Here is a 144,179-nt window from a genome sequence, read left to right as displayed (position 1 = left end):
TTCTGCCCTGCTCAGCTATACACAGTATTTATGTGGCTGGAGCAGTTGAGTTACCGCTTAGTGGTGACATCCAGAATGTGGTTATGTCAAGTCTAGTTGGTTTGGAGAGCAGTTGAAGAAGCTTCATGTTCTGATTAAAGAGGCCCGTGTAATGTAAGTGCATATTTTTCACTTCACTGGAACCATGAATTATCTTGTCACACACAAAGACCATGCCAATTTGATCCCATCCTTACTCCCAACAGGTTAATAAAAAATTAGTGTCAGAGATATCTGTGCACTGTATTCCTTCACTGATAGTCTGTGGTTCATGCAGAAACTTGTCCAACTCTCAGTTGAGTGATTTGGCATCTGCTGCACAGGACCGCTCATCGGTCATGAGGAGAACTTCCTCCTGGGATGTGCCCTAGATCTGGGCTTATGTCGCATGAAAAGGGATAGGTGCGAGTTGCAGGGAAATCAAGAGGGTAAGGAAGGGAGGAAAGGGTCAAGAGAGAAGTGGGTGTGAAGGGAGAGGAAGATGAGAGAGAGGGATCCAAAGAACGGATGAAAAAAAAGAGACATCTTGGGGGAGAGGAATAAGAGGTGGGAAATGAAACAATGAGCATACCGAGGAAGGAGGAGTTGGGCAGTCAAGGAAGAGGATGTGTGTGTAGCATGCAGCAGATTTTGGTTTCCAATTTCCATGGCGCTCCTTGCCTTTGGACCAAGAGTTTGTGCTGTCAAATCCATGTGCTTCCATCCATGTTAAAATAAGTCATCCTCAATCCCAATCCCAATCCCGAGGGACTACCTAAAGAAGAAGATGGAAGACAGTCATCAATGCACAACAAGATTCAAAAGGTGTATAAATAATCTGGTAACTTGATTTTATTTGGGGTATTCAGAAATGAATGTTGTGTGGCAGATCAGAACTTACTGCTCATTTTTGAAGTGTGATTGGGATATCAGATATTCTGTGACAAAGTAAAATCAGGACTTAGTTCATCTGAAAAACAAATCTGACAATGTACAAGTGCCTCAGAATTGAGTTTTGATTTAATTTCAAAAGTCCACATTGGATTGAGTTCCCACATCCTTTTGAATCAGAGAATAATCGAACTGAACCGAATGGCAATTTGGTTTATAAAATTTTGCACTTATCCATCTAGTTGACTGAGCCAGTCAGTATTAATGTCAAGAATTAAACATTAAGATCGATGATCAAAAATCTCAGTCAAGGAAGTTGATTTTAGAAAGGTATATTTAAGGTGACAGAGGCAAAGCGATAGAAAGATAACTTAAACAAACAAAGCTCAAGATTACAGCTGTCAAGTAGTTAAGTGCCAAAGTGGTGATAGGATGTGCACAGAACTCAAATGGCGGGAGGAAGCCACAGAATAGGGGGGGTTATGCACGAGGATAATAAATTTAACACCAAGATGTTGGTGGACTGGGAGCTCTGTAGGTAAGTGAGCAAAGTGATGATGGCCAAATTGGAATTCACATGAGCCTGTGGATTATTTTGATGAGTTTAAATTTATGAAAATAGATTTGGAAATTAGAATAAGGATGGAAAGATTATAGAAATTGAAAAGGTGAAAAATCTGATGTAAAACAAAATGCAGGTCGGGCAAAATCTGAGAGAGAAGAGAAGGAGTTAGCATTTAGGGTCTCCTGGGTTATCTATGATTGGTGGTTTCCCCCAACCCATCAGACAGCCCATGCCTCTCTCCTTAGGCATGCTTGTTCTCACATTTTCCCAGTTCTTGTAAAAGGCCATCAGCCTGAAATATTAACTGCACCTTTCTCCACTTGCTGAGTGTCCCCACGTTGTTTTTATTTTAGAAAGATTTACATTTGTTTTTTCTTCCAAGAATTTCTGAGAATGTGTGTGAAATTTATCATGCTGTCTTGAGTTGATTGTTGTGTCACTGTGATGAGAGCTTTAAAGCTGTTAGTGTTTTTCAAGATGGTAATATCCCTTTAAGACCTAATTGTGTTTACCTTTCTGTCATTTAAACCAACAAGCCATGAGACCATTGACGCTACTGTTTACAAATGAGTTCAGATGGAGAGGAAGCTGACTGAAAAACAACTAACCGGAGGAAACAGTGGAGGTTATGATTGCGACTCTGGGACCTTGAAGTCAAATTGGCTAAGTGTTAATGCACAAAATCATAAAACACACTCCTATTCAATTGTCCATCCACTTTATATCAACATAAACAGACCCAGATTTCACTGCCAAATTGGAGTGAACACAATGACGTTAATGTTTAGTGCACACATAATGGAACACCACAGGAGTTCCATCTTCCCTGTGGCTATCTAACTGTACAACTCCTCCCCCTTCTGTCATAGGGTATACTGAGACTGACTCCCCCCCACCCCCCCCCCACCCCCCAATCTTTGCACATCCCCAATCCTTTCCATTCGTCACTTTAATTTCATGTTTCATGTATCTTGTGTTTTTATGACCATTGGCAGATCAATTTCCCTCCTGGGATAAATAAAGTTATATCGTATCATCTCGTATGTGGTGGGGAAGGGATACTGTAAGCCTCTGGATATATTTTGTGAAGTTGTTGAATTGAATTTACTGCAGAAAATCCAACTTGGATCATAACTACTTGAGTTTCACTGTTAGTTCTGTCTATTGTCTAAAAGTTACCGGCATCTCCAATTCTGACTGGCTGTTGTCATAATGCTTTGCGATTCTTGGTGCCTGCAAATTGGCTGCTGTGTTTCTTACATAACTAGCTTCACTTCAAAAGTAAGTCAATGGCCGAGGTAGTTTAAGGTGCTTTGGGGAAACTAAAACTTGCACAAGGGAGAATGAAGTTTCTGTGTTGGAGAAAATTATATTTGGAGTAGGAAACAAAACAATAAGTTGGTGTGCTATTCGTTTTTGGGTTCCAGGCAAGACCAGCATTTAAAACACATCCCTATTTACCCCTGCTTATTGAGTTAAAACCACTGGAGGCTGTGTAACAAGTCAAGGATCAACACTTTTTGTTAATTCTGCACTTTGGAGGGGGACTCCAAGGCCAGCGATGGAGAACAGGCCAAACTCTCTTCAATATCCTTCCTTTGTTTACTTTCCAGATGGTCTGACAAATGAACTACATCTGTGCTACTTCAGTCTCAGAGGAAATGTTTAAAACCAAACAGCCAAGCAGGTTTTTCTTTTTTTAAATTGTTTCTCCTTAATTTGACTGGGATTCTGCCTGTGCTGTTTAACTTTAGATAGTTCCTCTGTCCCTCCCGTCCCCTCCTCCTTCCCAGATCTCCCTCTATCTTCCTGTCTCCACCTATCTCCTTCCTTTGTCCCGCCCCCCTGACATCAGTCTGAAGAAGGGTCTCGACGCGAAACGTCACCCATTCCTTCTCTCCCGAGATGCTGCCTGACCTGCTGAGTTACTCCAGCATTTTGTGAATAAATACCTTTGATTTGTACCAGCATCTGCAGTTATCTTCTTATACTGTTTAATGCTAAATTCCACAAGTCACAGTAGCAGAAAAACCTGACCCATTTCATACCCATTTCAAACCCATTCTGCCCACAGCATTCAGACCAAAGATACTAGAGGAACAAGATAGACCACTCGACCCTAAAAACCGTAGTATGTCATGACACCATTTTAGTAGGCAGAAACTTGCAGAAACATTTTAAAAGAAAAATAACAAAAATCTGTGAATTGATAGATGAGATATATTCTGCATTTTAATGGTATCATCACCCATACTGTTCCCCCAAAACACTGATTACACTGCGAGAGGCATAGCAAACGGTGGATTTTGCTTACTAAAATGGCTCCTTTGCGTCCTACACTTCATTATAGGCGATTTCAACGGAGTGGTCCATCTTGTTCCTCTAGTATCTTTGATTCAGACCCACTTACATCTGGGACACCTCCCATATCTTCCACCATTCTGATAACGTCCGATTCCCTAGTCCCAACCGGGGACTTTTTTTACTGTGAATGTCTCTATACATCTCCATTTCTCCATCGGGAAGGTCATAGAACTGTTCATTCTTTCTTGAACAAAGGCCCAGAAACTATCCTTTCTCATTATTTTTCTGTTTGCATCTGTTGCTCACAATGCCACCATACCTCCTTTTCTGTTTGTCTCTCCTTCAAAATATTGAATTGCGTTGAATATTCAACCTCTGTCCTCACTCACTCTCCAGTTATGACTCCTTGGTATTAAATACATCTTGCACAAATGGATCAAATTGTTTTAAAATTCATCTGCCTTTTACAAATGCTTTACAATAGACAATAGGTGCAGGAGTAGGCCATTCAGCCCTTCGAGCCAGCACCGCCATTCAATGCGATCATGGCTGATCACTCTCAATCAGTACCCCGTTCCTGCCTTCTCCCCATACCCCCTCACTCCGCTATCCTTAAGAGCTCTATCCAGCTCTCTCTTGAAAGCATCCAACGAACTGGCCTCCACTGCCTTCTGAGGCAGAGAATTCCACACCTTCACCACTCTCTGACTGAAAAAGTTCTTCCTCATCTCCGTTCTAAATGGCCTACCCCTTATTCTTAAACTGTGGCCCCTTGTTCTGGACTCCCCCAACATTGGGAACATGTTTCCTGCCTCTAATGTGTCCAATCCCCTAATTATCTTATATGTTTCAATAAGATCCCCCCTCATCCTTCTAAATTCCAGTGTATACAAGCCCAATCGCTCCAGCCTTTCAACATACGACAGAAGGCAGTTGTATATTTATATGGTGGCGTAGTGATTAACTGGACCAACAGCCAAAGCTCTAAACCATTCTGTACAGGAAAGAGAGTTCAAATCTCATCAGGTAGCTGGGAAATACAAGTTAAATAATTCTTCGTAATTATTATAAACTAGCGAGGTGTGGGGGTGTGGGCCCATTCCCACACCCCCCATTCTCTCCTCCCCCAACCCCAATCTTACTCTCGCCACACCCCCTCTTTCCCCACGACCTCCCCTTTTCCCAGTACCCCTATTTCCCCCACCACCAAGCCCCCTCCGGACGACCCCTGTTGTCCCCCTCCCCAGTCCCCATTCTCAGACCCCGCCACCATTCTCTCTCCCCCAGACACACTTACTCTCCCCCACCCGGGTCCGGGGGGGGGGGGAGCGCATCAGTGAAAGGTCCGGGGGGGGGGGGGGGGGGATAGCGGGGAGATGGTCCCCCGGGTGTGGGAGACAGGAGAGAAGCAAGGGGAGAGATGAGAGGGGAGGCCATATGCACAGACGCACCACGCTGAAAGCCTTCAATAAATCAGTAGGAGGGGGGTTGCGCGAGCTCTTGTCACATGGGCATTTTGACGTCACACGCTGAAGGCCATTGAAAAAACGGCTGAATTTTTTTTTTTTAAACTAAAACCTCTGTAACTTAAAAAACACACGATCGAATCAAATAACAAAAATCATTTTCCAGCAGCGTTCAGCGTGGTGATTAAGGCGGTGCAAAAATCGTGGCGCTACGGTTCACCGTTTTTGCCGAAATCAGCCGAAATAACAGAGAAAAAAAGTCTTGACTTTTAAACCTCTGTAACTTAAAAAGCACACGACCGATTTAAATAAAAATATCATTTTCGGCAAGCGTCCAGCGTTGTGATTAGGCGGTGCAAAAATTGTGGCGCTACGGTTTACCGTTTTGCCGTAATCAGCCGAATCAGTGAAATATATATACAAGTGAGGAGATGCCGCGCATGCGTACTGAGCACAGCCGCACCACAGCGCCCCCCTGAAAGCCTTCAATAAATCAGAGGGGGCAGCGCTTTAAAACCACTGTAACTTAAAAAATATGCGACCGAATTAAATAAAAATATCATTTTCAAGCAGCGAACCGCGTGGTGATTAAGGCGGTGCAAAAATCTTTTCGCTGCGGTTCACCGTTTTACCAAAATCAGCGAAATCACAGATATATATAAATCACAGCGAGCTGTAAGTGCTTTTTGCAACAATGTAGCACCCATCTCACAGGGGCATTGTGACGTCACACGCTGAAGACCTTTAAAAAAACGGTTAGAAATAAAATGTTTTAACTTTAAAACCTCTGTAACTTAAAAAATATACGACCGAATTAAATAAAAATATTATTTTCCAGTAGCGTTCAGCGCGGTGATTGCGCTATGGTTCACCGTTTTGCCGAAATCAGCCGAAATCAGTGATAGGTAGGTAGGTAGATATATACAAGATCTGAGTTTTAGGTAGATACTAGGTTGGGCCCATTCCCACATCCCCCATTCTCCTCCCCCAACCCCAATCTTACTCTCCCCACACCCCCCCTTTCCCCACGACCTCCCCTTTTCCCAGTACCCCTATTTCCCCCACCACCAAGCCCCCTCCGGACGACCCCTGTTGTCCCCCTCCCCAGTCCCCATTCTCAGACCCCGCCACCATTCTCTCTCCCCCAGACACACTCTTACTATCCCCCCTTTCCCCAGCACACCCCTTTCCCCTACTCTCTCTTGCCCCCAGCACCAACAGGTCCCGGGGGGGGGGGGGGGGGGGGAGCGCATCAGTGAAAGTTCCGGGGGGGGGGGGGGGATAGCGGGGAGATTGTCTCCCGGGTGTGGGAGAGAGGAGAGAAGGGGAGAGAGGGGATGTGAGCCCATACGCACAGACGCACAGCAGCGCCACGCTGAAAGCCTTCAATAAATCAGTAGGAGGGGGGTTGCGCAAGCTTTTTGACATCACACGCTGAAGGCAATTGAAAAAACGGCCGTTTTTTTTTTTTTTTACTAAAACCTCTGTAACTTAAAAAATACGCGACCGAATCAAATAAAACAATCATTTTCCTGCAGCGTTCAGCGCGGTGATGAAGGCGGTGCAAAAATCGTGGCGCTACGGTTTACCGTTTTCCCGAAATCAGCCGAAATCGCAGACATACACACGCTGAAAACTAAATCCGCACCACAGCGCCCCCCTGAAAACCTTCAATAAATCAAGGGGGGGGCAGCGATTTAAAACCTCTGTAACTTAAAAAACATGCGACCGAATTAAATAAAAAAATCATTTTCCAGCAGCTGTCCGCGTGGTGCAGAACCTGGCGGACTGGTGCTCGGATAACAACCTGTCCCTAAATACCACCAAGACCAAGGAGCTGATCATCAACTTCCGTAGGTCACATAACGGGGAATATGCCCCGATCTCTATCAATGGGGTCAGTGTGGAGAGAGTGTCCAGCTTCAAGTTTCTGGGCACTCACATTTCGGAGGACCTAACATGGTCCAATAACACTGCTGCGCTGGTCAAGAAGGCACAACAAAGACTGTTCTACTTAAGAACACTGTAAAAGTCTGGTCTACCCCAACAGCTGCTGAAGACCTTCTACCGCTGCACCATAGAGAGCATCCTAACGCATGGAATCCCTGTGTGGTACCTCAGCTGCACGGAGGCAGAAAGGAAAGCTCTACAGCGGGTAGTCCATAGAGCTCAGAGGGCCATCGGAACACAGCTACCAGACTTGGAGGGCATCTACAACACACGATGCCTCAGAAAAGCCACCAGCATCCACAAAGACTCTTCACACCCCTGCAACAGTCTGTTCGAACTCCTTCCATCGGGCAGACGATACAAGGCCTTCTATGCCCGCACCTCCAGACTCAGGAACAGCTTCATCCCCAGGGCCATAGCTGCTATGAACCGGTCCTGCTGAGCCGGATGGCCACAACGCATAGATCAACTTGCACTTTACCCTGTCCAAAACTGTTACAACTGTTCGTTTCGTTGGGTTGCTGCTGTCTAAATTACCTAAATTAGTGCATCGTATGGGAGGCGCATTCCCAATCTCGTTGTACCCCTGGGTACAATGACAATAAAGATATATTGTATTGTATTGTATTGTATTGTATTGTATTAAGGCGGTGCAAAAATCGTGGCGCTACGGTTCACCGTTTTGCCGAAATCAGCGAAATCACAGATATATACATATATATATATTCACAAGATCTGACTTTTAATAAGATAGATAGATAGATAGATAGATAGATAGATAGATAGATAGATAGATAGATAGATAGATAGATAGATAGATAGATAACAATTAAATTTAAATAAATAAATAAATTTAAATATATTTAAAATAAATCGTCTCAGGAAAGGTAACCATGCAACTACCAGACCGCTGTATAAACCACACCTGGTTCCTTTCAACAGGAAATCTAATCTCATTATCCTGAAGATAGACACAAAATGCTGGAGCAACTCTGGGACAGGCAGCAGCTCTGGAGAGAAGGAATGGGTGACGTTTCGGGTCGAAACCCTCTTCAGAATGGGAGTCATGGGAGGGGGAAATACAGAGATAAGGAAGTGTAAGGTGTGCAAACAAGACATCATTATCCTGTCTGGTCTGTTTGTGACTCCAGTCCCACCTATGTTGTTGGCTCTTAATGGCCTCTTCAGTTCGGGGGCGGCTTGGGATGGACAATAAATGGTGGCAATGTCGATAACGTCTACTCCCTTTGGCCACAGAGTTTTGGAGGAGCCCAAGTTTAAGGAAGCAACCAAATAAACCAGAGTGCCCTCACAGGTGAAAGGAAATACTGAACGATACACTTCACTAGAACCGGGAGTATCTGGACAGCTTTTCTCATTCCCATTGACGTGCCAACAGTTGGTAAATGTGTTCATGATTTTCATTCAACCATTCTGCTCTGGCTGGCATCGATAACCAAGAGTCTCTTCACTTTATCGCAAAAAGCTTGGAACCAAAATAGGTTTTATGAGGTGCAAACTCCATGAACCATACCAAAGTAGATTGTTAAAAAGCAAAATTGTTCTGTCATTCCTTGGTGCTAAATTCCATGGTGGGACCACTTAGAAACTGGCACGCCCATTAAGATACTGTTTGGTAGTTGGTTTGATGTACATCCCGCAAAATAGGGCAGATTCAGATTGTTATGAAGTGATGTTTGGTTTGGAATTTCACAGCTGTTTCTTATTGGTGTGTAACATCTGTGAATTTTCTGACCCCAGAGTAAAGTTTGATAAGGTATATATTTTACTATATCACAGAAACACCTGCGACGGGAGAATGAGCAGATACAGGAAGAATGGCCGCCAGCCGGCCGGCCTCACTAGCTCGGAGAATGAGTGAGTGAGTCTGCTCAGTGCTCCCAGCTCTGCTAGTCTCCACCCAGCCTGGGTGTTGCAGCTTATTCGTATGTCCGGTTCAGCAATAGTCGGGCATTCGTAACCCAGGCCCATCTCATCCATGCCAACAGTGGCCCCTATTTATACAAAGCCCATTTGCCTGCTTTAGGCCCATGTTCCTCCACTCTTTTCTTATCCAAATATCAGTACAAATGCCTCTTAAATATTGCAATTGTATCTCCCTCCCACCACCTTCTCCAGTTATCTATTCCAGGTAACCACCACCTCTCTGTGAAAAACATATCACAGCTCTCTTTTAAATTTCTCCTCTCTCACCTTAAAAATGTACCCTCTAATTCTAGACTCTGCTGCCCTGCAAAAAGAATCCTGACTATCTAGTCCATCTTTGCCCCTATTTTGTTCACCTCTATAAGATCACCCCTCAGCCTCCTACATTCTACTGAGAATAAAAACAGCCTATTTAAGCACTCCTTTTAACATTCCAGCAACATCCTTGTAAATCACTCTTGCACTCCTGTATTGCTACCACAGACTTACTGTAGTGTGTTGACCAAAACTCTGCACAATACTCCAAGTGTGGTTTAACCAATGTTCTATACAGCTGCAACCTGCCCTACCAACTATTATGCTCAATGTCTCAACCTATGAAGGCAAGCAATCTAAATGCCTTCTCCTTCACCTGTTTTTGCCACTATGATGGAGGGACTGTCATATGAGGAAAGATTGGAAAGACTGGACTTGTATTCACTGGAATTTAGAAGGTTGAGAGGGGATCTTATAGAAACATATAAAGGACTGGACAAGCTAAATGCAGGAAATATGTTCCCAATTTTGGGGGAGTCCAGAACCAGGGGGCACAGTCTAAGAATAAAGGGGAGGCCATTTAAAACTGAGATGAGAAAAGACTTTTTCACCCAGGGAGTTGTGAATTTGTGGAATTCTCTGCCATAGAAGGCAGAGGAGGTCAATTCACTGGATGAATTTAAAAGTGTATGAGCCATTTACACTTAAATTAGTTACTGTTATTATATTTTGGCCATGTTTAACATTTCTAGTTTCTATCTGTCTGTACTTTGTCAGGTGGGATCTGATCCGTAGAGGGGCATGTCTACATGAAGAGGATATCTGTCAATAATCACTATTTTGAGCAGCGGGTCCATTCTCCCAACCTAGGAAGAAATACTTCCAGCAAACGAAACAGTTATATTTTTAAATTAGGCATATTTAATTATGAGGAATAATTTCCACCAAGGTTATAATTTAGAATTTACAGAACACAATTCTTACAATATTAGAAAAACATACCAGTGAGTTACAGACAAAGTTGTCCATTCGACAGAGGCTGCAGAGTGGACTCTCTGTAACTTCTTTTCCCATGCCTAAAGCACCCTCATCTAATTTTTACACTACTTTTCCATTACTTACATTGACCAGATCAAGTGGGTGACATGACTTAATTAAATCGATGAGGGCCTTACCTTTTCTTTTGTTAACTTAGCGCAGCGGTAGAGTTGCTGCTTTACAGCGAATGCAGCGCCGGAGGCACAGGTTCGATCCTGACTACGGGTGCTGCACTGTAAGGAGTTTGTACGTTCTCCCCGTGACCTGCGTGGGTTTTCTCCGAGATCTTCGGTTTCCTCCCACACTCCAAAGACGTACAGGTATGTAGGTTAATTGGCTGGGTAAATGTAAAAAAAAATTGTCCCTAGTGGGTGTAGGATAGTGTTAATGTACGGGGATCACTGGGCGGCACGGACTTGGAGGGCCGAAAAGGCCTGTTTCCGGCTGTAGATATATGATATGATATGATATTCCTTGTAAGGTTACTGAGACCCTTAAAGATCTTTTTTTCTCTTCTTCCGTCAGTCCTTGGCACAGGATGGTTCTGTTCTTAATGACATAATGGATCAGTATTCTTGTTCTTGATAGTGCGGTAAAAGAATAGCACTTATATTAAACCGCAATAAGCCTTTTGAACCTAGGGTCAGCTTCAGCTGATATGATAAAAGTTTTTGTGAACCAAGGTCAGGTTCTGTGCCAATATGTTAAAAGCTTTTTCATTACAAAACTGAGATGAACAAAACGTTTTTTAAAAACGTTGGTGTTGGAAAGTGAGATTAGCAAAAGCCTTTTCAGCCTGGATAGTGTTGGGGAAAAATTTGAAAAGGGAGCCGAGCAGAGATTTTGCACACAGCATGGTGCACAAATGGAACGAGCTGCCAGAGGAAGTGCTGGAGGTGGGTGCAACTATGACACTTAAAAGAAACATGTACCTACGTGGTACATGGATTGGAAAGTTTAGAGGGATATGGGCACGCTTAGGCAAGTGGGGCTAGCTGGGTTAGGCAACTTGGTCGGCATGGGCGAGTTGGGCCAAAAGGCCCATTTCTGTGTTGTATAGATCTTTGAGTTTCTGACACTTAGCTCCATCTGCCTATTTTTTCTTCTTGCGTCTCCACCTATCACTTAGCAGTGTTTGTCTCAGTTCTCCCTGCTCCCCCCTTCACCGCTCGTCTCCATCTGCCCATCATCTCTCCACCTCATTTATACAGTTGCACCTATCACGTGGCTATCTTCTCCCTACACTCCTGATGCAGGGCCTCGACAAGAGACGCTTACCATTCTTTTGGCTCCAAGATACTGCTTGACCTGATGCGTTATTCCAGCAGTTCATTTTTTTCTGTGTGGCTTTGTTTAAGAGCCATTTCTTGCCCAATGTGTAGATGATGCCATGCTGCAATAACACCATATTTTATGAGCAGAGGATGACCTCATTCTCTGTCCCCAAGTCCTAGTGAGACTTATAAATTCTGTTTCTTAACCGATGGTATAATTTCCTGCATTCAATGTTAAGCACTTGGATTTCACCCACTGAAAATTGGCACTGTGCTGAAAGTAACTTTAACTATTTTGCAGATGACACTTCTAAAGGCCGTTATTTGCCCTGTAACAATAACTTCATTTAATTTCTATACAGGTTTTCTTTCATGAGCTGTGCGTGTATTTTGGACCAACTTCCTAATTTCATGTTAGCTGCAGTTTTTTAACAGCTCATAAAATACTTCTGGTGCAGCTTTTATTTCTCATCTCACCTGATGTTTCATTGGAACACTAACCACACTATTCTTCATATGTCTTCAAACACAAGCAACCTTGCTTTGATCCCAAGCTCCAGTGTTGTCTCTGTGGTGTTTGCCAATTCTCCCTGTGATTGCGTGAGGTTTCTCCCCGAATGCTCTGTTTTCCCACATCCCAACTATGTACCTGTTCAACCCTGCGGTATGAATATTGATTTCCCTTCCATATCTCGTTTCCCTCTCCCCTGACTCTCAGACTGAAGAAGGGTCTCAACCCAAAACGTCATCCATTCCTTCTCTCCAGAGATGCTGCCTGTCCTACTGAGTTACTCCAGCATTTTGTGTCTATCTCCAATAGTGTACTAGTTGGTATGTTAATTTACTACTGTAAATTACCTTAGAGTAGACAGGTGTTAGGAAAATCAGAGTGAAATTAATGAAGATAAGAGAAAAAGTTGCAGAGAAATAATTTGGGAAATAGGATCGATAGATATCTAGTGCCAGCTAGGACTTGATGCCAAGTGGCCTCCTCCAACATTGTAAGATAAATATGAATAGCCAACGTTAATCCCAGCTATAAAGTGGGAAATTATAACTCCCTTTCTCCTCAGTGATGGTGCCCATGCCCCATAAACAAGACCCCACCTCTATCACACCAGTCTCAGAAGCATACATTCATTTCTCAAATCTTAACTTATCTTTACTCACCAAAGTAGGCACTCTGATGAATATTGTATATTAGTGTAGGCCTGAAGCTTTACTGTGTACCAGAGGACTTCTGGATTGTTTCTTACTTTCAAAGTACCAACTAGATAAGCCACCAAACCTCACCTAATAGCTTGCACTAGTCACCAACTCACGTAGTTTTAGTGGCATCAGCATATTACTCTTACTATCTTCTTAAAGCATGAAAAGCATAGACCTTGCAGTGCACCTATGGGTATTCATAATTTCTACCACTCATTACCCAGAGTATGGGAATCTGAACCAGAGGACATATGTTTAAGGTGAGAAGGGAAGGATTTAATAGGAACCCGAGGGGCAAGTTCTTTACTCAGAGGGTGGTGTATTTGAAATGAACAGCCAGAGGAGGTAGTTGGGCAGGTACATGGAGAGGAAAGGTTTAGAGGGATATGGGTCAAATGCGGGCAGATGGGATTACTGTAGATGGGACAGACCCAAAATGCTGGAGCAACTCATCGGGACAGGCAGCATCTCTGGAGAGAAGGACTGGGTGACGTTTCGAGTCGAGAGCCTTCTTCAGACTGAATCTTATAGAAACATATAAAATTCTTAAGGGATTGGACAGGCTAGATGCAGGAAAAATGTTCCTGATGTTGGGGGAGTCCAGACCCAGGGGTCACAGTTTAAGAAAAAGGGGTAGGCCATTTGGGACTGAGATGAGGAAACACTTTTTTTTACCCAGAGTTGTGAATCTGTGGAATTCTCTGCCACAGAAGGCAGTGGAGGCCAATTCACTGAATGTTTTCAAGAGTGAGTTAGTTCTTAGGGCTGATGGAATTAAGGCATATGAGAAGAAAGCAGGAACGGGGTACTGATTTTGGATGGTCAGTCATGATCATATTGAATGGCGGTGCTGGCTCGAAGGGCAAAATGGCCTACTCCTGCACCTATTTTCTGTTTCTTTTTCCCGAAACATGACCCATTCCTTCTCTCCATTGTAGATGGGGCTTCTTGGTTGGCATGGACAAGTTGGGCTGAAGGATCTGTTTCCGTGCTTCATTACTCTATGACTCTATTCAACACAGATGGAAATTCAATCTATTGATATCATGGATTTTTAAGAGGACCTAACAATTCTAATTAAGATTTTTCAATAATCATAGTTTGTGCTTGTGAAGTCTTGGGTAACTTAAGAATGTTGAGGTAAAGTCATTGTTTGTTTTACATGAATAATGTGCCACTGTGAGTGAACAGTCACTGAGGATCAGATCACACAACAATTCGGGTCGATATAGAGACCATCACTTAGAAACAGAAAACCAACAGAAAAGTAATCCCAGACCAAGCACAACACAGCATCATTGTTGTATTCTGTTTACAGAAGCTTTCGAACAATGGTGGTGACACAGTAAACGATCGATCGCATTTGCTGGTCCTGGTGAGTCATTAAAACTCAAGATACATACATACCTTCCAGATAGATATATTTGTAAATAACATATTTCAATTGCTAACATGTATGGATGTGTTTCATTGCAGGAAATAAAACTAAATTGAAAATTAAACCCTTGCAAAAATATTTTGAAAATATATCAATTATTACCAGGTTAAAAACGTTAACAGATGAGCGAAAAATTATTAAAGGAACTAACTTTAGCACATTTTTAGCGTCTATACTATCTGACCTGAATGGGGATTGTGTCTGGAACCCTGGGAGAAACGCTCCTTTGTTTTTTTTTAGCCATTTCCTCCTCCTGTGCCTGCAGATAACAAACAGGTCATACATACTTTAACTGACTGTAAGGACTATATAATTTCCCCCAAGGGAATAGTTCTGGGGAAATTCAAAAGGAAAGTTGGAGGGGGAGGGGGACGGAAGAAATGTTGTCGTACACAAATAGCTGCTCCTAAAATCATTTAATCCCTTGTACATTTCAACCATCCGAACCAGCTGAAATTACACAAATCCTTTGCTCTTGGTGCAGGTGCAGCACATGAAGGAAACATTAACACAATTCAGAAAGTCTTGCATATACGTTTCATCAGTGAAAGGAAAAATTAACATCTTTGACTGTAGACAGTTCAGCAGAACAGGAAGAGATATGACAGTGTCTTGGGTCAGTGGTAGGAAGGTTAAAAAGGAACAAACAACACCCAGTTATCAGAAACATTAATATCTGACTCAGAAATTAGTCAACATTCAGAGAAGAAGTCGTTCCTATTTCTGTAATCCAATGGCCCTACAACTCTTGTGTCGCAACTTGTAATTTTCCTGGAGTCACTTTTGGCACAGTTGGTAGCATCACTCCTTTGACATTTAAGGTTATAGTTTTAGATATATATTTTTTTAAAGAAAACATTGGGAAAAACATCAGCAGGTCAGGCAGTGCTGTTAGTAAATCTTTTAAACTGTTGCTTGCAAACACTAAATTTTAAATCTGCAACTGCATGCATGAGGGACTCTGCACGTTTATAGCCCAACATCGGCGGTTGGTGCAGTATCAACAAGACAAGTATTTGTGGAGAAAGAAACAGAATTGAGTGGATGACCTACTAATTATTTGAATAATGTCCTCATTGTTTTAGATTTCCAGCATTTCAAGTATTTGTTTTTGGATTATACATTCAGAACCCACTTCAGAACCTTGAGTGCTAAGTTCTGAGGTGGTTATTCCAATGCACAGTTTGTTTTGGGGTGGAATCAATGGCACTTACAGCAAAGGTCAGAGAAATGTTTCAGGGGTTCTTCAAAGTTCTGTTTCCAGTAGGCAGTGACGACCTCAATCCATTCTTGACTCTTAGTACGTGAGCACTAATGCATTTGGTCCATAAGTTACCTTAAGAACCTACAAAATTAAACCACGTTGTGGTTACCAATGAGCTAATAGATCTCCTTTAGTCGAGGCACATCCATCTACCCTATTGGTCAACTCTGTCTTCGGTTGCCTTTATCACTCTTTCTTTTCCCTGCAGTCCTGGTGTAGTTTCCAATCCAAGAACATCTTTCATTTGCATTGATTAGCTCCTGAGTCATTACTATCACACCATTCCTTGTGTTTTCTGGTGGAGAAGTCATCTCTTCACAAATTGAATTATGGTGAACTTCAGTGCAATTCAGGTAGGTAGACACTCTGGAGCTCCTGTTGCTGGTTAACGTGCAGGTTGTCCCTCCCCCAACCCTGCTCCCCAACTTTCTCGAAGCTGGACACTCAACCTGCAGCCTAGCTCGGATCCCGAACTGCTCCCAGTAAACATTGGGGGAAAGCAGCTTATCTACACCTGCCTTGGATCGGTGACTCGTGCAAGGGCTAATAGTTCGCATGTTGTGAATTCAGTTATCACGACGGCTGTGTTAACCAAACATGGCCTTGGTCTCCATGTTGGGAACTAGAGATCAATGTGGTTAGGAATTGGAGAGTAGATAAACTCGGAGAGATGTTAGTATAGAACACCATTGGAAACCAAACCTCTGTGCACAGCAGCATTACATGGGCTTGACCACTGAAGGCTTCACATGGCGGCAAAATTAGTGCAGACACTATTACATTGAACTATACACTACAGGAATACGTCCTTCGGCCCACAATGGCCATGCCAAACATGATGCCAAGTTTTTCTAAACTCGGCTGCTGCCTGCACATAATCCATATCCCTCCGTTCCTTGCATTCCCATATGCTTATTCAAAAGCCTCTTAAATGCCATTATTGTATCTGCATCCACCTCCAAGCAACTACCACTCCTTGTGTGAAAAAAAAACTTGCCCTGCACCTCTCCTTTGACTTTGCCCCTCTGACCTTAAAGCTCTGCCCTCTAGTCTTTAATATTTCAACTCTGGGGGAAAAAGGCTCCGACTGAACACTATTGCTTATACATCAGCACATGGAAATGGATATGCGCAGACATTTTGTCATATGTAAGGATGGGCTCAGCTACGGGGGCTTCTGTTTCCCGAGCTTCCCTTAAATCCACGGGCCTCTGTCTCTCAGACCACCTGGAATAACAAACAAGGTAGATATCCTGAAGACATTGGGGCTATGGTTTTGCTTTTGGTAATTGCAGATAAAATCAAAAAAGTGAAACTTTCAAATAATCATCCAGTTACAGATGGAACAAATTACAATGTTCACAATTTCCTGCTTCACATCTATTTCAGAAAGTAATGCTTATTCAAATTATACCCAAGAAATATTCAACCTTTGGCTTTGCTGTGGATGCAATTAATCTAAAGAATCATTTATATAGATGAGGAGTTACAGTGAAAAAGTTACTTATCCTCATGTACATATACATGTTATTGTTGTCAAGGATCAAGGTACAAAAGAAGATTTTAAAATTCGTCTGCAAGACAGGCAGCATCTGTGGGGAGACCGAGTTAATGTTTCAGAGTGACCTTATATCAGAACTAGAAACAGACAGAAATCAAGCATGTTTCAAGTTGGGGGAGGGGATGTTGAATGAGCGAAAATAATTTCTGTGACAGGATGAAGTCGAGGAGGGAGATTCATTCAAAAAGTGCTGGTGTTGGCTGAGGGAATGTGCTGAAGGATTGTTAACTTGCTTATGAAGGGTCTCGACCCGAAACGTCACCTCTTCCTTTTCACCAGAGATGCTGTGTTACTCCAGCATTTTGTGTCTATCTTTGGTTGTCAACCATAACTCATCTGCCTGGAGCAGATGTAAACGAGGGATGAATGATGACAGAGGAGAGAGAGATAAAAGCAAAGAAAAGCTGCTGCCACCCCAGTTGCAAGAAATCTGAAATGAAAGTGAGTTCTGGAAAAAAAGCAGCGGTCAGGCCACATCAGTGGAGAGAGAGAAAAAAAAAGAATTAATGTTGCAGATTGATGGGGTTTAATCAAAACTGTCTGGTTCTGACACAAACTGGAAGGGCTGGCAACCTGAAACAGTTGAATTCTTTGTTGAGTCCCGAGTTCTGCATGTGCCCAATTGAAAGATGGGATGCTGTTCCTCAAGCTTACGAGGAGTTTTATTGGAACAGAGACGGAAGACAGCGAGGTCAGGTGGGGAAATGGAATGGAGAGTTCAAATATCAGCGAGTGGAACACCATTGTGGGTGGAATGAATGAGTTCTCCAAAGCAGTTATCCAATCTGCACATAGTTTCTCCATCTTTAAATCCAATGAAAGGTCATTGACCTCAAACATTAACCCGGTTTCTTTCTCTTCACAGGTGCTGCCTGAGCTACCAAATACTTGAGGCATTTTCGATTTTCAATTCAGATTTTCAGCAGCTCCACCTTTTTGTTCTTCAAGTTACGGAAACTAAGATGTGGTAGAAATTGGATATCTTTAATTCACTGTATTACACTGTATTACACCATGATGGATTCCACAGCTTGCAAATAAGCTGTAAAAACAGCCTCCTTTTACAGACGTTTCATTAAATATCACAGAAATTTGTTACTTCAGGAAAGTGAAATTTCCAGAGGCAACTTCTTCCACTTCTAGACAGAAAGCAGTTGTTGCTCCCAGTTTCCTTGTGACGCATTTGATTCCCAGCCATACTTACAGATACAGGAAGTCTGAAATGAATAGGCTATTAAATCACCAGTTAGGGTCAGTAAATGGAGCCAAAAAGTGGGAGTTACCCAGTGGCTTGGAAAAAAAAGGAATATTAAAGGGACTAGAAAATGAGCAAGAGAGGGGGGCCAGATTTGGATAATTACAGTGTATGCAAAAATTCACCAGAACAAAGCTGTGCGGAAAAAAGCCTCCCCTTCACCTCTCTCCACCAGCTATCTCCACTCTACCCTGAAGATGAGTCCTGTCCTGAAACATTATCTGTCCATTACCCTCCACAGATGCTGCCTACCCCAGCTGAGTTCCTCCAGCAGTTTGTTTTGTTGCAGCCTCTGACGTCTCTTGCATCTCTGGGGAAAAAAGCTTTGTTTCTGCAATGTAATGTCCTGGTTTGGCTGGGTGCCTATATCAACGTGTTCCGATTGGCTGCCCATTATATTTCTCAGCCAATTTTTTTTTAATTGCCATCGCATGAAAATTGGAAATGATGGAATCCAACACTGGTTCTAACAACACTGAACGAAAAAGGCCTGGACACCAGAGGCAGTTCTCCTGCTCTTTTTCAAAGTAGCCTCGTGGCCGATGGTGCTTCGCAGCGGCGGTGAAGCCTCATGGGTCAACCCGCGATCAGCTCTGCGGCGGTCGATAAGGGCGTTGGGGAACCACTGTGAGGAAAGGGAGGGGGAAGAACAATGGAGGACCCGGCGTGGGGTGGCATGCCGTGACGGGAAGGGGGAAGAACAATGAAGGACTCGGCGTGTGAGGACCGCCGTGAGGGGGAGGGGGAGAACAAATGAGCCGGCGGGGTACTTTGTAACTGTCAGCGCCGTATGTGGTGACTATTTGCATACCTTGGGTATGCAAGGAAAGAATTTCACTGTGCCTTGTCACATGTGACAAAGTATTCCATTCCAAATAGTGATGTGGGATCTGGGTAACGCTACTTCTGACAGTGCAACACAACCTTGAGACAGCACTCAAATGCCAACCTAGAATTTTGTGCCCCAGTCTGTGGAGTGGGAACTTGAAACTGAAACCATTGGATTCAAAGACAAAAGTAATTGCAGTTAAAATCACAGAAAACGGAGAGTGGTACAATGCTGGCTGATATTAAATTGGCAAGCTCATTTCTATAAAGAATTTTATTTTGGAAAAGAGAGGAAGCAAAAAAAGGGGGATAAAATCAAAACAATGACTGCATGATATTCTTCTCGGATGTCAAGGCTCACGGCCCTTGTGCAGATTATTTTTGTTTGCACAATTGGGTTATGTACGAGCCTTTGCATGTACGAGGAGATTATTTTGCTTGCAATTTGTTCATTCAGTTCTCTGGTGTATCTTCAGTTACACAAAGAAATCGGGCAGTTCCTTTATTGTGACAGCTAATAGCTGATAGGTGAAGTAGATAGTTAGTAACTTCTAGTTCTCGTGCGACATTGATATGGTATCTAGTCAACCAAATTGAACTGTACCCATCCAGCTAATGCACTTTGTCAACCTTTGTATGATAGGCAAAAACCCCACCTCAGGTCCTCAATAACGTGCTTCAGAAAATTTGATTGTAACTGATTGCAGGTTAACTAACTCGTGTTTAGTAAAAAAGAACCATCTCTGTCCAAGAATTTGAGGACTTTGCTATTGAGGGCGTGCAGCGTAGGTTTACTAGGTTAATTCCCGGAATGGCGGGACTGTCGTATGTTGAAAGACTGGAGCGACTAGGCTTGTATACACTGGAATTTAGAAGGATGAGAGGAGATTTATCGAAACGTATAAGATTATTAAGGGGTTGGACATGTTAGAGGCAGGAAACATGTTCCCAATGTTGGGGGAGTTCAGAACAAGGGGCCACAGTTTAAGAATAAGGGGTAGGCCATTTAGAACTGAGATGAGGAAAAACTTTTTCAGTCAGAGAGTTGTGAATCTGTGGAATTCTCTGCCTCAGAAGGCAGTGGAGGCCAATTCTCCGAATGCATTCAAGAGAGAGCTGGATAGAGCTCTTAAGGATAGCGGAGTCAGGGGGTATGGGGAGAAGGCAGGAACGGGGTACTGATTGAGAATGATCAGCCATGATCACATTGAATGGCGGTGCTGGCTCGAAGGGCCAAATGGCCTCCTCCTGCACCTATTGTCTATTGTCTAAGAGAAAGAAAGGACACAAATCTATGATCAAATCGACTGAAGGAGATGGGAGGAATGAGGTGTTCTCATCTGATGGGGACTTTCTATTGGAACTTCAGGGAGTACAATTACTGAGAAGCAATATGTCCGCGGCACAAGTTTCTCAGAGTTGGCCACTGAACTCTTCCATCTTTTTCAGGCATTCTCCAGCAATAGAGCTATGACTAGAAGATTCATGTTGATGTGAAAGCCCTTGACTCTCTCACCTCTGGATCATCTAAGAGAACTTTAGTAGAGAGGTACAGTGGTGCAGCGGTAGAGCTGCTGCTTTATCGCCTCAGAAACCCGGGTTCAATCCTGATAATGGATGCTGTTTGTGCAGAGCTCGTACAATCTCCTTGTGACTGCGTGGATTTGTTCCAGGTGCTCTGGTTTTCTCTCCCATTCCAAAGACGTGCAGGTTTGTAGGTTATTCGGCCTCTGTAAATTGTCCCTAGTGCGTAAAATGAAACTAGTGTACGTTGGTGGATGCAGACTCGGTGGTCTGAAGAGCCTGTTTCCATGCTATATCTCTAAAAACTAAAAAAAAATCCAATCCGCTTTCAAGAGAGAAATAGGCATTGTTCTCCAATGGCGACTCTAGCCATCTCTTGTCTGTGACTCCTTGAATATTGGCAATTCGTCCCACCTTCGGTGCGGTCCGTGGACTGGACTTGGTGATAGTTGTTGAGGATTTGTACCATTCTGTACGTTGGTACCAATGCTGTTAAGGCTTCGAGAACATCCTTGAACTGTTTGCCTGGTAATCTCTTTCCTGGGCAGAAATCAGTGTCCATTTTAGGAGTCCAGTGCAATTGGCATGGTCTAGCCAATGGAGTTGACTAAGTGTAATTTGGGATACTACGCTGTGATTGATGAACTGGGAGAGCAACACCTAATCTCAGAATACAGAAGAGCAGGGATCACAGCTGTCTAGTTACCCATTAGTTTTGTGTCAGGATTGAAGTCATGTTCTTCAAACAATTTCCCTCAGTGAAACAAAGACTATGCAGGTACAGTGAATGTAATGAAGAATTTCGTCATTGACATCTGCCTTTACTGAAAGGCTACCTCAGAAATTATAGAAAGCATTCCCCAATTCTTGCCATGATCCTTTGTTATTGAAGAGTGTTGTTGGTAAAGTATCTTTTTTTTCTTGTGGATGTTGAATGCAATGCCCAACCTCTCGAATGCTTAAACAATTGAATTGACAATGCCGTGGAGTTCGACTCTGAGTGCGCGCATATTCAAGCACCATCTGCACATTGCAGGTCCACCGCTTAGATTGGGTGACCTTGGTTCTGGATTAGATTCTGTGGACATGTTCCACTCTGGTGGGAAGCTTGCTGGGGATTATGCGCTGCATTGTGGCGAATAAGCCTGAACAAAGTGATGGGGGGATTGATCTGCACTGAGATTGGATCTGCTGTTGAGCCATTAGTTTGGATCATGACTTGTATGAAGTAAATGTAAGGTGGAGACAAATTACTTCAGGTAGGAAGTGTGCTCCACTGCCCTTCCTAGTTGACAGACTAAAAGAGTTTAGTGAGGTCAAAAAAGGTCACATATCGTGTTCACTGTTGCTTCTTGCTTTTCTCTTGGAGTTGGCGTGCAGTGAAGATCAATTTGTTTTGCCACTTGATGGATGGAAGTCACATTGCAATTGGGCGTAGTTTTTCCGCCACAACAAGGAGGTGTTTGAGGAGGACCCTGGCAATGACTTTCCATGTGGAAGGTGGCAGGATGATTCCTTTGTCATTACTGCTGTTGGGTCTGTCCACATTTTTGAGGTAGGTCATGGTTGTTGTATCTCTGAGGTCCCCTTGTATATCTTTCTCTTCCCATTTTGTGGACCCGTAACTCTAAGCTTATCCAGGTGTGATGTACTGATGAAGAGGAGTTTGCCATGAAGTGCCATTTAGTGGTTTGGTTATGGCGGGCTTGAAGTGACAACGGTCCAGATGGAGATGAATATAGGGAAATGAATCCGGCTGCTCTGGATACAGGACATGCAATTTCTTTAAAACAATAAGCAGCAAGTACCAGGTGTAGTGGGGAATGGGACCAAGTGTGCGGTCAGTGTTCAGTTGAAAGGTGTGTGGTAAGAGCACAATGGAGAAATGAGGCCTGAGGTCAGATTGTGGTTGAGAGCTTTCACTTTCATCTTTACATCAAGAATTCACAACATCCCACAGCCTGAGAAAAGGGCAAGGTTTCTCAGCACCCAATCTTGGACCAAAACGAGGAAAGTGGCATTGCTCACAAACAGTCCAATTAATCCAGCCACACAACCTCTCATTGTTCTCTTACACACCAAGGTAATTAGTGTCATGACGTTGGGTTTTCCAAAAGAATGTTACCTCAGTGTCTCATTTAAGCCTGGACTTATTCCGGCATACCGGAAATATTCCGGAATATCGGAACATAGCCACAGACCAGTGGGGCCAGTACTTGACAGTTGCAGGACCAGTTTCTGCATCCAAACACTTCTACAAGTAATGATGGCAGGGAAACCAATTCACAAATTTCTCATCCAGGACTGAGACCTCCATGTGTAGGAAGGAACTGCAGATGCTGGTTAACACCAAAGATAGACACAAAATGCTGGAGTAACTCAGCGGGACAGGCAGCATCTCTGGAGAGAAGGAATGGGTGACGCTTCGGGTACGAAGAAGGGTCTCGACATGAAACGTCACCCATTCCTTCTCTCCAGAGATGCTGCCTGTCCTGCTGAGTTACTGAGACCTCCATCATGGATGAGAATGGACTGAGTCCTGCATCTCTACTTGAGGACAAGAACAAGAACATAAGATCAAAGGAGGTAGGAATAGGTCACCTTGTCCAACTCCCACCCATAGCAATGATACTAGTTGGAGGTTGGATTTTTGGATCGCAATACTCTCAACAGTATGTAAATGCCAGTATCTGAGCTGATGGCTGTGAATGTAAGATTGAGTAATGGGGTGTTTTCATCTTGACTTTTTTCTGACTCAGCCGGCATGCCAAATGGGAGATAGCTACAAAATTAATGTTTATTATAAGTTCACACGTATAGTTCATGTTTCATGATCTAATATGTATTACATTGATTGGTCCAGATTGCCTTATAAGCAACTCAAATGATACTGTCTTTGTCATTTTTCTAAGCACGATTATGTTTATCTTATGTTGGTCTGTATGTGCTGGCAATGTTTTGCTGCTCCAGGAGGAGCCTACGTCTTGCACAGCACTTTCATGCAAAATATCAGTTCTGCTCAAGGATCATTATGAATGTGTCAATGGGAATTATTCACTCTTTCTCATGACTGCCAAACGGGCCCAAACCCACACTGGAGGAATTATCCCGACCGGATTTCCTTCCTTGGTCTAAGAAATCTAACGTGGCAGACAAGAAATATCACATCCATAAACATGCCAGCTGAAGAAAAGTAGTCTGACGCAACGAGTAGCAAAATATAATTGAACAGTCTCCATTGGGGATTAAGTTACTGTATAATGTAACCACATAACGTAATTGCAATCCTCCTGCTGGTGCTGAAACTTGCTCCCAAAAGAGATGAGTTCAGACGTCCTAGTCAACGAGAACTTTTCCATGATTCACCGGAGTTTGGCAACCACCCTGCCAGCATTGACGAACAACTGTGCCCACAGATGTTTTGTTGGGGATGGATTTAATACACACGTTGGAGGACAAAATAGAGGAGGATTTTGCTGTAAGTATGACTAATTATGACATAAGCGAAACATGTTTGCTGCCAGTGCCAATAAAATGCTTGTTTTATGATTTACTTTAAATAATCACAACAGAAATTATCACGACCACCCACTTCTTCATGCTTAGCTGCGTAGAAACAGGTTGTACACCTAACGTTCCGTAACAAAACAATTGTTCGTGTATTTAACATTCCAGATTGAGGCAGATACAGTTTCTACAATTTTATTTGTACATTAAATTTTATTGACTAATTCCCAAGTTTCAATAAAATCCCTTTTTCGGAATATAAGTTTTAAATGTGATTTTCTGGGTGAATGATTTAACACAGCTAAAGTTGTTGTGAATGTAATTTTATTTTAAGAACAAGTTTACAGATGCGATCTCACAGCATTCTTTACACTCAACACTTATTTTGGTTGAAGGTATTTATTCACAAAATGCTGGAGTAACTCAGCAGGTCAGGCAGCATCTCGGGAGAGAAGGAATGGGTGACGTTTCGGGTCGAGACCTTATTTTGGTTGATTAGGAATGGCCACAAAAGAACATTCCCCAATAATGCATTTTATATTTTATCCTGTGTGAGAGTTCCACATTTCAGTTCATTTCTAAATGTCGTAGTTCCACATAGAAAGATCACTACTGCCTACCTGAACCTGTTGGAAGGCCAGCTCAATAGTTAAAGGCCAGAAGCATCTTTCTAGACTTCCCACAGGACTACAAATGGCTTGCGGTGATGTGGGAACACAGTGCAAGATGACAAACATTGTAAACTGCAGAAAACTAAACAATGAGAAGCAGTAAAAGTTAGGCAACTTATCTTCTGATCTAAATTGGAACTCTCAGTGTGCATTTTGGATATGTTAGTTTTGAGCACCTATCCTGTTCATTTGGGAGATATGATTTGTCTCATTATTCCAAATTAGGGAAGGGAAACTAAACGAACCTTAATTGATCGTGTAGGAAGGAACCGCAGATGCCAGTTTACACCAAAGATTGACACGAAAATCAGAAGTAACTCAGCGGGTCAGGCAGATTCTCTGGAGAAAAGGAATAGGTGACATTTCAGTTCGAGACCCTTCTCCAGACTGAGAGTCAGGGGAGAGGGAACGAGAGATATCAAAAGGCACATAGAAAAAATGAATGAAAGGTATGCAAAAGGAGAAATCAAAGTCAACAACGATGATCTTGGAAAGATGGAGCCCACAATGGTCCATTGTTAGCTGTGGAGGTGATAACATGTGATACAATGAAATTCAGCAGGACGACAGTGAAACTAGTACGATGACTAGGGTGGGGGAGGGACGGAGAGAGAGGGGATACAAGGGTTACTTGAAGTTAAAGAAATCATTATTCATGCCACTGGGTTGTAAGCTGCCCAAGCAAAATATGATGTGCTGTTCCTCCAATGTGTTTGGCTTCACTCTGACAGTTGAGGAGGCCCAGGACAGAAAGATCAGTATGGGAATGGGGTGGGAACTGCTTTACGTTCTCGTTGTCCACCCTGGGCAGTTCTATGGAACTGGCAAAATTTGCAGCAAAGCGTCAACTACGGTACTCTGAAGCACCAATTGCCACTTTTGATTGTTGTGGTTGACATACGAAAGAAGAATTATGGGAATGGGAAACTCATTATTGCTTTGCTTGCTGACCTTCTGTTTGACCCGTTTTTAATGCACATCAATCATAAAATTATTTCTTGCTTCTAACTTTCTCGATGGCCTTGCCCTTCCCCGTAATTTCCTCTGACCGTTCAACCAACCAAAGTTATCCTTCAACAGGGAGGGGGAGGGAGGCTGGTTTGTTTGATGGACTGAGCTACATCCAGAAATCTCCGCAATTTTCCATGGTCTTGGGCATGGCAGTTGCATCCCGATAGAATGCTTTCCATGGTGCATCTTTCATTTGAGTCATTTGAGATGTGCAAAATTTCCTTAGTCTTACTGAGAAAGTATAGACATTATGTGCTTTCTTGGCCATTACATTGCTTACATTTACAATACTCAAACCTGAAGCGATAGCCTCAGAATAAAAGGACATACATTTAGGAAGGAGATGAGGAGGAATTTCTTTAGTTAGAGGGTGGTGAATCTGTGGAATGCATTCGCACAGAAGGCTGCTGAGGCCAAATCAATGGATATTTCTTAAGGCAGAGATTGATAGATTCTTGGTTAGTATGGGTGAAAGAGGTTATGGGGAGAAGGCAGGAGAATGGGAGTGAGAGGGAAAGATCGATCAATCATGATTGAATGGCGGAGTAGACTAGATGCGCCAAATGATCTAATTCTGCTCCTAGAACATAAACATTCTGAAATGTGCAAAATTTCCTTAGTCCTCATGAGAAAGTATAGGCACTATGTGCTTTCTTAGCTATTACATTATTTACAATTACAATAATCAAACCTGCATGCACCATTCCATAATGTATAGAGAATTTTGGGAATTAAAACCAATTCATCCATAGCAATACGAGCGTAACTTGGGCCAAATTGCACCTACTTCTCGCTGTAACTGGCTCGATTGTAATCATGTATTGTCTTTCTGCTGACTGGATAGCATGCGACAAAAGCTTTTCACTATACCTCGGTCCACGTGACAATAAACTAAACGGAACTGATGGTTCCACAGGAAACATCTTACTTGCATGTAAGGGCACCTCTAATTTCCAGGACTTGTGCATTGAGATGCCACAGTTCAGTGAACCAGAGATTGGTTACCTTCTGTCTGACTTCTTGCTCCACTGTTGCATTCTCCACTGATTTAAGATATGTAACACAGAGGACTGAGGTAAGGGACTAGTTGTGCTTCACATTGCTCCTCACCTTTATGCTATTCAAGGCTCCTGAAAGTAGCACAGCTGATTCTTTTGAATGGAATCAACAACATTCAATAGAAAGATGTCTTTCTTTATTTTACCTTTCATGCATATAATTTCCAGTCATTTATATATTTTTTAGTTTAGCTTATTATCACGTGTACTGAGGTACAATGAAAAGCTTTTTTGTTGCATGCTATCCAGTCAGTGGAAGGATTATACATGATTACAATCAATCCGTCCACAGTGTATAGATACAGGATAAAAGTTTAGTACAAGATAAAGTTTGGTAAGGTCCAATTAAAAATAGTCTCAAATGAGGTAGATGGTAGGTCAGGACCACTCTCTAGTTGGTGATAGGATGATTTAGTTGCCTGATAACAGCTGGGAAGAAACTGCCCCTGAATCTGGAGGTATGCATTTTGCACACTTTTGGGAGAGGAGAGAGGAGGGAGTGTTCGGGGTAAGTCTCGTCCTTGATTATGCTGGTGGCCTTGCCAAGACAATGTGAAGCGTATACCTGAACTGTTTCTAAATGTTTAAATACCAAATATGGAAACCATTAAAAAGTTTTACGTCAGAGGTGAACTGTCAACATGTAGTTGGCCATTCTGTGGGGCATCCAGATCTACTGGCTGAGGTCTAGGCACCAGTTATGATCAACTCCAACCATTCCAGGCTGGTTATCACCTGCCACATAACACTCATATGGTGTAGGGTGAATGCAATTGTGTTTGAAATAACCTAATTAATTTCAGTTATATTGGTAGACACAAAATGCTGGAGTAACTCAGCGGGACTGGCGACATCTCTGGAGAGAAGGAATGGGTGACGTTTCAGAATCCTTCTTCAGACATCACCTGAAACGTCACCCATTACTTCTCTCCAGTGATGCTGCCTCTCACGCTGAGTTACTCCGGCATTTTGTGTCTATCTTTGGTGTAAACCAGCATCTGCAGCTCCTTCCTACACACTTAATTATATTGGTATTGGAATAAATATTGGTGAAGAAACTGGGACAATTTTATTGCTTTTCTCAAAATTTTATCTGAATGAGCCCAGATTTTGGGTTCAAAACCACAATCTGACTCAAAACAGGAAACCTTTCAACATTCAAAAGTCATCAAATATTATCCTCAATTCCCTGAGTGGTTTGATGAAGATCCATGCCTCTCTGCTCTTCAAGATTTCCCTGAACTGTGTTACAATGGTTATCAAATTAGGTATGATTTATAGAGGCATTGACATTTTCTAACTTTTCAATACATTGGGGTGGCGCGGTGGCACAGCTGGTCGAGTTGCTGCCTCACAGAGACTCGGGTTGGATCCTTACTCCGGGGACTGTGTGGAATTAGCATGTTCTACCTGTGGCCGTGTGGGATTTCTCCATGTACTCCAGTTTCCTCCCACATCTCAAAGGTGTATGGGTTTGTATTGGCTGTTGTAAATTCTGCCGAGTGTGTATAGTTTAGCTTGGTTTGGAGATACAGCGTGGAAACAGGCCTTTCGGCCCACTGAGTCCACGCCAGCCACTATCATCTGTTCTATCCTATGCACCAGAGACAAGTTATGGAAAAACTTACAAACCTGTATGTCTTTGGAATGTGGGAGGAAATGGAGCACCTGGAGAAAGCCTACAGTCATAGAGAAAATGTACAAACTACGTACAGACAGCACCCGTAGTCAGGATTGAATCTGCGGCTCTGGTACTGTAAGGCAGCAGCTCTACCCGCTGTGCCCTGTAGTGAGTGGTAGAAAAAATGAGATAACATGGAACTGGTGCATATGGACGATCGATTGTCAGCGTGTACATGGTGGATTGAAGGGCCTGTTTCAATGCTGTATCTCATAGTAAATCAGTCATAATATGTACATTTGCAAAAAAAAGTGTATTTTATGTTTTGATTTGCTAAACAGGAAAATAACCTGAAATACTGCATTATTTCCACACTGCATTTATCATATATCATATCATATCATATATATACAGCCGGAAACAGGCCTTTTCGGCCCTCCAAGTCCGTGCCGCCCAGCGATCCCCGTACATTAACACTATCCTACACCCACTAGGGACAATTTTTACATTTACCCAGCCAATTAACCTACATACCTGTACGTCTTTGGAGTGTGGGAGGAAACCGAAGATCTCGGAGAAAACCCACGCAGGTCACGGGGAGAACGTATAAACTCCTTACAGTGCAGCACCCGTAGTCAGGATCGAACCTGAGTCTCCGGCGCTGCATTCGCTGTAAAGCAGCAACTCTACCGCTGCGCTACCGTGCCGCCCTTTTTCATGAATTCCTGCTGATCAAGTCCCATGTGATAAAGCATTGGGCTTGCCTTATGGTTTGCCCATTTAATGCATGTAATTATCTTTTTACCATTAAAAAAAAAAGGTTTTGGGATTGGCCCAAACTGCATGAATAAGCCTCTTTCTACCTACTGAGCCCAGCAATTATCCCAAAGGATGTGGATGTGTGTGTGTGTAGAGAGAGAGAGACCTGTGTGGAAGCTTGTAAGAGCTGTTTCTTAAGAAACTTTCACCTGGGAAGGAGGTTTTCTAGAGCATGTGAGTGAACAGAACACCAACAACTGTTAGTGAGGATTTTGTAAATCTAATTAGCATTATAACTTATGGCATTTTACTTTTCATTGGATATTTCAAAATCAGTCAGACCAAAAAAAAGGGTGGCACAGTGACGCAGTGGTAGAGTTGCTGCCTGACAGTGCCAGAGACACGGTTCGATCCTGATTACGGGTGCTGACTGTACAGAGTTTGGACGTTCTCCCTGTGACTGCGTGGGTTTTCTCGGGGTCCTCCGGTTTCCTCCCACACCCCAAATATGTACAGGTTTGTCGGTTAATTGGCTTTAGTAATATTGTAAATTGTCCTTAGTGTGTAGGATAGCGTTAGTGTATGGGGTGATCGCTGGTCAGCACAGACTCAGCGAGCCAAAGGGACTGTTTCCGCACTATCTCTAAAGTAAAGTCTAATTTGGTCATCAATCCTTTACATTTCCTGACAGATTATGAACTGCAAAATGTACTTCCTTTAGCATCAGTCATTAGAAATTGAAGTGTGCAATCCTGTGGAGAATGGAATCAATTTATACAATTTTGTTTGTAATTGATGAAAAGTTTATTTTTCCTCAATTGCAGTAGTAAGATAATATCTTGTCTTCATTGAACATAGAACATACAATAATACAGCACAAGAACGGGCCCTTTGGCCCACAACGTGCAGTTCTGGTCACTGAGATATAGGATGTCATTCAGTGGGAAAGGGTGCAGAAGAAATACACAAAGATGTTATTGGGACTGTAGGCCTTGAATTATAGGGAGAGGCTGGAATAGACTGGAACTTTCCAGCCTTCTCTAGAGCATAGGAGGCTGAGGGATGAACGTGTAAAATTATGAGCGGCTCATATATGGTGAATGCTCCCAGGGTAGGCGAGTTTAAAATTAGAGGGCATCGGTTTAAGGTGAGAAGGGAACAATTTAAAAAGGAACTTGAGTAGTCGACGTGGGTACAAGTTAAAAGACATTTGGATAAGTGTACGGTTGGGAACGGTTTTGGAGAAAGTGGGTCATATGCAGGCACATGGGACTAACTCAAATAGACAACTTCATTGGACTGGGCGAGTTGGGTCATCAGCCCTGTTTCCATGCTATATAACTCTGGCTCCGATATCATGTGTGATAGGTTTTTATTCACAAAATGCTGGAGTAACTCAGCAGGTCAGGCAGCATCTCGGGAGAGAAGGAATGGGTGACGTTTCGGGTCGAGACCCTTCTTCAGACTGATGTCAGGGGGGCGGGACAAAGGAAGGATATAGGTGGAGACAGGAAGATAGAGGGAGATCTGGGAAGGAGGAGGGGACGGGAGGGACAGAGGAACTATCTAAAGTTGGAGAAGTCAATGTTCATACCACTGGGCTGCAAACTGCCCAGGCGAAATATGAGGTGCTGTTCCTCCAATTTCCGGTGGGCCTCACTATGGTTAAGACACTGGTGGAACTTGGTCAGTAATAATTACTAAGTATAGAGTGCTTCCCAGCATCGGAGACCCATGTTTAATCCAGACCTTGGATGCTGTCTTGAGGAGTTTGCATGTTCTTCCTGTAACTGTGTGGGTTTCCATCCCTATTCTAAATATATGCAGGTTAGTGGATTGATTGGCTACTATAAATTGTCTCTAGTGTTTCGCTGCGGGTTTGATGAAAAAGTGGGGATAATAAGAGGAGGGATTGTTGTAGGATTAGTGCAAATGAGCCATTTTTGATTGTCATGAGTTGATGGGGCAAGGGCCTTATTTCCATGCTGCATGCCCCTGAGGGTTTGTGACTTTGTCGTTGTGCCCTAATTATAATGGTAGCTTTGCCAATTGAATTATTAAAACTTACTGGATCAACATATTAAGGCTATGATAAATATTTGAAATTGATATAGATGATAGAGTTTATTATTTTAAAAACTCAGCCTGTTGCAAAGAAGATTAATGTGAATGAACAAAATGACAGACTGCACCTTGTGCCAAAAAGTTCAAGGTTATGCAGCTTCTAAATATTTATAAAAAGTGCACCAGCAATTTTATTCTAAAGATATATCCAGTACTATGGAAAATTAGAAAGAATTAAGAGTTGTATATGACATTAAATCTACCACATTGAGTTAATAAATTTAAGCAGATAAAATCTTTGCTTATGTGATGATACAAAATAAAAATGTTGTGTGCCGAGAGCAGTCATTGGTTTAACTACACAGGGAAGTTTTGTAGAGTACACAATTCAAAGTCAAAAGGTTAAAGTATAAGGAAATATACTTTTACTTATAAGGAAATAAGAAGTTCAAGATTTTGAAAATTGGGCCTTTATTCACTAAAATGATTCAAAGTTTGCGGCAATGCAAAAAGTTCTTAACATAGAAAATAGATGCAGGAGTAGGCCATTCAGCCCCTAGAGCCAGCACCGCCATTCAATATGATCATGGCGGATCATCCAAAATCAGTACCCCATTCCGGCTTTTTCTCCCATTTCCCTTGATTCCGTTAGCCCCAAGAGCTATAATCTAACTCTCTCTTGAAAACATTCAGTGAATTGGCCTCCACTGCCTTCTGGGGCTGAGAATTCCACAGATTCACAACTCTCTGGGTGAAAAAGATTTTCCTCATCTCAGTCCTAAATGGCCTACCCCTTATTCTTAAACTGTGACCCCTGGTTCTGGGCTCCCCCAACATCGGAACATTTTTCCTGCATCAAATCCCTTAAGAATTTGACATGTTTCTATAAGATCTCCTCTCATCCTTCTAAATTCCAGTGAATATAAGCCCAGTCAATCCATTTGTTAAATAATGGAATTCACCCAATAGAAGCAGATTTTCAGCAACTGGAAGAGGATTAAATGAGATTTACAACAGAAAGCGGGAGAAAGGTATATTCACTTTTCAGTTCTCATTTGAGATCAAGATTATGCCAATATCGACCTTCTCTGTTGTGCTGTGGTAATTACTGCTCACTCACTAAAGTCATAGGCGTCACCGCAGGGAGGATAAACACTAACACATTCATTTTGGCAGCTGGTCATATTTCTAGAACATTTTTCACCAATTTATATTTCCAAAAAAATTTAAGGAGGTCCTGTTTTGCTGGGTCTCATGTAGTTAGAACGGAAAGTACTGCTGTTACTCAGCAGATAGTTACTCCTGCCATCCGTAAGAAGGTATAGGAGCCTGAAAACTGTCTCCAGATTTAGGAGCAGCTTCTTCCATACTATTATCAGACTATTATAATGGGGGGTAGTGTGAATTGTGAGGAAGATGCAATAAGGCTGCAGGGTGACTTGGACAGGTTGTGTGAGTGGGCGGATACATGGCAGATGCAGTTTAATGTAGATAAGTGTGAGGTTATTCACTTTGGAAGTAAGAATAGAAAGGCAGATTATTATCTGAATGGTGTCAAGTTAGGAGGAGGGGGAGTTCAACGAGATCTTGGTGTCCTAGTGCATCAGTCAATGAAAGGAAGCATGCAGGTACCGCAGGCAGTGAAGAAAGCCAATGGAATGTTGGCCTTCATAACAAGAGGAGTTGAGTATAGGAGCAAAGAGGTCCTTCTACAGTTGTACCGGGCCCTGGTGAGACCGCACCTGAAGTACTGTGTGCAGTTTTGGTCTCCAAATTTGAGGAACGATATTCTTGCTATGGAGGGCGTGCAGCGTAGGTTCACTAGGTTAATTCCCGGAATGGCGGGACTGTCGTATGTTGAAAGGCTGGAGAGATTGGGCTTGTATACACTGGAATTTAGAAGGATGAGAGGGGATCTTATTGAAACATATAAGATAATTAGGGGATTGGACACATTAGAGGGAGGATACATGTTCCCAATGTTGGGGGAGTCCAGAACAAGGGGCCACAGTTTAAGAATAAGGGGTAGGCCATTTAGAACGGAGATGAGGAAGAACTTTTTCAGTCAGAGAGTGGTGAAGGTGTGGAATTCTCTGCCTCAGAAGGCAGTGGAGGCCAGTTCGTTGGATGCTTTCAAGAGAGAGCAAGAGAGAGCTCTTAAGGATAGCGGAGTGAGGGGGTATGGGGAGAAGGCAGGAACGGGGTACTGATTGAGAGTGATCAGCCATGATCGCATTGAATGGCGGTGCTGGCTCGAAGGGCTGAATGGCCTACTCCTGCACCTTTGTCTATTGTCTATTACACCCTCCAAATAAACTCCAACTGCATAGACAGGGACATTGTTTTTATCTTTGCACTATTATTGTTTGATTTTTAAAATATATAACCGACCTTTGTTTTGTTTATTATGGTGTTTACAGAGTACAGTAAACAATCATTATAATGGACCATACAGGAGAATAATAGTCATTGTTGACAATTGTCCGTTATAACCAAGTAAGGTATTATATTTGTATGCAGTTGAAGCAAAGGATTTGTCTGTAGTTGAAACAAAGGATAGAAAATTGATTTCATGGAAGAAAGCAGAGGGTGATGGTGGAAGGTTGCTTCTCAGACTGTAGGCCTGTGACTAGTGGTATGCCTCAGGACACACCACTATCTATAATCAATGATTTGGATGAGAACATACACGGCAAGATTACAAGTTTGCAGATGATACAAAAGTGGGTAGTTTTGCAGATAGTGAAGGTGGTTGTGAAAAATTGCAACAGGATCTTGATCAATTGGCCAAGTGGACTGAAGAATGGTTGATGGAATTTAATGCAGAAAAATGTGAGGTGTTACATTTTGGGAAGTCTAACATGGACAGGACCTACACAGTGAATGGTAGGGGTCTGGGTAGTGTTGTAGACCAGAGGGAATCTAGGAGTGCAGGTGCAAAGTTCCCTGAAGGTGGAGTCGCAGGTAGATCGGATGGTCATAAACGCTTTTGGCACATTGCCCTTCTTCAGACAGTATTGAGTATAGAAGTTGGGAGGTCATGTTACAGTTGTACAAGATGTTGGTGAAGCCACATTTAGATTATGGTGTTCGGTTCTGGGCACCGTGTTATAGGAAAGATGTTATCAAGCTGGAACGGTATAGAGAAGATTTACAAGGATGTTGCCAGGACTAGAGGGTCTGAACCATAGGCAGAGGTTCAGAAGGCTGGGGCTCTATTCCTTGGAGAGCAGGAGGATGAGGTGTGATCTTATAGAGAAGTAAGATCATGAGAGGATTACATCGGGTAGATGCTTACAGTGTCTTGCCCAGAGTAGGTGAATGGAGCACCAGAGGACATAGGTTTAAGGTGAAGGGGAGAAGATTTAATAGGAATCTGAGGGGTAACTTTTTCCACACAAAGGGCGGTGGGTTGTATGGAAAAAGCTGCCAGAGGAGGTAGTTGAGGCAGGGACTATCCCAACATTAAAGAAGTAGTTAGACAGGCACATGAGTAGGACAGGTTTGGAGGGCTATGGACCAAATGCTGGCAGGTGGGACTAGTGTAGCTGGGGCATGTTGGCCGGTGTGGGCAAGTTGAGCCGAAGGGCCTGTTGCAACACTGTCACACTCTATGACTCTGCAGATGATGGCTAATACACAAATGAGACACAAAGTTCTTGATGACTCATGGGGTCAGGCAGCATGGATAGATGACTTTGGGACCCATCTTCAGACTGACTCAGTCTGTTAAGTTACTCCAGCATTTTGTGTCGTTTCACCTTAAAACTAGATACCAATGCCACTGATCTGCACCAATGAGCCCTTCTTCACAGGTTCACGCAGCTGTTGTTAATGCTCACGTTGTAGACCCTGGGGATAGCGCTTTCTTCAGGCCACTGCTAATGACAAGACACACTCGGTCACCATGGGCTCCTTCCCTTCTCATCTACTGCCATTTCCCAGGTGGAGTATGTTGGTGACTGCAGGAGAGAAGGAGGAGGCGGCAGTGGAGGGAAGGGGGGGGGGGGGGCAGTGAGGGGGGAAAAAAAGAGGCAGGGTGGACAGTGTGCGGAGGAGTGGCAGTGATCGAGCGGGGAGCGGACAAACCATAGGGCAGCAAGTGCGAGGGGAGGGAGCTCGACCGTGACCAGGCTTGTCCTTTTGGATGACAGTGGCCTGAAGAATTCTGATTCTGCAGATGATGCAGGGGCTGCCAGGTGAGCCACACCAGCCACTTCAACTGGACCCTGATGGAGTGTAGTGGGTGAAGAAGGGCTTGCTGGTGCACCTTGTGAGTTAGGGGTCCTTGGATGTCTGTGCTCCAAGCAGCCGGGAAGGCGGTAGAAGTCAGGGGGCCATCTGCATTAACCAAAATCCATTATAAAGGAATCCATTAAAACGAGGGTTTACTGTACTGTGTTTACATACCTGTTGTGCCTCTGCAAGTAAGAATTTCATGTTCCGTTTTGGGACATAAGACGATAAAACACTCTTGACAGTATCTCTGGGGGACATAGACAGGTGACATTTTAGGGCAAGACCCCTCTTCAGAATGATTGATTGTAGTTTTGGTGAGGGGGGAGACAGCGAGAAAAGAGGTGGGTGGGGGAAAAAGCTTGACAAGAGACAAGGGAGAGGGGTTTTTATAGGTAGATGGATAGACAAAGGCTAGAGATAAAAAGGAGAGGAGAGAAATGTGAAGGCATAGGTAGGGATACAGGTTGAAGGGGATAAGGGGGAAGGATAGTGGGAAAAATTGGTGGGGGCGAGTGGGCACATGAAAGAGAGAGGGGGGGTAACATGGTGGAAAAATTGGAGAATTCAATGTTCATACCATTGGGTTGTAAGCCACTCAATTTCTTCAATTATTTAGATTATAATTAGTTTCATTCTATCTTGCACTGCCATCTTGCATTAGTTACTTAAGGTACAAGTGTTTTATTCTCCTTCCAAAAGCACTCTACCATGAACCAGGAAACATCAAGGCTGATTGAACAAGTTTGACGTATAAATTCCAGCAACTGAATTAATCATAAATCATACAATGGAAAGATAGTCACGTCACAAGAGGAAAATAAAAATCCCAGACTTGCAGGTATCTGTTGGCATGTAGAACAAGTGCCACCACTAAAGATAGCTATGTTTACAGAACACAGGATTGCACACGAATCTGAACCAGCAATTCACCAAAAGATGGCAAATAATATTTTTTGGAGAGTCTACCCTTGAGTTGAGAGACTACAAAAACAAATAGCCCATGCTACAGTTCCCAATATTCTACGCTCTAAATCCTAAGCTTAAACCTGCTTCCTTACAGTTGGCTTGATTGGATATCAGCCAATGATCTGACAACGCACATAATCTGGAGACTTGCCATTCCCCACGGTTGTCCATTTCTTGGTAGTCCCCACCTTTCTGCAGCTCAAATTCTGCTGGCTACTGTCGTCTGCGTTGACAACTTCTTCTTACTTGATCACCTAAACTTTACATGATCTCACCATTTCCATTAACCAAGCACTGAAAGTTTTGCTTAACAAATCTCCAGACAACCTGGACTTGAGTACGTGAGAAATTAGCTCAATGTGATCCGTTTGTCCCTCTTGTCAGCCCTACATTTGTCTTTCAGTAGATTGCAGCTGTGCAATTAAGTTACGATAAGATAACATTTTATTCATCGCCGGAAAAAGACAAGCGACTGTTGGCTGGCTGTCATGTGCACAGCGCCTTCACCAGAACAAATGAACAAACACAGACTTATCCCCTGGGCAAAGGACTCTAAACTAGAGTGCCCCCCAGACCGGGTCCCCCTTCATTCTCCCACTGTCCCTCACGACAGTCACTCTACGCCGCGTCCCCCATTGTTCTTCATGGCGGTCCACCCAGGCCGGGTCCCCATTGTCTTCCCCTCGCGCTCATCGACCGCGAGGCCCCACCGGCACACTCTGTTGTAAAAGGCATGCATGGTTTTCTGCACAAATCAGATTTTGCTTCTGCCCACCTTTAATTATCACCAAATTTGTGTTATTTATTTGTCTAAATCCAAGGATTTATGCAATGTTTTTCCTGTTAAAAGATTTGAACACTACCTCATAAAGAGTGTTTCTGGCGAATCGATGTGAAAGGTGAGATGAGCAATGGATTAAAAGTATTATATATAAATGCGCAAAGTATAAGAAGTAAAGTGGATGAGCTTGAGGCTCAGTTAGAGATTGGTAGTGGAAACGGGTCTCTTTCATGATGGTAGGGGTGACTGATGGGGTAGGGATGCAGGTCCAGTGTTAGTTCCCAAATATTAATGTTAAATATCATAATTTAAGCAAGGGAAATGAATATTTCTAATTTTGCCATGAATAATGGGGAGAGGGGGAGAAAGCTGGAAGAGACGAGGGGTAGAACAAAGCCTGGTGAGTGATAGGTGTCTACATGCGAGGAAGATTTTGATAGGCAGATTTTTTTTTTTTTAGTTTAGAGATACAGCGCAGAAACAAACCCCTCAGTGCACCGACCAGTGAATCCTCATATTAACACTATCCTACACACACTAGGACAATTTGCATTTATATACCAAGCCAATTAACCTACAAACGTTTACGTCTTTGGGGTGTGGGAGGAAATCAGATTGGGGAAAATCCACAAAGGTCACGGGGTGAACGTACGAACTCCATACTGACAGCACTCCTAGTCAGGATTAAACCCGAATCACTGGCACTGTAAGGCAGTTACTCCACCAATGTGCCACCCACGGTTGAACAAAGGCCAGGGATGAAAAGGCAAAATGTGTGAGACAAGGGTAGAAGATGTGCAAATTGTGAAGACAGAAAAGTCAGTAGGCAGAATGAGTGAGAATCCAGGTGGGGTGGTTATGTAGGTTTTACTTAACAGTGGAGAGTTCAAAGTTCGTACTTAGGTTGTAAACTACCCAAGCAGAATACGAGGTGCTGTTCCTCCAGTTTGTGTGTGGCCTCGCTCAGGCAATGGAGGACCATCAGGACAGTCAATATGGGAATTGGAAGGAGAATTAAAATGGTTGGAAACCCAGAGATCCTCCTGTCTTGGCTGATTGAGTGCAAGTGCTCGGTGAAAAGTCACTAAGTCTACGCTTGGACACATGGATGTAAAGGAGGGAACACTGAATACAGTAAATGAGGTGCATGTGAACCTGTCTCATACCTTTTCTTTTCATCCAGTCTTTTCTCCAAACATGTACTTATCAATACCCCCACCCTACCCCTCGCCTGTATCCACCTATCACTTGCCAGCCTTTGTCCTGCTCCTAGCTCCCTCCTCTCCCCCATCACCACCACAATCAATACAAAGGGGGCCACGACTCCAAATGTTCTGCCTGACCCGCTGAGTTATTCCAGCACTTTGTGTGTTTTTTTGTAAACTAGCATCTGCAGATCCTTGTATCTCCTCTGGGTATTCTTATATGTTTACTTTCCACAAGTGCAACAAACATTTAAGACAATGGCATACTAGCTTTCACAGCAAGAGGTTTGAGTGCAGTGGCTTACTAAAGTAGGGAGGGTAGGGCCTTGCTGAGACCACACCAGGATCAGTCTCTATCAGAGGCGAACATCAGAAGATCCTTCAGGAGGGTGAATCCTTGGAAAGCGCCTGGACCCGATGGTATACCTGGTTGAGCTATTAAAACCTATGCAGATAGGCTAGAGTTTTTGCGAACATCTTCAACCTCTGATTACTGAGGTCTAAGGTTCCTACCTGCTTTAAAAGGTCATCAATAATGCTAGTGCCCAAGAAGAGTAAGGTTATATGCCTCAATGACTATCGACTGAGAGGTAAAAGCATTGCCTTTAAAAAAAGTTGATTCCTACACAAAATGACAATCTTGAATTATCCACAGAATCAGCATGTTCATATCAAAGCTAGCCAGATCTTCTAGTACAACATTGTAGATTTTGAAGACACCTGTCTGGACACCAGACAGACCAGGAGTAACTTGAGCTGTTTATATGAGGAGTTTATATGAGGATTTTATTTGTATGTCTAGTCTGGATCTCTGCCAGGCACCATTCACAGCAGATATTTGTACCCACAGCCAACCTACCTAAAGCTTTGCCAATAGCCAGTGAATAAGCAACAGCAGAATTATGAGGACACATCTCACCCTGTACTATTCCTCATGCAACCCCTAACAGATTGCTAAAAACCACATTCCAGTGCAAGGACACAAGCAATCTAACCAACCAACCCACCCACCCTCACCCCTTTAACCACATCAACAACACCCATCAACCCCCACAACATTAATCCTCCAAACTAAGACCAGAAAACTAATTGGGAATTTGTAAGTTTAAATTAACACACTCCTGCTTTTAAAAAAAGTACATATTAATTATGTGCACATTTGCTACAAAAGTATTTAAATTATCAAGAGATAAAATTCAAATGTTTGTACTTTAGTTATCCAAGGCAATATACCTATTATCAATAATACTTGCAGTGAAGTGTCTAAAGTTTTGATAATTTGAATTAATGAAATAATAGCAGGCAACACAGTGTAAAGAAAATCATTTTAGACTTTATTAATTCCATTTCAAAGTACAAGATTGTTTGATTATGTTGGCAAGATTCACAAACCATTTTGAATAAAGTTAATATCTATCAAAACAAAAATTCCTTTCTGCAAGTTATTTTCAAATTTTGTCACAAAACCTGGATCTCTTAAGACAATTGGTTTTAAATATTAAAGTCTTATTCTTTAAATTATTCATGTACACGAGAGGCAGACACCGTTTTCTATAGATCACACACTAGTCATTATATATTCCTCCTTAACCTCGCCAAGATTAGTTGCCATTTTTGAAGGACCAGTTGTTGACAGTGTTTCAATCTATATCTATAGGTCATTTCAAATCCCATCACATATTTACTGGCTCACTTGCCCCAAGTGGAATGCTTCATAAAGGCACAGTTTCATTTGTTGGGAATGGATGCCAGGGAATGACAAAAGAGAAGAATATCAAATACTGTACACCTCAGCAATTCCATAGCATCTTCATCAGGACCACTGAGCAGCATCTTAAGTTAGGCAGAAATTATTGGCCCTGACCAAACAAGCAGAACATTTTATACAGTACTATACCATCAAAAACCTTAGACCTATTATTTAATATATTAATCTGAACCGAATTCAAAACATTTCCAATGATCACGATTTCCAGAACGTTTAAACACTGAAATTTGAATTTGATTTGCTGGCAAACAGATCAAAAACTGGTCATTAAATGCACACATTTTTCACATTAAACATTTTTCTCTTTCTCTTTTCACCATTTTTAGAGATACATCACGGAAACAGGCACTTCAGCCAACGAATTGCAGGCCAGAAATGTCAGAAAGAGCCTGTTGGCAATGATTATTAATATCAGTGTTGTACCAGACACTACTGTTTCCACCTGTTCTCAAAAGATTAAGGCGTGTCAATTAGACAACCACTAGCCACTTTTGTCATTGTATATCATTGGTTTCACCACCAGTTTTGACAAGTTTTGTTTTCAAATGGAAGCATGACCTATGCCATTCTCAAATGCAAGTTGCTTACCAGCATCAAACTTCTTGGTTGAAATAGCCAGCTTTGAAATGAAGCAAAGACCCCCACCAAATTCCTTGCTCCTCCTACTGGAACTAGATAACCTGGAAATGGCACTAGCGCCAATCATCTCATGTTTAAAGTCAGGTCGAAACCGTGATTTATTTCAATTCAGGAACAAAGGTGCAGTCTATTTCACAGCAGATTGGCAAACCTAGCCCTGTCTTGCCACATTTCCTGTGGAGAGGCAAACTCTCAGAAATGTGAGAACTGCTGTTCATCAACTGCCAAGAGCACCTCAAAAGCAAATCTTGGTTTAGAGCAAGAGAGGAGGAAGGTGAACATTTGAACGAGTATTTAATGGGGAAAAAACCCTGCAACTTTGTTGGAGCTGATCACAGAAGTGGCTTAATCAAATGTCTGCCTTTCCTGTTTTCATGGTAGCACTGTTTAGTTTTTGCGGGGTGATTTGTTTGCTTTTTGGTTTTAAGCATGCATGTTTAAACGATCCCTTTTCTAAACAGTGACAGAGAAATCACAATTTCTCAAACTGCAATTTATTTTTGTTACAAACGATATACCTAAGTCGCGAGTGCTATCCATTGTCGGCAGCTGAATCCCATTTAACCGCTCTCTAAAGCCGTTGCTTCCGTTTACACAATTGTGACCCAAGGCAGGGAGGGGGAATTTCGCTTTCCTTTTTTAAAAATAAATCATTAACAAACTGCTGTCAAAACTGGGTGCCGATTGGCAACTTGTTTGGGGCAGTTACAACAGTAATAATATTTTTTTTTAATACATTATTCTACATGTTTAAGTACCTTTATTCTGCTTATCCAGACAAAGCTGAATAGCCGAATAAGAGTTCTCACCATTACGCCAGGGTTCACTCCCAACGCACGCCCAAGTACCTACACTTCTAAATGCACACAGGAAGGTTTAGAGCGTCATTTAATTGTTTAAAGTTATAAAAACCTTCTTGGCACAGATGAGGGTTCGGTTGTGGACGGTGTCCCACATCTGCAGCAAGCCCTCGGGGCTGAGCTTGTGGATGACCAGCAGGTTCTTGTAGAAGCAAGGATCGTTGTTCATCGGGCTGACCCGCCGCTTGACGATGCCAAACGTCCTGAAGGCATAGTGCAGCTGCGGCTTGACGCCCACCTTCTGCAGGCACATGCCCAGGTAGACGTCGTCGATGGGGTAGAGTTGGATGTCCTCGGAGGCCGCCACCAGCTGCCTGGCCAGGGGGGCGGCCATGAGGAAACCGCCGCCGCCGGCATATGGCGGGTAGTGCTTGTCGTGCAGCTGCTTGGGGATGAAGTACTTGCTCTGGAGGTTCCTGATGGGCAGAGCCATGGAGATGATGTCGCCCACGAAGAGGTTGTCGCGGTGGGGGCCTTCGCTCTGAGAGGCCAGGAACTCCATCAGGTTCTCGGTGTTGACGAAGACGTCGTCGTCACCCTTGAAGATGAAGCTGGTGCCGCGGCAGTAGAGGTCGAACCACTTGAGGAAATTCACCTCCTTCAGGGTCAGGTTGAAGAAGGTGTCCGTGAAGTCCCACTGCAGGATGTCGCCGTACAGCCGGTCCTCGTATTCCAGAAGCTTCTGCAGGTTGCGCTGGTCTTTGTCGGCGGGCGGTGTGCCCAGCAAGAAGAGCGTCCGCACGGCGAGGCCGCCGAAGCTGCGCTCCCGGCCCCACGTGTGGCGGACGGCGGCCCTCCGGTCGTGCTGCTCGATCACCGACTTGACGACGATGAGGAGGTGAGTGGGCGCCGCGCATTTCTCGGGGTGGTTGAGCAGCATGGGGAAATAGCGGCAATGGCGGTACAGCACGTACTGTTGGAAGCGGGAATCGAGCGCCGAGAACCACTTCAGGCCTCGCACCGTCTCGTTCTGGCTGCAGTTGATCACGGTCACTCCCCAGGCCCGCGGGCCGCTACTGACATTAGCCGGGATCCCGGTCCCAGCCCCGGGCCCCTGCTCCGCCTCTGCCTCGGCGGCGCTACCGTTAGTCCGTGGGGGCGAGTTGCCCTCGGCATCTTGCCAGGCCAGGGTTAACTTGGCGCCCGAGGCCGTCGCCTCCCGGAGTCTCACATCCAACACGTCCCCCAACTTGAGCTTATGGACTAAGGCCACGGTGGCGAAGAGCAGCGACAAGCTCAACAGCGTCTTCAGCAGCTTCCTTTTGCGGAACATGTAGTCCATGGGCCGGGCGGCGGAAACCCCAACTCCCGGCCTACCCGAGGCAGGATGAGGGGGCTTCAGAGCGGCTGGGGCGCCGACAGACAGTGCCTTTGTTGTGCCGAGTCTTATCCAGGGGAGTTGGAGTTGGAGCGGGAGCACATGGCCCTTCCCGCGGCTGGGAGATGCAGCGGAGGGAGACAGGTCCTGGCTGGGCGAGCCTGCCTGCCTGCCGGCGGGGAGGGAGAATGGGCGAGCGCTGACCCGGCGAGACAGACCCTCCTTGTCGCTGGGTAGCGGGAGCTGCTCACTCGGGGATGCCGGCCATCGGACTGAAGCGGCTGCCAGAAGAGGTGGAGAGAGAACTCCTCGCAGCCTGGCGAGGAGATGCGGTGCCAGCAGCTCCCATTAACCCCCTCCCTCTTTGGCAACGTGCTCGTCCTTTCCTCCTCCCACCTTTGGACTCGGGAATTTCGAGCAGTTTCAACTGTCTCGATGGAAATGTTCTCACTGAAGCCTTCTTCAAACAAACGCAGCTGCATCCTTTTTGGGGGAATTTATTAGGGGGGGGGGGTGCCCGTTAATTAGCTCCGGACGTCGCGTTTATGTAATGTTTCAGTTGTTTTGGTGGACCCGCGAAGGAGGCACTGTGAGTTGCTTCCCAACTCCGACCTTAGTAATGTCAGTAAAACCAGATTTATTTATCTTAGAGCTGGTCCCCTTCAGATAACCCGATCAAAATGTCAAACCAAGAGCCAACATCTAAGTGTAACACAACGAAATCACGCAAATTGAATCATACATTTGTGATAAAATAAAACAATCAAGCTCAAACGGACTAAAACTCCTGCTTCAGGTGGATTTACATCAGGTTTTCAGATATTCTAAAGAAACGTTCCATGTAGTTAATAATTCAGTAAATGGCGTTAATGCCAAAAAATACAGCGGAATATTTTACAGTTTATATAAATGACTTGTCTGATTATCGACGTAATACTTTCTTTCGACAGCGAAAACATCAGGATTATTTTAGCACGAGTTACAAGTGGTTTGATCGGATTGTTTTGTGCGCCACAGTACTTCACTGTAAGGGTATGTGTGCCGCACGTACTAAGTATACGCGACGTTACGGAGATCCCTCGCTCCCTTCAGACTAAAGAGCGAGGGGAGGGGATGGCTGACTGACTCCCTCGTTTGACCACTTTCCGACCTCCTTCGTGGCAGCTACGCCGTAACTACCGTTTCGAAGGTCGGAAATAACGATCCATTCAGTGCACGAACAGTGAATGAGTGAGTGAGAGAAGAGAATACGAAGGAGTTACGGATTTTATTTTGCAAAGGGAGAAAAGGGAAATATGGCATTAAATTTCCCAGGAACATAACCGCAGAACGTTTTACTAAATCGTCAACAATGAATCATCTTGACAGCAAAGCCATTATAGAACATAGCATAACACAGCAAAGAGTACCGGGAAGCCAGAGGATTGGGAAACTTTCATAAGACAACAGAAGATAACAAAACGGGCAATACGGGCTGAAAAGATGAAGTACGAGGGGAAGCTGGCCAAGAATATAAAGGACAGTTAAAAGCTTCTTTAGATACGTTAAGAGAAAAAGAGTAACAAAGTCAAATGTGGGTCCCTTGAAGGCAGACACGGGTGAAATTATTATGGGTAACAAGGAAATTTGCTGAATAGTTGAACAGGTACTTCGGATCTGTGTTCACAAAGGAAGACACAATCTCCCAGATGTACTAGAGGACAGAGGATCTTGGGGGGGGGGGGGGGGGGGGGTAGAGGAACTGAAAGAAATTTGCATTAGGAAAGAAATAGTATTGGGTAGACTAATGGGACTGAAGGATGATAAATCCCCTGGGCCTGATAGTCTGCATCCCAGGGTCCTCAGGGAGGTGGCTCTAGAAATAGTGGACGCATTGGTGATCATTTTCCAATGTTCAATAGATTCAGGATCAGTTCCTGTGGATTGGAGGATAGCTAATGTTATCCCACTTTTCAAGAAAGGAGCGAGAGAGAAAACGGGGAATTACAGACCAGTTAGCCTGACTTCGGTGGTGGGAAAGATGCTGGAGTCAATTTTTAAAGAGGTAATAACGGTGCATTTGGATAGCAGTAAAAGGATAAGTTCAAGTCAGCATGGATTTATGAAAGGGAAATCATGCTTGACTAATCTTCTGGAATTTTTTGAGGATGTGACAAGTAAAATGGATGAAGGGGAGCCATTGGATGTAGTGTATCTAGACTTTCAGAAAGCCTTTGATATGACCCCACACAGGATATTGGTGAGTAAAATTAGAGCACATGGTATTGGGGGTAGGGTGTTGACATGGACAGAAAATTGGTTGGCAGACAGGAAGCAAAGAGTAGGAGTAAACGGGTCCTTTTCAGAATGGCAGGCAGTGGCGAGTGGAGTGCCATATATATTATTGATTTGGAAGATGGAATTAGACACTAGCAAGTTTGCGGATGACACAAAGCTGGGTGGCAGTGTGAAGAGGATGTTAGGAGGTTGCAGGGTGACCTGGACAGGTTGAGTGGGTGGGCAGATGCTTGGCAGTTTCAAATTCAAATTGCTTTTATTGTCATTCAAAAATAAATTTGAATGAAATTGTTGTTACCATGCAGTCATAAACAATGAACAATAAAGAGCACAAGACACACAATTACAGTTTAACACAGACAACCATCACAGTGATTCCTCCAGGCACACCATCACTGTGATGGAAGGCAAAGAAAAGTCTTATCTCCTCTGTTTTCCTCCCGCGGTCAGGCAGTCAAATTGCTGCTTCGAGGCGATCGAGGCTCCCGACTTTTGAAACCCCCGGGCGATGGAAGGTCCCAGGGCCGAGCCGAGCAGGCCGATGAAGGTCCTAAGCCCCACCGGGCGATGGAAGGTGCCGCGGCCGAGCCACGCAGGGCGATGAAGGTCCTGCGAACGGGTCGATCGAGCCTTGCGTTTCGGGGCAGTTGAAGCTGCTACGGCTGGAGCTCCCGAAAGCCGGTCGCCAGCCAGGGACCTGCGAGCTCCCGATATTGCGGTCCACAGAGCCCACGGTAAGTCCAGGTAAGATGGTGAGTCCAGGCCCTGTGACCGGAGCCTTCAAAGTCGATCCCAGCTGGAGACCGCCAACTCCACGGTGTTAGGCCGTAGAGCGAACGGAAATACGACATGGAAAAAGGTCGCATCTCCGTTGAGATTTAGAAAAAAGGTTTCCCCCACCCCCCCCCCCCCCACCACATATGCACAGCAGTATAATATAGATAATAATATATAATAATAATATAATATATATAATATAGATAAATCAGTATACAGATGCAGTATAATATAGATAAATGTGAGGTTATCCACTTTGGCGGCAAAAACGAGGCAGATTATTATCTCAATGGTGTTAGGTTAGGTAAGGGGGAGGTGCAACGAGACCTGGGTGTCCTTGTACACCAGTCACTGAAAGTTGGCGTGCAGGTACAGCAGGCAGTGAAGAAAGCTAACAGCATGTTGGCCATAACGAGAGGATTTCAGTATAGGAGTAAAGAGGTTCTTCTGCAGTTGTATAGGGCCCTGGTAAGACTACATCTGGAGTATTGTGTACAGTTTTGGTCTCCTAATTTGAGGAAGGACATCCTTGTAATTGAGGCAGTGCAGCGTAGGTCCATGAGATTGATTCCTGGGATGGCGGGACTGTCATATGAGGAAAGATTGAAAAGACTAGGCTCGTATTCACTGGAGTTTAGAAGGATGAGAGGGAATCTTACAGAAACATAAAATTATAAAAGGACTGGACAAGCTAGATGCAGGAAAAATGTTCCCAATGTTGGGAGAGTCCAGAACCAGGGGCCACAGTCTTAGAATAAAGGGGAGGCCATTTAAAACTGAGGAGAGATGGAACTATTTCACCCAGAGTTGTGAATTTGTGGATTTCTCTGCCACAGAGGGCAGTGAAAGCCAAATCACTGGATGGATTTAAGAGAGAGTTAGATACTCTAGGGGCTAGTGGAATCAAGGGATATGGAGAGAAGGCAGGCACGGGTTATTGATCATGATCACAATGAATGGCGGTGCTGGCTCGAAGGGCTGAATGGCCTCCTCCTGCACCCATTTTCTATGTTTCTATAACATGGGCGAAGACGGGGAGTTGACAGAAATATTACAATTTTACTTTGCTTCAGTATTTAGCAGGGGTATAGAACATATGACATTGGGCGGCGAGGTGAGTATTGAGATGTGCATTTATAAATAGAACAATGAGATAGATTAAATAAAGAAATCAAACTCAAACACAATAGATCGAATTTACGCCACCTTTTCCAAGAATCCAAGGAAGCCAGTTTCACACGTATTGCAGCCACACAAATTATTCAATGCTAATTAATCAAGTGCTGAAGGGGATATATATTATCATTTTACAGTTTATGTAAATGACTTGTCTGAGGAGAAAGCCACAAAATGCTGCGGTAACTCAACAGGACAGGCAGCATCTCTGGAGAGAAGGAATGGGTGACGTTTCGGGTTGAGACCTTTCTTCAGACAAGAAGAAGTTTGGACAGATGTACAATTGCATGGAATTGAATGCAAATTGAATCCAAATGAATTACTTCAGTTATGTACATTTGGAGAACTATAAACATTATCAGTCTTTTTATTTAATAAAAGATGTAACTACCAGTTAGTTATTCAGAGATGGTTTCCTGGAATGAGTGAGTGTTTGTCAAGAAAGGACAGAGAATTTAGGCTTATCTTCACTGGAGTTTAGAAGAATGAGAGCTGACTATAGTGATGAGGAATGTAAGACAATAACTGCAGATGCTGGTACAAATCGAAGGTATTTATTCACAAAATGCTGGAGTAACTCAGCAGGTCAGGCAGCATCTCAGGAGAGAAGGAATGGGTGACGTTTCGGGTCGAGACCCTTCTTCAGACTGATGTCGGGGGCGGGACAAAGGGGGAGGGGAAGAGAGGGACAGAGGAACTATCTAAAGTTGGAGAAGTCAATGTTCATACCACTGGGCTGCAAGCTGCCCAGGCGAAATATGAGGTGCTGTTCCTCCAATTTCCGGTGGGCCTCACTATATGGCACTGGAGGAGGCCCATGACAGAAAGGTCAGACTGGAAATGGGAGGGGGAGTTGAAGTGCTCAGCCAGCGGGAGATCAGATTGGTTAAGACGGACTGAGCGCAGGTGTTGAGCGAAGCGATCGTCGAGCCTGCGTTTGGTTTCGCCGATGTAAAGAAGTTGACATCTAGAGCAGCGGATGCAATAGATGAGGTTCAAGGAGGTGCAGGTGAACCTCTGTCTCACCTGGAAAGACTGTTTGGGTCCTTGGATGGAGTTTAGGGGGGAGGTAAAGGGACAGGTGTTGCATCTCGTGCGGTTGCTGGGGAAAGTGCCCGGGGATGGGGTGGTTTGGGTAGGAAGGGACGAGTGGACCAGGGAGTTACGGATGGAACGCAGAAAGGGGAGGGGATGGGAAGATATGGCCAGTGGTGGGGTCCCGTTGTAGGTGATGGAAATGTTGGCGGAAACCTAAAACCTAAACGTTTCCGTCACCTACAACGGGACCCCACCACTGGTCATATCTTCCCATTCCCCTCCCCTTTCTGCGTTCCGCATAGACCGTTCCCTCCGTAACTCCTTGGTCCACTCGTCCCTTCCTACCCAAACCACCCCATCCCCGGGCACTTTCCCCTGCAACCGCATGAGATGCAACACCTGTCCCTTTACCTCCCCCCTCAACGCCATCCAAGGACCCAAACAGTCTTTGCAGGTGAGACAGAGGTTCACCTGCACCTCCTCCAACCTCATCTATTGCATCCGCTGCTCTAGATGTCAACTTCTTTACATCGGCGAAACCAAACGCAGGGTCGGCGATCGCTTCGCTCAACACCTGCGCTCAGGCCGCCTTAACCAATCTGATCTCCCGGTGGCTGAGCACTTCAACTCCCCCTCCCATTCCCAGTCTGACCTTTCTGTCATGGGCCTCCTCCAGTGCCATAGTGAGACCCACCGGAAATTTGAGGAACAGCACCTCATACTTCGCAGCTTGCATCCCAGTGGTATGAACATTGACTTCTCCAACTTTAGATAGTTCCTCTGTCCCTCTCTTCCCCTCCCCCTTCCCAGATCTCCCACTGTCTTCCTGTCTCCACCTATATCCTTCCTTCCCCCCCCCCCCTCTGACATCAGTCTGAAGAAGGGTCTCGACCCGAAACGTTGCCCATTCCTTCTCTCCTGAGATGCTGCCTCACCTGCTGAGTTACTCCAGCATTTTGTGAATAGTGATGAGGAATGTTCTGTTTACCATCTGTCCAAATTCCAAGGATTCTGAAATTAATCTTGTGGATTGGAGGATTGCAAATGTGAGTCCAAATATGAGAGAAGGGCAAGAGGACAGCAGGAAATACTGACCTGTTTAACCAAATGTGAGTGGGAGGGAAATTGCTGGATATTAAAATGATGTAATAGAAACACACCTTGGAGAAACAAAAATCGGATGAAGTAAGAAAAATCATGTTTGTTTAATCTTCTGGATGTGATTTTTAGAACGTTCCAGTAAATTTCTCCATTCTTGACTTGCCTTGACTCTATTCTTTCTCTCCTGCCCCACTTACATCCACTTTGTGCCACTTTGTAAATCCACTGCCACTTTGAAAGTTTCCAATTCCCAAATGGTACAGCTTCATCTTGGATGTACAATCTCTCTGTATGTCATCTCACATCAGGAGGCCCAGGAAGCCCCCCCGCATTTCTTTAAATAGAACCGTAAACAGTTCCCCTCCATCAACACACTAATTTGCCTGGCTGAAGTGCTCATAATGGCAATCTCTTCAATTTCACTAATTTTCTCCAGATTAAATGTATACTTTAGAGCACATGTGTCAAACTCAAGGCCCGCGGGCCGAATCCGGTCCGCAACGTCATTTTATGTGGCCCGTGAGAGCTTAATTATCATTGGTCGAATATCTTTTAAGTTATAGACATTTTAAACTTTAAAAGTTACATTTCTCAACACATTTTTTAAAGGCCTCTCCTCACTCACTCACACAAACAAGATGGACGCCGTTAGCGGAGCCGCCCGCCCGCAATCACCGCCCTCACTCTCCCACACCCGGGGGACACTCCCGAGCAGGAGGGAGATGGTCAGACTGATGGTCCACTCATCCGTCCCTTCAACCCACGCCACGGCGTCCTCGAGTCCCCCCTCCCGCCCGGGCCCAGCACCGTTACCGCACACAAGCCGCAGCGCAGCGGGCAGCTTCTTCACCTCCTCCTTCAGCGGCCGCTTCCACTGATGGCGTCGTCGACGAGGGTCGCTGCCACCGACGGCTCCGTCGCGACTTCAGAGAAATGGCGGCCTCCTCACGCGCCGCCATCTTGTGCACTCCTCTCTCCCCGGCCCGCCTCGAGTAGTCCGCGCCTCTCTCCCCGGCCGACCTCCGCCGCCCTCCTCGAGTAGTCCGACCTCCTCGAGCTCCCTCCTCCTCCCCGCACGCTCGGTAAGTGCCTTTCGCCGCCAACGGCTCCACGGAGGGGAGTGGACGTTGGGGCCGAGTGGGTGGAGGGAAAGAGGGGGGTGAGGAGAGAATGGGGGAGGAGAGAATGGGGGGTAGGAGAGAGTAGGGGAAAGGGGGGGAGTGAGTGGGTGAGGAGAGAGTAGGGGGAGAGTGGGACTGGGGAGGGGGACAGCAGGGTTGGGGGAAGAGAGAGTGTGGGGAAGGGGAACAGTGGGGGGCAGAGAAGAGGGGAGAGTGGGGGAGGGGGAGGGTGGGAGGAGCAGAAAGTGCGGATGGGAGGGAGAATGGGACGGGAAGGGGGTGGTGGTGGGGGGAACAGAGAGTGGGGATGGGGGAAGGAGACAGTGGGGGTCAGGGAAGAGTGGGGGGGAGGAAAGGGGGAGAAGGTGGGGGGGGAGGAAAGGGGGAGAAGGTGGGTGGGGGAAGGGGACAGTGCGAGTGAAAGGGGGAGGATAGAGGGGGTGGGGGAGGAGAGAGGGGGTGGGGGAGGAGAGAGGGGGTGGGGGAGGAGAGAGGGGGTGGTGGTTGGGGGAGGAGAGAGGGTGTGGGGGGAGGTGGTTGGGGGAAGAGAGTGGGGGAAAGGGGGACAGTGGGGGTGGGGAAGAGGGGACAGTGGGGGTGGGGAGGGGCAGTGAGAATGGGGGTGGGGCGAGTGTGTGGAGGGGAGGAGTGGGAGAGTGAGAGTGGGGCTGGGGGAGGAGAGAGTGGGGGAAAGGGGGATGGTGGGGAAAGAGGGGTGGGGGAGAGTCCGGGTGGGAGGGAGAGTGGGACTGGGGAGGAGGGCAGAGTGCGGGTGGGGAGGAGGAGGGGTGGGGGGAAGGGGACAGCGGGGGAGGAGGTGGTGGTGGGGGGTTGAGAGAGTGGAGGAGGGTGGAAGGGGACAGTGGGGGTCAGGGAAGAGGGGAGAGTGGGGGAGGGCGAAAAGGTGGGTGAGGGGGAAGGGGACAGCGAGAGTGAAAGGAGGGTGAGGGTGGGGGGAGGAGAGGAAGTGTGGGGGGAAGTGGGGTGGTGGTTGGGGGGAGGGGGACGGTGAGAATGCAGGTGGGGCGGGTGGGTGGAGGAGAGGGTAGGGGTGGGAGAGGGGTGAGGGGAGGAGAGAGTGGGGGAGGCGGGGGTGGGTGAGGAGGGGTGGAGGAGAGTGTGGGCCTGGGGGAGAGTGAGAGTGGTATGGGGAGGAGAGAATGTGGGGGAGGAGAGAATGAGGGAAAAGGGGGGCCAGTTACAACCGGCCCTTTGAGGGAAACCATAATGCTGATGTGGTCCGGGGTGAAAATGAGTTTGACACCCCTGCTCTAGCGCAAACAGCAATTACTATTGGAGTAATTGTTACTTTATCTGATGCTGAGTGACTTTCATAAACTGAATATTAAGAAATGTGGGGGATAGACAGTAAAATCCAAATAGCTCCTCTTGCACCAATTCTGGACACCTGCACCCCCACACCTCAGGCTTCACTTCGTCAATTCACATGAAATTCTTTCAAACACGGTAAACATCTTAATTAGCTCAGTCTTTAATCTGTAGTCATTTGCACTCAAGCCCGGTGTGAACACTATGTACACATAAAGCCAAATAATGCACTCGGCTTTCACCACCTTATCATGAAATACAAGGTGTAACAGATTGTATCAGATTAATGAGAATTGACAGTAATACCTTTTATTCTAGTGTCCTCTGCATGTATGATTTCATATGCATGGAGGCAATTGGGCATTTCCAGTAACATAAAGTAACACATGTTTGAATATCTTTCGAGGGGAGGGTGTTATTGGGACTTGAGATCCTAGCAGCAAGTTGTGCATGATAGAACAGATCTTGTACACCAAGCCTCCAAAAAGTATTTTAACTATGAGCTCCTGCCATGATCGGAGTGATATCCACAGAGCTAGTCTGTTGAGCAGTAGATTGGGGTGGAGAGAAAATAAGAGATTCGGGCTAGAGAGAAAGAATGTCAGAGGAAAATAAACCATCATGGGCAAAGAAAGGATCATGTGGAGGACAATTGGAAGGAAACCAATTGAGGGGGGAGGGAGAAAGGATCGAGAGGGAGTGTTTTGGTGATGATTTGGGTCGGAGCGAATTGGGAAGGAAGTTTGTTGTGAAGAGGATTAGGGTGATGGCGCTAGTGAGAAGTTTGAAGAATTCATGAGTTTGATGGGAACCCTGTTGGGGTTGAAGCATTCACTAAAAATAAACAATAAAAAAACACCAAAATGGAATTAACTGGATGACTTGCAGTCCCCAGTAGCTTCCCTTTGATTTTGTCGTTGTGTTGAGAACATGCTCCTCATTAAAGCGAGATTAGCCATTAGTGTCGAATGGAAACTATCTTGGAGTCAGTTTACATTGCAAGAATTTCCATTGCATAAATTGGGAGATCTTATCCAAAGATTGTTACCAGAGATGTAATTAGAACTTGCACTACTGACTGATACTTTCTTTGGAGACATTTTTTGCTATGTGTATCAGACGAGCAAAATAACATTATGTTTTGATTTTGGTTTTATTTATAATTTGAAGTTAAAAGGAAGATCTTTTCCGATGAACTAATCGGCAACTGAAGAACTGCCCTTATATATAAGTACCTAATGGAGGTCATAAAAGGATGCAATAAGACATTAGAGATGACAATCAGTATTGGCATTTTTATACAAATAATTTACAAATGTGCTTGTTACATTTCTTGAGAAATTACTTAAAGTAAGATTAAAAAGCAGATCTGTTGAGAAGCATGTATTGTCCAACATTTATTTTGGTTTTCTGTAAGCATATAACAAGATGTAAAGAAAATGTAAGAAAACATAAGTTTAATATGAATTTTCACCTTTGCGAGATTAATGCCAACATTTTTGAGATGCAAATACATTTTTGAGCGATGATGACCAATGTCAGACAGGACCCAACTAAACCAAACCTTACAAAAGGGGAGTCCATTTAAGGTTCTTCGTCAGACCTGGGACCCAAAGATCTGAGGACCAGCAGTCAATACTTTTCCTTAGCTCTTTAGGGAAGAAATCTAAGCACTGACAAAGTGGATTACCGGGGGCATCATCCATGGCCTTATTGCAGGAGGGAGATTCTGAGATCTCTTTGGTTTGGGTTAACCTGAATCCAGTAAATTGTTTCAGGGAATTATAAAATTATGCATAGCGCGGCATATTTTCACTTTTCATGGATCTTTGTAAGGATTTGCTCACTATTTTCCCATTTTATTGATTAAATGTTTAAGGATTAAATATATTTAATTTAAGAAAAAAGTGTCAATGATAACTTCAGTGTTCAGTGTTGAACATCTTCAATAATACAAGAGTGCCCCCTGTGGGTTATTTGCCTTCAAACATCCAGAGAGTCAGGAGTGTTTATGTGTCATTTTCTCAGAGACCGGAACAATGAAATTCTTACTTGTGCAGCTTTTTGGCAGGTTAATCACAATATAACAAATATACAATAAATGATATTATAGATAAACCAGACCATGATGATACAAGCCAAAGTACATAGTGTCAATTTGGTAATGCAAAGTCTACAGTAGTTCGGTGCTGAGATAGTAGAGTTCTGATTACGGTGGTGCAAGGTGGTTGAAGGGCCTGATAGATAATGCGATTGAACCTGGATGTAATGATTTTCAGGCTCCTGTATCTTCTTCCCAATGGTAGCAGCGAGATGAGAGTGTGACTAGAGTGGTGTGGCTCTTTGATATTAGCTGCTTTCTTGAGGCAACGCTTGATGTGGATCCCTTAGATGGTGGGGAGACCTCGATGGACTGGCAATGTTTGCAGCTTTCAGCAGCCTCCTTCATTCCTGAGAATTCAGATTACTGAGCCAGGTCAAGGTGCAACCAGTCAGTTTGCTCTCCACGGTACATCTTTAGAAATGCAATAGACTATTTGGGAACTTGACACATCTCCTTAAACCTCTGAGCAAGCACAAGTTGTGGTGAGCATTCTTTGCAATTGTTTCAGTGTGCTGGGGCCAGTGCTATCTACACTGGGAACGTAGCTGTCGTCTCTCTCTGCCGCCATTCCTGTCGATGAACACAGCTGCTCTGTCCCTCCGCTTTCCCTTCCTGAAGTCAACAATCAGCTCCTTAATGGAACTATTAAATGTAAGATACAACTGTTTTTGGTTATAAACACAAAATCTAACAGTATAATCACAAATATGCATACAGTGTTGTTTACTTGGAACATAAGAACAAGTGTTTAGCTCCATCAACTTGTTCAACTGTTCAGTGCCATCTGGATTGAGATGTGATATAACTCCATATATTCACATTTGGCACTAATCCCTTGAACAGAAATTTATCAAACTCAGATAAAAAATTAGCAATCCACCCAGCATTAACTCCTTTTTTGTAGAAGTAGATTCTAAATGTTCCTTAACTTTTTTCTCCTCTGGGGCAGCTACTGCTTCTGCTGTCTGGAAAGGCAGGGGTTGATCAGGAATGGCTTAGTTTGTTGGTTAGACATCTTGTCTGATGAATTTGATTTGAGCTTTTTTGAGTAAGTAACAACATATATCAATTGGAAGATGGTTGATGCCATCTTCATGGGCATTAGTAAGGCCTTTGTAAAGGTCTCACATGGAATGCTAGTCTAAAAGATTCAAGAGTCCATGGATCCAAGGTAGTTGGCAAATTGGACCCAAAATTGGCCAGATAATAGAAAATAAAGGGAGATGATAGCGAATTGCTTTTTCGATTGCTTCTCAGCAAACTTCTGACCAATTGTGTACCACAGGGGTAGGTCCTGGGACCCTTACTGTTCGTTATGTATGTTCACAATTTATTTATGAATGTGGGAAGTATGATTAGTAATTTTACAGAGAGCACAGAATTGGTGGTGGTGTTGATAGTGAGGAAGAGAATCTTAGGTCACAGAATGATATTAAACAGTTGACAAATTGGAAGCAGCAATGGGGATTGAACTTAAACCAAATAAATGAAACGTGTTACATTTTCAGAGACCCAATAACAAAGAACATACACCACGAATGGTAGGGATCCACGTGATATTGAGAAGCAATGGGATCTTGGGGTACATTAACATGATTTCCCAAAGGTGGCAGCATGAATAGATAAGGTGATAAAGAAGGCAAATGGGAGGTTGGCCTTTATCAGCTGGGCATAGAATATATGAGCATGGAGTTCATGGTACAATTTTCATAACACTTTGGTTAGATCACAGCAGGAGTATTGCATGTGGGTCTGGTTGCCATAATTTAGCAAAGATACAATTGCATGGAAAGACTGCGGATATTCTGTAGACATACTAATAGTCAGCAGGAGATAGAGAAACAGATACATAGTCAAATCACAAAGAAATGCACGGATATATATTAGTTATAGGATTATATTAGTAATTATAATAGAAGCGGATCTCCGTCTCACTGCCTCGAGGGCAGAGTTGAAACCGTTTCATTCAGCTTGTAATTGTTATCTGTGTAGTTATCCTACATCACATACAGATGAAATAGGGAAGGCTGGATAGATTTGGAAACCTTATAGGATTTAAGAAAAACAGTCCCAAATGGAGGATTGTTAGTCAGTTAAAATTCTAATATTCTAAAATGAAGCCAGCTTTGCTTTAGTCTTCAAAAGCAAACCTTAATAGAGTTTGAAATGCTTTGTTCAACTTTCAGTGTAATTAATTTAAAAAAATCATTTCCTGCAACCTGAATGTATACATATAGTTCTCATATTCCAATTCCTAGCTGCAATTCCTACCTAATTTCATAGACTCATGGACGTTCTGGGGACCGCCCCAAATGTATCAGCAACCACCGAATCTGCTCAAGCACAAAGTACAGAGAGAGAGAATTGATCCAATACCCATTTAAGCATTTGCACACATGCTCCTTGCAGCAAGAATAATGGGGTGTCAATCCATTTAATTAGCCATTTCCTCACCTAGAGAGCTGTGACCAATTATCAAAGTCTAACATCTCTGACTTATTTCAGGTTTGCTAACCCAGCTATCTCTATTTGGCTTAGTATGATTTATGGGCAGTGAGATTTCCTGTCAAACCACCGTGGAAGCTTCTGTAATATTTTCAAATCAATTGGTTCAATCAAATTCTGTACAATTAAGCACTATATTCAGGGCAGGGGAAGGGGGACAAGCTTGAGATGTTATTCCTGCATCGGTACAATCTGAAGTCAGGCTCTCCAAATTCTTCTCTGGCCGTGTGTACAGATCTATGGGCACCAACTTCCCTAAGCACCTCACCTTATGTGACAATATACTGTTTCACTGTACAACACAGTGCCAAATCTAATGCATATTCTCACACGACATCCACACAAGAATAATTGAGAACAGTTTAGCTCAACCTAAGGCCACTATAACTAATTTTCTCACCCCAAATTCACTTCAGCTGAGATTTATTAGATTCAACTGATGATCAAATTTAGGAACCTAGAGGTCAGTGTTACATTATACAAAATGTTTATCTTCAAAATCTATAGTTGAACCAAGAAACAATTATTGGAATCAAAGCGGAACCCAGACAGTGACTGACTGTTAGTTTTGAATGTAAGATGCTTGTGTCTGTTTATCTGCTTCAACAAGTACAAGACCACAGTGACAACAATTACAGCCAAGAGTGATATTTGCAAAGGGTTATGCTATCTGCAGTATTTGTGTGACATTACTAAAGGCAGCAAATAAACAACCAGACTCTCTCTCTGCTCCTGTTCCCTGAAGGATTTATCATATGCAGCAGTCGGCATTGACATTGATAAGTTTTGTATTCACCAGCCTCAATATTGTGAATATTACCCTGCTGTTCAGGCTATATATTTGTTTTAATATATGTGTTAGTTTCAATCTCCACTTTTGATTCCATTAAAACAACATAATTTGCAGGACTTCCTCAGTGTTTGAAATGTGTGAAAAGTAGAATTGTTTACAATGATTCAACAGGTTTAGGATACTTTCACAAGTTAACCTGACACAGGGCAGGTCATCAGAAAGGTTAACCCAATTAAAAGAGAGACACATAAATTAAGTACATTGGGTAATGAAAGAAAAAAACAAATGGAGCTCCTGGTAAAAGATGCTGGATTGGAATACTGCAGTGTATTTTAATGTCAAAACCATGAGTATGGAGGCTAAAGAGTTTGTTGAAGAAAGTCCAGATTAACTATGGGTCATAGTACTATTAAAGAAGATGCAATAAATTTGTGTCTGTTTTGTTGTTCATCACTTTGTCCTTTTCACTCCTTGTGCGGCATCCCATAACCTTTGCACATTTATGTGACGTAAAAATAAATCATTGTTTTATCAAGTGGGAATCTATGGTACTTTGTGAAACAATGTTGAATATATTAAAAATCTTTCCAGATATGGCAATAATATTAAAGTGTTGAACAACATTTGGAACAATAGACACATTTCAGAAAAAATACACATTTGGCATAAAGGTGCACCCAAGCTTTTTGAAATTTGGCTGCTTTATTGCTCGATGAAGTATTAAAATTTGAGTTCTTAGAGGTACTGACGAGGGATATTTCTATTATATAAAGACAAACTAAAGAGGAAGCCTTGAAATTTAAGAGGCAGTAACTGTTGATCAGACATGTCGACAACTGTCTTTCCAGAATTTAAAATTGCACAAATACCTTCAGAAATGTAGGGAGGAAATTAAGGTGCATCAATTCAGTTATTAATCATTGAGAGGGAAATTGAACTTTAAAAAGTGTCTGATTTGAAAGAATAAATAAAAACAAACCAGGATTTCTTAGATATAGTGGATGGTGATAAATGGGTTCAAGTAATTAAAGAGTAGTTGAAAGATTATTATAATAAACTGTAATAATGATTTGGTGTCATTCAGAACTGATAAAATATACTCTTGATGATAGGAACTACATGGAAAATTGTCATTAGTAGTTTAACGTAATATATATTCAAATTACTGAAGAAAAGCAATAAATAACATTTTTGTGAGCTGCTTTGGAACAGCCATTTGTTGCATTAGAGAACAGTAGGATACAGGTCTCAATGATGAAATAACAGACAACATCTCTATTACAGACAAGCATTTGTCAGGAGGTTCGAGTAAGACACTATCTCACAAAAATAAGCCGTTGGAACAGTAGCATTAATTTTCTTGGACACTTCTGAGCAGTTGGTATTACATCAGCATTGGTAGAAGCTCATGCCAGGATGCTGTTTGTAGTAATAAAAGCATAAGGGAGAGAAAATATAACAAATACCTTAAAAACAATACTTTATTGTAACCATTATGCATCAGGCAATGTCCATGAAAGGATTGTTTTTGTTTTTCTTGCGTTTGGTTTTGGTAGATGGTGCACGTAGTTCCAGTGATTCCAAACGGAAAGGCCTTGGCGTGGGCATATCAGGCGGCTGGGTTGGAGACACTGTATTTAGATTGGAGATAGCATGGGAAGATGATCCATTGTTAAGAGATACGCTATGCACTGACGCCTGTGTAAGCACTGTAATAAGAAACAACAGAACAATGTGAAAAATTGCTTGATACATTATAATTCAAATGTTTTGTAAACATACCAATTTAAATAATCTCAACTGTTCATGAGATCATATGCATCAGAAGAGTTTTGCCAGATTAGTTGCAAGTGCAGTATTCTTAGCTAAGTTCTGTATGATTTACTCATTCCAATGTCAATGAATTAATATAAGTCTGATCTCACACAAACAATTCGTAGCATAGGTATCATAATAAGCATTTAATTCCAGATTTGATTGTATTTGTCACAGTTAGATTTCACTTTTAAGCTTCTGGGCCAACGGTAATTTCAGCATCTCGCTATGCGTTCACTCAATTTCAAATCAAATGGTTGATAAGATGAAAAGTGAGCCCAATTTAGGCCCATCTTAACTATTGAGCTTTAAATACTGATAAACATCGAATAACAACAACCTGTTTAATAAATTTAAAAATGGACAATCTTTTGACTATGACAGACCAGACAGAAACATTATGGACGCAGGACTGGATACTAAAGGTTGCCAGGGGTGGAGAGAGTAGGGGGGAGGCTGGTGATGATAGGAACAGTGATTGCATGTAATAAAGCTGAAAGGATACCTGGTGATTCCCAAAACAACCATAAAATTTGTCCTTATTTGCATGTGCTCCCAGCATTTTGCCTTTAATCAGTCAGATTATCTGACCTTCTGATCAGCATAGGACTATTATCTATTTTTTTTTAGTTTATGAGGTGATAAAGTTGATGGAACAGCTTGGAGATTGCTGAGCAGGCCACCTTCAGACCACTTAAATCCTGGCAAGGCTGATCCATCATAATATCACTGAGAAGTGGAACACTTTTTTAAATTTTTTAAATTTTTTTAAAGTTTTACAGAACGTTTTTAAACAAGTCATCCCTCCCAACCCCCCTCCCCATCCCTCCCCCTGTATTAATCCTTAATAAGAAAAAGAAAGGAAAGATAAGGAAAACAGAAAGATTGCCTGGGTGGTGGAAGTTCTGAACATGCTCCATGGAATTCCAATCAGAATAAACTATTTATGTATATGTACTTCTCACCCAAAAGGACCAACGAGAATATCAGCAACTCTTCTATGTGTATAGACCCATCTTTTGTAAATAAGGGCGCCAAATATTTAAAAACGTATCATATTTGTTCCTTAAGTTATAAGTAATTTTTTCAAGTGGGATACAATTAGAAATTTCATTATTCTAACGGTCCATGTTTAAATAGGAATCTGATTTCCAAGTAACTGCGATAGATTTTTTGGCTACTGCTAATGCAATTTTTATAAATTCTTTCTGATATTTATTCATTTTAAGTTGTGGTTTTATCCCTTCAACATCACCCAATAAAGAAAGTCTTGGGCTATGTGGGAGTTGTATTCCAATAATCTGTTCCAAAAAAACTCTTAAATTTGTCCAAAAAGGTTGAATTTTTGAACAGGACCAAGTAGAATGAAAAAAAGTACCAATTTCTTGATTGCACCGAAAATATTGGTCAGATAAGCTTGGGTTTATTCTCTTTAATTTTTGTGGTGTCATATATAATTGGTGTAAAAAGTTATATTGTACTAATCTAAATCGAACATTTATTGTATTTTTCATACTGTCAAGGCATAATTTTGACCAATTTGTTCCATCAATATTGATATTCAAATCCGTCTCCCATCTTCGCCTTGATATATGGATTCCTTGTTTAGGTGTCTTTTTTTGGATTAAATTATACATAATAGAGATAATTTTTTTAATTTGTCCTTTTTGAATTAGGTTTTCAATCTCCATAGGTTTCGGAAGTAACATTGTTTGACCCAGTTTATCTCTTAAATAAGCTCTTAATTGAAAGTAACAAAAAAGAGTATTATTTGATATTTGGTATTTATTTTTCAGTTGTTCAAATGACATCAATATACCTTTTTCAAAACAATCTCCTATATATCTAATCCCTTTTTGATACCATCTATATAAAAGCTGATTGTCCATTGTAAAAGGTATCAGTCCGTTTTGAATCAGAGTGGTCCTTGCTAATAAGGATTTCTTAGTTTCATCCTCAAAGTTTACCTTATTCCATAATCCGATCAGGTGTTTTAATAATGGAGATTCTTTCAGTCCCCGTATCAATTTAGGTTCCCATTTATATATAAAGTCTTCTGGTATATTTTCTCCTATTTTATCTAATTCTATTCTCGTCCATGCCGGTTTTTCTTCTTCAAAAAGAGATGCAATAAATCTAAGTTGATTTGCTTTATAATAATTCTTAAAATTTGGAAGTTGTAATCCTCCTGAATCAAATTTCCATGTCAATTTTTCCAACGATATTCTTGACATCTTACCTTTCCATAGAAATTTCTGCACACATTTATTTAACTCTTGAAAAAACTTCTGCGGTACTTGTATTGGTATTGTTTGAAATAAATATTGTAATTTCGGAAATATATTCATTTTTACAACATTAACTCTTCCTATTAATGTTATTGGTAACGTCATCCATTTATCAAGGTCTTCTTGAATTTTTTTTAGTAATAATAAATAATTTAATTTATATAAATTCCTCATATCATTATCAATTCTTATACCTAAATACTTTATACCAATTAAAGGCCATCTAAATTGGGTTACTAATCGACATTCGGTATAGTCTCCTTTAGTAAGGGGTAAAATTTTACTTTTATCCCAATTTATTTTATAACCTGATACTTTGCCATATTCTTCCAATCTAAAAGATAGTTTACGCAACGAGTCTAATGGCTTTGTTAAATATATCAAAACATCATCTGCAAATAAGTCAATCTTAAATTCTTCCTGGTTAACTTTAAAACCCTTAATATCTGAGTCAGTTCTGATTAGTTCAGCTAATGGTTCTATCGCCAGCACAAATAAAGCAGGTGATAATGGACATCCTTGTCTAGTTGACCTTTTTAATTGAAAGGGTGTTGAAGTTTGGCCATTTGTCACTACTTTAACTTTTGGATTAGCATTTAGAGCTTTAATCCAATTTATAAAGGTTGTTCCTAACCCGTATTTTTCCAATACTTTATATAAAAAATCCCATTCTAACCTATCGAATGCTTTTTCTGCATCCAAAGCTACTGCTACACTTATTTCATCCCTCTTTTGTGCCAAATGCATTATACTAAATAATCTAGTTACATTATCTGCAGAATGTCTATTTTTAATAAACCCAGTTTGATCCATATGTATTAATTTTGGTAGATATTTAGACAATCTACTCGATAAAATTTTTACTATTATTTTATAATCTGTATTCAACAAAGATATAGGTCTGTATGATGCTGGTTTTAAAGGGTCTCTATCTTTTTTTGGTATTACTGTTAGGATCGCTGTCGTAAAAGACTCTGGGAGATTATGCGTTCTTCCCGCCTGATGTATTACCTCCATAAAAGGAGGAATTAATAATTCTTTAAATTTTTAATAAAATTCTGGTGGGAACCCATCTTCTCCTGGAGATTTATTACTCTGTAATGATGCTAAAACTTCTTTAACCTCTTTCAATGTAAAAGGCATATCTAATCCCATCTGTTCTTCTAAATTTAATTTTGGAAGGTTTATTTGTGATAGAAATCTTTCTATCTCGTTAATATCTTTTTGTGATTCCGACTGATATAATTCAGAATAATTTTTTTAAAAAGTTTCATTAATTTCTAAAGGTTTATAAGTAATTTTATTTGTATTTATTCTAATGGCATTAATCGTTCTCGAAGACTGTTCAGTTTTCAATTGCCAGGCAAGAACCTTATGTGATCTCTCTCCTAACTCGTAGTACCTCTGTTTAGTTCTCATAATTGCTTTTTCTGTTCGGTATGTCTGTAACATATTATATTGTAACTTCTTATTAATAAGTCATCCCATAAAACAAATTAACATCAACTGAGTTGGAATTTGTATCTAAAAAAAATTGAATTTGTCTTCTCATAAAATCACAGAACTCTTCTCGATTTAATAATGTTGAATTAAATCTCCATCTATAAGTCGTTTCCTCCTTATCCATCATTACCATTGTCATTATTAAAGGGGAATGGTCTGACAATATTCTTGCTTTATATTCAACATTTTTCACTCTGTCCTGTATATTTGTTGATAATAAAAAGAAATCAATCCTCGAGTAAACTTTATGTCTATTTGAATAAAAAGAATAATCTCTTTCTCTTGGGTTAAGTCTTCTCCATATATCGGTTAGATTTAAATCTTTCATCAATGACAAAGTTAATTTTGCTATTTTCGTTTTTGTAACTGTCCTAACTGATCTATCTAAAATTGGGTCTAAACAAAAATTAAAGTCTCCACCTATTAGTATTTTATCGTGAGCATCGGCCAAATTCAAAAAAGTTTCTTGTATAAATTTTTTATCATTTTCATTTGGTGCATAAATATTCATCAAAGTGTAGCAAGTCCAAACTGGGTGATGTTGCCAATAGAGTTTATTCTGCAGTGAAACCCGTGACAAACCGCAACGCACTTAGTTTAGGACACACACTTACTTAACTACCTAATCTTGAGAGTTTGACGCCAGACTGACGAATTCCCAGCGCTCCCGCACCTCGTGACCCGTTAGCCAATCCGAGGGTTCGAGACCCCCTGGCCAATCCATATGTCCCCACATGACCCCCCCCCCCAGAACCCTCAAAACCATACCTCACGGGCGCCCGGAACTCCTGCCCGGAACGCGTACGGAGAGGGGAGGCCGATACCGCCAGCGTGACAGGAGGCGGGGAGGGCGCTGCCGCTAGAGGCGATGGAGGGGCCACTGGAGCGGAGGGTGTAGGTGACGGGGAGCGCTTGATCGACAACGGCGGCCTGGGCCCAGCCGTAGGCGGCGGGGGGCCGAGGGGTGGCAAACAGGGCACCGCTGGCGAGTTCCCACCTGCAAGGTGAAGGTGACAGTCCCTCTTTTCAGCACCTGGAACGGGCCCCGGTAAACCGGCCAAAGAGGGGGGAGGTGGGAATCCTTTCGAAGGAACACGAACTCACAGCCCCGCAAGTCCGACAGGACGTGGACTGCTGTGCTTCCGTGACTGGAGGTCGGGACTGGAGCCAGAGAACCTACCCGCGCCCGGAGGGAACCCAAAACCGACGTAACGGACGGCGGCAAGGCGGGAGTGGAAGGAAGAATGTCACCCGGCACCCGCAGGGGCGAACCATAGACAAGCTCGGCCGAGGATGTACCCAGCTCAGCCTTCGGGGCCGTGCGAATGCCGAGGAGGACCCAAGGCAGCTGGTCAGCCCAATCGTGGCCGGTCAGGCGGGCACAGAGGGACGCCTTCAGCTGCCGGTGGAAGCGCTCTACCATCCCGTTGGCTTGGGGATGATAGGCGGTGGTCTGCTGCAAGCGAGACCCATACAGCTGTGCTAGCGCGGCCCAGAGGGACGAGGTGAACTGGGCCCCCCGATCTGTGGTGATGATAGCCGGGACGCCGAAACGGGCCACCCAGTGCAACGCCAGAGCCCGTGCACAGGAGGCCGCCGAGGTGTCCAACACGCTAGGAGCGCCTCCGGCCAACGTGTAAAACGATCGACCACCGTCAGCAGATGAGTATAACCCCTAGAGTGGGGCAACGGGCCAACCAAGTCCACATGGATGTGGACAAAACGGACGGGGGGATCCTCGAATTTCTGGTATGGGGGCTGGACATAGCGATGAACCTTGGAGGTCTGGCACGGAATGCAGGCACGTGCCCAGGCTGCCACCTGCTTCCGCAGGCCGTGCCAGACAAATCGGGCGGCCACCATGGCCGAAGTCGCCCTGATGGACGGATGTGCCAGGCCATGAATGGCCTCGAAAACCTTACGCCGCAGGGCGGTCGGCACCACCGGTCGAGGGCGTGGAAATCCACCTGTCCACCTACCGCGGCTACGGAGGGAATGGACGGCCGGGACAGGGCGTCGGCAACGGCGTTAAGCCTACCTGCAATATGACGGACATCGGTGGTAAACTCCGAAATCAGGGTGAGGTGCCGCTGCTGGCGAGCCGACCACGGATCAGAAACCTTGGCAAAAGCGAATGTTAGAGGTTTGTGATCCGTGTAGGCAACAAAAGAGCGGCCCTCTAAAAAATAACGGAAGTGGCGGACCGCTAAATAGAGGGCTAGGAGCTCCCTATCAAACGCACTGTATTTGAGCTCAGGTCGAGAGAGCTGCCGGCTGAAAAACGCCAGGGGCTGCCAGTGACCGTCGACCTGCTGCTCCAAAACCCCACCCACCGCCACGTCTGAGGCGTCCACCGTCAGAGCCGTGGGGGCGGAGGAGCGCGGGTGTACGAGCATGGTGGCGTTGGTGAGGGCCTGTTTGACCGCGACAAAAGCCGCCTCTGCAGCTGCAGACCATACCAACTCAGCGGGGTTACCCGCGAGGCATTGAAAAAGGGGGCGCATGACCCAAGCTGCTGCAGGCACGAACCGGTGATAAAAGTTCACCATGCCCAAGAATTCCTGCAGGCCCTTGATGGTAGTAGGGCGGGGAAAAGAGCGGACCGTGTCCACCTTAGTGGGCAAAGGAGTGGCACTATGGCCCGGTGGATTTTTAAACAGTTATAAACAGTTTCCTTACTTAATCGGCGGTTTTCTAAAAAATTTCGAGGGAGCTGGAAGACCACGACCTGAACCTACGTCATCACGTGACGACCCCTTGATATCAGTGGGTTGTTCTCACGATTCAGCAATCCAGTTCTGCTGAGATATTTCAAGGTAAATGATGGCTGAATAGCAAGGAGATTATCGTCGTGCCAGAGAGATAGATTGTCCTACATGATCAAGAACATAATCTACAGTATCTATTTAATATCAAGAAGCAATAAAAGTATGATTACATTACCAGCATTACTCTAAGACCTTTTCATCAACTGATGAAAAGTATACAGAGGAGCAAATTTAGAGGGAAGCAAATTCAGTTGTAGTGTTCAAAAGTGGGAGCTGGGTAAGTAACTGAAAGGAAAGAATTTGCATGGGTGTAGATATAAGGTGGGGAAGCTGGACTAGTTGATTGTGATATAATTTGTGACATAGATCAAGGAAGATTACAGACAGGCTGTTTTGCTACTGAATACTTGGTTCTAGAAAACATCGAAAAATAGGTAGAGGAGTAGGCTATTCGGCCCTTCGAGCCATTCAATACGATCATGGCAGATCATCTAAAATCAGTACGCAGTTCCTGCTTTTTCCCCATATCCATTGATTCCTTTAGCCCTAAGAGCTAAATCTAACTCTCTTGAAAGGGGGAGTGCTTAAACAGCATTTAAGCAGTGTCTAGACAAGACTTGAATTGCCTTGATGTAGAAAGCTATGCACCAAGTGCTGGGAGGTGGGATGAATACAGAAGGGTGGCCACCGGTCGTTTTAGGATGGGCCGAATGGCCTGTTTCCATGCTGTATGATTCATTGACTCTTGTGACCAAATTCTCCCACCAGAACTACTCCCACTATTTACACATGCTGAATAATGAATTGCTGCTTTCCCAGTTTCAGTCCTCACCTTGCTCAAAGTCACAACATAAATATTTATTTTTAACGCAAAGCAGGATTATTATGCGTGATCAGTTCTTCTTTTATTGCTGTCAACTAGAATCTAACAGTGTACTACCATAGAGAAATCAATTTCCTCACAAGAAGAAAGTAGAATGATATACAGCTCAGAAAAGTAAAAAAAATTCAAACAATGTGGTACAATAGATAATTAAAATCATTACAAAGTAATGTCAATACCAAAATTTACCTTATCTTACTAACTTTCATTTAAGCTCCTTAATTGGTAGCAAAGGACTGATAGGGCAATATGTGAAAATGATGCTTTGCATGTTACAATAAGTAAAGGAAGCTACTTGACACATATTCAAAAACATTTAGGCCAAAAATCTCAGATTTCAAAAGACACACACATCAAAGAGGTTTTGAAGACTGTTTTGATGCAGACATTAGGAATATTAAAACAAAGTTTGCAGTTGTGATCATTGAACCAGAACAAGTTCTTCTATTAAAAGCAGAAAACACAGTAAACTATCTTGTGCCCACATTTGTTATCAGACCTGACTTGGAATTTGATATTTCTGCTTGTGTGAATTATGTTCATATTTATAGAATTGGTTTAACTCCTTTAATTATGGACTGTCATGATACTTACTGAGACTTCGAGCAGGATCCGTATTCAAGATCTGACTGGCACGCTTCGACCTGAAGTAGTTGTTGGCAATATTCTCACTATCACTACGGTTGAGCATTTGTCTGTAACGATCTTCTTCCTATAAATCAATCCAAAAAAATTTAATCCAGAAAGTGCAGGATCCAGCTGCTACTTTGGTTCAGGAACCCTCCGAGCTAGAGTGCCCTCCATAATGTTTGGGCCAAAGACCCATAATTTATTTATTTGCCTCTGTACTCCACAATTTGAGATTTATAATAGGAAAAATCGCATCTGGTTAAAGTGCACATTGTCAGATTTTATTACAGGCCATTTTTATACATTTTGGTTTCACCATGTAGAAATTGTTGTACTTCGTGGTCCGGTACCTGTTGTACCTTTGTTGTGACTCTGGAAGGACCACGAGTACACATGTTTAAGATGTTATCATGGTGGAGCTTAACTCCAGGCTGTTTATTCCAAGGCCGCCTGGATCCAGAGTGGCTGCCTAATCACACCAATCACTTATATACACAGGCATACAAAGTAGTCCTTGGGATACACAAAGTAGTCCCAAGCAATATCACAACATCCCCCTTGTCTTATATATTACAACATCCCCCTTGTCTTATATAAAATCTTTGTTTTGTCTACATTTTGTTTTTTATATTGTTTTCTTTACCATTCTAGGGCTAAAATATATTTAACAAACAAAACCAAAACACCATTGCTTTTTGCAAACAAAACCAATAACACAACTAAACACAATTGCTTTTTTCGCCATCATGGTGGTCACTCCTCTGCGGAAGTTCACTCATTGCCAGGTGGTCACTCATCTCCGGGTGGTCACTCATCTCCGTGTGGTCACTCACTCTGTGTGGTCACTCATCTCCGTGTGGTCACTCCACAGATATATACATGTATATACAAAGCATCAAATATAATACATTAAGCTTTCAGTACACAGATCACTACACAGATCATTAAACACAAAATGTTCATTTTGTTCCATATCTTCCCCTCAAGAAGACATGCTGTGTAGATCAAACGTAGTGTAGGCTCTAGATGCTCCACCACCATGATTTGACTCACAACGCTGGGCTCCCACTGCTGGGCTCCCACCGCTGGACTCCCACCGCTGGGCTGGCACTGCTGGGCTCCCACTGCTGGGCTCCCACTGCTGGGCTGGCACTGCTGGGCTCCCACTGCTGGGCTGGCACTGCTGGGCTCCCACTGCTGGGCTGGCACTGCTGGGCTCCCACAGCTGTAATCGCGGTGCGATCGCGCCTCCGCTGCAGTGCGCGCTGGCCCCGCCCACAGGTGCTCCCCGGCAGCTGCCGCTCAACATTGAACGCGCTGCCGCTGTGGTGCGCGCTGGCCCCGCCCACAGGTGCTCCCGGCCCCGCCCACAGGTGCTCCCGGCCCCGCCCACAGGTGCTCCCGGCCGCTGCCGCTCAAATTCGAACGCGCAGCCGCTGACCCAGGGCCGTCCCGACACTCTTGTCGCCGCGCCTGGGTAAGTACGCAGTGCCTCGGCCTTACCGGTCGCCACACCTCCGCGGGTGGTCGGTCCCTCCGGTCGTCGCACACCTCCGTGGGTGTCGGTCTCCTCCGGGTCTCTCCTGGTCGCCGCACACCTCCCTGGGTGTTGGTCTCTCCCGGTCGCCGCACACCTCCCTGGGTGTCGGTCTCCTCCGGGTCTCCCCCGGTCGCCGCACACCCCCGTGGGTGTCGGTCTTACCGGTCGCCGTACACCCCCGTGGGTGTCGGTCTTACCGGTCGCCGCACACCTCCGTGGGTGTTGGCCTCCCCCGGTCGCCGCACACCTCCCTGGGTGTCGGTCCTACTGGTCGCCGCACACCTCCGTGGGTGTCGGTCTTCCCCGGTCACCGCACACCTCCCTGGGTGTCGGGTCTCCCGGTCGCCTCCAGTCTCTCCCCTGCGAAGCAGTCGCAGGCTCCTAATCCCGGGCCTGCACAGGTGCTGGGGCGCGATGTGGGCCTTCACACACCGCCCTTTGCAGCTTGCAGCGTCACGTCGGCAGCTCGGCGCTGACTACTGAGCAGGTAAGTATACCTACATATATTGGCCCCTTACCGAGCGGGAAACTTTTTTCGTTCTTTAGGGCTCTATCTTTTCTTCCTGTTAACCTTTTTGCTGGGTTCCTTTTTGTTAACCACCTTCTCTTTTTTATGCACTTGTTAACCTTTTTTGTTGTTTTTTTTGTTGTTTTCCTTTTCTAGGCTAAACACCCAAACCGCTGCCACCATGTTGTTCTTCGTGGTCCGGTAGCTTTGGTGACTCTGGACGGACCACGAGTACACGTGTTTAAAATGTGATCATGGTGCAGCTTGTACTCCAGGCTGTTTATTCCAAGGCCGCCTGGATCCAGAGTGGCCGCCTAATCACACCAATCACTTATATACACAGGCATACAAAGTAGTCCTTGGGATACACAAAGTAGTCCCAAGCAATATCACAACAGAAATCACAGCAGTGCTTATACAAAATCCCCCCATTTGAGGACACCTTAATGTTTGGGAAACATGGCTTCACAGGTGTTTGTAATTGCTCAGGTGTGTTTAATTGCCTCCTTCATGCAAGTATAAGAGCTCTCAGCACCTACTCTTTCCTCCAGTATTTCCATCACCTTTGGAAACTTTTATTGCTGTTTATCAACATGAGGACCAAAGTTGTGCCAATGAAAGTCAAAGAAGCCATTATGATACTGAGAAACAAGAATAAAACTGTTGGAGACATCAGTCAAACCTTAGGCTTACCAAAATCAACATCACTAAGAAGAAAGAGAGCACTGGTGAGCTTACTAATCGCAAAGGGACTGGCAGGCCAAGGAAGACACCCACAGCTGATGACAGAAGAATTCTCTCTATAATAAAGAAAAATCTCCAAACACCTGTTTGACAAATCAGAAACACTCTTCAGGAGTCAGGTGTTGATTTATCAATGACCATTGTCTGCAGAAGACTTCATGAACAGAAATACAGAGGCTACACTGCAAGATGCAAACCACTGGTTAGCCGCAAAAATAGGATGGACAGGTTACAGTTTGCCAAGAAGTACTTAAAAGAGCAACCACAGTTCTGGCAAAAGGTCTTGTGGACAGATGAGACGAAGATTAACTTATATCAGAGTTGATGGCAAGAGCAAAGTATGGAGGAGAGAATGAACTGCCCAAGATCCAAAGCATACCACCTCATCTGTGAAACACGGTGGTGGGGATGTTATGGCCTGGGCTGCTGAAGGTACTGACTTACTTATCTTCATTGATGATACAACTACTGATGGTAGTAGCATAATGAATTCTGAAGTGTGTAGACTCATCCTATCTACTCAAGTTCAAACAAATGCCTCAAAACTCATTGGCCAGCGGTTCATTCTACAGCATTAGATTTTGGGACATTCTGATTCTGTACCATTGCAACTACACAACAGATAAATGTCACTGTTAATCATTCAAATAGTTTGTTTCTGACCAGTAAAAAATAGTTTACCAACAATTCTCAGGATGGAATTGGTATATAAGAGACTTCCTGTACTTCAAATGTAGTATCACCAATCTTAATACCAATTCCTCCTTTCATCAACAATCCCAGATGCCTTTTCTTTTTTTTGTTTCTCACCATCATACCATTCTCTTGAATATAATGCAAAAATAAAAGCCAACACATTCTCCACCCCAAAACATATTTATAAATGGAACAAAGCCAATATTGTGTTCAGCCTAATCACCCTAGTTCATTAAGGCAGTGTCTCCCTGGTACATTAATTTAATTGTTTTGCTTATTCTAGTTGCTCTGGAGGGTCAGGCCAGTGGCTGCAGTATGACTCATAGAAAGTGGATGTCAATTGGATTCATGAGGCTACTTTCCTGTCCTTGTGGCATTCTGCTTCCGCTGCCTCTCTACTGCACCTGGAGGCTATCCAGATCCATGCACACAAAGGTTTTCTACCCATTCTAACATTTCCATTGTGCAGTATCTGAAAGCAAAGGTGCCTGCACTCTCCTGTACATCGGTTTCTTTACTTCTTCTTAGACTGCCCCTCTTGATCTAGAATGACCTGCTTTCATTCTGGGATACAAGGCCTGATTTGTTTGAGGTGGATATAGTAGAGACTATGACATAACTTCCAGGAAATGTGGGGAACTCCTGGAAAATATATTTATTCTTCGTGCAATATAAATAAAAAATATGATCTAGTTAGTTTTGTACTGCTTTTCGAAAGATCTTGTGTGTGAAAATTGTTTGCTCAATTTCCTACATTACTAAAGTTAATAAAATAATCTTGAGGCTTCCTAAAGAGAGTTGAAATTTTAGTCATTCTGACTGTCTGTGTGTCTAATGTCATGCCTTGTCTCCATGTACTACAGTGAATGTTAATATTAAAGTGTACTTCCAAAATTTAGATTCACTTAACTTCAAATAATGAAACTTCATGAGCATCAGCAGGAGCAGAAAACAGTTCCTGACTTTCATCATCTTTAATTCATAATTCATCCTTCAGTATTGATTAAGATTGCTTGAGTAAGATTTCATTTTCTTCAGCGAACTGATGAGAGCTATTTGTGATATTACATGATATGGCATTCATCAGAGTATTGAGTATAGAAGTTGGGAGGTCATGTTGCAGTTGTATAAGATGTTGGTGAGGCTGCATTTAGAGTATTGTGTTCAGTTCTGGGCACGATGTTATAGGAAAGGTGTCAAGCTGAAAAGGGTACAGAGATTTACAAGGATGTTACCTGAGCTATAGGGAGAGGTTGAGTAGGCTGGGACTTTATTCCTTGGAGCACAGGAGGATGAGGGGTGATCTTATTGAGATATATAAAATCATGAGAGGAATAGATCAGGTAAATGCACAGAGTCTCTTGCCCAGAGTAGGTGAAACAAGGACCAGACGACATAGGTTTCAGGTGAGGGGGAAAAGATTTAATAGGAATCTGAGGGGTAACATTTCACATAAATGGTGGTGGGTGTATGGAACAAGCTGCCAGACCAGTTAGTTGAGGCAGAGCCTATTCCAATATTTCAGAAAGTTAGACAGGTACATAGATAGGACAGATTTGGAGGGATATGGACCCAACGCCGGCAGGTGAGACTTGTTGGCCAGTGTGGGCAAGTTGAGGCAAAAGGCCTGTTTCCACACTGTATCACTCTATGACTTGAAATGATCTTCTTCAGATGTAACAGAAAAACAAATTATTATAAGAACTCAATGGGGAAACCAATAGTTGAACTAATTTAATTGTGGATTTGATTTTAAAGTAATAATCCACAGTTGCCATTCATATTCACAGTTTTAAATGTTCACCAATGTTATTTCCATTTATGAACATATATTACAAGCATTTATTTTACAATATTTCCAGGTTCTTTTTAAACTATCTATCGCAAGTTGTTTGCTAGATGACACAAAGGTTTAGCAGTCAGCATTGATGTCTCACAGTTCAAGAAACATGGGTTTGATCTTGACCTTGGGTGGTGTCTGTGTGGAGTTTGCATGTTCTTGCCCTGGGAGCTCTAGTCTTTTCTCTCATCCCAAAGACTTGCTAGTAGACTAAATGACTATTATAAATGAAATAAATAATCAGTTCATTCTTTTCTAGTGATGCTAGGGGCAAAACGTCAGCCAAACAACATCATTTGGATGCACTTTAACCAAAAGAACAGGCATAGAAATGTCAGGTTAATATTACAGTAAAAAATCATCACCCCTGGTGGTGAATCACCCTCTTGATAATAACACTAAATCCTCAGCCTAGAGTCTGTGCTCATCTCACATGGACTAGAATCTCCAACATTTTGACATTACTACCTAGTAACATAACCTAATGCTGGGAATTTTACCCTGCATTTCTTGAAGGATCTTCAGGCAACACCATCTCCATCTATGTTCTCTTATTAAATAATCTATGCACAATTGAACTTTATTGTTTGTTTTATTCATTCACAGGGTGTGGACATTACTGGTAAAGTCAGCATTCAGTGAAAATTCACAAGTTGACTCCAATGCTAATTGTCCTTGAGAAGATGATGTGAGCCTCCTTTCAAAACAACTGCAGCCATGCCACATCGATACACACCTGGCTGTCCTTATGCACAAATCACTGAAAATTAATATTCAATATAACAAGTAATTGAGAAGTCAAAGGGTAGGTTGGTTTTTACTGCAAGAGGATTTGGGTAAGTAATGTCTAGCTATACTTGTAATAGAGGGAACTAAAGAGTTAAAGAGAGACACAAGAGCTTTCAGATGTTGGTATCTTGAACTAAAACCAAACTGCTTGAGGAATACAACTGGTCAGGCACCATTCATGGTGGGAAATCGATACATGATGTTTCGGGTCGGGACCCTTCTTCAGATTGATGTTAAAGAGTTAAGAGTTATTTTGAAATACATTGTGAATCTTTGAGTTGTTTGAACTAATCACAATTAATAAAAAATGATAGTTATTAGACAAAATCATTTGACTGGTGTGTTTTATCATGTGCTGCATTTCTTTGGCAACATAATCAAATGTTTCACCTTGGATGGTGCTGAGTTTCTTAAGTTGGTTGGAGCTGCATCTGCCATGCATCCGCCCACTCACACAGACAGTCCAAGTCACCCTGCAACCTCATAGCATCTTCCTCACAGTTCACACTGCCACCCAGCTTTGTGTCATCTGCAAATTTGCTAATGTTACTTTTAATCCCTTCATCCAAGTCATCAATGTATATTGTAAATAGCTGTGGTCCCAGCACCGAGCCTTGCAGTTCCCCACTAGTTACTGCCTGCCATTCTGAAAGGGACCCATTTATCCCCACTCTTTGCTTTTTGTCTGCCAACATATTTTCTATCCATGTCAGTACCCTACCCCCAATACCATGTGCTCTAATTATGCACACTAATCTCCTATGTGGGACCTTGTCGAAGGCTTTCTGAAAGTCAAGGTACACTACATCCACCGGCTCTCCCCAGTCCATTTTCCTAGTTACATCCTCAAAAACTTCCAGAAGATTAGTCAAGCATGATTTCCCCTTCATAAATCCATGCTGACTCGGAACGATCCTGTTACCGCTATCCAAATGCTCCGCATTTTCGTCTTTTATAATTCACTCCAGCATCTTCCCCACCACTGATGTCAGACTAACTGGTCTATAATTTCCCATTTTCTCTCTCCCTCCTTTCTTAAAAAGTGGGATAACATTAGCTACCCTCCAATCCACAGGAACTGATCCTGAATCTATAGAACATTGGAAAATGATCACCAATGCATCCATGATTTCTGGAGCCACCTCCTTAAGTACCCTGGGATGCAGACCATCAGGCCCTGGGGATTTATTAGCCTTCAGTCCCATCAGTCTACCCAACACCATTTCCTGCCTAATGTGAATTTCTTTCAGTTCCACCGTCATCCTAGGATCTCTGGCCATGAGGACATCTGCGAGATTGTTTGTATCTTCCTTAGTGAAGACAGATCCAAGGTACCGGTTCAACTCGTCTGCCATTTTCTTGTTCCCCGTAATAAATTCCCCTGCTTCTGTCTTCAAGGGACCCACATTTGCCTTAACTATTTTTTTCCTCTTCACATACCTAAAGCTTTTACTCTCCTTTATATTATTGGCCAGCTTACCTTCGTACCTCATCTTTTCTCCCCGTATTGCCTTTTTAGTTATCTTCTGTTGCTCTTTAAAAGAGTCCCAATCCTCTGGCTTCCCGCTCTTCTTTGCTATGTTATACTTATTCCCTTTTATTTTTATGCTGTCCTTGACTTTCCTTGTCAGCCACGGGTGCCTCTTACTCCCCTTAGAATCCTTCCTCCTCTTTGGGATGAATTGATCCTGCAACTTCTGCATTATTCCCAGGAATATCTGCCATTGCTGTTCCACCGTTTTCCCTGCTAGGGTCTCCTTCCAGTCAAATCTGGCCAGCTCCTGCCTCATGCCTCATGCCTCTGTAATCCCCTTTGCTATACTGTAATACTGACACTTCCGATTTTCCCTTCTCCCTCTCATATTCACTGGGACCCCAGTTAAAAACATAGAAAATGCTGTTCCTGCACTCTCTTTCAATTCACTAGTATCCTGGTTCCCATGCTTTAAACTTACCTGGTTCATGGAAAGCATAGTTTGGTTACGGATGTACCATAGAACCCATACTGTTGGGTGGCAACTCAGCTTAGTTTGCGAACAGCTCTACACAAGACCACAAAAATTGAGGAGAGTTGTAGATGCAGCCCAACCCATCAGAGAGACTAGACTTCCCACCAATGACTCCATCTACACTCCACAGTGCTTCAGGAAAGCAGCCAACATAACCAGAGACTTATCTCACCCCGGCTAATCCTTCTCCCTGCTCCCATCTGGCAGAAGGTAGAAACATAAAAGCGTTCACCACCATGTTCAGAACACAGGAATAGCTTCTTCCCCTGCGCCATGAAGCTTCTGAACAGTCTTTCCATTAGCTAGGGTACTGTCCGATTCACCTTTACCCCAATGCAGACATTTAACTTTTTCTAAGGAACTGATGCGCTACAATGCTGAGAACATCTATTAGCCAAAACATTATGAAGGTATCATAAAATGCTGGAGTAACTCAGCAGGTCAGGCAGCATTTGGAGAGAAGGAATGGGTGACATTTCGGGTCGAGACCCTTCTTCAGATCCAGCCAAAACATTATGACCAGTGACAGGTGAAGTGAATAACATTGGTTGTCTTATGACAATAGACAATAGGTGCAGGAGTAGGCCATTCGGCCCTTCGAGCCAGCACCGCCATTCAATGTGATCATGGCTGATCATTCTCAATCAGTACCCCGTTCCTGCTTTCTCCCCATACCCCCTGACTCCGCTATCCTTAAGAGCTCTATCTAGCTCTCTCTTGAATGTATTCAGAGAATTGGCCTCCACTGCCCTCTGAGGCAGAGAATTCCACAGATTCACAACTCTCTGACTGAAAAGGTTTTTCCTCATCTCTGTTCTAAATGGCCTACCCCTTATTCTTAAACTGTGGCGCCTGGTTCTGGACTCCCCCAACATTGGGAACATGTTTCCTGCCTCTAATGTGTCCAACCCCTTAATAATCTTATACGTTTCCAAAGTACCATCTTGTTACAATGACACCTGTCAAGGGGTGGGATATATTAGACAGCAAGTGAACAGTAAGTTCTTGAAGTTGATGTGTTGGATGCAGTAGAAATGGGCAGGAGTAAAGACCTGAGCGACCTTGGCAAGGGCCAAATTGTTATGGCCAGACAACTGGGTCAGAGCATCTCTGAAATGGCAAGGCTTGTTGGGTGCTCCTGGTCAGCAGTGGTGAGTACCTACCGACAGTGGACAAACCACAAACTGGCGACAGGATGATGGTCGCCCAAGGCTCATCGATGCGTGAGGGGAACAAAGGCTATCCCGTCTGGTCCGAACCGACTGTGGAAGATGACAAGCCGGTGGAGGGAGTGTGAGTGGATAACATGTGAAACACAGCTTTTCACTGTATATCAGTGCATGGGACAACAATAAACCTGAACGTTTAACCCAAGATGTCCACTACCACTTACCAGCGTGATCTTTTGAAGAACTGTTTCTGGTAGTTTCCAGCAACCACTTTCTTCATCCCAAACATTCCCGTTTCATTTTGTCTATATTGCTGTAGTTACATTCACGCCGAATTAAAGGCTGGATTCTTTCTAGGACTTGCTGCAGTAGAATGTTTTCTCGCTCCTGCCTCCTTATGGTAGACAGGTAATCAATACGCTCAAATTCAAACTCAGATTGCAGATCAGAAATTTCTATCTCAGCAACCGTTGGCTTAAATAAAATGAATGATAAATAATTAATAATTTATAAACATCCCAAAGTTCTGCTTATCAGACATTATTACAAACATGGAATATGGAATAAAATGAAATTGGACAAGTTCACGAAGTGAAAAAAATACTGTTTGATAGATTAAGATATATTAAGATAGAAGGTTGCCGTTTTATGAGTAAAACAATCCTCTGATTTTGTACTGTAACTTTTGTCTCATTTCATTTCAATGCAACAAGGTTTGTCTGAATTATGGGATTTAAAAAATATGTATCTTAAGATCCTAAACCCCTCTTTTTCCATGTTATGTGTTGTGAATAGATAGAGCAGAGTATGTTTACTAAATCCAACACTCAACACTTTTACAGTCCTTTCAGACCGATGCAGGAACAGAGGGTTATATTTTAAATATTTTTAAAGTGTGCATGCTGAGTGCACTTTAAAGCCACCAAAATTTACAGTATTTCAGAAACCTGGCTCCAATCAACTGTTTTCAAGTAAGTTGAGGGTTTTCCAGCCTTTCTGAGACTCAGCAGTACTTTGAGGTGGAATACACAATGTTAAATGAATGGTATGAAATAGTTAATAGCAATTTTGTGCAAGAATGAGGCTTGGAAATGCAGGCGTAACAAGCAGAGAGCTAAAGTCCTTCTTGGATGATTCAGAGAGAATGGTCGAAGAAGGGTGATAGCAGTGCATCTTTTGCTGCTCAAATGTACAGTTTAAAGCACATGTGTTAAACTCAAGGCCCGCCACGCCATTTTATGTGGCCCGTGAGAGCTTAATTGTCATTGGTCGAATATCTTTTAAGTTACAGACATTTTAAACTTTAAAACTCTCATTTCTAAAACACATTTTTTAAAGTGCTGTACGTCTGACGTCACCACAGAGGGCACGGCCTCTCCTCACTCGCACAAACAAGATGGACGCCGTTAGTGCGGAGCCGCCCGCCCGCAATCACCGCCTCCCCTCGCTCTCCCACACCCGAGCAGGAGGGAGATGGTCGGATTGATGGTCCTCATCCTTCCCTTCAACCCACGCCACGGCGTCCTCGAGTCCCCCCTCCCGCCCGGGCCCAGCAACGTTACCGCACACAGGCCGCAGCGCAGCTTCTTCTCCTCCTCCTTCAGCTTCCACCGATGGCGGGTCGGCGACGAGGGCCGCTGCCACCGACGGCCCCGACGCGACTTCAGAAAGATGGCGGCCTCCTCACGCTCCGCCATCTTTTGCGCTCCTCTCTCCCCTCGCTTCTCTCCCCTCCCGACGCTCCCAGAGTAGTCGCCGCCCGCCTCTAGTCCGGAGCTCCCTCGTCCTCCCTGCACGATCGGTAAGTGCCTTTCGCCGTCAACGGCTCCACGGAGGGGAGTGGACGTGGGGGTCGAGTGGGTGGAGGGAAGGGTGAGGGTAGGAGGGGGGTGAGGGTGGAGGAAAGGGGGTGGTGGGGAAAGGGGGGAGAGTGAGAGTGGGTGAGGAGAGAGTAGGGGGAGAGTAGGACTGGGGAGGGGGACAGCAGGGGTGGGGGTGGTTGGGGGAAGAGAGAGGGGTGGGGGGGAAGGGGAACAGTGGGGGTCAGAGAAGAGGGGAGAGTGGAGGGAAGGGGAGGGCGGGAGGAGCAGAGAGTGGGGGTGGGAGGGAGAGTGGGACTGGGGAAGGGGTTGGTGGTGGTGGAAGAGAGAGTGGGGGTGGGGGGAAGGGGACAGTGGGGGTCAGGGAAGAGTGGGGGGGAGGAAAGGGGGAGAAGGTGGGTGGGGGGAAAGGGACAGTGAGAGTGAAAGGGGAGGAGGGGGTGGGGGAGGAGAGAAGGGGTGTTGGGGGTAGGGGTGTTGGGGGTGGTGGTGGGGGGAAGAGAGGGGGTGGGGGGAAGGGGGACAGTGGGGGTGGGGAAGAGGGGACAGTGGGGGTTGGGAGGGGCAGTGAGAATGGGGGTGGGGCGAGTGTGTGGAGGGGAGGGTGGGGGTAGGAGGGGGGTGAGGGTGGGGGGGAGGAGAGGAGTGGGAGAGGGGCTGGGGGAGGAGAGAGTGGTGGAAAGGGAGGGTGGGGGAGGGCAAATTGGGGCTGGGGAGGAGAGAATGAGGTGGGGGGAGGAGAGAGGGGGAAAGGGGGATGGTGGGGAAAGAGGGGTGAGGGAGGAGATAGTGGGGGATAGGGGGATGGTGGGGAAAGGGGTGGGGGAGAGTGAGTGCGGGTGGGAGGAAGAGTGGGACCGGGGAGGAGGGCAGAGTGCGGGTGGGGAGGAGGAGGGGTGGGGGGAAGGGGAGAGCAGGGGTGGGGGGGGGGGTGGTGGTGGGGGGTTGAGAGAGTGGAGGAGGGGGGAAGGGGGACAGTGGGGGTCAGGGAAGAGGAGAGAGTGGGGGGAGGGAGGAAAAGGTGGGTGAGGGGGAAGGGGACTGAGAGTGAAAGGAGGGTGAGGGGAGGAGAGAGGAAGTGTGGGGGGAAGGGGGGTGGTGGTGAGGGGAAGATAGTGGGGGGGAAGGGGGAGAGTGGGGGGGAGGGGGACGGTGAGAATGCAGGTGGGGAGGGTGGGTGGAGGAGAGGGTAGGGATTGGAGGGTAGCTAATGTAACCCCACTTTTCAAAAAGGGAGGGAGAGAGAAAACGGAGAATTACAGACCAGTTAATCTAACATTGGTAGTGGGGAAAATGCTAGTCAGTTATTAAAGATGGGATAGCAGCACATTTGGAAAGTGGTGAAATCATTGGACAAAGTCAGCATGGATTTATGAAAGGTAAATCATGTCTGACGAATCTTATAGAATTTTTCGAGGATGTAACTAGTGGAGTGGATAAGGGAGAACCAGTGGATGTGTTATATCTGGACTTCCAGAAGGCTTTCGACAAGGTCCCACATAAGAGATTAGTATGCAAACCTAAAGCACAGTATTGATCTGGATAGAGAACTGACTGGCAGACACGAAGCAAAGAGTAGGAATAAACAGGTCCTTTTCAGAATGGCAGGCAGTAACCAGTGGGGTACCGCAAGGCTCAGTGCTGGGATCCCAGCTATTTACAATATATATTAATGATTTGGACGAGGGAATTGAATACAACATCTCCCAGTTTGCGGATGACACGAAGCTGGGGGGCAGTGTTAGCTGTGAGGAGGATCTTAGGAGGCTGCAACGTGACTTGGATAGGTTAGGTGAGTGGGCAAATGCATGGCAGATGCAGTATCATATCATATCATATCATATCATATCATATCATATCATATCATATCATATATATACAGCCGGAAACAGGCCTTTTCGGCCCTCCAAGTCCGTGCCGCCCAACGATCCCTGTACATGAACACTATCCTACACCCACTAGGGACAATTTTTACATTTACCCAGCCAATTAACCTACATACCTGTACGTCTTTGGAGACGTCTTTGGATACGTCTATCCACGTATAATGTGGATAAATGTGAGGTTATCCACTTTGGTGGCAAGAACAGGAAAGCAGACTATTATCTGAATGGTGGCCGATTAGGAAAAGGGGAGATGCAACGAGACCTGGGTGTCGTGGTACACCTGTCATTGAAAGTAGGCATGCAGGTGCAGCAGGCAGTGAAGAAAGCGAATTGTATGTTGGCATTCATAGCGAGGGGATTTAAGTATAGGAGCAGGGAGGTTCTGCTGCAGTTGTACAGGGCATTGGTGAGACCACACCTGGAGTATTGCGTACAGATTTGGTCTCCTAATCTGAGGAAAGACATTCTTGCCATAGAGGGAGTACAGAGAAGGTTCACCAGATTGATTCCTGGGATGGCAGGACTTTCATATGAAGAAAGACTGGATAGACTCGGCTTGTACTCGCTGGAATTTAGAAGATTGAGGGGGGGATCTTATAGAAACTTACAAAATTCTTAAGGTGTTGGACTGGCTAGATGCAGGAAGATTGTTCCCGATGTTGGGGAAGTCCAGAACAAGGGGTCACAGTTTAAGGATAAGGGGGAAGTATTTTAGGACCGAGATGAGAACGTTTTCTTTCACACAGAGAGTGGTGAATCTGTGGAATTCTCTGCCACAGAAGGTAGTTGAGGCCAGTTCATTGGCTATATTTAAGAAGGAGTTAAATATGGCCCTTGTGGCTAAAGGGATCAGGGGGTATGGAGAGAAGGCAGGTACAGGATACTGAGTTGGATGATCAGCCATGATCATATTGAATGGCGGTGCAGGCTCGAAGGGCCGAATGGCCTACACCTGCACCTATTTTCTATGTTTCTAAATTGTTGCAAATGATGCCAGGGACAGAGTTGTTAATTCAAGATTACACCAGAGTATGCATGTCATCTGAAATGCAAAGGTTCATCAATCAACAAATAAGTCTGAATACTAAATATTACCCAGAACCTAAAAAAATATTACCTTTCTCTGCAAGTTTTTAATATTTTTGCTTTTTGCGCGAACTTCATCTTGAATAGATTCATAGACATTGATCAAGATAGTAGGATCATCCCTATCTGTGTGTTTCATTGCTTCTGCAAGCTGATTCTTCCTCTCATCAGCATATTTCTTGCGCCGTTTCCTTTTCTCCTTAAGTTCTGTATTTTTGGCTTGTTCTCCCCCTACAACCTCATTCTCCAACATCTTCAGCCTACAGTGAACAATAAATAATTTTGTTAACACATCTTGCACAAAGGAGTTGACGTTGACATTTTGTGGCCGACTATTGGTGCACATCGGCTTATGACCAACATCTAGGATGAAGCAGTGGCTGGTATTTGAGGCATCAGCCTCATTTACATCAGGCCAGTGTAATATGAGGTGTGAAGAAAACACTAGTTAAATAGTAAATTGGGAATAGTATTTATAAAAATTATAGGGATAAATATAACCACATTTTGTTTATGCATCACGCACAGATGTTCCTATGTTACCATTGGTATAAAACAGCACTTCTACCAATATGAGAATTGGGATTGCTTTTGATGCACAATGGCCTCATGAACAAGTCCTAATGTGAATATTATGCATTGTCTACAGTAAACAAATGAACAATTATTAAAAATGTACATAATGTGAACAATGTTCTCTAAATTAGACCTGGAAGAGAGCTGTAGTTGTTTCGGCAAAAATGTTTTATAATTTTATACACATAACTTCAGGAGTAATAAGTATTATTTACATAATAATCCAGTTGACTGTAAACAGATGAGACAGTAAACCTCTTCCAGGAAATTGAAAATGCTGCAATCTATACATGCAAAATTTTCCAAAATAAGTGCATATTATCGAGGTAATAATGGCACGCTTCGTAGAACAGACCTTGCAAGTACCTCGTCCTGGTCTAAGGTGGCAGGTGATGAAGCAGCTGTAGAATATTCCTCTGCAATTTCTCCCTTTACTGGAGGCACTTCAAGAGAATGCTGTTCTTCATAAGGCTCCGTATCATTCCTGCTGCTTGTGTCTTGTTGAGCTATTTCAGGCTCTGGTTCTATCAACTTGAAACATTTGATAACAAAACCAAATTATTAGAGCAATGTTTTGTATTTGTCAAGACACGTTCATTAATTTCAAATTTTAAAAATACACCCAATGTACAAAATTGTATGTTCTTCTATCTTATTTTACAGGTTGGTAATTGGTTAAATATTTTTGGTAAAGACGAAGGGATTGGTGATACATTCGTAGACTTTAGACTCTCCATGACTATCTGGAGTTGGATGTACTCAATTTAGAGCTATAGAGTCAGATCTAAACAGCACAGAAACATGCCCTTTGGTGCCACTTGTCCATGCCGACCAAGAGGCCCCATCTAAGCTAGTTCTATTTGCCCCATTTGGCATTTAGAATCATGGTGTCATTTAGAGCCATAGTTTAATTAGCAGTGTAAGGCACCTGCACCATTGGTGATTTCTGGGGAACTACAGATGAGAATCTGTGAAAGATGACCTTGTTTATAATAATATGGACATAAGCCTACCCAGCCACTGTGTCATCCTCATTTACATGAAAACTTGCATCCTCCTTTACAAGATTCCATTGAGGACTCTCATTTGCAAGTACATTTATATCAGGAAGATCTACAAACAAAAACGTTCAATGTTGTTTGACCTATGAAATATTTGTTCTTTTGTCTCAAAGGATTGGTAATACATGTTCCATCCTCCATAGTACTGTCACTAAGTGGCTGTGTCCTTTTTACATGTGCACTTTGTTTCATATTTTTTATAAACTATTTTCACTCATTATATAAAAAATAGTTGCTGGGCCTTTTGTATTGTTGTATAAAAATAGTGGCCCTTCCCTTGGCCTAACAAAAAGGCCATTCAGTGAATATGGAGAGGTATTTATTTTTTAAACTGAGAAACTGGTTAATGTTTGCATGCAATGGATTTGTGTAGATTCAGGACGTGCAAAAAGAAGATAAGCAAGTGCAGCAAGCAATTAGGAAGTAGGGTAAAAAAAAAAATTGGGATTGAAACAAAGGATGTTTGCTGAGATTGTACAGGTTCAGTGAAACCACATGTGGAAAGATGCACATAGTTTTGGTCTGCGCTCTCTGGAGATTGGGTGAATGTGAGATGGTTTACCAGAATGATGACTGGATTGGATATTAGCTACAGGGAGAAGTTGCATAGATTGGATTATTTTCTCTGGAATGCCAGAGGTTATGGGGAAACCTGAAGAAGTATATACAATTATGAGAGGCATAGATGGGGCAGACAGTCAGAAGCTTTTTCCCACGATGAAAAAATCAAATACTAGAGGGCATTGTTATAAGGTGAGAGGGTTAAAATTTAAAAGAGATGTAATTGAGTGCCTGGAACAAGCTGTCAGGGGTGGTGATTGAGGAAGATATGATAGTGCCATTTAGGAGACTTTTGATAAGTATATGGATATACAGGGAATGGAGAGATACAGATTATGTTCAGGGAGACAAGAGTTGGTCTCGGCACCATGTTTGGTACAGACTGTGGCCTGAAGGGCCTGTTCTTGCGCGGTACTGTTCTATATTTTCTGTTTCACTGAGACAGACAATTTAGTGATTGATCATCCAAGTGGATGACAAGAATCCAGAACTATATTGTCTCAGGCAAGCACTGTCTCAGGATAAGGAATCAGCCTCCTTGTTCTGAGATGAGCTGAAATCTCTTCACACAGAGGGTTGCTTATCTTTGGAATTCCAACATTGGAGGAACGAATGGATGTTCAGTCACCAAGTATATTTAAGATTGAGAGAGTTTTGTCCATTGAGGGAGTGAGGGATATGGGCAGCAAAGTGGAACTGACGCACAGTATTAAATATGATTTTATCAATGTTGGACCAAGCTCTAAGAGAGGGGTGTCAAACTCATTTTCACCCCGGGCCACATCAGCATTATGGTTGCCCTCAAAGGGCCGGTTGTAACTGGCCCCCCTTTTCCCCCACTCTCTCCCCCCCACTCCCCACATTCTCTCCTCCCCCAACTCCACTCTCACTCTCCCCCAGCCCCACACTCTCCTCCACCCCTCCTCACCCACCCCCGCCTCCCCCACTCTCTCCTCCCCTCTCCCACCCCTACCCTCTCCTCCACCCACCCGCCCCACCTGCATTCTCACCGTCCCCCTCCCTCCCACTCTCCCCCTACCCTCCACTATCTTCCCCCCACCACCACCCCCCTTGCCCCCACACTTCCTCTCTCCTCCCCCCACCATCGCCCTCCTTTCACTCTCGCTGTCCCCTTCCCCCTCACCCACCTTTTCCTCCCTCCCCCCACTCTCCCCTCTTCCCTGACCCCCACTGTCCCCCTTCCCCCTCCTCCGCTGTCCCCTTCCCCCCTCCTCCGCTGTCCCCTTCCCCCACCCCTCCTCCTCCCCACCCGCACTCTGCCCTCCTCCCCAGTCCCACTCTCCCTCCCACCCGCACTCGCACTCTCCCTCACCCCTCTTTCCCCACCATCCCCCTTTCCCCATTCTCTCCTCCCCCCACCCCCTCATTCTCTCCTCCCCCAGCCCCACTCTCTCTCCCACTCTCACCCCCCTCCTACCCCCACCCATCCCTCCACACACTCGCCCCACCCCCATTCTCACTGCCCCTCCCCATCCCCACTGTCCCCTCTTTCCCACCCCCACTCTCCCCTTCCCCCCACCCCCACTCTCTTCCCCCACCACCACCCTCTTCCCCCCACACCCCCTCTCTCCTCCCCCACCCCCTCCTCCCCCTTTCACTCTCTGTCGCCTTCCCCCACCCATCTTCTCCCCCTTTCCTCCCCCCCCACTGTCTCCTTCCCCCCCCCCTCTGTTACCCCCACCACCACCCCCTTCCACAGTCCCATTCTCCCACCCTCCCCCTCCTCCCACTCTCCCCTCTTCTCTGACCCCCACTGTTCCCCTTCCCCACCCCCACTCTCTCTTCCCCCAACCCTGCTGTCCCCCTCCCCAGTCCCACTCTCCCCCTACTCTCTCCTCACCCACTCTCACTCCCCCTCCCTTTCCCCACCACCCCCTTTCCCCCACTCTCTCCTCCCCCCACCCCCCCCCCCCAATTCTCTCCTCCCCCCACCCTCATTCCCTCCACCCACTCGGCCCCCATGTCCACTCCCCTCCGTGGAGCCGTTGGTGGCGAAAGGCACTTGCCGAGCGTGCAGGGAGGAGGAGGGAGCTCCGGACTACTCGAGTCGGGCAGCGGAGGTGGGACTACTCGAGGCGGGCCGGGGAGAGAGGCGCGGGGAGAGAAGCGTGGGGAGAGAGCAGAGAGGCGCGGCGGGAGGCGCGCACAAGATGGCGGAGCATGAGGCGGCCGCCATCTCTCTGAAGTAGTGACGGGGCCGTCGGTGGCAGCGGTCCTCGTCGACGCCGCCATCGGTGGAAGCGGCCGCTGAAGGAGGAGGTGAAGAAGCTGCCCGCTGCGCTGCGGCTTGTGTGCGGTAACGGTGCTGGGCCCGGGCGGGAGGGGGGACTCGAGGACGCCGTGGCGTGGGTTGAAGGGACGGATGAGCGGACCATCAGTCCAACCATCTCCCTCCTGCTCGGGAGTGTCCCCCAGGTGTGGGAGAGTGAGGGGAGTGAGGGCGGTGATTGCGGGCGGGCGGCTCCGCTAACGGCGTCCATCTTGTTTGTGTGAGTGAGTGAGGAGAGGCCTTTAAAAAATGTGTTTAGAAATGAAACGTTTGAAGTTTAAAATGTCTGTAACTTAAAAGATATTCGACCCATGACAATTAAGCTCTCACGGGCCACATAAAATGACGTGGCGGGCCGGATTCGGCCCGCGGGCCTTGAATTTGACACATGTGCTCTGAGCTCTTTTTTTTTAAGGTTATAACATTCTTATATAATTGTATTTGCCTTCCATTTATTTTGGACTGGACTTTAAAATACAGAGGCAGAGTTTTAAAAACTATTTTTCCTCCTCTGATTCCTTGATTAAATTGCTAAATGAACAAGGTATCATTATCATTACTAGACTGCAAACAAGGGCCCCAGTTCTTGATGTCCTTTCCAGATCCTGTATCTGGTTTGATTCTGGACAGGACAAAAGAAATGGCAACCCCTTGTATTTATTTGTCAATTTTTCTTGAATGGCACAGGAGGGCCATTAGATCATGTCTATGCTAGGTCTCAGAGCATACCCATCACTTCCATTCTCCCCCAACTTATTTTCTACACGTGTCTAACAACCCCCCCCCCGATTCTCCTGCGACCCACCTATATTAGGGCTGATTTACAATGACGAATTAACCTATGAGAAGTGGAGGAAACTGGAGCACCCAGGATAAGGTTTGCTGGGAGATTGCGCAAATTTCATACAGATAGTATCCGAGCTCAGGTAGACACAAAATGCTGGAGTAACTCAGCGGGTCAGGCAGCATCTCTAGAGAGAAGGAATGGGTGACGTTTCGGGTCGAGACCCTTCTTGATTTAACCCAGCATCTGCAGTTTTCTTTCCTACGTATCTGAGCTCAGGATCAAATCTGGGAAACTGAAGCTGTGCAGCAGCAGCACTAATTGCTGCATTTCCAAATCATTTCCTTTAGCTACGATTCTGAAACTGGCTGCCTTGAGAAAGAGAGGAAACTGAACTTTCTGGTTCCAAACTCTCTCTTCTAATTCTATTGTGTCTTAATAGCACTGCAGCTTGGGAGATAACTATAGGGGGATTCCCTGGCACGACCTGTCTCCATTTTACAGAACTGTTACTGCTCTGTAGCACGAGAGTAGGGCATCGTAGCTAGAAATTCAATTCTCAGTCATTCAAAACTGGATCCACCTGTACAGTTTCAGAAATCAACTTATTGATAATAGAATATATGCATTTCTAATGCACCGGAAATGTGAAGACATTGATCCGCATTTTAATTATCCAAGCTGTTGCTTTCCAGAGCCACATTAGTAAATAACTTCCTGTATTATTGACATTTTATGTTCCTGAAAGGAAATAACTTTGCCCTTTCTTCACTACAAACCACTTGCCACCATTGTTTCAAATGTATTAATCCGGACATTAAGTACATAAACATATAATAAAGTACAGATTATATCCAGTGGTTATATTAGAGTCAATTATGGTCCAATACAACTTTATCTCTTGGTTAGTGATGAGAAATGGCCAAAAAGGTGGTGGCTATCTCACATTTCAAATTGGCTATTGGGGTATTCCTCTTTAACCCTGAATTATATCTCAACATATTAAACAGCAAAATGACTCATTGAAAGACAGGTGCATGTTTAATGCCAGTGTAATAATAATATTTACCATAGCAACATCTAGCTTCTGTTCTATTTCACTCACATCCGCTAATTCAACACTAAATGGCTGTGTTATCTCCACAGCACAGGTGCTTTCTTCAAATGGAGGTGCATCTAAGGAGGCAGAGATTTGTTTGTAATGTTATCAGTTACATAAGCTGTGCATACTATCACTCAACAATTGAGAACCATTAAGTTCCCTAACAACAAATCAGCATATTCTCTTATATTTTAGGCCGGCAATATTTTAGAACCATATCAAAATGGCGTCAACTTTTAGCAGCGTACAGTTCCAACAAATGCATAGGCGTGATAATAATCTCAATGTGTTCTGTGTATATTTTCAACAACCAAACAAAACCATTTACCCAGCCAATGCTTTGCATCTCTAAGAGACTACAGTTGTTGGAATCTGAGTGGGGGGATAGGGTTAGTGTATGGGTGAATCCCTGGCCAGCAGGGACTCAGTAGGCCGAAGCGCCTGTTTTCACACTGTATCTCGAAAGTTTAAAGTCTGAGCATACAACAAAGTGCTGGAGGAACTCAGTGGCTCAGGCAGCATCTGTAGAGGGGAATGAACAGACTGGTCAGGACTCTTCTTCAGGCTAATGGAACAGCAGTGGGGGAAAAAGCTGGAGTAGTGAGGTAAGGATGGGGAAAAGGCTGGCAAAGCCAGGTAGATGCAGGTCGGTGAGGGTGGAATGGCAGTTAGGTGTAGATAGTGACAAAGGCTATAGATGAAAAGGAGACAAAAGGATGCTAGATAAGGAATAAAATGTAGAGCAGGAGGGAGGAATATGGGTGGATGCATAAGGAGGAGGGGAAAGGAATAGGATGATGTAGGTAGTGGGAGAATAGTGTGCGCACTGGGGGAAGTTGTGGGCATTTGCTGTATATAATCAGTGTGTGTGTTTCAATTCAAAGTAACTAACAATTTGAATTGGAATGTTTAATTGCACTCTTATTAATATTTTCAGGCAATATTGTCCAATGTTTTCATTACACGGTAGGCTTCTGGATAGTGTTGTAGAGCAGAGGGATCTATGAGTACAGGTGCATGGTTCATTGAAGGTCGGGTCACAGGTAGAAAAGGTGGTCAAAAAGGCTTTTGGCACTTTGGCCTTCATCAGTCAGAGTATTGAGTATAGAGGTTGGGAGGTCATGTTGCAGTTGTTTATATAAGACGTTGGTGAGACCGCATTTAAAATATTGTGTTCAGTTCTGGCACCATGTTACAGGAAAGATATTGTCAAGCTTGAAAGGATTCAGAAATGATTTACGAGAATGTTGCCAGGACTAGAGGGTGTGAGCTCTTGGGAGTGGTTGAGTAGGCTGGGTCTCTATTCTATGGAGCACAGGAGGATGAGGGGTGATCTTATAGAGGTGTACAAAATCATGAGAGGAATAGCTCGGGTAGATGCACAGTCTCTTGCACAGATTAGGGGAATCGAGGACCAGAGGACATAGGTTCAAGGTGAAGGGGAAAAGATTTAATAGGAATCCGAGGCGTAACCCTTTCACACAAAGGGTGGTGGGTTATATGGAACAAGCTGCTAGAGGACATAGTTGAGGCTGAGATTATCCCATCATTTAAGAAACAGTTAGACTGGTGCATGGATAGGACAGGTTTGGAGGGATCTGGACCAAGCGCAGGCAAGTGGGACTAGTGTAGCTGGGACATTGTTGGCCGGTGTGGGCAAGTTGGGCCGAAGGGTCTGTTTCCACACTGTATCATTCTATGATTCTATAATTTTTTAATGAATTTATTTATTTCAATAAATATTTAAATTTGCTGTTTGTGTGCCCATCAAAGCATGTATCTTGGGAAATCCATCCCCTGCAGGTGACAGACTTGGCTGGAAAATTCAGAATGCTCCTCTTAATGAAAATAGAAAATGCTCAAAGCATTCAACAAGTCAAGCAACATATGTGAAAAGAGAACTAGAGTTAATCTTTCAGATTGTCAGAACTGTGAAAAAGATAATTTTAAGTTTAAGGAGAAGATGGCGGGCACAGTGGCGCAGCTCTAGAATTGCTGCTTTACAGCGCCAGAGACCCAGGTTCGATCCTGACTACAGGTGCTGTCTGCATGGCGTTTTTGCGTTCTCCCTGTGACCGAATGAGTTTTCTCCAGGTGGTCCAGTTTCCTCCCACATTCCAAAGACATGCAGGTTTCTAGGTTAATTGGCTTGCGTAAATTGTCCCTAGTGTGTAAGGTAGGATAGAGCTATCCTATTATTGGTCGGCACGTACTTGATGGGCCAATGGGCCTGTTTCCACACTGTATATCTAAGCTAAACTAAACTAAGGATGGACAGGACGAAGGTAATATCTGATATGGGATTATAGCAGGGTCGGATTGGGCTGAACTGCAGGGACCATCTATCAAATGGTTAATTGACCCCTACATCCAACATCATACAACTTGCTTATTTACCCAACCTTCAGCACTACCTCTTATCAATTACAAACATGACCCCAATTCTCTAACCCAGTTGGAAGCTCACTTCTCACTCTTACCAAATGGTATTGCACCACTGCTGATGACTCAACCTGTCAAGGTCCTGATTCCATGCAGCTCATGATCCCATTTAACTAATAACAAAAATGGCCTCTATTTGGTGCAAGTGTCCTGTGATGAGCGCATGCCTCGAATGTACACAGATTTTTTTCAAATGGTGTCAAGGCATTATGTATTTTTTGACATGCACATGGCTGGCAGTTTTGTGCCAACATAGATCATACAAGCAGGGACCCTGAACATTTTTTTGGAAATGTACACAAAAGTACCCAAAAAGCCATCTGGGTTTTACATCTTTAAAATATATGGATGCTAGAATTCTGAAACAAAAACAGAAAATGCTACAAAAACTAAGCATGCCAGGCAGTATCTGTAGAATAAGAAACAGTCAATGTTAATAGTCTGAATCCCTTTGTCAGGACAATGTTAAATTAAGTTCTGTTGCACAGCTAACAAAAATATGCTGTGCAGAAGAAATTGTAATCTTTCCTGATTTTTTTAAATGACAGATACCCTTTTTGAACCAACTACAGCAAAAACATCTGTAGCCTTAGTGAAATTGTACCACCTTTCAGCAATACAAATAAAGCATCTCTTGCAACTACCAGTCTAACACATTTGCTCTGTCAAATAATATTAAGGTCACAGTTTCATTTAATCTGTCGAGATTCTCATTAATGCATTGCCCTGAACAATTCCCTTTGATCAAATAAAAGTAAACGAGCACTGGTGGGTCAGTGAGCAAAATATATATTAAGAATATCCTGAAAAACCAAAAGGATCAAAGAAGTCCTTCTGCAGTTGTACAGGGCCCTGGTGAGACCACACCTGGAGTATTGTGTGCTGTTTTGGTCACCTAATTTGAGGAAGGGTTTTCTTGCTATTGAGGGAGTACAGCGTAGGTTCACGAGATTAATTCCCAGGATGGCGGGACTGTCATACAATGAAAGAATGGAACGATTGGGTTTGTATTCACTGGAATTTAGAAGGATGGGAGGGAATCTTATAGAAACATATAAAATTATTAAGGGATTGGACACGCTAAATGAAGAAAACATGTTCCCGATGTTGGGGGAGTCCAGAACCAGGGCCCACAGTTTAAGAATAAGGAGTAGGTCATTTAGAACTGAGATGAGGAGAACCTTTTTCACCCAGAGAGTTGTGAATTTGTGGAATTCTCTGCCTCAGAAGGCAGTGGAGGCCGATTCAATGGATGCATTCAAACGAGAGTTAGATAGAGCTCTTAGGGCTAGCGGAATCATGGGATATGGGGAGAAGGCAGGAACGGGGTACTGATTGTGGATGTTCAGCCATTATCACATTGAATGGCGGTGCTGGCTCGAAGAGCCAAATGGCCTACTCCTGCACCTAATTTCAATGTATCTATGAAAAGCAACCCAAGTATCAGATCCATTTTATTGAAGGCATCTTATGTAAAAAAAAAGCATACATAATGATGCGCAACCTTCAGGAAAAGTCTCAAAAGATTTGAAAATAGATGTTCACCTGCACAAATAATTGCGAAGACCAATTTGCAATCATACTATTGCAATTACAGATGTGCATGCCTGTCATGCACTGAATTCATTGGCTTCAAAATTTAGAATCGGATTTCAAAACATACAAAGCTATTGAATTCCTAAGTTATCTCAGAGTTAGTGTATGCGACTCCACATCAACTATTGTGAACTCTTGTTGACACATTCATCATTGGGTAGTGCACACAAATAACATTTACATTGAAATACTTCAAACCCTGACCCATGCAGCATACCAGTGGCCTTATCAAAGGCTTCAATGTGTGCCAGCTTCACTTCAAAAGAACTTCTTAGTTTTTCAATGTCTTCTTGCAGCTTCACATTAGATTTCTGCTCTGCTTCATAATCTGCTTTGATCTTTAATAACTTCTGCTCGTATTCCTAAAGAAAAATTCAAAATGAAATATTTGACGAAGGACATCTACTAAAATCTCATCATACCAATTTAATCTCGACATTAAGTTAAAGATGGAAATACTTGCAGAACAATCATGCACTCTCTTGTACAGGGAGCTGCTACTCCTACGTGTACTCCTACATCCCCTGTACTCCTTACTTGTATCCTCCAATATTGGACCACTATTGTATTCTTCGTGAAGGTACTTCCACAATGTTGCTGTGAAGGGAGCTCCAGGATTTAGATTCAGTGACACTGAAAGAACTGTCAAGTCAAGATGGTGAATTTATAGGAGGTGGTGTTCTTGCTGCTCCTACCTTTATTGTAAATAAAAGTAAATGGAATGGAAATTGCAATTGATGTAGGATAGACAAGTAATTGCTGTGCATTTTGTGGATGGTACATATTGCAATCATAGTGTACCCATGGTAGAGAGAATGAATATTTAGGGTGATGAATGAGGTGCTATTCAAGCAGGCTGCTTCAGCCTGGTGTTGACTTTCTTGAAATTTTCTTGGAGTTACACGCATCCAGGCAAATTGAGAGTATTCCATCACCATTCTGACATGTCACGTAGATGGAAAAAGGCTTTGGGGTATCAAGGCAAGAGTCACTCACTGCAGGAGACGTAGCCTCGGTTCTGTTCTGGTAGCCACAGTATTTATGTGAATTGCATTCATTGCTCACAGTGTAATGTTCTCTACATTGGAAAAACAAAACCCAGGTTGGATTACTGCTTAGCAGAACATGCCTGTTTAGTTTGTAAGGACTCATGAGCTTCCGGTCACTTGTCATTTTAATTCTCTATCCCACCCCAACACTGATCTTGTTTGCCCATGCCTCTGGATTACTAGTCCAGTCATTTAATTACCATATCATGCTTCGTGACAAAGTAAAACCAACGAGCACACAGCAGAAAAGAAAAGAATCACAAGAATAGGATTACTAATCATTACGTGAACAGTTTACATTTAATTGCACCATTGCAGACAAACTAAACGCAACAAATGTTAAACCATCCCTCTCACTGACACTGAAATTTGGACGACATGATTTTTTGCAGCAGGGAAAATGCAAATCTAATTTTTGTGCCTATTTTTTTAATGTGTGGTGCTTATTTTGTTACTCCCATGCAATAACTGAGAATAACGGCATTAAAACTCTGTTATTTCCCTTAGATGAATGTAAATGATAGTTTTGCCTAGACAAGCAAACAGCAGAATAACCTCTTACTTCAGGTCTCTGGGCATACAAACCTTGAGACTATATTTCAACGTTTGATTTGATGTATACAAACCTGTCTGATATTTTCTTTTTCAATTTCTATCTCAGCATGGACTTCAGGAGATTGACTGGTTGCTTGGGTATTATTCATTTGGACATTATTTAGATAATCTGCAGAATCAAAATGAAGTTAATTCTACCAATAACCTATGGTACTCGGCATAAAATATAAAAGATAGAGAGGCAGTCAGTTATTACATCGTAATCCTTTGGGTCCTACTTTAAATCATTACAACTAATTCAGTCATGAAGTATCAAGAGTTGAGTGTCATCTTTGTATGTAATGGTGATAAATTTATAAAGGTGATTTAGAGCAATCAGCATAAGGAAAAGTGGAAAGCTGCCAACATTGGCATTCCATATTTCAGGACCACTCATATAGCCCACTGCTTTTCCAGTTGAGATAAATTAACTCAGCACACATTAACTTTCCTGAAATAAGTATCTCTGCAGGAGTTTATTAAGCTATTTAGCCATGAAGGAGAGCTGTTCCAGGTTCCCATCTATTTGAACTTTGTTCTTCTTTTCTTTCGATTCTCCAAAATACAATGCCTCTCAAAACTTTTAACAAAATCTGGACAACAAAATATATCCAGCAAAATTTGGCATCTATGTTCCTAAAAACATAAGAAATAAGAACAGGAATGGGTTATCCAGCCCTTTGAGCCTGCTCTCCCATTCATCGACATTATCCCCATATTCATGTTTTCCCTGTATATCCAGAAAACTATCAATCTCTGTCCGCCCTCATACCTTTCGATATATTATTTCCATTAAGAAGGGTCTCGACCCGAAACGTCACCCATTCCTTCTCTCCTGAGATGCTGCCTGATCTGCTGAGTTACTCCAGCATTTTGTGAATAAATACCTTCGATTTGTACCAGCATCTGCAGTTATTTTCTTACATTTCCATTAACACAGTCAACTCTCCTCCTGCTCCTTCATATTTTTCTTTGCATTAAGGTGTTAAGATTCAAGTTTCACTTAAGACTACATCATTTCCAAACATAATGTCAAATTTTACCCTCAAAGAGCCAATGACAAAGAGCCTATGATTATAAACCAACTCTTTCCCATTGCACAAAATGAGTGAGCTATGTTTCTACAATTGACCAAAATTTAAAAAATGATTTTGGACTACCACCAATTGGATGAGATGACTAGGAATACTCATGAATAAAAATAATATGGCTAATTAATGCCAAGAATGGGTTTTAATTTAAAAAAAAAATGTTTTAGATGATATATATTAGGAAAGCACAAGTTACTTGAGAGAAAATAAGATGACTTGTTGCAAAGATTATTTTCGGAGTATTTAACTGAAACCAGGACAAAATTCCAAAAATCAATGCAAATTTAAGACAGTTTTAATATGTACAATCAATGGAGTTGATGGAGCAACAGAAGAGCTAATTAATACTCAAATCCTAGTCATGATTATCACATTAGTTATTGAGTGTGTAGGAAAGAATTGCAGATGCTGGTTTAAATTGAAGTTAGACACATAATGCTGGAGTAACTCAGAAGGACAGGCAGTATCTCTGGAGAGAAGGGATGGGTGACGTTTCGGGTCGAGACCCTTCTTGATTAGTTATTAATATTGAAAACAATTAATCACCTAGGACTTGGATTTTAGATTCGACTAGTTCCTATCTTCATTGAATAGAACATAGAAAATATAGAAAATAGGTGCAGAGTAGGCCATTTGGCCCTTCGAGCCTGCACCGCCATTCAATATGATCATGGCTGATCATCCAACTCAGTAACCTGTACCTGCCTTCTCTCCATACCCCCTGATCCCTTTAGCCACAAGGGCCACATCTAACTCCCTCTTAAATATAGCCAATGAACTGGCCTCAACTACCTTCTGTGGCAGAGAATTCCACAGACTCACCACTCTCTGTGTGAAGAAATGTTTTCTCATCTCGGTCCTAAAAGACTTCCCCCTTATCCTTAAGCTATGACCCCTAGATCTGGACTTCCCCAACATCGGGAACAATCTTCCCGCATCTAACCTATCTAACCCCTTAAGAATTTTATATGTTTCTATAAGATCCCCCCTCAGTCTTCTAAATTCCAGCGAGTATAAGCCTAGTCTATCCAGTCTTTCTTCATATGAAAGTCCTGCCATCCCAGGGATCAATCTGGAGAACCTTCTCTGTACTCCCTCTAAGGCTAGAATGTCTTTCCTCAGATTAGGAGACCAAAACGGCACACAATACTCCAGGTGCGGTCTCACCAAGGCCCTGTACAACTGCAGCAGAACCTCCCTGCTCCTATACAAATCCTCTTGCTATGAATGCTAACATACCATTCGCTTTCTTCACTGCCTGCTGCACCTGCACGCTTGCTTTCAATGACTGGTCACGTTGCACCCAGGTCACGTTGCATCTCCCCTTTTCCTAATTGGCCACCATTCAGGCAATATTCTGCTTTCCTGATCTTGCTGCCAAAGTGGATCACCTCACATTTATCCACATTATATTGCATCTGCCATGCATTTGCCCACTCGCCTAATCTATCCAAGTCACTCTGCAGCCTCCTAGCATCCTCCTCGCAGCTAACACTGCCACCCAGCTTCGTGTCATCCGCAAACTTAGAGATGTTGCATTCAATTCCCTCGTCCAAATCATTAATATATATTGTAAATAACTGGGGTCCCAGCACTGAGCCTTGCGGTACCCCACTAGTCACTGCCTGCCATTCCGAAAAGGACCCGTTTATTCCTACTCTTTGCTTCCTGTCCGCCAACCAATTCTCTATCCACCTCAACACTGAACCCCCAATACCGTGTGCTTTAAGTTTGTACACCAATCTCCTATGTGGGACCTTGTCGAAGGCCTTCTGAAAGTCCAGATATAACACATCGACTGGTTCTCCCTTATCCACTCTACTAGTTACATCCTCGAAAAATTCTATAAGATTCGTCAGACATGATTTACCTTTCATAAATCCATGCTGACTTTGTCCGATGATTTCACCACTTTCCAAATATGATGCTATCACATCTTTAATAACTGACTCTAGCATTTTCCCCACTAACGATGTTAGGCTAACTGGTCTATAATTCCCCGTTTTCTCTCTCCCTCCCTTTTTAAAAAGTGGGGTTACATTAGCTACCCTCCAATCCTCAGGAACTACTCCAGAATCTAAAGAGTTTTGAAAAATTATCTCTAATGCATCCACTATTTCTGGGGCTACTTCCTTAAGCACTCTGGGATGCAGTCTATCTGGCCCTGGGGATTTATCGGCCTTTAATCCATTTAATTTACCTAACACCACTTCCCGACTAACCTGGATTACCCTTAGTTCCTCCATCTCATTAGACCCCCGGTCCCCTGCTATTTCCGGCAGATTGTTTATGTCTTCCTTAGTGAAGACAGAACCAAAGTAGTTGTTCAATTGGTCTGCCATCTCCTTGTTCCCTATGATCAATTCACCTGTTTCCGACTGCAAGGGACCTACATTTGTCTTAACTAGCCTTTTTCTCTTCACATATCTATAAAAGCTTTTGCAGTCAGTTTGTTATGTTCCCTGCCAGTTTTCTCTCATAATCTATTTTCCCTTTCCTAATTAAGCCCTTTGTCCTCCTCTGCTGGACTCTGAATTCCTCCCAGTCCTCTGGTATGCTACTTTTTCTGGCTAATTTATATGCTTCATCTTTTGTTTTAATACTATCCTTGATTTCCCTTGTTAGCCACGGATGCACTACCTTTCCTGGATTGTTCTTTTGCCAAACTGGGATGAACAATTGTAGTTCATCCATGCAATCTTGAAAAATGCCTTCCATTGCATGTCCACCATCAACCCTCCGTCCACCGTCAATAAAGGACTTTTAGTGAAAAAGTGGAAAATACAAATTACAGACAAATTAGCATTACCAAGCTGTCCAGCTAGGAGTGCCTTCAATTGTTTAATCTCCTCCTGATACTCTCTGAGCAAAGCATCCTTTGGATCTTCATTAATTCTCGGCTTGTTTTTGATGTTCTTTTTCCCTATTGGCATATCGTAAAGTGCTAAGACTTTCATCATAATTATTGTCAGCTGGAGACAGACATGCTACCATCAGAGTTTTGGTGTTACCCCCAAGAGAGTCCTGCAACATCCGTGTCAATTTGGAGTCACGGTAAGGAATATGCTTTGATCTGCCATCGACCAATGCAGAAATCACATTCCCAAGCGCTGATAATGACAGATTGATTTTAGTAGCTTCTTTTAGCCGATCTCCAGTTGCTCCAGTTTTTGCCTGTCTTTTGCTGCCTGCCAAATCGACCAGATTCAACTTTCCTACACGGATGTGGTCCTTCCCATTGTCATCTGTAAGACAAAGTAATGTATTTTCTCTGCAATTATCATTTTTCATCGATGCCTATTTGAATTTTGTGCTTTATATTAAATGAAAAGAAAGGCAGGTGATCTGTACCTTGGTTTCTCCCAATTCTATTAATGATACAGAGATCATTTGGAACCTTGCGGTTAATTATCCATTCCTAGTTGGCCTGAGATATAACCAAGGAGGTGGGCAGCCAATTTCACAGGACTATCAACAGTCAACTAAATTAATTAGTGACGTTGCATTCAACACAGAGAAGGTTGGAACAGATTTTCTTACATAATGGGCACAATAAAACATTTCACTTTAGTCACACAATGATACCAACTCTTATTTTTTAGATTCCCAACCTGCCTTGGGTGAATTGTCGATATTCCAGGACTGCTTTGATGTCTCCAAGAATTGATACCACTGCAGTTTACCCAAGAGAGAATAAAAGGGCATTAACAAGGTACTTATTCCACCTCACAATTTTGTTTTATTTATGGAAGAATTGAACATGGAGGAAAAAAATTGGTAGATCAAATGATGAAAATCCCAGTAGCCCCATAGACCTGGCAACCTTAGATCTGGACTGCTCATACAGTAATATTATCAATACACTGTTATAGAATTCTTCAAGTCAAAGTTTTGCAAATATATAAAACTTTTCATCCAGCCAGCATCAATTGTTCCAGAATATGTTGATCTTAGTTCAAAGCAGAGTTACAAATTTATTGCCCATATCCCAGACTGCAAACAGAACCCACTCCACAACTCTATGGTATTTTCCATCTGCCATGCTGGGATAAAAGATCAGCTGTGATGTTACTGAATGGAGGATCAAATGGTTAATGTTTATGTTCAAAGATGCATTATGTATCCAATACGGATGTTAGGTGGAAAAATATAGATATTTTTAGCTGTAAGTTTCTAATTAAAATGTAATTAATCTATTGGATAATCATTTTATTTCAGATTTTACATCAGTACTAATTTTCTGAAGTCTGTTTCCTATCATTAAGCCATTGTATCCAGTTAGCCATTGTATCCAGTTAGCTAGCTCTTACTGCATCCCAAGCAATTGGTCAGGGAGAATTTTTTTAAAAATATACTTGAGATGAATATAATTTGTTTAAATTTAAGGACAATGAATGGTAACATATGAAGTTTACAAAAATATTTCAGATATAATCCAATTAAAGTAAAACATTAAATATTCTACTGCCTATCTTGTTTAAGCTACTAACCAATCGAGCACATCTCCAAGTGAATGGTGAATATCGAATGTGAACGAGATTAATCTTTGTTCATGAGGGTGTATCCCACAGCTCGATTACCCCAGCCAATGTCCATGATTTTTTCACACTCTGTGACACTGTGCACAGTATGCATGGAGAGGTCCTTCACATAAATGCCTTTCTCTGGATGCTCCCTGAGCTATAATCAGGTGTGAGATAAACAAGTTAGAGCCTGCAGATTACCTCCCTGAATTCAATTAAACTCTTATCAAAGTACAAATAATTTGCAATATTAACTTTTTTAAACTATTAAATCTGCAGCACGATAAAAGACTTGAATTTTAATCTCTAATTTTCTCCTTTTATCTTTTGAGTGCCATCCCTTGCTGCAGTATGATGAAAGAAGAAACTTGCATTGACCTGTTCACTGCCGAGTTTTTTTTTCACTACTGGCCATGACCCAAGTATACTCGGAGGTGGCACTGAACAGGTTAAATATCAACTTCAAGACATTCCACAGCACTCAATACAAAATTCCAAAATACATCTGAAAACCATTACCTCCAACAATCAATCCAGCATTCTCCCAGTTCTGTGCTGAATCATTAGCAGAAGCTATATATCACCTTTATGATCGTTTAACTAGGCAATTGGCTATTTGACAATGGGCAAAGTCATTACTGAGCTTAAACCTGCCTTCACACAATATGTACATGTATTTATGTACATGATTGGGAATTGTGGAAATCTGGATTAAACAAGATGGAAAGCAAATTAGACCAGTCAACTACTGCATATAGAAAACACTTTTGGACCAACTAAACGACAACTGATTTCAACTCAAATGACTGGAGTTGGAACACAGTGATTAAGTAACTGGATGAATAGCCAAAATTCTGGAGCATTGACCAGAGATGTGAGTTTGATTTTTTTCCATGGATTCAAAGTTAGAATAATAAAATCTATGACTTACAATCATGAATCATGACTTACAAATAAATATGGAACATTATTAATATCATATCATATCATATCATATATATACAGCCGGAAACAGGCCTTTTCGGCCCACCAAGTCCGTGCCGCCCAGCGATCCCCATACATTAACACTATCCTACACCCACTAGGGACAATTTTTACATTTACCCAGCCAATTAACCTACATACCTGTACGTCTTTGGAGTGTGGGAGGAAACCGAAGATCTCGGAGAAAACCCACGCAGGTCACGGGGAGAACGTACAAACTCCTTACAGTGCAGCGCCCGTAGTCAGGATCGAACCTGAGTCTCCGGCGCAGCATTCGCTGTAAAGCAGCAACTCTACCGCTGCGCTACCGTGCCGCCATCAAGCATATTTTAAGTTTCAGAGAAGTGGGGAGGATTGGAGAGAACAAAGGAAATGTCTGTCAGAGGGTACAGATGGCATGATATTGAATGACATGGGAAATGTTGGTGCCAGCTGAGGTATTCTGACACAGACTGGAAAGGCAAGTTATCTAACGCTGTTGATTTTAATGTTGAGTCCAGTCAAGCCAGAATATGAGATGCTATTCGTTAAGTTTAATTTGGGCTTTATTGGATCAATGTATGATGCCAAAGGCAGAGAGGTCAGAGTGGAAGTGGAGATGGAGGATTACAGTGATAGACTGAATGGAGATGTTTATTCTGCAAAGAGATCGTCCAATCAGCATTTAGTTTTTACAATGTAGAGGAGCCAACATGGTAAGCCCAAAAATACAAAACGATGGCACAAATAACATAGCTAGGAAAAGGGATGAGGTCCTGCGGAGTGAATACAGGAGTTACGCAAAAGGTTAAAAAGCAGAACCTCGTGGTAATAATTTCTGGATTGCTCCCGATGCCAGGTGCGAGTGAAGGTAAGAACAGGAAGATAGGACAGGTGAATGTGTAGCTGAGGATTTGATGCAGGGAGTAGAGATTCAGATTGTTGTGCCATTTGGATCTAGAGCAGATATTTGGCCTCTTTGAGTCAGATTAGCAAGTCAGATCAACACACCCTTTTGGTAGATTTGATGCCAACATCATGGTTTATTTTTAGTGAGCGTGACAATATACAAACTTTCCAATAATAGCAAAAGAACAAAAGGACTTGACTGCTGTTCAATGGCCACATTATTTCAGCTAGCGAAGAAATTCCCTTTGTTCTACGCTTCTATCATATTGCATAAGAGGCTGTGCCGAACATAATTGTCAACACAGTTGGATCCATTGCCTTTATGCTGCAATTTTAATGTAATTCTATATGTAAAAATGCTGGTTTGATTTATTTCTTAAATTGAACCGGTATTTATATTATCTTTTCCAGCTTAATATGGCCATTCTCCCTGTTTTTCATAGCAACAGTTGTTGAGTTCTATTTGTGGATTTCTAAGCATTAATCACACACCCACAGCTTGCCCTACAAATTAATTATACTTGAGCTGATTTGGCAAACATAGACCTTTGGTGGAAACTGTATTCCATTTACAATGAGAACAACACACCTCAGTAATACAGGACGAATGCAGAATCCTCAATGAAAGTTCGTCCCAAAGAAAAAGCGAGATCGTAATTAATCAATTATCAATATGTTCAAATAATGCTTCTGCCTCATTCTTTGTATCCCGGTCTTAGTTGGAATCTTTCCAGTTGTATCGTTTACAGTAATATTCCAGAATGACAGCTTATGGCCTTTAGACAATAATGACTTTACATTTTTAAATAAAGACAATGTTTTTCATCTTTGTTACAATAGGTTTTAGTTTCCAGAATACTGCACTGATCTGACAATGGTTTATTCAAGGGATAGCAAGGTATAACAATTTGATGCAGTAGTTAAATTACAGAAGATGCATTCAGAAGAGAATTAGATAGAGCTCTTAGGGCTAGTGGAATCAAGGGATATGGGGAGAAAGCAGGAACGGGGTACTGATTGTGGATGATCAGCCATAATCACATTAAATGACAGTGCTAGCTCGAAGGGCCGAATGGCCTACTCCTGCACCAATTTTCTATGTATCTATGTAAGAGCCCAAAGTTATTCAGAAATATAATTGGACCAGCTGCATAGATGATGTGGTTCCAGGAACATGTCAAAGATTGGGAAGTCCGCAATGAAAGGATCATCACCTGGTCTCCTAAAATCTTTGCACTTTGAGGGAGAAGTGAGACCAGAAATGAGAAAAATGTAACAGATGGGGTTGAAAGCTCTGGCAATTACAGAAAGTTTTGTCATCAAAATAGATTAAATAGAGCTGAAAAGACTGGCATTGGAGATGGGCGGCACGGTGGCGCAGCGGTAGAGTTGCTGCTTTACAGCGAATGCAGCGCCGGAGACTCAGGTTCGATCCTGACTACGGGTGCTGCACTGTAAGGAGTTTGTACGTTCTCCCCGTGACCTGCGTGGGTTTTCTCCGAGATCTTCGGTTTCCTCCCACACTCCAAAGACGTACAGGTATGTAGGTTAATTGGCTGGGTAAATGTAAAAATTGTCCCTAGTGGGTGTAGGATAGTGTTAATGTGCGGGGATCGCTGGGCGGCACGGACTTGGAGGGCCGAAAAGGCCTGTTTCCGGCTGTATATATATGATCTGATATGATAACTGGAAAGGCTTAAAAAATTAGCAGAGAATGATTGAGATACTGCAGACACAAGAAACTGCAGATGCTGGAATCTTGAACAAAACACAAAGTGCTGGAGGAACTTAGCAGGTCAGGCAGCATCCGGGGATGGAATGGACAGCTCAGGATGGGACCCTTCTTCAGACTGAAATAGCGGATATACTGTTGTCCTCTGGTGGAAAACAGAACATGAGAGGAAATGAGCAAGAAATATGAAAATAGATTGTGAAGTTTTCTTCAGGAATGCAAAAAGATAATGAAAACAAAAGCTAAGCACATTTCCTTATTCCCAGTTATAATCAGGATAAAGACAAATTAAATTATAACTGGGAATAAAGAAATGTGCTTAAATTGAATTTCTTCCACCATCTCCCATCACGTTAGTCATCCTGCCTCTTTATCCTTTATATGGTTATTGTCCATCCCTGAATCACAGATTTCCCTTTTATCCTCCCCATCAACCTCCCCCCCCCATCTATCCATCCATCCATATCCTTCCCACCATCTTCACATTTCACTCCTCTTATTTCCTCCTCTGATAACCTTTTGTCTCTTTTTCACCTCTAGACTTAGTTACCTAATCCCCCCATTTGCCAATCACCCCTGTCATTTGTATGCAGCTATCATTTGCCAGAATTTGTCTCACCCCCCCCCCCCCCCCCCCCACCTCTTTTCCAGCTTTTCACCCCCTACTCCATTAATCTGAAGAAATGTTCTGACCCGAAATGTCCTCTGAAGGCTGATAAATCCCCAGGGCCTGATGGTCTGCATCCCAGGGTACTTAAGGAGGTGGCTCTAGAAATAGTGGAAGCATTGGAGATCATTTTTCAATGTTCTATAGATTCAGGATCAGTTCCTGTGGATTGGAGGATAGCAAATGTTATCCCACTTTTTAAGAAAGGAGGGAGAGAGAAAACGGGTAATTATAGACCAGTTAGTCTGACATCAGTGGTGGGGAAGATGCTGGAGTCAATTATAAAAGACGAAATTGCTGAGCATTTGGATAGCAGTAACAAGATCATTCCGAGTCAGCATGTATTTACGAAGGGGAAATCATGCTTGACAAATCTACTGGAATTTTTTGAGGATGTAACTAGGAAAATTGACAGGGGAGAGTCAGTGGATGTGGTGTACCTCGACTTTCAGAAAGCCTTCGACAAGGTCCCACATAGGAGATTAGTGGGCAAAATTAGAGCACATGGTATTGGGGGTAGGGTACTGACATGGATAGAAAATTGGTTGACAGACAGAAAGCAAAGAGTGGGGATAAATGGGTCCCTTTCGGAATGGCAGGCAGTGACCAGTGGGGTACCGCAAGGTTCGGTGCTGGGACCCCAGCTATTTACGATATACATTAATGACTTAGATGAAGGGATTAAAAGTACCATTAGCAAATTTGCAGATGATACTAAGCTGGGGGGTAGTGTGAATTGTGAGGAAGATGCAATAAGGCTGCAGGGTGACTTGGACAGGTTGTGTGAGTGGGCGGTGTTGTGATATTGCTGGGACTACTTTGTGTATCCAAGAACTACTTTGTATGGCTGTTTATTCCGTGGCCACCTGCATCCAGAGTGACCGCCTAATCACACCAATCACTTATATACACAGGCATACAAAGTAGTCCTTGGATACACAAAGTAGTCCCAGCAATATCACAACATCCCCCTTGTCTTATATATTACAACAGGCGGATACATGGCAGATGCAATTTAATGTAGATAAGTGTGAGGTTATTCACTTTGGAAGTAAGAATAGAAAGGCAGATTATTATCTGAATGGTGTCAAGTTAGGAAGAGGGGATGTTCAACGAGATCTGGGTGTCCTAGTGCATCAGTCACTGAAAGGAAACGTGCAGGTACAGCAGGCAGTGAAGAAAGCCAATGGAATGTTGGCCTTCGTAACAAGAGGAGTTGAGTATAGGAGCAAAGAGGTCCTTCTACAGTTGTACCGGTCCCTGGTGAGACCGCACCTGGAATACTGTGTGCAGTTTTGGTCTCCAAATTTGAGGAAGGATATTCTTGCTATTGAGGGCGTGCAGCGTAGGTTCACTAGGTTAATTCCCGGAATGGCGGGACTGGCGTATGTTGAAAGGCTGGAGCAATTTGGCTTGTATACACTGGAATTTAGAAGGATGAGGGGGGATCTTATTGAAACATATAAGATAATTAGGGGATTGGACACATTAGAGGCAGGAAACATGTTCCCAATGTTGGGGGAGTCCAGAACAAGGGGCCACAGTTTAAGAATAAGGGGTAGGCCATTTAGAACGGAGATGAGGAAGAACTTTTTCAGTCCGAGAGTGGTGAGGGTGTGGAATTCTCTGCCTCAGAAGGCAGTGGAGGCCAGTTCGTTGGATGCTTTCAAGAGAGAGCTGGATAGAGCTCTTAAGGATAGCGGAGTGAGGGGGTATGGGGAGAAGGCAGGAACGGGATACTGATTGAGAGTGATCAGCCATGATCGCATTGAATGGCGGTGCTGGCTCGAAGGGCTGAATGGCCTACTCCTGCACCTATTGTCTATTGTCTATTGTCCTCTGTTCATTCCCTCCATAGATATTGCCTGACCCGCTGTGTTCCTCCAGTCTCTTGGCTTTTTCTAAAGATTCCAGTACCTGCAGTTTTTAGTGCCGCAAATATTTTGTGACCATTTTCACACTGAAAACTATGCCAGCAAGAGTCTAATGAAAATGAGAACTTACAAATAAATTAAAAGTACTGAACAATATAATGGGATTAAAAACAGCCTATTCATAGGATCTTATAGCCATGTCCTAGAGTTTTAAAATGGCTGTTTAGGAATGGGGGGAAGGAAATTTTCTTTACTCAAGACAGTAGTACACCTTTTGACTTCTTTACCAGGAATCTCAGTCACTGTATTCATTCTGAGAGATTTCTAGATTTCGGGATAGTAAGAAACTCACAGTAACCTGGGATTGTACTGGAAAATGTTACTGAGTTAGCAACTGCAATTTAACTGCTAAATTTACTCATTTATTCTGAACCTTTCAGTAATTTTCCCTTTGTTCTACCTATTCTTTTCGTTCCTTTTCTTCTACTGAAGAATAACTTATTTTCTCCCCATGTCATTTCTGATGGTGTTTCATACCTAGAAATATTAACTACTTTACTTTTCACTAATGCTGCCTAGCTTGATGAGTGTTATCGGTTTGTATTTCAAATTTCCATTATCTATCATTTAAAAAAAATTAATATGTTTGATTGTACCAAAGAAAATCTTGCAAATAAAAATTCAATGAAAATATCAAAGGCACTGATTACAAATCCAGCATAGAAAATTTCCTCCATGAAAATTCAATTTCTGAAATTTTGCAGTTCAAACACAAGTTAACTTTCATAACTCCCCGAGGCACTGGCTTTCAATTCTAATGTTAAATGGTATAATTAAAATAACTTTGTTCTGTTTCCCCCTCAAAAATTGGGTAATTTTTGCGGAATGTACTCATTCAAATGCAATTTTATCATTTAAAAATGAACCAAGTCATATTGAATCAACCTTAAGGCCCGCCAATTCACTGAAATTTGGACCAAGGCAAAGGGCAGAAAATAAACATATTTTCTTACTAGTGCTAAATATGTGTGAGAGTGGATACTGGTTTGTACTTATCTCTACGCACGTGTTTCCATTGAAGTGAAAGTTACCAAAGATTTCCTGCCAATAGTCTTACAAGTATTTAGCACTCATGACTTAAGACGAAATTCTATCAAAATTTCTGGCTAGTTTCTCAGCCCTGTTTTGCACTGGTGCAACTGATGGGACCAGCCAAAATATGTTAACATAGGCTGGTATTGTCAAATGCTTTTGCTTAATTTCCTCAAGCAATACTTGATTACGTCAAAAAGTAAAGTTAGTAAAGCTGACAAGCCAACACATGTTGGACTGCAGATAGACACAAAAAGCTGGAGTAACTCAGCGGGTCAGGCAGCATGTCTGGAGAAGGGTCTCGACCCGAAACGTCACCTACTCCTTTTCTCCAGAGATGCTGCCTGGCCCGCTGAGTTATTCCAGCTTTTTGTGTCTATCCTTCGGTTTATACAAGCATCTGCAGTTCCTTCCTACACATGTTGTACATGCATCATATTGAGATTTCTGAAAATATTAACATTCATTGTATGGGAGAGAATATTATTATGACAATTTGTCCTGACACATTGTTCTTACAAACATTGTACCTCCAGTTTGTGTAAGGCAGTAGCTCTACCTCTCTGGGTGTAAACTTTGTCTACTCTTGAAATAATCTGAATGATAGGTTTATGTTCATTCTCAAACTTGAACATATAATCTAGTATAATTGAGTATTATGGTGTCCTCATTCCAGAAATGTTAAACTGAGTAGCTCTGCCACCTTCCCATGGACATGGAAAATTCCTTGCGTCGTTCTTTCTTATTTCTACAATCTTAAGATTTTTATGTTCCTCTTGTATTTCTCATATTTTTATCATTCCATCTAATGACGTGTGCATTAGTAGCCTAAGCTTTTGTACTCTGAAATGTTCTTACTACACTGAATATCTTTGAGGATGATCCTTACAAACTACCTAATAACCTGCCTTACTATATTTATTATTTTTTCACGAAGAACTTCAGTGATGTCCTTCTAAATCTTTAATTGCCTAATGCTGCTGTGCGAATGCGTCTTGGTGATGATGGCTTTGTTAAATTTTTCAGGCTGTATCAGATTGAAGTTTTATTTCCAGTAAGTTCTTGCAGTCCCATTGTATTTGTTTTAGGAAGTTGGGAGCAATGCATCTGAGAGCAAAAAGACTGTCTGAACTAAAGTTCCACCGTGGATACCATCATTTATGTATCTTGCAGGGTAGATTTTATTGAATTGTGTTATTGGGATAACAAAAATTAGTCCATAATGAGGCCATAATTATTATCCAAGATACTTTTCAAACCAAAAAGAAAGTCTATGTAGATAACATCCACTGCCTCATCAATCACCTTCATTGTCTCCTCAAAAATCAAAATCAAGATGTTACAAACAGCAAAATAAAAATAAAATAACCAGATCACCCGAATGTTACCTTTCTTCAGTATTTTTTCTTGGCTTAAAGTACAGATCTTTACTTCTGTTTTCTAAGCTACAAATATAGATGAAGACAGTCTTTCAGCACAATGTTACCTTATTTTTGTGGATTGTAATTCAGCTCTAATCATTTGCTTCCAAACACCATTACCTTTAGTGTTACATACTCTCAAAACTGTTAGATCAGGTAGTGAGTAATTATAGAAAAATGAATGTTTAAAAGGAAGTTGGATTTTGCTGTAAAGCACACAGCCTTTAGCAGAAAAATAGAGTTTGGATTTTGGGTCAATGACCTGTAATTAGAACTCCTTTGGAGAAATTAGAACCTGAAATTGTTACATTTGATAAAAATGTTAAAAAAATTATTGCACGATCCTTAACTTTTATTGTTTCATGTGGAAATAATTTTATGACTTGGGGAAATTATTTTTAGAAATGTCGGTTTTTAAAATTTTCAAGTAATTGTTTTGTTCAGGTAGGCGAACGTCTAGGACGTTATGAGGTGGAAAAACGATGTGCAATAGAGAAAGAGGACTATGATCTGGCAAAGCAGAAGAAACTACAAATGGATGATTACAGGATGAAAGTTTACAAGCAATTGGAGCTACATAACCTTTTAGACATGGGAATGGTCAGTATAAATTTTGCTCACAAAGTATTTCAAATTTTGCCAATACCTTTTCTGGCATGTAAATTGGCTCCCTATGCTTGTTTGTCATTCAAACACCTTCATTGTCTCCTCAAAAATCAAAATCAAGATGTTACAAACAGCAAAATAAAAATAAAATAACCAGATCACCCGAATGTTACCTTTCTTCAGTATTTTTTCTTGGCTTAAAGTACAGATCTTTACTTCTGTTTTCTAAGCTATAAATATAGATGAAGACAGTCTTTCAGCACAATGTTACCTTATTTTTGTGGATTGTAATTCAGCTCTAATCATTTGCTTCCAAACACCATTACCTTTAGTGTTACATACTCTCAAAACTGTTAGATCAGGTAGTGAGTAATTATAGAAAAATGAATGTTTAAAAGGAAGTTGGATTTTGCTGTAAAGCACAAAGTATTTCAAATTTTGCCAATACCTTTTCTGGCATGTAAATTGGCTCCCTAAGCTTGTTTGTCATTCAAACTGATATCGACTCAATTTTCCTACTGGTAAATGTTTGTAAAGGAAATGAACAGGAAAATAAAGGAAAAATGGTGAGCACTTTCTACTGTTTTTCCTATTGTGAATTCAGATGGGGAAAAAAAGTTCAGGGTTCATCTCAAACCTTATTTCCCCAGGGTCATTCTCTAAGTGTCTATTCTCTTTTCATGCAGAAACTTTAAACTTTTTTTTCTTTAGAATTAGCTTTAATATCTATTATTTGCTGTTGTGTCATATTTTCCCACTTTGGCCTAATACAAAGCCTTGCAACAGCAGAGGTTTTTTATTTCAGAATGATTCAGACCCCTTTGGTTTGCTATTGTCTCTTTCTTGCCTTCGAGTCTTTTTTATTCATCAATAGGGTGTATCTTATTCCTGTCATTGTTTTTCTATCATATCTCTACTCTATTTTCCCAGTCCATATTAGTCTGACTCGTGCTTCTGCAATTCCTTTATGTGGTTTAAGACCCAGGTTTCCCACTGCCGCGCTGAATGTGAAATCATTGATTAATCTTGTCTTATCACCACATCTAAAAACATTTTGTCACGTTTAATTTGATGTGGTTTCTGTATTGTGGCAGTAACAACACTCTAAAATCATTTAATTGGCTATGAAATTGGAGTAGTATAATTCTGAAATGTAAGGAACATTATTTTAATGTATGGTTTATGCTTTTGTTCCTTCTTTGGCATTTCCTGTCCGTTTTCTGAGCTGGTTGTACAATGGATTGGATCACACTTTAAGAATCAGGATAATTAACGTTGAGCATTTCTATCCTTTGGTTATTTGCTTACCCTGCAATTTAATTAGTTGGTCAAAGGCATCTAATTTAATATTATGTTTTTTTATGTTTAAGAAAGTAACCACATTTTAACAAATGACTCCAGATTTGATAACATTTTATGCATCAATCATGCTTTTACTGTCCAGATTCGAAAGCTTCCTCAGTTTCCTCTTGAACCAATGGATCACCTCAGTCGGCTTCAGCAGGAATAGAAAGTTCTGGAAGTGGAATCCAATCAGCTATCTGATAAAGTCCATCTGCAAGACATACCTCAAGCAAATTCCAAACTACAACACCAAACTGCTGGAAAGCCAAAGTGATCTCCGACACCACAACCTTCTCCTGCACCACCTGTCAGGCTACCTTCTCCAAGGGTATGTTTGTGCTTTAACAAATGCTTTAGTAACTGACCTTTGAAGGAAGGAATGAAAATATTTACATTGGTTACAGTTGTGGACACAAGATTGCTGGAATTGCAGTCTCATTTTTCTATAAGAGAAATGTGACACATTTGTGAGTTAACACCGTTGAAGTTTTTAATACAGCAAGTACATTGAGAGCCTCTGATTTATCCTGCCGCTGTGAAATACTTTAACATTTCAAAGGGAATTTTACTTGACTGACTTTGTAGCGTGCATTAGCCTGGAAATTTTAACTTAAAATATATTCTTTGCCGCTAAAATAGTATGTATTTTTTTCCATTTAGTTTCTAAACCGTAAACAGAGTGATCGTAAACAACTGGGGAAAGTGAAGGGATTAGAAACTAGAGCTATGCTTGCACTTATCTATCTGAATGACCTCTTGATGGCCAATATTGTATAAAATATTTTCCTATCAAAACAGTTGAATAGATGCTTATATAATTGGGAAATCTGTAGGAAACTGACCATTCCTGTTTTTTATTTCCTGTCCTTCCCCAGGTGGATACTGGCTCGCTTCCTTATGATGAGAGACCGCTCCCAGCTCAAAGCAAGCCTTCAGATTTATACAGTGTTTCCCAACAAGACAGTAATGAGATGCCTGCTGTAAACACAGATACTTCACCTACATCAGGAAGTGGTATCACTGGAGAACCAGAGCCATTAACTGAGAAAGCTTTCAGAGAAGCTAGTTTTGCCATTGATTTATTTGGAGAGGCACTGGTGAGCAATTCTACGTAATATATGTATGCACTATCGGCTACTTGGAGGAAAATACACAAATATTTTTTGAGAAAATATGTTCCTTCAGAATCATATTATACTTGCTTTCTTCAATGTTTTGTTGCCAGTCATAGTTTTGTTTCAATAAAAACTAGAATTTCCAGACTTGGGTCAGGCTGCTCTCTGAAGAGAGAAACAGAATTGCATTATAGGTGATTGATTCCTTATCAGAGATAGAAAGAGTTAGAAATAAAAATCCTTGGTATAGCAAAAGCCGGCAGGGTAAGAACCAAGGGATTGGGGATCAGTTGAGCCGGAGTTGCATAAGGGAAATAAAATTGAAACAGATTTTGGATACTGCTTTGAAAATTAATTGGAACAGTTGAGTGGACACTACTTGAGATTATAAGACAAAGAGACATGGAATAGCATAAAAGTGGAAGTAGGTGGACATTGTGAATGAGAGTATTTGAAACTTGACATGGTAGAATGGGAAAATAAGGCCACTGATAGTCTCAGGCAATCACTGATCACAGGTAGGAAACTATATACAATTTAGAAGCATTATTTTTGATTCCACTTTCAGATTTTTCCATTTTGCTTTTGTATTTACTTAGTGGTTGTTAAAAGATATGGTATTGAGGTTGATTTTAATATTCATGTCCAAGGTTCACTGATGATGACTAAGCATTTCCAAATATTCTTCCCTCTGAGATGCTCTGGTACAAATGCAAAACTGCCAATGACTACTCCATCGGTACTATCTGGTTCATGTACTCTCTGTATAGTTTATATGTCTCAAATTGAATAGCTTGAGGTTCTACTGACTCTATTTACATGGCTGGGCATCATGCGTGCAGATTCTTACTCTTGTCATTTTCCAAAGGACATTCCTCTAACCCAATATTGGCATCATTTGCGTGGCAAATAGACTGATTACTATGTTTTTGCCTGAGTAAGGCAAGAATTTGGAATGGTTGGCTCCGCTAGAAATTATGATAATTATATAAAGAGTGCAAGTGTAGATCACTGATAAACATTCAGCATATTGTGTGTAAAACTCTTCAATTTGGTGTTGGTCTGTGATTTTGCCAGATTAGCAGACTTTCTGGGTATTTGATGTTATTCTAATTAACACGCAACATACTTTTATTTCACATTACATGTCATACGCTCTTGTGAACCCAGTGATTTTAAAGGGAGGGGGAACTTACAAGAGCTCGGGACCTTGGCTCCAACCCCAAATCTATCCCCTGGTGTTCTGCAACCTACCCTAACTCCAACCTCAAACTCACCCCATTGACCATATGGTAGACACAAAATGCTGGAGTAACTCCACGGGACAGGCAACATCTCTGGAGAGAAGGAATAGGTGACGTTTCGGGTCGAGACTCTTCTTCAGACCATAGACTATATCCTAGCTCTGGTGACTCTCTGGACCCCTGTCTTTGGGGACACTTCATACTTGTATGCTGGAGCTCCAGCTTACATTCTATATGAATAGTTGAGACAGATGCTGGAGCATCTGGTTTTCCAAAAAAATCAGACGCTGGATTATCAGTTTTTACTGTGTCGTAACCTCGGGATCTGAAGTTTTCTAATATTGTACACAATGCTACTGGTTCCATTGTTATGGAGACTGTTTATAGATAACATTTCCACAATTGGCACAGAAGTGGTGTTGATATTGCTTTATTATTATTATCATGTGTACTGCCATTAAATGAAATGCTTTGTTTGCATGGTGCCCAATTAAAAATACCAGAATGCAGCATATAGTTTTACAGCACTACACCGTCAAAGAGATATTGCGGATAAAAACTGTTCACGGTCCTTGTTAAGGTAGGTTGGGAGATGGGAACCCTAGCTTATGGGAGACTGTTGAGTAGTCTGGTAAGAGTAGGGAAGAAACTGTTTCGGACTCTGGCTTTCAAGCTTTTGCATCATCTGCCAGAAGGCAGAGGGAATGGCCAGGGTGTAAATGACTGCTTTCTTGAGGCAGAGTGAAGTGTAGATGAAGTCAATGCAGGAGGGGGATGCTGGTTTGTGTGAACGACTGGGCAACATCCACAACTCTTTGCAATTTCTTGGCATCTTGGGCCAAAGTAAGCTGTAATGCAAACCGAGAGGATGCTTTCTAGGGTGCATCTGTAGATGGAGAATGAAGCAGTAGCAGAATTTTCAATCTGATCAAGATTTCCGTTGAACTCATTCAAATACCTTAGATTTCTAATCTTTTTTTTTAATGGTCCTAGGTGGCTGGTGCCTATTCAAAAACTTGGTTGTACAGGGAAGATGCTTTGCTGGCTGTTTATAAAAAGCATTCCACTGTTTCTGATGAAGTTTCCAAGGACGAGCTAAAGAATATGTTACGAGCTACAATCTTCCTTGTTTGTAAAGCAATTAAAGACAAAGTATCATCGGTAAGTACTGAATAATGAACCTGTACTTTCTCCAGTTAAAATTGATTTTTTTGTGACTGCCAAGTTTTTCTTGATATGATAAGCAATGCAAGTCAAGTCAAGTTTATTTGTCACATACACATACACGATGTGCAGTGAAATGAAAGTGGCAATGCCTACGGATTGTGCACAAAAAAGAATTACAGTTACAGCATATAAATAAAGTTAATAAGTTACTATAGTGTAGACAAAAATTTAGTCTCTGGAGTTATAAAAGTTAACAGTCCTGATGGCCTGTGGGAAGAAACTCCGTCTCATCCTCTCTGTTTCACAGCGTGGCAGCAGAGGCGCTTGCCTGACTGTAGCATCTGGAACAGTCCGTTGCTGGGGTGGCAGGGGTCCCTCATAATCTTACTTGCTCTGGATCTGCACCTCCTGATGTATAGGTCCTGCAGGGGGGCGAGTGTAGTTCCCATGGTGCGTTCTGCCGAACACACTACTCTCTGCAGGGCCATCCTGTCCTGGGCAGAGCTGGGCAACTTCTTCCAGAAATGACTGTGTAGTGGCCTGGCGGAGGCCAGAGAAAAGGCAAGACGCCAGGCAGTTTTAGATAAGGGTCTTTATTAGGCTGTGAGCTCCTGCTCACAGCGTAGTCCACCTAGGGATAAGCCACGCCTCCCAACGGGCTGGCTTTTAACCCCTTACGCCTGTCCGTCACGTGACGAGGGGGCTGACCCAAGGAGTGGCCTGATCCCCAGGGACCGCCACAGGACCCCCCCCCCCCCCCAAGAACCGGAGGTACAAAACGGACAGGAGGGCGCACGAGGCGACCAGCCCGGGTGCGCACCATGACCGGCGTAGGGACCGGCGACTGACCGACAGGTGGAGGGGTCGTAGCAGACACTGGCGGGGGTAACATGGACGGGGGGCGACCGCGCGGGCGGGGCTGCGCAACGGGCACCGGCCGATCAATGTCCACGTGTGCCGGCTTCAGCCGTGCGACCGAAACAGTCTCGTTGCGACCCCCCCATGTCCAGAACGAATGTGGCCGAGCCGTGTTGCAGGACCCGGAAGGGGCCCTCGTACGGCCGCTGGAGAGGTGATCGGTGCACGTCCCTGCGCAGGAACACAAACTGGCAGTCCTCCAGAGCGGCAGGGACGTGCGGATGGAAGGTCCCATGACGTGACGTGGGCACAGGTGCCAGCTTGCCCACCGTCTGCCGAAGACGTTGCATGAACTCCCCGGGAACCGTCAAGGGGGCCCCATACACCAACTCGGCGGAGGAGGAGGCCAAGTCCTCTGGGTGCGGTGTGGATCCCCAGCAAAACCCACGGCAGGGCGTCCACCCAGTCTGGGTCTGTGAGCCGAGCCTTCAGGGCAGCCTTTAGCTGGCGTTGAAAGCGTTTCACCAACCCGTTCGACTGTGGATGGTACGCCGTAGTGTGGTGTAGGCGGACACCCAAGAGGCGTGCCATGGCCGACCACAGTTCCGAAGTGAAATGCGGCCCCCGGTCGGATGTAATGTCCAGTGGCACCCCGAACCGGGCAATCCAGTGCGCCACCAAGGCCCGAGCGCAGGTGGCCGTCGAGGTGTCCGCCAGCGGAATGGCCTCCGGCCACCGTGTGAAGCGATCGACCACGGTGAAGATGTGGCTCATGCCCCGGGACGGCGGCAGCGGCCCCACGATGTCCACATGAATGTGGTCGAACCGCTGCCTAGGGACACCAAACTCCTGCAGCGGCGCAAGCACGTGTCGCTGGATTTTTGCAGTTTGGCACGGGATGCAGGTGCGTGCCCAGTGTGCGACCTGCTTACGCGGCCCGTGCCACATGAAGCGGGAGGCTACGAGGGCCACCGTCGCCCGAATGGAGGGTTGAGACAGCCCGTGGAGCACCTCGAATACCCTGCGCCGCCAGACGACAGGGACGATGGGCCGCGGCAGGCCAGTGGAGGTGTCGCACAACAGCGTTGTGTCCCCGGGGCCACAGACAATGTCCTCCAGCTGCAGGCCCGACACGGCCATACGATAGGCGGCCATCTCCTCGTCCCCCAGCTGTGCGGCTGCTAGGGCGGAATAGTCGATCCCCCCGGCCATTTGTAGGACGGCGTGGACCGCGGGTCTAGACAGGGCGTCGGCCACCCTGTTGTTTTTGCCCTCCATGAAACGAATTGAGGTGGTGTACTCAGACACGTACGCCAATTGCCGTTGTTGCCGCGCAGACCACAGATCCGAAACCTTGGCGAACGCAAAGGTGAGCGGCTTGTGGTCTGTAAATGAGTTGAAGGGTCTCCCCTCCAGGAAGTACCGAAAGTGGCGTACGGCGAGGTAGAGGGCGAGGAGCTCCCGGTCGAACGCGCTGTAACGACGTTGGGCCCCCCCGAGGTGCCTGCTAAAGAAGGCGAGTGGCCGCCAACACCCGTCGATGTGCTGCTCCAGCACCGCACCGACCGCCACCTCAGAAGCGTCCACCGTCAGGGCGGTTGGGGCATCCTCCTTCGGATGGACGAGCATCGTGGCCCTGGCTAGAGCCTCCTTAGCATGCTCAAACGCCGCTCCTGCTTCGTCGTCCCACTCGACCTCCTTGCGACGACCAGCCATGAGGTGGAAGAGTGGGCGCATAGTTCCGGCTACCGCCGGCAGGAAGCGGTGATAGAAGGAAATCATCCCGGCGAATTCCTGCAGGCCCCTGACAGTGGTCGGTCGGGCGAACCGGCGGACAGCGTCGACCCTGTCCGGAAGAGGTACCACCCCTTGTGAGGTCACCCGATGGCCGAGGAAATCGATGGCCGTCACTCCAAAACGGCACTTGGACGTGTTAATGGACAAACCGTACTCACTGAGGCGTTGACACAGCTGGCGGAGGTGGGTGCAGTGCTCCTGCCTCGAGCGGCTGGCCACGAGTACGTCGTCCAAGTAAACAAACACAAAGTCTAGGCCACGGCACACACAGTCCATAAGCCGTTGGAAGGCCTGTGGGGCGTTCTTCAAACCGAACGGCATCCATAAAAACTCGAATAGGCCAAACGGAGTACTGATGGCAGTCTTGGGGATGTCGTCGGGGCGGACCGGGATTTGATTATACCCGCGCACAAGGTCCACCTTGGAGAACACAGATGCTCCGGCCAGGTGGGCATTAAAGTCCTGGATGTGCGGAACCGGGTACCTGTCGGCAACGGTCGCGTCATTCAAGCGCCGATAGTCCCCGCATGGTCGCCAGCCCCCGTCTGCCTTAGGGACCAAGTGGAGTGGTGACGCCCACGGGCTATCGGAGGGGCGCACGATGCCCATTGACTCCATCCGACGAAACTCCTCTCGAGCTAGACGGAGCTTGTCTGGAGCGAGACACCGCGCTCGGGCGTGCACGGGTGGCCCGCTGGTGGGGATGTGATGCTGCACCCCGTGCTTGGGAGCGGAGGAGCAGAAGTGGGTTTGAACAATGTCCGGGAAATCCGCCAGGATGCGCGCATACGTCGCATCCACGGACGACATGGGTCCGACGTTGGGGGAGACCGGCCTCAGCGTGCTGGAGTGCACCAGGCGCTGGTGGTGCTGCTTGGGCCAACCACCAGCGACCTCTGGTGGCGTCTGGCTGAACTGCCGGCGGGCCGTGCGATGGCGGACGGATTTCGCCGCGGAGGTCGCCCTGAAACGGGGTCGACGGCGGCCCCGGCGTGCTGTGCGCCTCCCGACGCCGCGGAAAAGACGGCCAGCGCGTCCAGCTCCTCCCGACGGGACATCCAGATCTGGTCAGCGCGCTCGCCCAGCCCCTGCGTGTCGGTGAAGGGGTCCCCGGCGAGCTGCGAGCGGAGGTCAACTGGGAGCTGCCGAAGGTAAGCTTGTTTAAATAGGAAACAGGGCGGGTGGTCGCCCATAAAGGCGAGCATGTCCTCCAGAAGGGCCGTCGGTCCCCGAGGCCCTCCTTGCTCATAATTCGAGTTGCCCGCTCGGCCTCGCTGAGGCCGAACCTCCTGATAAGGAGGTCTTTGAGGCCCGCATATTTGTTAGCCGCGGGGGGGTCGTTCAGGTAGGGCTTTACTCGCCTTGCTGTCTCCTGGACCAGGGCGCCGACGACGTAGAAATACTTTGTTTGGTCCACGGTCACGCCTCGCACAGCAAACTGTGCCTCTGCCTGCTGGAACCAGACCGCAGGCTCTTCGGTCCACAGGGTCGGGAGTTTGAGGGAGACGGCATCGAGGTCGGCAGGACCGGGTTGCGCATTACTGCGAGACATCACGACGCGTGATGAATGTCGAGGTCACCAGTGTAGTGGCCTGGCGAAGGCCAGAGAAAAGGCAAGACGCCAGGCAGTTTTAGATAAGGGTCTTTATTAGGCTGTGAGCTCCTGCTGACACGCAGGGGCTGGGCGAGCGCGCTGACCAGATCTGGTGGTTGGCCAAGCAACACCACCTCCAATACCGCTGGAGGCCACCGGAGGTCGCTGGCTTTTAACCCCTTACGTGACGAGGGGGCTGACGCAAGGAGTGGCCTGATCCCCAGGGACCGCCACAACTGCCTCTTATGTAATGGCTTCACCAATTGTTTTCCAGTACATTTGCAAGCAAGTTTTTTTTTACAATCACAAAAGCAAATTATTTGAGTAGGATGATAGCTGATCCCAAACATTTACACTCTAGCATTTATACATTGATTTCCAACAGGAGTAAGATCAGGAGTAGAATGTCGAAACAACATGGCAAAAAATAGTCACTTAGTCAGCTCTGCCATTCAGTAGGGTAATGAATGATCCTATCTAAACTCCAACAAATTTGAATGCTTTGGTGTCCTAACTATTTGATAGTCTTGAATTAACATCAATGACCTTCTGTTGCAGAGCATTGAAAAGCTTTAAAATATACTGAGTTTCAAAAAAAATCTTCTCTGTTCTAATGGCCTACCCCGTATCCTGAGATGACTACTCGTGAAGATGAGCCTGCAAAGGAGGGGAAAAAAGCAGGGTGACTGGGATAGTGGGGGAGATGTGTGCACAGCGAAGTGGGGATATTACTTAAACTTGAAGAATTCATGCTTGATACCATAGGGTTGCAAGCTAATTAAGCTGCATATGAGATGCTGTACTTGCAGTTTGTATGTGGCCTTGCTCTATCAATGGAGGTGGCCAACAACAGAAAGGTTGATATTGGAAGGGGAGTTAAAATGATTAGCAGTCAGGATACCCAACGGGCCTTGGCAGACAGTGCAGATGTTTGGCAAAACAGTCATCTAGTCTGCGCTTGGTTTCTCTGATATATAGGAGACCACATCAGGAGTACCAATTGCAGTTGACGAGGTTGGAAGAGGTGCATGTGAAACTCAGAATCGCCTGGAGGGTTGTTGGGAATGTTGAGTTCTCTAAATTCCTAACTAGAGGAATTTAAATCTCTGCTTGGCAGGTCTGTAAGATTTGTATGTTAAAACAGTAGTATAATATATTTTCCAGTGAATCTAGTGAGTTCACAGGAAGTGTACAGGCAAAATGGACCCTGGCTCTGGCAGTGATGTACTCTGGATCATTGCCTCAGTTCTTCAGACTCCTGACTCTGAACATATACACCTAGCTTGCTTTCTGGACCATGGATTGCCATCTACACTAATGACCAAGCCAGATGCCGAACAATTGGATGCTGGATTTTGAGTTTTACTGCTCTCTTCATTCCCCTGAGGATGGATATTTATGATCTAAAAGCTAAGTAGCTGCTAACCCCATGAGAGTGGCCTGCAAAAATAATGTGAGGATTTTTTTTTTTTTTAAGTGACTGCAGGCACCTCCTACGATACTGTGGAGGGGACGAGGTTGTGGGGGTTGCATTCCTAGAAAACACTCCATATAGCAACCTTCTGTAATGCAAACCAAGTTGTATGCGAAGGGAAATTTATTTGAACTACTTTATTCAGAGAAATGGTGTAAGATAAATTTGTTCTGTCTTAAATTTTTGGGTAGTGATTAATGAATTATTTAAGGTGGAATACTCTTCACCGTAGTTAATTGAACTTAGAATTTTACAATTGCCATTAGAGTGCAGCAAAGTACTAGCTACATGATGCCAAACCAAGATTTATTCATGAGATGCAAGGAACTGCAGATGCTGGTTTATACAAAAAAATATCAGTGCTGTAATAACTCAGCGAGTCAGGCAGCACCTCCGGAGAACATCTCTGGCGAAATGTTTAAAGGAAACATTTGGACAGGTACATCGTCGTTAACCATTTTAACTCCTCTTCCCATTCCCATGCTGACCTTTCTATCCCGGGCCTCCTCCATTGCCAGAATGAGGCCACACGCAAACTGGAGGAACAGTACCATTTGTGCCTTATAACCCAATGGTAGAACATTGGATTCTGCAATTATAGGTAACTCACTAAAATCTCTTCCATTTCCCCTATCTTCTCTCCCTCCCCTGTGCCCCATGTGGACTTGCACACATTTCTTTCTTCTCCCCCGTCACCTAGATTCCTTTCCCTGGCCTCAATTTGCAACTCTTCCATCCTTTTCTCACGCCTTTAGACTGGACTGGTCTTTGTTCAACCATCTGCTTATCCAAACCCCCTCCTCGCCTCTATCTACCTGACACATTCCAGGCTTTGTCCTGCCCCACCTCTCTTCCAGGTTTCTTCTCCTCCCCCCCCCCCCCCCCCCACACCAAATTCAGTCTGAAGTAGGGTCCCAACCCGAAACTACAACTGTCCATATTCTCCAGATATGTCGCCTAGCCTATGAGTTATTCCAGCACTTTGTGTTCATTTTTACAAGGAAGAGTCACCGACTGTTGACTCTGCAAACTGTCTGAAAGACTGGTTGCATTTTTCTCTCCTTGTAGAAAGATTAATAAACATGAAATCCATGGTTGTGCTGTTCATAGGACTTGTGATTTTCTGGATTCTTGTGCACAATGTTACTTTTACATCAGAAGTAGTCCAATTTTGAAAAGGCTGATGTTAAGAAAACAGAAGGATTTTGGTCATTCTGTTGCAGTATGTGGACACTGACCTACTTTTACCAATCCTGCCTACTGAAAATAAGCCGTATTTGCTTTCAGTCAGGGAACTAAAGCACTCCTTGTAAATTTGCCGATGTCACCATGATTGTAAAGTTTTAGACGTATGAATTGTTTTAAATTTATGGGACTGCTTGTGAAATAATGATGAAAGGGGTAAACTTTTTAAATGAGTGATTGCCATATTATCTTTTTCATGATTCAGCATTGTAGTTGTTCCTTTATTTCTTAGATAGAATAGAAACATAGGAAATATGTGCATGAGGAGACCATTTGGCCCTTCGAGCCAGCACCGCCATTCATTGTGACCATGGCTGATCATCCACAATCAGTAACCTGTGCCTGCCTTCTCCCCATATCCCTTGATTCCACTAGCCTCGAGAGCTCTATCTAACTCTCTTTTAAATTCATCCAGTGAATTGGCCTCCACTGCCTCCTGTGGCAGAGAATTCCACAACTCTGGGTGAAATAAATTCTTCTCACCTCAGTTTTAAATGGTCTCCCCTTTATTCTTAGACTGTGGCCCCTGGTTCCGAACTCTCCCAACATTGGGGACATTTTTCCTGCATCTAGCTTGTCCAGTCCTTTTATAATTTTATATGTCTCTATAAGATCTCTCATCCTTCTAAACTCCAGTGAATACAAGCCCAGTCTTTCCAATCTTTCCTCATATGACAGTCCCTCCATCCCAGGGATTAACCTTGAGAACCTACCCTGCACTGCCTCAATAGTAAAGATGTCCTTTCTCAAATTAGAACAAAACGGCACAATACTCCAGATGTGGTCTCACCAGGACCTTATACAACTGCAGAAGGACCTCTCTGCTCCTCTACTCACATACTTTCGTTATGAAGGCCAACATGCCACTAGCTTTCTTCACTGCCTGCTGTACATACACACTTACTTTCAGTGACTGGTGTACAAGGACACCAAGGTCTCGTTGCACTTCCCCTTTACCTAAACTGACACCAGAGACAATAATCTGCCTTGTTCTTGCCGCCAAAGTGGATAACCTCACATTTATCTACATTATACTGCATCTGCCTACTTACTCAACCCGTCCAAGTCACCCTGCAACCTCCTAACATCCTCTTCGCAGTTCACACTGCCACTCAGCTTTATGTCATCTGCAAACTTGCTAGTGTTACTTCTAATTCCATCATCCAAATCATTAATATATATTGTAAATACTTGCGGCCCCAGCACCGAGCCTTCCGGCACTCCACTAGCCACTGCCTGCCATTCTGAGAAGGACCCGTTTATTCCTACGCTTTGCTTCCTGATGCCAACCAATTCTCTATCCATGTCAATATCCAACCCCCAATACCATGTGCTCTAATTTTGCTCACCAACATCCCGTGTTGGACCTTATCAAAGGCTTTCTGAAAGTCTAGATACACTATATCCACTGGTTCTCCTTCATCCATTTTACTTGTCACATCCTCAAAAAACTCCAGAAGAGTCAAGCAGGATTTCCACTTCATAAATCCATGCTGACTTGGACCAATCCTTTTACTGCTATCCAAATGCGTCGTTGTTACCTCTTTAATAATTGACTCCAGCATCTTCCCCACAACTGATGTCAGGATAATTGGTCTATAGTTCCCTGTTTTCTCTCTCGCTCATTTCTTAAAGTGGGATAATATTAGCTACCCTCCAATCCACATGAACTGATCCTGAATCTATTGAACATTAGAAAATGATCACCAATGCGCCCAGCATTTCTAGAGCCACCTCCTTGAGTACCCTGGGATGCAGACCATCAGGCCCTGGGGATTTATCAGCCTTCAGTCCCATCAGTCCACCCAATACTATTTCTCGCCTAATGCAAATTTCTTTGTTACTGTCTCCCTAGATTCGCTGTCCTCTGGTACATCTGGGAGATTGTTTGTGTCTTCCTTAGTGAAGACAGATCCGAAGTACCTGTTCAACTCTTCTGCCATTTCCTTGTTACCGATAATAACTTCACCCGTTTCTGCCTTCAAGGGACCCACATTTGTCTTTACTAATCTTTTTCTCTTAACATATATAAAAAAAGCTTTTATTGTCCTTTATATTCTTGACCAGCTTCACTTTGTACCTCATCTTTTCACCCCGTATTGCCCTTTTTGCTACCTTATGTTGTCCTTTGAAAGTTGCCCAATCCTCTGGCTTTCCGCTACTCTTTGCTATGTTATACATTTTTTCTTTTAGTTTTATTCCATCTCTAACTTTTCTTGTCAGCCCACAGTTGCCTCTTACTCCCCTTAAAATCTTTCTTCATTGGAATGAAATGATCCTGCATCCTCTGGATTATGCCCAGAAATTCCTGCCATTGTTGTTCCACCGCCATTCCTGCTAGGATTCTTTTCCATTCGACCTTGGCCAGCTCCTCTCTCATGCCTTCATAGTTCCCTTTGTTTAACTGCAACACTGACATTCCTGGTTTAATCTTCTTCCTCTCAAATTGCAGATTAAATCATATTACGGTCACTACCTCCAAGTGGTTCCTTTACCTCGAGTTCCCTTTATTAAATCTGGTTCATTGGACAACACTAAATCCAGAATTGCCTTTTCTCTGGTAGGCTCCAGTACACGCTGCTCTAAGAATCCATCTCGTAGGCACTCTACAAACTCCCTTCCTTGGGGTCCAGAACCAACCTGATTTTCCCAGTCTACCTGCATATTGAAATCCCCCATAACCACAGTGGCATTACCTTTGTTACATGCCAGTATTAACACCTGCTGCAACTTACACCCTATATCTGGGTTACTGTTTGGGGGTCTGTAGATAACTCCATTAGCGTCTTCTTACCTTTACAATTCCTCAACTCGATCCACAGTGACTCGACATCAGTCCCTATGTTACCCCTTACAAGAGACTGAATTTCATCCCTCACCAACAGAGCTACCCCACCTCCTCTGCTCACCTGCCTGTCCTTTCTTTAGGATGTATAACCCTGAATATTCAGTTCCTAGTCCCAATCCTTCTGCAGCCATGTCTCTGTAATCCCCGCAATGTCATATCTACCAATCTCTAACTAAGCCTCAAGCTCATCCATTTTACTTCTTATACTTCGCGCAATTCATATGTCGTACTTTTAATCCTTTGCTCATCTCACCCTTCACATCGATTCCTATTACACTTGGCCATTCTCTCCTATTCCTTTGTGAGCTTTCTGTCATGTTAATTTTGGGGTCTTACCTTTTCCTACACTCTCTTTTCCTTTAACTCCATCCTTGTCTATCCTATTTGAAACACCCCCCCCCCCCACTATTTAGTTTCAAACCACCCGTGTAGCAGTTGCAAACCTGCCGACCAGAATGCTGGTCCCCGTGTGTTGAGGTGCAACCCGTCCCTTTTGTATAATTCACCCTTACCCCAAAACAGATCCCAGTGGTCTGAGAATCAAATCTCTGCCCCCTACACCAGCTCCTCAGCCACACATTCAGATCCCCTATCTCCCTGTTCCTCCCCTCACCAGCACAAGGAACTGGAAGCTAACCGGAGATAACCACCCTGGAGGTCCTGCTTTTCAGCCTTCTTCCTAGCACTCTAGTCACTCTGCACAGTGTCTTTCCTCTTCATCCCGAAGTCGTTTGTGCCGACATGCACTACCACTTTTGGCTGCTCACCTTCACCCTTGAGGATGCTCTGCACTCAGTCCTTGACATCCTGGATCCTGGCACCAGGGAGGCAACACACCATCCTTGAATCCTGCCTGTTGCCGCAGAAACCCCTGTCTGTACCTCTCACGATGGAGTTCCCTACTACCACGGCTCTGCCTGACGCCGGTCACTTCGGCTTTGGCTCAGCACCACGTTTTGCCTCGCAGACTTGTTCGCCGCTTAGACTGGCAGTGTCTTCTGTCCCGACAGCTTCCAGGCGGGTGAACCTGTTATTAAGAGGTACAACCCCCGGTGTCTCTTATACTCCAAGCTTCCTTCCCTTTCTCACCGTCACCCACCTTCTCTCTTCCGGTACCTTCGGTGTAACAATCTCGCTGAAGGTCTTGTCCAGGAACATCTCATTTTCTCGGATGATCCTGAGGTGATCCAATTGGCTCTCCAGTTCCCCTTCAGGAGCTGAACCTGGACGCACTTACCACATTTGTAGCATCCAGAGGCACCAACAGTGTCCCTGACCTCCCACATCCTGCAAACATCGCACTAAATTAGCTTACCTGTCATTTCCTTATAGCGTCTCACCCTCTAACTTTTGGCATGGCCTCCTCCCCGAAGACTCTCACGCCAAAGACACACTTTTCTCGACCAGGCCGCTCCCCGAGAGCAAGCCTTGCTTAGATGAGCTGTTAAATTGACTAATTGATTAATTAGCTAATTTACCAATTTTGCTAATTTAATTGCTCAGCCAATCCCTGCCTCCTTCAGCTGCCGCTCCTCTGACCAACTTGAAGGTATATGTTGGAGGCTGGCCCCGACCGTTTAAAAAAAAAACCCCGCTCCTGTAAAAAAAACTTAGAATGAATTGAATCCTTAAATTTTATATAACATCAGAAATTTTGTAATTGACCACTTCTTTTGCACTTGTTATTGTAGTTTGAGATGTTAACAAATTCTTTACCAACATATATATAATTCTAGCTACCAATGCACCTTTCTAATTTCAAAAGGTTTACCTAAAAATGTTGAACTCAAGTTGAAAGGATGTTTTTATAATCCATTATGTCTTGGCATTAATATAACCTCACTACCGCTGCTGCCAAGATAGAGTTGAATTTATTTTTTGCTTTCATCTTTCATGCGTTTCAATGGAACACAATAGAAATTGCCTCATCACCAAATGTTGGTAGCAAGGGCAGGCATTGCTATGTTGTTTGCAGCACCATCCAAGGGCAGACTGTCCTGTGGTGAACTGTTATGTTCCATTATATTACTATCATTTCTCATCAATCTTGAGGTTCTATAACCTACCTCCTGCTGATCTGACCTGGAACGCAAACAATCCACTCCTGATACTTCTGGCCCAGCAGTGCAGGAATGGCTTGGGAACTTTGTAAGAGGTGCCAATTTTAAGCTTTTTACTTTTACCAATGTTTTAAACTATGCAATAAGGAATCAGACCTGCATTTGCTTTAGTGTGTAGTATCACTTTTTTTCTAATGTTAATTTTATCTTAAATCGTAAACATGGAAGTAATTGGCTGTACCAAGGGAAGCTGTTGATATGGCTTCAACTGGGTAATGATTCAAATCATAACCAGATGAGAAAAAAATAATGCACTCTGATCCGCTGCTGCTCTTCATTCAGTTTTAGAATCGTTTACCATTACATAACATGTCAATGGCTATAAATGTTGGGCATTTTGCCACTTTAATGCGTGGGTCAGGCCATATGGCCATAAAACCAAATAGGCTTAATGTTCATTGATAGGTTTAGTAACTGGGCAAAAGCTTTGCAAATTGAGTTGAATAAAACAAAATGTCAAATCTTGCACTGCGGAAAAGACTGCATATGGTAGAGGTGGTTCTGTGCTTGAAACACACGAGTTGGCATGCAGTTATATTAAGTAGTTAGGAAGGCCTTTATTACTAGGGAGGTTAGAATGTAAAAATAGAAAATCATTGTTGCATTGGTGAGCTGTACCTAGAGTACTGTATACAGTTTTGGTCCCCTTATTTAAGGAGGGTTATGCCAGCACCGAAGTCGCTCCAGAAATGATCCACAAATTGTCCTATTCTGAAAGGCTGAAAAAAATGTAGCCCTCTAGCCTTTAGAAGAATTGGGGATGATCTTTTTAAAAGCTATAAGATCCAAATGGGGTAGATGTGGTAGATGTTGAGATTTTTCAGTAAATGGGAATATACTGAACAAAGAAACAGTTATAAGATCAGGAGGCAGGAATTTCTTCTTGCTAAATCTGGAATTCTCTATTCCAGAAGGTTGTGGATACTAGATCATAGAAGGTATTTGACAAGGAGGCAGATACATTTTTGAAAGATCAGGAAATTCGGGGGACTGAGTGAATCTAACACAGAAGGGGGGGGGGGGGTTGAGGCACAGACAGATCAGCTGTGGTCACATTGAATGGCGGGTAGATTCTCTTGTCTCAATTCTATTCTTTATAAACTCTGCTTGTCGTCATGATCTCCCCCCCCCCCCACTAAATCATGGGTTCTCTTAGTTTTGGTTTAGTTTAGAGATACAGCGCGGAACCAAGCCCTTAGGCCCACCGAGTCTACGCCGACCAGCGAACCCTGCACATTAACACTATACACACCAGTAACAATTTACAATTATACCAATCCAATTAACCTACATACCTGAACGTCTTTGGAGTGTGGGAGGAAACCGAAGATCTCTGAGATTTCACGGGGAGAACATACAAACTACGTACAGACAAGCACGTAGTTGGGATCGAACCCGGGTCCTGGGTCTCCCGCGCTTTAAGCACTGTAGGGCAGCAACTCTTCCACTGCGCCACCGTGCCACCCTAGCTGGGCTAGTTCCTTCATTGGCCTTTACTTTTGATTCCACAGCTGAATCTTGTGCAAAGTCCCCCAAATGTACTGAGCGATGCAATATTTGGGCTTTGAATGTGAATATTAAATGTATGATAGAACAATATGAATGTAAGCGGACCTGCTACAAAGCTTGTTTTTTCATAAAACAGATTGGGTTGAATGCAGTCGATGAATTAGAGAACATTTTTCCTATCACGCAGGACAAATTGCTTATAATGCATTTTCTATCGGGAACTAGAGAATCACTTAAAAGTAACATTTGGAAATTGACTTGCAGTATTGTCGGGAAAAACCAAACTGTCTAGGGAAAATAAACTGTTTCCATCTATCTAATTGTCTTTTAAGAACACAGTGTGCTATAGAAATTGGCAAGAATTGCATGTATTGACACTTGTGCAATGCTACTTTATGAAACATTGTAACATATAGCATTTAGTATATTTAGCTTGGTGTGGCAAAAACAAACAGCTATTTTAAAAATCCCTTAATTTTTGAAAATTATACGGGAGGAATAACTGGTACTATGAATATGTGACACACTAACCCCCTGTTTCCCATCGACACAATTATTTTTCTAATGTATTTCTAACATATGATGTTTCTTTGGGACATATCTATCATATTATAGCACAACTACCTGTACTTCTTAAGATTAAAAAAAGCCTATATGTAATTTAATTCATGATATATTTCATTACTATTTTGAATAAAGAAAGGTGAGATATTTTTGTTTGCATAAACCATGTAAATCATTGTTACTCTTATTGTTACCATTTCTTAGGTTTTCCAAGCATCTCTGAAGTTACTAAAAATGCTGATAACACAGTTTGCTCCCAACCACAAGCTGGGCAAAGTTGAAATTGCTCATTGCGTTGAGAAAACGTTACCCATCCTTCTCAGTAAGACTGGCGATGCAACAACACATCTTTGAGTGGCAGCAATGAATTTCATACAAGTAAGCAATTGAGTCCTTGCTATGCTTGTGTATTAAATGCCCCAGAAAGGTGCTTTTAGATAAATAGTGCACTGCCATGTTATGGGATTATTCAGAGGATTAATGTTTGACATAACCAGGATTTAAATTTGCTTTCAATTTTTTTGTTTGCTTGTTTCAAAGCAAGTATGATGCATATATTTATTAAGGAACTGATTAAACGGATTATACACAAAAACTGGAGATGCTGGATTACAAAAACAGTCAAAATAGACTCAGTGGGTCAGGCGGCTCCTCCGGACAACATGGATAGGTGACATTACAGGTTGGGACCCTTCTTCAGACTGATTCTGGTGCTGGTGGGAGAAAGCTGGAAGAGAGGAGGGGCAAAACAAAGTTTGAAGAATGATAATGTTAAAATAAGGAACTGCAGATGCTGGATTAGAGAAAAAAAGAGACAAAAAAAATGGAAGGTGAATACACGTGAGCATGGTTTTTGATGGGCAGATGGTTGGACAAATACCAGAGATAACATGATAAAAGGTGTGAGGTAAAAATAGAAGAGGTTCCATTTTTATGTTCCCAGCCAACTCTTGTCAACGCTCGTCTACTGTAGTCAAGACGATCATTTTGCTGAACACTTGCTGCGGTCCGCCTAGGCTTGCTGGATCTCCCGGTTGCTAACCAGGGGTAAAATGATTGCATTGTCATTTTAAGTTGTGTATTTCAAGATGAACTTACAAGTGAACAAGTCATTTGTTTATTGTTACAATATGTACCTGGGAGATCTATATTGAAGCCATTGGTAATTGATTTAATGTTTGTCATCAAATCAAACTTTGCAATAAAACCAGCAGTCTGCTTTGATTTTACTGGCTGCTCATGCAGTTTGAGGGCTATATTTGTACAACCACACTGATCATCATATTAGTGAGTAGTGAAATACCTTTGAGACAAATGTTCTTTATTTTGCATTTTCTATCTCTATCTTTCTTTGCTTACCCAATATGATTATGAAAGAAAAAGCGTGTGCATCCAATGACAATTTTGAATTACTATCTGCATTGCCATGCCATACTGCATTGCAGCTAAATTGGGATTAATCAGCCAAATGTGAAATGATTGAAAGTTGAACTTTGCTGCAAAGCAAATCATGTCCTGTCTGCATATAATAATGTGGTAAAAACTCATTTTGTTTTCATGAGTACTATTAATCATCTTTGGCTAGTGTTGTGTTGTGTTTGGGCATGAGAGAATGAGCGAAGTAATAGTCAGGTTATTTGTTTGTTTACACCTAAATTTAATTCATATGGTAACCAAGTCGTTTATCTTTCATGTATCCTAATGCTATTTGCACTTGTACACTACTGTTGGAGCAGGTAGTTGAAGTATGGCATAGAGGTTTCTTTGTAATTGGTTGCCCCTTCATTTAGTGACAGGTAATGATGCATTCAAAGTTTTAATCCTTACTTTCTTTAGTAAAATGTTTATCATATTTTAAACTAAATCTACTTACTGATCTTTTAAATAAAAACAATGGTTTATCTCTACCAAATCTGCATGATTGTTTTACATGGCCTTTGTCATTCATTTTATAGTTAGTTGTCCTTCTACCAATGGACAAACAGAGCATATTTACTTGTGCACATTATTTCCAAGTTGTGAACGTAACGCGGTCCATCATGCTAATCAGTATGCCCTATGCCCCCCCAATTCCATCTATATTACCTGCTGTCTTGGGAAAGCAGCCATAATAATGGAGGAATACTCTCACCCAGTCATTCTTTCTCCTCCCCTCTCCTGTCTTGTAGACAATACAACAGCTTCAGATTTAGGAGCAGCTCCTTTTCCACTGTTATCAGACTCTGGAACAGACCCCTTATGATAAGAATGAACCCTTGATCTCCCAATCTGCCCAGTTGTGGCTCTTTTAATCTGCATTTTCTCCTTAGCTGCAACATTTCTGCATTCTGTTTCCTTTTCTCTCTTGCAAACCTTAACGTACTTGTGTATGGTATGATTTGCCTGGATGGCACAGCTTTTATAACATAACATAACATAACATAACAACACTTTATTGTCACTCGGCACAACACCGAGCGAAATTTCAGCAGTCACACAAAACACAGCAAAAAAGAAAAGAACACAGGACACCCGACCCCAACACAAACATCCATCACAGTGACTCCAAACACCCCCTCACTGTGATGGAGGCAACAAAACTTCACCTCTCTTCCCCCCGCACCCACGGACAGGCAGCTCGACCCCTACCGAGGCAAACGACACGCACAGCCCCCGCAAGGGGATGGAAGGCCCCCCGGCCGAGCCGCCCCGGGCACCGAAACGTCCCGCGGCCACACCGGGCGATGTTAAGTCCAGCGGCCGAGCCGCACCAGGCACTGAAACGTCCCGCGGCCGAACAGCGCTGACGATGTTAAGTCCAGCGGCCAAGCCGCACCGGGCACTGAAACGTCCCGCGGCCACACCGGGCGATGTTAAGTCCAGCGGCCAAGCCGCACCGGGCACTGAAACGTCCCGCGGCCGAGCCACACCGGGCACTGAAACGTCCCGCGGCCGAGCCGCACCGGGCACTGAAACGTCCTGCGGCCACACCGGGCGATGTTAAGTCCAGCGGCCGAGCCGCACCGGGCACTGAAACGTCCCGCGGCCGAACAGCGCTGACGATGTTAAGTCCAGCGGCCAAGCCGCACCGGGCACTGAAACGTCCCGCGGCCACACCGGGCGATGTTAAGTCCAGCGGCCAAGCCGCACCGGGCACTGAAACGTCCCGCGGCCGAGCCACACCGGGCACTGAAACGTCCCGCGGCCGAGCCGCACCGGGCACTGAAACGTCCTGCGGCCGCACCGGGCGATGTTAAGTCCAGCGGCCGAGCCGCACCGGGCACTGAAACGTCCCGCGGCCGAGCTGCGCCGGCGATGTTAAGGCCCGCAGCCGAGCCGCGCCGGGCGATGGAAGGCCCCGCGGGCGAGCTGCGCCCCGGGGAAGAGACCTAATAAAAGAAAGGTTTCCCCCCGCCCCCCCCCCACCCCACCCCACCCCACCCCACCCCACCCCACACCCCCACCACACATACACAGCCAAAAACAGAAACAAAAACCATCCCAACACCGACACAAACAAAAAAAAAGAAAAAAAGACAACAGACTGCCAGAGAGCCGCAGCCGTTAGGCGCAGCCATCATAGTACACATGACAATACTAATAAACCAACCTGAACCAACCAAATATTTATTTCCCAATGGTAAATCCATTCTCTATTTTCATTTGAAAATGTATGCTCTTCGGTTTGGTATATTTGGTTGTATTTTGTATGTTCCATATTTTGCCAGCACATTTTTAATGAAAATTAATGCCACTTCTGAATGCAGTGGTATTTTCTCAAGCTATGTCCTCTAAATTTATTTCCTCCAAATTGTTGTCCTTAAAACAAAGTTGTATGGACCCATTATATAACGTGTCAGAATAGAAACGGTGGAGCTTTATAAGAAGAGGCTTTTATGTACCTTGCTCAAATAGCTGAATATTTATTATTTTAAGAGTTAGTGATCATATTCTATTTGAGCACAGTGAATAAGACTTTGGTTTCATTCTTTATTCTTTATTATATTTGAAATTGTGTACTGCTTAGAGTTGTCTCAATTTAGTCAAACTTTTCAAGAAAAATTGAGCAATTGCTTTTTTTTTGCCGAGGAGCCATTCACTCACTTATGTGATATGTAGACTGTAGATGCTGGTTTGCAAAAAAAGACCCAAAGTGCTGGGTTAGGCAGCATCTTTGGAGAACATCAATAGGTAACATTTCAGGTTAGGACCTTTTAGACTGATTGTTGTAGGGTAGAGAAAACTGGAAGAAGAGGTTGGGGTGGAACAAAGCCTTCTAAGTGATGCGTCAATATAGGTGAGGGGTGTTTTGAATTGGCAGATGGTTGGACAAAGGCCAGAGATGAAAAGACAAAAAGTGTGAGGTAGAGAGGAGAGAAGAGGTGTGAAACGTGAAGCTGGAGGAAAGAATCTAGGTGGCAGGGCCAGGGGAAAGGGAGAAATGTGTGTCTCCTGGTGGGGCACAGGGAGGAGGGGGGAAGTATTGGTGAAACTCCCCTCCCCTATATCAACCTCTCACTTGCCAGGCTTTGCCCCACCCTACCTCTCCCATCTTTCTCCCGCCTACTGCAATCAACCCGAAGAAGGGTTCTGACTCGAAACATCAAGTATCCATGTTCTTCAGAAATGCTGCCTGACCCACTGAATTGCTCCACTTTGTGTCTATTTTACTGACGTGAGTTCTTAGGTACTGGAAAACATTGAACTAGAGGACTGCAGCACTACTCTTAATTTGCCCTTCTACAACAAGAGTATAAGAAACCTCGGACCTATCCAAAAGTTGAACGGCACAGAGATGCAGTGAGTATCTCCAGTGATATGCATTCAAAACTGACGTGTGGTAGAAGGTCTCGACCCGAAATATCACCCATTCCTTCTCTCCAGAGATGCTGCCAGACCCGCTGAGTTACTCTCTTGTGGTGCACATTCGCCTTGTGACTCCGTGGATTTCTACTAGGGGCTCTAGTTTCCTCCCACATCTGAAAGAAGTGCAAATATTGTAGGTAAATTGGCCATTGTAAATTGTGAGTGGTAGAATCTGGTGTGTGTATGTGGGGGGGGGGGGGGGTGATGAGAATGCAGTGGAGAAGAAAATGGGACAGTATAACTAGGTGCTTGATTGTTTGATGGTAGGTGTGCACTCTGTGGTCTATAGGGCCTTTTTTAATGCTGCATGACTTGCAAATTAATTTGTGTTTGACCACATGACAATAGGTAATATTCCTCTCCACTAATGCCAAAGAGAATTGTTGTAGCTGTCACCCTGTTTGGAATTATTTAGATTCAAGACTGGTTAAGAATGGGCCTGGGAACTACTAGTTATTTACTAGTATACCAAGTGGACCCGTTGGGCCCAAACCTTTCCAGCATTGGTGCAGCACCCTCTCCTCCCCCACTCCCTCCACCTCTCTTCCCCTCCCCCTCCTCTACCCTCCCTTCTCCCCCTCTCTCCTCCCCGTCCCCTCCCTCCCACTCCCCTCCCCCCCACTCCTGAGGAGATAGATTTAAACTCCCCTCCCCTTCCTCCTCCCCCTCCCTCTCTCCCCCTCCTCCCATCCCCCTCCTCCCATCCCCCTCAAGCCCCCTTATCCCTCCCAAGGAGATAGATTTAAACTTTAAAATGTGAATAACTTAAAAAATATAACACCAATTTCAATTAAACTTCTTCCATTAGCACTAAAGGGACGACGGTGAGTAAGGTGGGCCTAGAATTGTTGCGGTATCGTGTGCCGTTTTGGCTGTAGTTCAGGAACAAACAAACAAGAGTTTTAATATATAAATTGCGCAACTGAGAATGCCTTGCCTTATTTGATTAAAAATGTAAGTTTGTACCATGATGTGAAAATTTGATCTGAATCAGTGAGTGATAACTACAGAAACTGTGTTCATATTCGACGGTAAAAAAAACTGATGAACCTGAACAGTTCTAAAATTTGTCAGAAATCCATGTGACTTTGATAATGTATTTTAGTTATTTGAAAATTGTAGTTTGTTAATGCCCGTTTATTTTGTAAGAGTCCATAATAAGACAAATTTGAAGCATCACAATTTAAACCAGGTAAGTTGTCAGGCAACCGTATTGAAAAACCTGTTCTCTCTCACAGGAAATGGCACTGCTGAAAGAAGTACGGCCACTTCATATAATCCCACCGCAACTAATGCAGCCCCTGAAACCACAGGTTCCGGTCCGCTTGGTAATGAATCAAATTGAATTGGTGGAGCGTTTACTGAAGGAGTTGGGTGCAGATAATAGTGGCTTCACCATAGACAATGTCATGAAGGTAAGTGAAATCCTGTGGCTTCAGGCAAATCCTGGGGAGTCGGTTAACATTCTCATGTAAATAATTATATTAAATCCAAGGAGTAAAACTTCTAATTAAAAGTAGGCTTTTTTCCTCCCTTTCCGACTTTCCTACCAATCCCAGCAAGGGCCAAGAAATGTTTTTTATGAATATTAACCTGTGGAGAGTTGGACTTGATAAAAGGTTAAAAAAAATTACAATTGTTGTCTGAACATACTCATGACTCAATTGTTAACATATTATTCATGTATAAATTATTTTGCAGTAATTTGCAAACTACTATTCGGGAAGTAACTTTCAGCGTAATATCGCAACAGTTCACCGTTGAAGTTGGTGCACTCTCTTCTCGTCACTCTTCTGGAAATATGAATAAATAAAGTTGGTTTCCTTTAATTTTTGTATAGTCTATTTTCAAGTAGGCTCCATTTCGGCCTTTTCTCTTGATTTTCATATAGGTATTAATCAAAGGATATTTTTAATCTGTGTAAGGACCAGCAATGAGGTATTACTGTCATGAAACATACATGCAGTCTTTTAGACGTTAAAAAAATAGTTTGTAAGTCCCATCAGCCCAATCTTAGAAATAAGATTGAAAGGCGGTGTTCCAGATCTGTTGATCGTAATTTAACCGATTACAAATTTTATGAAAGTATCACAAGCCAATGGGAACCAGTATTAACACTTTAGTGCTTCAGAATAGAGAACAGCTCAATTGCTGCTGACACAGAAACCGATCCGTGTCCATTCTATACTGCTGCTCCTGGAAGTCTTATCCTTAATGTTTGGATCATTGTTGCCATTAGACAGACATCAAGAGCACGCCAGCGGAGTTCAAAATGTTTTACCTTTAGTATTTTGTGCACTCTTATTTTTGTTGTACCTTGATCTGAGATCACCAGAAATCTGGAAATTGCTTTTCGTCCAAGCTTTATTCAATTATTTTATTGTTTCATGTGGGGATCAATATGAAGACTGTGCATACCTATATATAGTTAATCATTTGGTTTCAATTCCTGGTGACCCAGTGGACTAGTTCTCTCCAAGACGACCTATCACCAATAATGTACCAAATCTCCTGTGAGATCAACCCAATAGTATCTTTGATCTTGTCCATCCACCTTATTTGCTGTCTTCCCTCTTCCTTCTACCTTGCCAAGAATGGTCATTTTCTCTATTTCATCATTTGATAATTGTTTAGAATATATTCAATATAGTTCCTGAATGTCCTGTGCTTGATGAACAGATAGCTCTGATATGATTCACCTCAAATGACAGAAGGCGAATCAGTGCCTGTAGAGATTGCTTGTTTCTTGTGCTTGAAGCTACTGCATCTCTGTTTAACAGCAGATTACAATAAGAGTTGTTCTGCGATATTCAAAGATGCAATATGAGTCAGGAAATATATTTATTATCAAAAAATAAATGCTGAGAATTCTTTAAAAAAATCAAAAGATATTGAAAATACAGAAAGAGCTCATCTGACAATGTCATATCAGTAAAGTGAGTCACAGTTTGTGTTTCAAACTATTTCATCTCAAAGATTATTGACCTGTAATCCCACCTGTCTTTCTGTTTTTTTAAAAATGTTACATTAACTTCTGGATTGTATTATGGGAGGTTTCAGCCTTGCTGTCAAATCCTGGGGCATCTTATAATGTGTCTTGTAGACTAAGGGAAAAGCTCAGGCCATTGCTCAGGACATTTTGGAGTCAAGGAATTGTACCAGATTAATCAATTTGGGAGGAAAGCTGCTGCCTGAATTTAAATTTACTATGAAGTATACAATACCTTTTTTAATGTCATCAATCTAGTGATGTTCAATAAACCATGATTTCAGCAACAAATCAAAGTTGTATCTTTGAAAAGTTCTGCTCTACAGCTGCTTACTACATGTTCACTGCTTTGCAAAACCCCTTGTGGAATTAGGACAGCATTATTTTGAGTTTTTGAGCATCTCAGATGGGGAAGCCTAGCCAAGAGCCTTCTGGCATGAGCATCTCTGTTCTCATTCAAGCGAATGGTGGGTTTGTATGTCAGGACGAAGGCCAGTAATATTTTTAGCTTTCTTCTGAAGTTGAATTTTAGTGTGTGAATGTGTTTGCAGCATTTTAACTTGTTCCAAGTGACACTGGATGGTTCCAATTGTCAAACTGTGTAAGGTGATCTAATATTCTACCAGTTCTGAATCTTCAGAATGTTCTGGTTTAGATTTACTTGTAGTTGTCAACTTGCTCTCTACATCTGGAAGAAGTATGATGTTGAGCCTCTGAATCCAAGAAAGGTTTGGCAGAGTGCAGGAGATGCATTTCTACCATGTGGGTATGCTGAATCCTGACAGATTGTAATTTTACTACGTGTTTTATCGAGAAAAGGTTTGTAGCATACTGAAAACATGTTAGTCACTTCTTCATGAATGTGATTTTATTCTATGACAGCCTAAATTATTAAACCTAGAACCAGAATTGCCTGAATAAATGCAAAATGCTATCTTATTTTATTACTTCTGTAACTCTTGGTATGTTTTTTGGCATTTGAAGGGCTAATGACCCAGAGTGGGTAATTGAGGAGTTACAGATGAGCAATACAGTTTTGTACAGGTCTTTCCACTGCGTAAACAAATCCATGTTATTTTGATGGTGAGACTGAAAGTGACAGCTACGTGTATTTTCTTGTAACCGTCATTGGCTACAGCAACGCAGTTCCAATCCCAAACCTCTGACTGAAGCAAGGTTCAGTCGGGAAGCACGTGCACCCATGATCTGTCCTGGATGATGGCGTATTGTAGGGACACAGGGATTGGTCCAGACCATCGAACCCTCTGATTGGTAGAAGAGGTGAGGTGGTGCGCAGGTAAAGGAACTAGGGAGTCTGGTTTAGTCCTCCGAAGGAGACAGTAAGATTTATGGTTGTCTGTCGTTTGGTGCGTTGATTGTCACGGTTGTTAATGTTACAATAAACGTCTACCTCAACGTACTTCGCCTACGACTCGCCATAGTGGTGACCCCGACGTGATCACAGATCACCAAGATGTCCCATAGGGAGGCATCGACGCCAAACGCAGTCGGCGTTCATCTGCCCCCGTTCTGGGCCCACCAACCACGCCTGTGGTTCGCCTAAGCGGAGGCACAGTTCCACCTCCGGGGAATACAGGACGCGACCAGGTTCTACCATCTACTGAGCGTCCTGCCGTCGGAAACGTCCGCACGGGTCGCACAGTACGTCACCGACCCGCCAGAAACCGACAAGTATGCGGGCCTCAAGTCGCTGCTGCTGAAAACCTTCGGGCGCAGCCAACAACAGCGGGCCAGCACACTCCTGCACTTACCTGAGCTCGGGGACCGACCGCCGTCGGTCCTCATGACGGAGATGATGACTCTAGCGGGAGAACACACCAAATGCCTCATGTTCGAGGAGGCATTCCGCGAAAAGATGCCAGAGGACGTCCGCGTAGTCCTAGCAGACGTTACTTTCGGGGACCCGATGGATTTCGCAGAAAAGGCGGACGCACTGGTCGCGGCAAAGGCGAGGCGCCCCGGGTCAGTAAATCGGGTTTCAATACAGGTGAGCGACCGACCGCGCGGCCAAGATGGCGCCCATCCGCCCGCCACTTTTCAAAAAACCCGCCAAGCTGCTACATCGACGGCGGCCATTTTGAAACAGGCCCGCGACATAGAAACACACCAGGACGGCTGGTGTTTCTTTCATAGAAGGTGGGGAGCAGCGGCACACAACTGTAGAAGCCCCTGCACATTCTCGGGAAATGCCTCGGCCGATCAAATGTAGAGGCAATCTCGATCGGCCAGAACCATCGCCTCTACCTGGCGGAGCAACATACGGGTACCGTTTTCCTCGTGGACACCGGGGCGATCGTCAGCATTGTGCCTCCATCCTGCCAAGAAGCGCGATCAGGTAAGACCGGCCCCCCACTCATTGCGGTCAACGGTAGCCCTGTCCGTACCTACGGAACACGGGACATGTCCCTGTCCTTTGGTTCCAGGACCTACAACTGGACTTTCATCATCGCAGATGTAGGCCAGGCAATCCTGGGAGCGGATTTCCTTTGGGCTTTTTCGTTAATCCCTGACGTCCGCGGGAAGAGCCTGCAGCCGTCGTCCAGTAGCGTTGACCCCCCCGCTCCTTCGGTTTCCGTGTCATCCAGCCCGACCGTCCAGGCCGTCACCACGACCTCCGACCCGTTTGCTGCGATACTCGCTGAATTCCCGGAGCTCCTAGTCCAGCGATTCGACACACCTGCCGCCAAGCACGGAGTCGTGCACTTCATCCCTACGGAGGGACCGCCTGTTTTCGCCCGAGCCCGACGCCTACCCCCTGATAAGCTGGCAGTTGCTCGCGAAGAGTTCCTCACTTTGGAACGGCTGGGGATCATACGCCCGTCAGACAGCCCGTGGGCCTCACCGTTACACATGGTCCCAAAAGCATCTGGGGGGGTGGAGACCATGTGGCGATTATCGACGTCTGAACGCCATCACCACGGCTGACCGATACCCGATCCCGCATATTCAGGATTTTTCTGCCAGCCTAGAGTGTGCCACGGTTTTCTCAAAACTGGACTTAGTCCGAGGGTATCACCAGATCCCGGTTCACCTCGCAGACATTCCTAAGACCGCCACAATCACCCCGTTCGGGCTTTTCGAGTGGCTGCGGATGCCTTTCGGCCTCAAAAACGCCGCCCAAGCGTTCCAACGCCTTATGGATCATGTGGGTCGGGGTATGCCTTTTGTATTCATATATCTGGACGATATTCTCGTGGCAAGTCGGTCGGCTCACGAACACCGGTCCCACCTGCGCTCCATATTCCAAAGGTTGCAGGACCACGGTCTGATCCTACACCCGTCCAAATGTCAATTCGGACTATCCTCAGTAGATTTCCTGGGTCATCGGATCACACAGGCCGGTGCCGTTCCCTTGCCCGAGAAGGTGGCTGCTATCCGCTCCTTCCCCCGCCCCAACACTATCAAAGGGTTACAAGAGTTTGTAGGCATGGTGAATTTTTACCACCGCTTCGTCCCGGCGGCAGCCCGGATCATGCGCCCCCTTTTCCAATGCCTCTCGGGTAACCCCACCGAGCTCGTGTGGTCCCCTGCTGCCGACGCGGCTTTCGCGGCAGCCAAGCTGGCCCTCTTCGAACGCCACCATGCTCGTCCACCCGCGCTCCTCTGCCCCCACTGCAGAGACACCTCACTTTCGTTTCGGAATTTACCACCGACGTTCGGCACATTGCGGGAAAACTAAACGCCGTGGCGGATGCCCTGTCCAGACCGGCGGTTTCCCCGGTTGCCGAGGTAAGTTCCGGGGTGGATTTCCAGGAGCTCGCGGAGGCTCAGCGCCTGGAAGACACCCCCTCCCTGTACCCCCACACCACCTCGGGGTTGCGGTTGGCACAGGTAGCCTTGGTCCCACGCGTACTAAACTCTGGTGCGACGTTTCTCTGCCGCGCACCCGCCCGGTAGAACCCACTTCCATGCGGCGCCAGGTTTTTGACACTATTCACGGCCTGGCACATCCGTCCATACGGGCCACTTCGGCTCTGATTGCGGCTCAATTTGTCTGGCACGGGCTGCGGAGCCTGGTGGCCGCCTGGGCCCGCTCCTGCATTCCGTGCCAAACCTCCAAGGTCCACCAGCACACTCGGCCCCCTGTCCAGCAGTTCACGGTCCCCGCAGTCCGATTCCTCCACATCCATGTGGATCTCGTCGGCCCGTTACCGCACTCCAGGGGCTACACCTACCTCCTCACGGTAGTCGAGCGGTTCACCCGGTGGCCAGAGGCGCTCCCGTTGTCCGACATCTCAGCAGCCTCCTGCGCGCGGGCTCTGGCACTAAATTGGGTTGCCCGTTTCGGCGTCCCGGACGTCATCACTACCGACCAGGGCGCCCAATTCACCTCTTCCCTGTGGGTGGCTCTGACTCAGCTGTGCGGGTCCCGATTACAACAAACCACCGCCTATCACCCCCAGGCCAACGGGATGGTGGAACGGTTCCACAGGCAGCTTAAAGCCTCACTCACTGCCCGCCTGTCCGGCCCCGACTGGGCCGACCAGCTCCCATGGGTTCTCCTGGGTATCCGCACGGCTCCAAAGCACGATCTCAGAGCTTCCTCGGCAGACCTGGTCTATGGCTCGCCCCTGCGGGTACCAGGCGACATTGTCCCCCAATGTTCCACCCCCCCCTCCCTCCATGCCAGCACTCTTAGCTTCACTCTGAGCGCGGGTGGGGTCCCTGGCCCCGGTCCCTGCTTCTCGTCACGGGGATCCCCCTTCACACGTCCCGCCGGCCTTGGGCGACTGCGAGTTCGTTTTCTGGCGCATCGATGCCCACCGCCCCCCCCGTTCCGGCCAGTTTACCAGGGTCCGTTCAGGGTAGTGAAGAGAGGCACAGTCACCTTCACGTTAGAAGTGGGTACACGACAAGAGGTCGTCTCGGTGTCCCGCCTCAAGCCTGCCTATTTGGACCCAGACCAGCCCGTCACAGCGGCTCAACCTCCTCGCCGGGGCCGACCTCCGGCCGCGGCTCCCGTACAGCAGTTTTCTCCCTCGCTGCCCCCGTTCGGGACCCCGCTTCCCCGGTCTCCTTGCCACTGCCGCCTCCGGCTCCGGCAGTTTCCCCTCCTCCCGCGGTGCCGGTTTCCCCGTCCCCACCCCCGACAGGGCCCCCCTCTCCTCTCCGCACCCGCTCCGGTCGGGTGGTCCGGGCACCTGCCCGGTACCGCACCGAGGGTTCTGGGGGGGGGTCATGTAGGGACACAGGGATTGGTCCAGACCATTGAACCCTCTGATTGGTAGAAGAGGTGAGGTGGTGCGCAGGTAAAGGAACTAGGCAGTCTGGTTTAGTCCTCCGAAGGAGACAGTAAGATTTATGGTTGTCTGTCGTTTGGTGCGTTGATTGTCACGGTTGTTAATGTTACAATAAACGTCTACCTCAACGTACTTCGCCTACGACTCGCCATAGTATACAGATTAGTACATATTGTTGTCAATGAGGATTTTCAGATAACTCCGGCCCATTTAGTGAGGGATTTATCTTTTGGTCTATTGAACATCTCATAAAATTCTATCCAAGTGGTTAAGAAGGTGATTTTTAGGGAATCTGGGTAATTACACCAGTGATTACACAAGTATAGAATCAAAGTAAACACCTGCAGCAGAGTGTAATTGTAACATTTGGCATGTCAGTGTTGCTGCGGGTAAATCCCGTTTGATTAATCTGAACTAGTATTAATGAGGCCGATCACTGAGGTTTGAGATTCTTTAATACAGTGACTCTGAGTTAAGTTACAAGACTGGTATCCAGAGAGTTAAATTATTGATTCAATTGTAATTCTACCACCCACGAATTGGGGATTTGGATTTAAGTAATTAAATCTGGAATTTAACAAATGCTATTAACAGTAATAGTGGTAATGTTACTACTGGACTATTGTAAACAGAATTGTTGAAACTCCTGTCTTGAGAGGAAAGCAAATCTGGTTTGCCCATTCAGTCTGGCCTCTGACTCCACATGCATCCATTATGATTGACTCAAACATCTCTGAAATGTCTCGGTAATTAATCACCAGGGAAACAATGGGAGATAGATCGAAAATGGGGAATAGACTATCAATACACTTGCGCTCCAGCAACAGCCAAATGTCTTCAATGAGTGCATAACTGAAGAGACGAGCAATACAGTCTTAAGTACTGATGTATATTTGGGGGTTCTTGAGATTTAGTGCTGCTAAACTGTATCCAAGTTCCTGAAATTGAAAGTAGAATTTCCTTAATTTGGAGGCGCTGCCACAAGGGTGGTTATCGTTGTGCTCCTTTTTTTGTGCTTGTTCCAATTATCTGTTTAAAGAAGGTATTTGGGAGTTGAGGCAAGGGGAAGAAGTGTTTTGTGACTGTTGGAGATAATTGGAAGCTTCACATTTGGGTGGATTCAGTATCTTGGTTGACTGAATGATCTTTTTTATTTTCTAACTCCGACTGTGGGACTGTTAGTTGAATGGTTATCGATAAATTCAGACTTGATGGAATAAAAATTTAGATAATTAATAATCTCTCAATCTTTTCTGTAAATTTGCAGCAGAAGCTTTGGAACACTCTGCTTCAGAAGTCCGAGATACTGCTGTGTGGATTATCTTTAACATGTATCGACGTCATGGGAGTGCGATTTTGCACTATCTTCCACCTGATGATGCAAATATTCGCAAGAATTGCTATACAAATCACTTTTTGATGGGTTCGCAAAAATTGACGGGAGGCCAACGGAAGCTGAACAACGAGTAAGTTCTATGGTGGTGAAAGTGTGCGTCCTTTGATTTCTGATCTTTATCTCTTCATATTTTTCATTTTATAGAAAATGTTAAGGAAATGGACTTTGGTGGGTTATTTCTGTTAATCTCTTTAATCCACTTTTTAAAAGGGCTTAATTCATCATAAAACAGAATCATGAATTCCACAAGCCATCCTAAATACATTGAGGGCAGTGTGGTGGCGCAGTGGTAGAGCTGCTGCCCTACAGCGTCAGAGATCTGGGTTCCATCCTGGCTACGGGTGCTATCTGTATGGAGTTTGTACATTCTCCCCCTAACCACGTAGGCTTTCCCTGGGTGCTCTGGTTTCCTCCCACACTCCAAAGATGTACAGGTTTAGAGATTAATTTGGCTTCAGTAAAAATTAAAAATTGTCCCTAGTGTGTAGGAATGGAATACTTTTATTGTCACATGTGACAAGGCACAGTGAAATTCTTTGCTTGCATACCCAATGTATACAAATAGCGGCCACCTACGGCGCTGACAAAGTTACAAAGCATGCCAGCTCCTCCATGCCGGGTCCCCGTTGTCCTTTGTAATATGTAACACTTCGTAACAGGATCGTACTAATGTAAGGGTGTCGCTGGACGGCACGGTTTTCACATTGTATCTCTAAACTAAAAATGCTATTTAATAAACTAGAAAAATGAACGATGGAATTTCTAAAGGAAATATTGTGGCGACGCCCGGGGGCTAGGCCACTCCCTTGGTCATTCCACTCGGCACTCAGTGGACGGGAGGGATTAGGTCACTTCCTGGGTCAGTTCCCTTGGGTCAGGTGGTCTGGGACTATAAAAGGTTTTGGGTGTGTCGACTCACGAGTTCTTTAGTGCGGTGTATGTATTCGTTGCGAAATAAAGTATAGCTACTACTCACCTGGCGTCTGGCCTGATTTCCGCGGTGACCGCACCCACTACACTGGTGACCCCGATTTTCCTTCGCAAGTCGCGATGGACCTGAAGGCTCCACTACCCGACTCTTCCAGTCAGCCGCCTCTGGACCCTGCCGCCCGCGCCGCTCTCCACGCCGTGTCGGTGAGGCTGCCTCCATTGTGGACCGACGACCCCGACTTCTGGTTTGACCAGGCCGAGGCGCAGTTCGCCCTGCGGGGCGTAACTGCCGACGATACAATAGTCAATCAATAGTCGTTTATTTGTCACATACACATAAATGTGTAGTGAAATGAAACATTACCCGCAGTTGAACAATAAGACCAATAAGATTAATCAATAAAAATGCAATAACACATACAATCACAACTAACACCAAACAAAAAGAAACATCCATCACAGTGAGTCTCCTCCAGTCCCTCCTCACTGTGATGGAAGGCCAGAATGTCTTTTTCTCTTCCCTGCCGTCTTGTCCCGCGGTCAGGCTGTTGGAGTTGCCACGTCGGGGCGGTCGGGGCTCCCGATATTGAAGCCCCCGCTGGGCGGTGAAAAATCCCGCGGCCTATTTCAGGCCGCGCCGGATGGTGAAAGGTCCGTGGCGGGCAGACCCAAGCCCCGCGATTCGGGGTGGGCGAACACGCTGCCGCTGCCGGAGCTCCCGATGTCGGCCCCCACCCAGGGTCCACGCGGCCCGCTCCGGAGACGAGTCGCAGCCGTTCCCGCAGCATCCGCAGGCAGCCAGCGCCGCAGGTGGTGAGTCCGGGCTGTGGGCTCTGCGAACCAGAGCCCCAGGTGGTCCCAGGTGCATGGCCGGTGGTAGGCCGCAACGGGAACGGAGACACGACACAGAAACAAAGGTCGTGTCTCCGTTCGGGAGAGAGAATGTTACAGTTCCCGTTCCCTCCCCCCCCCCCCAAAAACATAACATACAACACTACATCATATTAAAACTACAATTCAGACAAAAACAACAAAAAACACAAAAGACAGACGGACTGCAGGCAAGCCGCAGCTGCGACGGCAGCGCTGGCTCCTCCAAGTATTTTCACGTAGTCGGCACCCTCGACCCGGCCACCGCGCGCCTGTTCCGACCCTTCCTCCGCGCCCCCCCGGGGACCGATAAGTACGTGGCCCTCAAGGCCTTCCTCCTTCAGCAGTTCGGCCTCTGCGAGGCCGAGCGGGCAGCCCGGATCCTCCGAATGCCGGGCCTGGGTGATCGCCGCCCGTCGGTACTACTGGCCGACATGTTGGTGCTGCTGGGCGACTACGAGCCCGGTTTTCTCTTCAAACACGTTTACCTGATGCAGCTGCCGTCCGATCTCCGCCAACAGCTCCTCCACGACCCGTTCACCAACATGCGGGCGGTGGGCAGGCGCGCCGATGAGCTCTTGATGGCCCATCAGCTGGCCCTCGACGCGTTGGAAGTCCCTCCGACGG

General features: G+C 44.1%; 2 protein-coding genes and 1 pseudogene across 2 annotated transcripts; 1 reads left to right on the top strand and 2 right to left on the bottom strand.

Annotated features, from left to right (window-relative positions):
• Positions 1 to 40,016: 40,016 nt before the first annotated feature.
• b3gnt7l (UDP-GlcNAc:betaGal beta-1,3-N-acetylglucosaminyltransferase 7, like) lies at positions 40,017 to 43,632 on the bottom strand. The gene has a single exon (XM_078425222.1). The coding sequence runs from the start codon at positions 43,216 to 43,218 to the stop codon at positions 41,965 to 41,967; it is 1,254 nt and encodes a 417-aa protein (XP_078281348.1). The 5' UTR covers positions 43,219 to 43,632; the 3' UTR covers positions 40,017 to 41,964.
• A 15,185-nt stretch (positions 43,633 to 58,817) lies between these two features.
• LOC144608087 (kinesin-like protein KIF17) lies at positions 58,818 to 105,575 on the bottom strand (annotated as a pseudogene).
• LOC144608086 (centrosomal protein of 104 kDa-like) lies at positions 78,063 to 127,615 on the top strand. The gene is made up of 6 exons (XM_078425412.1): positions 78,063 to 78,458; positions 108,221 to 108,376; positions 109,827 to 110,054; positions 110,602 to 110,823; positions 113,079 to 113,246; positions 127,466 to 127,615. The coding sequence occupies exons 4-6, from the start codon at positions 110,698 to 110,700 to the stop codon at positions 127,613 to 127,615; spliced, it is 444 nt and encodes a 147-aa protein (XP_078281538.1). The 5' UTR covers positions 78,063 to 78,458; positions 108,221 to 108,376; positions 109,827 to 110,054; positions 110,602 to 110,697.
• Positions 127,616 to 144,179: the final 16,564 nt, after the last annotated feature.

This window comes from Rhinoraja longicauda, chromosome 30 (genome assembly GCF_053455715.1).
Source record: "Rhinoraja longicauda isolate Sanriku21f chromosome 30, sRhiLon1.1, whole genome shotgun sequence".
NCBI lineage: Eukaryota > Metazoa > Chordata > Chondrichthyes > Rajiformes > Arhynchobatidae > Rhinoraja > Rhinoraja longicauda.
Note: the sequence above shows the minus strand (reverse complement) of the source record. Positions and strands in the feature narration are given on the sequence as shown.

Bases quoted from the DNA above. Each gene is read 5' to 3' on its own strand.
- b3gnt7l (XM_078425222.1), bottom strand. From the start codon at position 43,218: ATGGACTACATGTTCCGCAAAAGGAAGCTGCTGAAGACGCTGTTGAGC.
- LOC144608086 (XM_078425412.1), top strand. From the start codon at position 110,698: ATGCCTGCTGTAAACACAGATACTTCACCTACATCAGGAAGTGGTATC. The intron at 110,824-113,078 runs GTGAGCAATTCT...TAATGGTCCTAG, and splicing joins ATTTATTTGGAGAGGCACTG to GTGGCTGGTGCCTATTCAAA. The intron at 113,247-127,465 runs GTAAGTACTGAA...ACCATTTCTTAG, and splicing joins TTAAAGACAAAGTATCATCG to GTTTTCCAAGCATCTCTGAA.